Here is a 144,179-nt window from a genome sequence, read left to right as displayed (position 1 = left end):
GGGACATGACGTGATGAATTTAGCTGCAGTGTTCTCACATTTGGGTATTTCCCCAAGTAAATATGGGAGTTTCTCCATGTCTGTCATGTTTTCAAATTCAGGGTGTATTTGTATTATTTTGGGAAAGTGTTCATTTCTCAGAGCCTGGTATTTGGGGCATGAGGTGAGGAAGTGTAGCTCTGACTCGACCTCTTGTCTGTCACAGTGGGAGCAGAGTCTCTCCTCCTCTGGCAGCCAGCTCTGTCTGTGCCGACCCTTCTCTATAGCTAGGCTGTGTTCACTGAGTCTGTACATAGTCAAAGCTTTTCTTAATTTAGGATCTTTTACTGTGCTCAGATCATTTGCTAATGTGAAGTTTCTTTTTAGGGTCAGATAACATTTTAATTTACTCTGTATTTTAGTTGTTTCCTTCCAGTATGCGATATAGATTTCTTTTTGTTGGTTGATAGTTTGGTTTGGTCTGATTGGCTTGGTGTTGTGGTCCCGGGGCTGTCCGGGGCATGTTAGGTTGTCTGGACAGAGCCTCGGGACCAGCTGGCTGAGGGGGCTCTTCTCTGGCTTCAGCTCTTGGCAGGTTAGGGCTTTGTGATGGTACGTCTGGGGGTCACTAGTTTTTAGGTGATTGTAAAATTGAATTGCTCTTTTTTGTATTTTCAATATGAGGGGGAATTGGCCAAGTTCTGCTCTACAAGTGTTGTTTGGTGTCTTTCTCTGGACGTGCATGATGTTCTTACAGAACTCTGTGTGGAAAGATTCTATTATTGTTTTGTCCCATTTTTCAAATTCATGATTTAATTTTGGTCCCCAAATTTCACTGCCATAGAGAATTATCGGTTCTAATACAAATTGGAAAATCTTTAGCCAGATTTGAATTGGAATGTCCAGTTTAATATTTCTTGTAATTGCATAGAAAGCTCTCCTTGCTTTGTCTCTCAGATCTTTCACAGCCAAGTTGAAGCTTCCTGTGGAGCTTATGTTGAGGCCAAGGGATGTGTAGTTTTTTGTATGTTGTAATTTAGTGGTATCCAAATAGAAATTGTGTGTGTTTTCCTGACCTCTGGACTGCTTCTGGAAGATCATAATTTTGGTTTTCTTTGGGTTAACTGTCAGGGCCCAGGTCTGACAGAATGTATGCAGGAGGTTGAGGTGCTGCTGTAGACCTTCTTTTGTTGGTGACAGCAATACCAAGTCATCTGCATACAGGAGACCCTTCATTTCTGTGCCGTTCAGGTTGAGGCCAGGTGCCGTGGATTGATCTAATTGACATGCAAATTCATTAATGTATAAATTGAAGAGGATTGGACTAAGATTGCATCCCTGCCTCACCCCACGACCTTGGGAGAAGAAGGCTGTTTGTTTGTCTCCTATTTTAACTGCACATTTACTGTTTGTGTACATAGATTTAATGACATCATATGTTTTTCCTCCAATGCCACTGTTGAGTAGTCTGTAGAAAAGGCCCTCATGCCAGATGGAATCAAAGGCCTTTGTGAAATCAACAAAACATGCGTAGGCCTTTCCTTTCTTCTTGTCTGATTCTTGCTCAATCAGGGTGTGGAGGGTATAGATGTGGTCTGTTGTGCGAAAATTTGGTAAGAATCCAATGTGGCATTTATTCAAAACATTTTGGTCATTGATAAAACTGATGAGTCTTTTATTCATAATGTTGCCAAAGGTTTTTCCCAGGTTACTATTTACACAGATCCCACGGTAATTATTAGGGTCATATTTATCTCCATTTTTATAAAGGGGTGTTATTAAACCTTTATTCCATGTGTCAGGAAAAGTGCCAACTGCTAGAATTATATTAAAAAGTTTGAGTATAGCCAATTTTAATTTACGGTCAGAATATTTGATCATTTCATTTAAGATGCTGTCGACTCCACAGGCCTTTTTAGCTTTCAGGGATTGGATGCTTTCCGTCAGTTCCTGCTCTGTTATTGAAGCATTTGGAGGGTTTTGGTTGTCTTTGATTACTAATTCTAAAGTTTTCCACTTGGCGTGTGTTTTGTTTTGGTCGCTGTTCTTTGTAATATTGCTGTATAATTCAGTAAAATAATTCATCCAAATGCTGCCATTTTGTATTGCCAATTGATCTTGTTGTGTTTTGTTTAGAGTGTTGCACTTCTGCCAGAACTGGTTTGACTCTAAAGATTCTTCTGTTTCAGAGAGCTGGGTTCTGGTGTGTTGGTCTGTCTTTGCTCTCAGTGTGCGTTTGTATTGTTTCAAGGTGCCGTAGTAATGAAGGCGTATGTTTTGGTTATTTGGGTCTCTGTTTTTCGTTTGATAACTTTCTTAAAGTTTTCCTTATATTTTTGCAATCATTGTCAAACCATTTGTTATTGTGTATTTGTTTTGGTTTTTGATTAGAGGCTTTCAAGTTTGATAACTTTGCCAATTTATCAAAAATTGCGTTAATTTTGCCCACAGCAGTGTTTACACCATCATTATTGTGGGGGAATATTTCAGAAAGAAAGAAATCGATTGAATATTGGATTTTGGCATTTTCAAATGCCTTTTGGTAGCTCTCCATGCTGTCTGATTTCCATCTGTATGAATGTGTGGTGTTGTACAGTTCACTGGGTTTAGAGGCCTCAGAGTTACTGTGTGCCCTCTTCAGACAGACCGTGATCTTGCTGTGGTCCGAGAGGGGTGTGAGTGGGTTGACTGTGAAAGCTCTGAGAGACACTGGGTGCAGATCTGTTATGGCATAGTCTACTGTACTACTGCCAAGAGCTGAACTAAATGTGTAACGGCCCAGAGAATCTCCTCGTAACCTACCATTGACTACATACAGACCCAGCGTGCGGCAGAGCTGTAAAAGCTGGGTACCATTTGTGTTTGTAATTTTATCAAAATTGTGTCTCGGGGGGAGTTCGGGGAGAGGAAAGCAGGTTTCTCCAGGTAGGCCTAAGTGCTGATCTCCCTGGATGTTTCCAGTGTCAGCTTTCTCTCCAGTTCTAGCGTTCAGGTCTCCGCAGACCAGCACGTTTCCTAAAGTTTTAAATTGGTTTATTTCCCCCTCTAGAGTGGAAAAAACATCTTCATTGTAGTAGGGGGATTCTGAGGGGGGTATGTAAATAGCGCATAGGTAGACATGTTGGTCTGCACTTATTACTTCTTTGTTAATTTTCAGCCAAATATAGAATTCTGCTTTTTTGATAATTTGAGTTGAATGGGTTAGTTCTGATCTATACCAAATGATCATGCCTCCTGAGTCCCTACCCTGGGTTACTGTTTGGAGTTTAATTGATAAGATAATAATCTCAATGTAACCGCAAGGACAACCAGTGGAACTGTCTTCTCTGTACCACGTCTCTTGTAAGACGGTGATATCAGAGTCTTTTACTTCTCTAATAAAATCTGGATTTCGGCTTTTTAATCCAAAAGCAGATGATCTAAGGCCTTGAATGTTCCAACATGTTATTTGAAAAGATTTCATCTTTAAATGTGTTCTGTTTTAAAAATAAGACAAACACTGAAAAAATAATAACGATAATAAAAACAAGAAATAAACAACTAAGTTAAATTAAACTAAATTAGGGATTTTGGGGGATAGTTTAGAATGTATGACGTATGTATGTATATATGATTTTATCTTAAACATTTTACGATAAGATTCGTATTCTTTAAGATTCTGTCTCTGCTCTTCTATTATGTAGCTATGAGGTTAGAGCAGAGCAGGTGTAACATGTATTGGATCTCCCTGAGGTCACCAGTGGGGGGTGGGGGTGCCGCTCCTCTCACAACCTCAGCATAGTTCCCTCCAGTAGGGTGGGGTGCCTGTAGAGCTGGCTGTACTGCTGGATGTAGGGGGGGGCAGGGGGTCTAGGCTGGGGGGTGCCCTGGCTGGTTTGTGGGGGCCTGTGTTGACTTGGTTGTGGGGTGTGTTGGTGATGCTGGTGATCCTGCGGGGGCTGGGGTGTCCTGGGTATCCTTGCTGGTAGTCTGGGCTGGTGGTGTCGAGGGGCTATGGGAGGTCTGGGAGGTCTGGGTGGGGTCTGTGCTGGCCGACTGCTCCTCTGGGTGGTGGTGAGGTTCCTGCTGAAGGCAACGTCCTTCAGGTTCTTGGCCAGGATGGGGACTGCTTCTCTGTACAGGTGTACATGGTCATACAGGTAGTCCGGACCTAGTATCAGGTGGAGGTGCAGGATAATTTCAGCCCTTCTGCCTCTGTGTGTCTGAGCAGTCTCAGTGGAGTGTGGAGAATCCACTGGTGCTGGGGTGGGCGCATGACTGTGGCTGGAGGCTGGAGCTGGTTGAGTGAGGTGGGGTGAGCTCCCAGGGGTAGGGCTGTGTGGAGGCTGAGCAGGTGCAGGGCTGGTTTGGGTGGGGATGGTCTGGCTCTGAGGGGTGACTGTAGGTAGAGAGCATTGTGTTTTCAGGCTCTCCTGTAGACTGAGCAGAGTTCTGGCCCTCTCCAGCAGCTCCTCTCTCAGTGCTGCTATCTCTGCCTTACAGCTGTCTCTGTCACTTCTCAGCTGCTTCACCTCCTCACTGAGGTAGTCCAGCTGTCTGCTATGACTGGTTCTGTCCTGCTGAAACTCTCTCAACCGAGCGTTGAGTATGTCCTCCAGCTCTCTCCTGAAGATGGTCAGGGTATCCTGGAAGGAGGGAGAGTTCGGCTGCTGTTGGTCCAGCTGCTCCCTGAGCTGTACCAGCTCTATCTCCATCTGGGAGAACTGTTCCCTCATGATGTTCAGAGCCTCTGAGTGCTCCAGTAGGGGAGGGTCAGTGTCAGCGTCTGCAGGCTCTCTGTCAGACGTGGGGAGAGAACAGGTGGAGGTTTTGCTTCCATGGGTTGGTGGGGTATTTGTAAGACCCTCCTTCTCCTTTTGAGTTTCATGGCGGGGAAGTCACGCTCAAACTTTGCCAGGTGTCCTTGAACCATGGCAGTTCCATTTTTAAACAGGTTGACTGTCATGATGGTGTTGTCTGGGTCATTTTCCTCCAATACACTTATCTTCCATCCATTGCAGATACCTGTTCTCTTTACTGAGGAGTAGTGGGAGCTGATGACATCCAGCCAGGCATAAGCTTCATCAGAGTAGAAGATTAAATTACATGCCCTCCCATCTTTATACAGGTCGAGAAAGAGTGTTTCTGGTCTGTGAGTTTTGATTTATAACAGGAAAGTTCTGGTGCTACTGCTGCTACTGATGCCACTGATGCCCTTGCTAGGGCAACCGTCCAACTGTTATTTAGCTAGTGTAAGCTAGTTAGCTGTTAGCTTTAATATTTCAGTTGGGATTTTATTTGTAATTTAAAGTGTTAAAACTTACTGTCAGTGTCCAGTAGTTTTCACTTAGTCTTCTTGTTTGTTTAGTTCAGTCCTCCTCTGTCTTCTTCTTTTCTTTTCTTCTAGTTGTTTTGACTGCTTAGGTTAGCAACATTGTTAGCAACATTGTTAGCAACATTGTATCCAACCTGCTAAATGTCTTGATCTTTGTCTCCAGGGTCCTGTTCCAGCTGTTTTTCCTCTCTTTCTCTTCTCTGGCTTGTTGTGTTGACTTCTGTATTCAAGTTATTTACTATTTTTCAGTGTTTATCTTATTTCTGAACAAAAAACAATAATATTGTTCAGGAGCTATTCTTAAGCATGTCTGCTCAGTTCGTTACCGTAGTAATCTCCGTAGTAATGCATTATCTAACTAGATTTACCACCTCGCAGTTGTACGCCTCCACAGTTTATATTCATGTCTGTGAAAACATGGATGCTTCATACACATCTTTCCCTCAAGCTATTCAGTGTCTGACCAAATGTCTCCCCTTCTGTTCCTCAGTTATAAAGTTGACTGACGACCAGAAAAGTGTTTTTGCAGAACATTATGATGTTACAGTGAAGTTGACCTTTGACCCTTTGTATATGAATTGTCATTGCTCCATCGTTTTATCCTATTCGACATTTGTGTGAAATATTGTCACAATTAGCACATAAACTCTTGAGTTAGGGCCAAAGACATGTTTTGTGAAGTCACAGTGACCTTGAACCTTCAACCACCAAATCCTAATCAGTTCCTTCTTGAGTCCAAGTGGACGTTTGTGCCAAATTTGAAGAAATCCCTCACCGTGTTCTTGAGATATTGCGTTCATGAGAATGAGACGAATGCAAGGACACAGTGACCTTGACCTTGACCTTTGACCACCAAATTCTGATCAGTTCACTGATGTGTACAAGTGGATGTTGGGTCCCAATTTGAAGAAATTCCTACAAGGTCTTTTTTTTTAAATATCACGTTTGCAAAAATGAGACCGATGAGTTCACAGTGTCCACGTTCACAAGAATGCAACCTACAAGGTCACACTGACGTTAACCTTTTCCCTTTGACCAGTTCATCCTTGACTGAAAGTGGACGTTTGCGCAAAATTTGAAGGCATTCCCTTGAGGTATTCTTGAGATATCGCGTTCATGAGAATGAGATGGATGCACAGTCACAGTAACCTTGACCTTTGGCCTCCAAATTCTGATCAATATATTGATAAATACAAGTGGATGTTTGTGCTAAATTTAAAGAAATTCCCTCAAGGTACTCTTGATATTGCGTTCATGACAATGAGATGAAAGGTCACATTAATCTTGACCTTTGACCTCCAAAATCTAATCAATTCATCCTTGACTCAACGTGGACGCTGCTGTTCACAGATATTCAAGTGAACAAAAAACTTCAATTCAAGTGAGAGGAAAAACTTTGTGAACTCGTACGGGCACACCCCCATTTATATGACAGTTCTCGTGCCCCCTTATAAAATACCAGTACTAGCTAGCTACAGCAGTGCTAGCTAGCTGGAATGTACCAGTGACTCTGCTACCCCCTATTGCGCGTGTGATGTATTGCATTTCCGCGTTGCTTACGTTCAATGTGTTGACTATGAAAGGAAGTGTGTTGTTAGTGTTGCATGCGTCCACTATGAAACGGCCCTTACACTGTTGTTAACTGTAACATTTGCAATGCTTTGTCCTGATGATACTGTCCACCTATCCATCCATTTTCATCCACTTATCCAGGGCCGGGTCACAGAGGCAGCAGGCTGAGCAAAGCACCCCACACGTCCCTCTCCCCAGCAACTCTTTCCAGCTCCTCCTGGAGGACCCCAAGGTGTTCCCAGGCCAGATGAGATATGTAATCTCTCCAGTGTGTTCTGGGTCTGTCCTGGGGCCTCCTACCAGTGGAACGTGCCCGAAACACCTCAAGCAGGAGGCGTACCTGAACAGATGCCTGAACCACCTCAACTGACCCCTTTCGACATGAAGGAGCAGCGGTTCTACTCCGAGCTTCCTTTGAATGTCTGAGCTCCTCACCCTATCTCTAAGGCTGAGCCCAGACACCCTACGGAGGAAACTCAATTTCGGCCGCTTGTATCCACGATCTCATTCTTTCAGTCACTACCCAGAGCTCATGACTGTAGATGAGGGTTGGGACATAGATGGACCAGTAAATCGAAAGTTTTGGAGAGTTGCTGCCTCAAGTAGGGGAGTCTAGTTCACAAGTGAGCGATGGTTCTGTGCTTTCACTAAAAAGTAATGGCCATAACCTTGCGTCTTCAAAAAAGTAAAAAAAGAAACGTATAACAGTTTGTCACCTGATGAGTTGAACAACTTCCAGAAACTACAGTAGCAAAATGACCCACTCCAGCGTCACACAGTCAGTTCTGCCAAGGCCCTCCATGGCTGCCATGTTCCATCATATGAAACCCTGTACCGTATCCACCACACACCTCCTCTCTTCACCCTCCCAGCTCGACCACATGCACACACAGGTAAATAAAAACCTCAGGAGAGACACTATCAGTGGTTCTGCTCTGAAGTTGTAGTGGAGTCTCACAGGATTCACACAAACAAGCCTCTGTGCAACAGGCCGTCTCCGTCCCCACTCAGACTCACAGCGGCAGGTAGATATCAACCTAATCCAGTGTGTCTGTGTCTGCTTTATTCTTCATTCTCCAAATTGTGCATGCTTTATAAAGTAACACACAACATGGCTTTACTCCTGCAGAGTAAATGTAACACACAGCAACAGTGTTTGCACCGTAACAAAAAGTCACCTCAGTGGAGCTGCTGCTTTCATTGTCCAAATTTTACAACCTTGGCACCAAACATCACCAGGAGAACAGGATAATATATTCCTCTGCTGGAGTAATATTTGACTCAGTATCATGCCTCAGCTGCAGACTTTGCGTTAGATAAACTGTCAGGATCATGTTGGCATGTGTCCAGGGCTGCAGGAGTGAGGTCCGCCTCTCACTCCCACAGTAAGGCTGAAGGGTGGAGGATGCTTTCAGGGTCCAGTGTCATACAAAACAGTTTTTAAAAGTCTCTTGTCTTTGGTCCAGGATGCGTTTGGTGTGTGCTCTGGGTGTCTTTCTGGCCCTGCTGCAGCTGTCAAGTTGTAGTTACAGTTTATATTCATGTCTGTGAAAACATGGATGCTTCATACACACCTTTCCCTCAAGCTATTCAGTGTCTGACCAAATGTCTCCCTTCTGTTCCTCAGTTATAAAGTTGACTGACAGCCAGAAGTGTTTTTGCAGAACATTATGATGTAACAGTGAAGTTGACCTTTGACCCTTTGTATATGAATTGTCATTGCTCCATCGTTTTATCCTATTCAACATTTCTGTGAAATATTGTCACAATTAGCACATAAACTCTTGAGTTAGGGCCAAAGACATGTTTTGTGAAGTCACAGTGACCTTGAACCTTCAACCACCAAATCCTAATCAGTTCCTTCTTGAGTCCAAGTGGACGTTTGTGCCCAATTTGAAGAAATTCCCTCACCGTGTTCTTGAGATATTGCGTTCATGAGAATGAGACAAATGCAAGGACACAGTGACCTTGACCTTGACCTTTGACCACCAAATTCCGATCAGTTCACTGATGTGTACAAGTGGATGTTGGGTCCCAATTTGAAGAAATTCCCTCAAAGCGTTTTTTTTTAAATATCACGTTTACAAAAATGAGACCGATGAGTTCACAGTGTCCACGTTCACAAGAATGCAACCTACAAGGTCACACTTAGCCAACGTTTTCCCTTTGACCAGTTCATCCTTGACTTAAAGTGGATGTTCGTGCAAAATTTGAAGGCATTCCCTTGAGGTATTCTTGAAATATCACGTTCATGAGAATGAGATGGATGCACAGTCACAGTAACCTTGACCTTTGACCTCCAAATTCTGATCAATATATTGATGAGTACAAGTGGATGTTTGTGATAAATTTAGAGAAATTCCTGCAAGGTATTCTTGATATTGGGTTCATGAGAATGAGATGAAAGGTCACATTAATCTTGACCTTTGACCTCCAAAATCTAACCAATTCATCCTTGACTCAACGTGGACGATGCTGTTCACAGATATTCAAGTGAACAAAAAACTTCAATTCAAGTGAGAGGAAAAACTTTGTGAACTCGTACGGGCACACCCCCATTTATATGACAGTTCTCGTGCCTGCATTCTTATAAAATAGCAGCACTAGCTAGCTACAGCAGTGCTAGCTAGCTGGAATGTACCAGTGACTCTGCTCCCTATTGCGCGTGTGATGTATTGCATTTCAAGTGTCGCCCGCGTTGCTTACGTTCAATGTGTTGACTATGAAAGGAAGTGTGTTGTTAGTGTTGCATGCGTCCACTATGAAACGGCCCTTACACTGTTGTTAACTGTAACATTTGCAATGCTTTGTCCTGATGATACTGTCCACCTATCCATCCATTTTCATCCACTTATCCAGGGCCGGGTCACAGGGCCAGCAGGCTGAGCAAAGCACCCCACACGTCCCTCTCCCCAGCAACTCTTTCCAGCTCCTCCTGGAGGACCCCAAGGTGTTCCCAGGCCAGATGAGATATGTAATCTCTCTAGTGTGTTCTGGGTCTGCCCCGGGGCCTCCTACCAGTGGGACGTGCCCAAAACACCTCAAGCAGGAGGCGTACCTGAACAGAAGACTGAACCACCTCAACTGACCCCTTTTGACATGAAGGAGCAGCGGCTCTACTCCGAGCTTCCTCTGAATGTCCGAGCTCCTCACCCTATCTCTAAGGCTGAGCCCAGACACCCCATGGAGGAAACTCAATTTCGGCCACTTGTATCCACGATCTCATTCTTTCAGTCACTATCCAGAGCTCATGACTGTAGATGAGGGTTGGGACGTAGATGGACCAGTAAATCGAAAGTTTTGGAGAGTTACTGCCTCAAGTAGGGGAGTCTAGTTCACAGGTGAGCGATGGTTCTGTGCTCTCACTAAAAAGTAATGGCCATAACCTTGCGTCTTCAAAAAAGTAAAAAAAAAAAAGTATAACAGTTTGTCACCTGATGAGTTGAACAACTTCCAGAAACTACAGCAGCAAAATGACCCACTCCAGCGTCACACAGTCAGTTCTGCCAAGGCCCTCCATGGCTGCCATGTTCCATCATATGAAACCCTGTACCGTATCCACCACACACCTCCTCTCTTCACCCCTCCCCAGCTCGACCCGCTCACATGCACACACAGGTAAATAAAAACCTCAGGAGAGACACTATCAGTGGTTCTGCTCTGAAGTTGTAGTGGAGTCTCACAGGATTCACACAAACAAGCCTCTGTGCAACAGGCCGTCTCCGTCCCCACTCAGACTCACAGCGGCAGGTAGATATCAACCTAATCCAGTGTGTCTGTGTCTGCTTTATTCTTCATTCTCCAAATTGTGCATGCTTTATAAAGTAACACACAACATGGCTTTACTCCTGCAGAGTAAATGTAACACACAGCAACAGTGTTTGCACCGTAACAAAAAGTCACCTCAGTGGAGCTGCTGCTTTCATTGTCCAAATTTTACAACCTTGGCACCAAACATCACCAGGAGAACAGGATAATATATTCCTCTGCTGGAGTAATATTTGACTCAGTATCATGCCTCAGCTGCAGACTTTGCGTTAGATAAACTGTCAGGATCATGTTGGCATGTGTCCAGGGCTGCAGGAGTGAGGTCCGCCTCTCACTCCCACAGTAAGGCTGAAGGGTGGAGGATGCTTTCAGGGTCCAGTGTCATACAAAACAGTTTTTAAAAGTCTCTTGTCTTTGGTCCAGGATGCGTTTGGTGTGTGCTCTGGGTGTCTTTCTGGCCCTGCTGCAGCTGTCAAGTTGTAGTTACAGTTTATATTCATGTCTGTGAAAACATGGATGCTTCATACACACCTTTCCCTCAAGCTATTCAGTGTCTGACCAAATGTCTCCCCTTCTGTTCCTCAGTTATAAAGTTGACTGACAGCCAGAAGTGTTTTTGCAGAACATTATGATGTAACAGTGAAGTTGACCTTTGACCCTTTGTATATGAATTGTCATTGCTCCATCGTTTTATCCTATTCAACATTTCTGTGAAATATTGTCACAATTAGCACATAAACTCTTGAGTTAGGGCCAAAGACATGTTTTGTGAAGTCACAGTGACCTTGAACCTTCAACCACCAAATCCTAATCAGTTCCTTCTTGAGTCCAAGTGGACGTTTGTGCCCAATTTGAAGAAATTCCCTCACCGTGTTCTTGAGATATTGCGTTCATGAGAATGAGACAAATGCAAGGACACAGTGACCTTGACCTTGACCTTTGACCACCAAATTCCGATCAGTTCATTGATGTGGACGTGGGGTCCCAATTTGAAGAAATTCCCTCAAAGCGTTTTTTTTTAAATATCACGTTTACAAAAATGAGACCGATGAGTTCACAGTGTCCACGTTCACAAGAATGCAACCTACAAGGTCACACTTAGCCAACGTTTTCCCTTTGACCAGTTCATCCTTGACTTAAAGTGGATGTTCGTGCAAAATTTGAAGGCATTCCCTTGAGGTATTCTTGAAATATCACGTTCATGAGAATGAGATGGATGCACAGTCACAGTAACCTTGACCTTTGACCTCCAAATTCTGATCAATATATTGATGAGTACAAGTGGATGTTTGTGATAAATTTAGAGAAATTCCTGCAAGGTATTCTTGATATTGGGTTCATGAGAATGAGATGAAAGGTCACATTAATCTTGACCTTTGACCTCCAAAATCTAACCAATTCATCCTTGACTCAACGTGGACGATGCTGTTCACAGATATTCAAGTGAACAAAAAACTTCAATTCAAGTGAGAGGAAAAACTTTGTGAACTCGTACGGGCACACCCCCATTTATATGACAGTTCTCGTGCCCTGCACTCTTATAAAATAGCAGCACTAGCTAGCTACAGCAGTGCTAGCTAGCTGGAATGTACCAGTGACTCTGCTACCCCTATTGCGCGTGTGATGTATTGCATTTCAAGTGTCGCCCGCGTTGCTTACGTTCAATGTGTTGACTATGAAAGGAAGTGTGTTGTTAGTGTTGCATGCGTCCACTATGAAACGGCCCTTACACTGTTGTTAACTGTAACATTTGCAATGCTTTGTCCTGATGATACTGTCCACCTATCCATCCATTTTCATCCACTTATCCAGGGCCGGGTCACAGGGCCAGCAGGCTGAGCAAAGCACCCCACACGTCCCCTCTCCCAGCAACTCTTTCCAGCTCCTCCTGGAGGACCCCAAGGTGTTCCCAGGCCAGATGAGATATGTAATCTCTCTAGTGTGTTCTGGGTCTGCCCCGGGGCCTCCTACCAGTGGGACGTGCCCAAAACACCTCAAGCAGGAGGCGTACCTGAACAGAAGACTGAACCACCTCAACTGACCCCTTTTGACATGAAGGAGCAGCGGCTCTACTCCGAGCTTCCTCTGAATGTCCGAGCTCCTCACCCTATCTCTAAGGCTGAGCCCAGACACCCTACGGAGGAAACTCAATTTCGGCCACTTGTATCCACGATCTCATTCTTTCAGTCACTACCCAGAGCTCATGACTGTAGATGAGGGTTGGGACGTAGATGGACCAGTAAATCGAAAGTTTTGGAGAGTTACTGCCTCAAGTAGGGGAGTCTAGTTCACAGGTGAGCGATGGTAGTGTGCTCTCACTAAAAAGTAATGGCCATAACCTTGCGTCTTCAAAAAAGTAAAAAAAAAAAAGTATAACAGTTTGTCACCTGATGAGTTGAACAACTTCCAGAAACTACAGTAGCAAAATGACCCACTCCAGCGTCACACAGTCAGTTCTGCCAAGGCCCTCCATGGCTGCCATGTTACATCATATGAAACCCTGTACCCTATCCACCACACACCCCCTCTCTTCACCCCTCCCCAGCTTGACCCGGTCACATGCACACACAGGTAAATAAAAACCTCAGGAGAGACACTATCAGTGGTTCTGCTCTGAAGTTGTAGTGGAGTCTCACGGGATTCACACAAACAAGCCTCTGTGCAACAGGCCGTCTCCGTCCCCACTCAGACTCACAGCGGCAGGTAGATATCAACCTAATCCAGTGTGTCTGTGTCTGCTTTATTCTTCATTCTCTAAATGTGCATGCTTTATACAGTAACACACAACATGGCTTTACTCCTGCAGAGTAAATGTAACACACAGCAACAGTGTTTGCACCGTAACAAAAAGTCACCTCAGTGGAGCTGCTGCTTTCATTGTCCAAATTTTACAACCTTGGCACCAAACATCGCCAGGAGAACAGGATAATATATTCCTCTGCTGGAGTAATATTTGACTCAGTATCATGCCTCAGCTGCAGACGTTGCGTTAGATAAACTGTCAGGGTCATGTTGGCATGCAGGAGTGAGGTCCGCCTCTCACTCCCACAGTAAGCTTTAAAGGTCCAGTGTCATACAAAACATTTTTTAAAAGTCTCTTGTCTTTGGCCTAGGATGCGTTTGGTGTGTGCTCTGGGTGTCTTTCTGGCCCTGCTGCAGCTGTCCTCCTCTCTGCTGCTGGGAGCCTTCAACATCCAGTCGTTTGGAGATAAGAAAGCCTCCAATGCCGACCTGATGGACATCATCAGCACGGTATGAAACTCTGTTTTACATTCCTTTATTCTTCCACAAACACCCACATTTGAAAGACAATATAGACCTGAGCTTTTGTATGGTATGCAATTTTTAATTTCTCTTAACTACCTAGGACAGAGGGACCCAAGAAGTATAAAAAGCCAAGCATTGTTTTTAAACAGGGAGTAGTTTCTGAAAGAAAAGATGTTCTCGTGCAAGGGTTTAATTAAGTATAAAACAGCTTACTTCAATGCCTGAACAATGTTGTGATAAAAATGGAACTACAAACAAAGAAACATGTGTTCAATTTTTTGTAACTCTTTAGGTCAAAGGTCACTGTTCAAGTTTAAACCTGTTCAGAAATGTTCATTTTAACACCTGAACATGGTTGTGCAAAAGCAAAATTGCAAATAATGCAAGATATCTAAAAGCTGTGAGATTTGTTCGTTTTGTAACTCTGAATTCTCCTTGCTCCATCTTCCAGATGTCCTTTTTGTGTCTGTAGGAACAGACAGTCACACCGAATTGGCCTGTGTGAAACGCTGTCATAATAAAATAACGTCCCCGTCCATATCCTCGAACGAGCACTTCCCTATAAAGTTTCTTAACTTGTTATTATTACTAAAATTTATTTACCATATTAAGCAAAAATCAGCCATAAAATTTGATCAGGTTTTGTACTTTTTCTATTTTGTGCATTGATTTACTTTAATTTCACAGATAAGAAACAATAAATTGTGACGACAACAAAGCCTCCACAAAAATACCATTTTAAGTCTTGTGTGTGATTTATCCTGGCTTCATATGAGCAGAGGAAAAGTCTGCTAGCTGCTAGGCTAATTTATACAATGTAAAATGCCATAGGCTTGTGCTAATAACGTTAGCATGTTGTATTTGTGGGGAAAATGTGTCCAGATAAAGACAAGTGTTTGTCTGTGAATGCTGCGAGTTATAGTGAAGCTGATTTGTGTACTTGTGTTTGAAACTGTCTCTGTTAAGTCATGTTTAATGTGTGTTTAATGTGTGTTTTGAATCAACTAAACTTTACAGCACTTCACAGAAACTCCACCACTGACTAGTGTTTTGGAGGTGTAACTGCAGAGTGACACAGACACACACACACACCACCGAACAAGTATAAATGCTCACAATGGTGTAGCCTCTGCATAAAGCTGACGTACAAGTGCCCTTTAGAACAATGATAAACACAGATTATATAATAATAATAATTTGCTTTAGGAGAAACATATTTTAACGAACTACATCAGACTCCAAATAAAAAGGTCACCATATGCCACAAGAACATAACTCAGATTATGTGTTTTGTGTTTTCAGATTGTCCACCGCTATGACATCATTCTGATCCAGGAGGTCAGAGACAGCGACTTGTCAGCAATCGTGAGACTGATGGAGCGTGTCAACAGGTTAGACGAACCACACACCACCTCACATACAGCATATTATCACAGACATGATGCGGTGGCATTTTGGAGAAGTTTGTTGATGCTCTTCATCTATATCTGTGTGTGTGTGTGTGTGTGTGTGTGTGTTTGTTTCCTCAGAGGTTCCCCTCAGTCCAGGTACAGTCACATCTTCAGTGAGCCTCTGGGTCGCAGCACCTATAAGGAGAGATACCTCTTCCTCTACAGGTGAACACAGACACCATTTAAACAGTAACACCATGTTTTGTAGAGATCCCTGGCTGATGCTCCACATCAGTCAGCAGAGACAGAATCATTTGTGTTTTAAAGATTATTTTCCTTCAGCTCTGCACAATAATGATTCTCACTGTCAGTGATGACTGCCAGAAACTAGAGGATCCTGTACTGATGTAAAAGACTACAGAAGTATCATCAGCAGACAGTGAATCTGTTCTACACTGTTAGAAGGAGATAGTTCACAATACCACAGTAAAACAGAGGTGATTAAGTAAAATCTTTCCTCTCCAGGGAGCAGACGGTGTCCGTGGATAAAAGCTACACCTACGATGACAGGACAGACATCTTCAGCAGAGAGCCCTTCGTCGTCATGTTCTCCTCCGAACAAACCGGCAAGCACAGAGTGTGATACTGCCCTCTCACTGTCACATACTAATGATGTAGATTATATCATTCAGTGGGTGTTCAAAGGGACAGTTCAGCCCGAAATGAAAAACACATTTCTACTGAACTACACCTGTCCCTTTAACTAAAGAACAAAGCACCAGACTTGCTCTCTAGGACGAACTCTGAGGTCTTGACGTCTTTTAATCAATGCCCTTTTAAAATACTGTCTGACTTGTTTCAGTTTAACTCTAGTCACTACCACACAGGAAGTGTGTCAACTAGGGTTGTTAACTCTGCCCTGACAGATTTTAAAAAGCTGTAAGCTCACTATTTGTTTGATTTCTTTGTGCTTCATCCAGAACTCTCAACTTCTCTCCTCTCATTAAAGCATTCCTCTCTTCTTTCCTCGCTCCTGTTTTCTAGTTGTGAAGAACTTCGTCCTGATCCCTCAGCACACCTCTCCAGAGGAAGCTGTGAAGCAAGTGGACGCTCTCTACGATGTTGTGACTGATGTCAGGACCCGCTGGAACACGAACGTGAATACTCGTCCCAGCAAACACACCTACACGCACTAAAATCAACTATGTAAGGCAATAGTGTGTGAGATTTAGGGGGATGAAGTGGCATCTAGCGGTGAGGATTGCAGGATTGAGGATTCTCCCGCTTAGAATTGCTCATTATTCAGGAAGTTTTTTAACCAGGGGACAGCTAACTACGGTGGCGGAAACCAAAACATGTCAATGGCGCTATCTAGGTGTTTTGGGCTACTTTAGAAACATGGTAGTGCAACATAGCAATCACTGTGGATGAGGACCAGGGGTCATGTTTATAAAGCAGTGCATAGGATCAATACTTAAAAGTGTACGTACGGACGCCATCTGCGTCACCAACTTTCCGTCTCCAAAATGTTCGTAAGCATGGGTCAAAGTTTCTCCCATCAAGTCTGTTTTTATAGATCACAACTGTTCCTTCGGAAGTAGCATACACCTCTTTCAGGCCTCGTTTTGTGCGTATAATGTTTAGAAATGAGACGCTAGACCTTATGGAAAGCCACTCAGCCTTGCAGTCAATTTTTCCCAGTGCCCACTTGTGGTATTGCAGCATAAAAATCCCCAGCGGTCCAAAAACCATTTTCCCCAGAGGCCACCGTTATAAAAAAGACGTCTGTAAAACTGTTAACAGGACACCTCCAACTGCAAACAAGGTCAACTATGACTCTTTGAACTATGGATTTTTGATCCATGGAGGTTTTATATTTGTATAATTTTCCCGGAGCTGAGAAAAGTGATTCTTGGGTAACGCTTTAGATTACAGCCCACAATTTACACCTTAACTATTGGGTAGTTACGCTGTAATCTGTTGTACTAACAGTGTACCAGTGTAGTACGTACCAATACATAAATGTAGGTACAGGGGAACAAGATGTTAAGTTATGGAATAAGGGGCTAACAATTCATGAATTTACAGAGAATTTATATTATAGGGTTTTTTTTAACTACTGGGTACCTATTCTGTTATAACAGGGTATGTGCGACCTGCTGATCAATAATATGGATGTTTGGGGGGAATTTACAGAGAACTTATACAGTAGGTATTTTTAACTACTGGGTATCTATTCTAGGTCGCACATACTCTGTTATAATAGAATAGGTGAATGAAGCCAAAATGATTGAACTGCTGTGTATAAAATTACCCAGATAATCTGGGGTTTATCAGCACTCCTGCACTGTGCGACCCATAGAGCATGCATACTAGAGACAAGAGCAACTGAGCAGCTAACGTCTGCTGACTGAAGGGATACCTTCCAGTCCAGCACTCCGCTAACCTGAATGGCGCTAAAATGATTTAATATTGCAGCTTTTCTAGACTTTCAAAACGTTATCGGACAAAATGGATCAAATCCTGATGTTGTGATGCTCAAATAAATGTATCCCCTGATTTACAGAAACCTCTTTTCCAAAGTAAGTCACAGAAAAAAGACTTTTTGGGCCGAGCCCAGCGGACACTCACAGGCGGAGCCAGTGGGAGAAACACTACTGTGCAAATTTAGTGGGCTGCAAAAGCCAGAAACTTTTTTAGCGTATGCGAGCAACTCCATTAGAATGAATAGGTGCTATCTCAGGGACCTGCTCCCTATGTAGATATAAACGTCTCATTCTAAGGTAACAAAAACACAGTGATTCTTATTTACAGGTGATTATACACTCAAGTACACAGACTTATTATATTATATTCCATTACTGCCAATATATCCCCCTGAGTCCTACACACTGGAGCTTTAAAGGTGGAATGCAAAGGATAATTAGTTTGGTAACATATGAGTGGATGATGTCACTCTCCCTGCAGGACATTGTGCTGCTGGGCGACTTCAACGCAGGCTGCAATTACGTGTCGGGCTCTGACTGGCAGCAGATCCGCCTCTTCATGGACAAGAGCTTCCACTGGCTGATCACCAACGAGGCCGACACTACAGTGACGCAAACCACTCACTGCCCTTACGACAGGTACACATACACACACAGTCACCTGCATGCACACACATGCACTCTTAATTGCAGCGTTCTTCCTGTATCTGCAGGATCGTGGTCACCACTGACATGATGAAGGGCGTGGTGCTCGGCAGCGCTCGGGTCTACAACTTCATGATGGACCTGGGTCTCAACAACGATCAGGTAACGACAACTTTAGCTTTAATTCTCCTCAATAATGTCATTCGCTTCAGCTGCAAAAAGCTGAGACTATAACAAGCAACTTGGCTGGCTGAAGATCTCGTTTCTGGTTGACCTCCAGTAGTTTCTACAGCAGGAAATGGCACTTCAAAATAAAATATCTGTGCCAGAAGTTCACTTTACTTCAGAATGGACCCGCGACCCACCAGTTGGGAAACACTGCTTTAGAGTACACAGTGAAACATGTTATACAAGGAAGACAATATCTGTTTTCTGTTTAACTGTGCAAATCTTCTGTACACCAACCACATGAAAACTGTCTACATTTTCTCTGTCTCTCTCAGGCGCTGGCTGTCAGTGACCATTTCCCTGTGGAGGTGGAGCTGATTCCTGCTGCCTAACTCATGACTCCCACAGCGGTGCAGAACACCTCCAGGCTGAATCTGAATTATGATCATGCAGTGGGGGAACTGACTGCTTCCATACAGCATCGAATTACAAGACAAAAATAAATAAATCTGCCAAATCATTTCATTGAGAAGTTGCTTCTTGGAACTGGCATGTGAACAGGAAGAGTCAAATCTCTTATTGAAGAGCATAAAAGAGGAGGTGGATGGAAAAAACCCTCTTAGAAACATTTACAAAAGATCTTTAGAAAAATAAAACTGCTCCACATTCCCCCTTTAGACACACTTTTGTTTCAGAGGGGGTCTGTTTAGGGATCTTTAGAGGGAGACAGCAGGTGAACAGTTGATGCCACACAGACGTGGTTCACATCATCTGAAACGCTCGATTATGTCACATCATTTGTTGCAGCAGTTGGTGCTAAATTTAAGCATTTTTTTTTACAACTCCAGGATTGATGAAAAGGTCAAAAGTTCCTTCAAAATGCCACATAAAATCACCAAGACCCTGAGGAACACTACAGACAAATTCATGCTGTGATTTGATGTCAAAAACTTTTGACATTTGGAGATTTCTTTAAGAAATCTATGATTGGATGGTGAGCACTTCTGTTGTGGAAACTGCTGAGAAACCCCCTTAATGTCAATATGCCTGTGAAAGCCAACCATCCTCTGAATGCTTGAGGTTTCTAGTTTGTGGTTGTTAAGTTTCATGCGGCTGTGATTATCTTAGAGGTCACTGTAAGTCATTTTATACAGTGAGGTCAATGTTCAAAATGGTCTTGCCTCATGAAAAGGCTACTACAGGGGTTAACATCATCACACATGACAAACTGGGCTCAATGAATCCACAAGAGTCTCAGCTTTGGAGTTGTACCCAACTGATGTAATTCTAGGACTGTTTAAGGAGCCTAGTGTGAAGAAATATTCATATACAATAGGCGAAAATAACACATTTGTACTGCATGAGGAAAGCTGCATGGGTTTTGTCCCAGATTGTATGACACTAGGAAAAAGTGGGCATGTCTCTGAAGGGGAGCGTAGCAACTACTGTCAATGAAAAAAGCCGTTAAGAGGCTGAGTGGGCTCTTAACTATGACGTGTTCAATAACGTCCATGCTGAAGTCTAAAGATGGGTTTTCATGGCGATTTATTCAACTAACAACTGAGAAAACTAAAGCAAAATGAGATGAAATATTACGTGATTGTGGTTATGCTCAAATGGAAAATACTGGGGCCAAAACTCCCTCTCTTTGTCTAAAAGCTGCCACGCCAGTGAATGAACAGGTATGATCATGTGAAAGCACACACACACCTGTGCCAGTTACTACTGGAAGTGACAATGATCAAAAGAAATGTGCAGCCTAAGGTTAAATTCACATTCTGGCTCCTACAGGGAGACTCGGGGGTAGCTATCAAACCTATTTTCATTCAGATATCTTGAGGTTGGAGGTCAAAGGTCCCCTGTGAAAATGGTAGTGCCAGTTTTCCCCTCACCAAATTTGCTGTGTCATTTAACCCCCTTTCCAACAAGCTGAAAGACAGTAACATCAGTCAAGGATGGTGGCGTCTCAGAGGAATAGAAAAGACTAAAATTTGACTGTCTACATAAGAAGGACAATACTTATTCAAACAAACTAGGTAAATGAATCTCAGAGGACGTTTTTCTGTTGACATTTTTTCAATGTCTGAAGCAGAACAATGAAAAGTGCGCTCACCTTTACTGTATCAAATCTTTGCACATAAAACTGAAGCTGTCTGCATATTATAAGACCAGCGGTAGTATTGCGTCTGTCTCTGTTGCCTTCACAGGTCAGATTTTATTTCTCAGTGTGATCAGGAGGATGTAAAGTCCTGCCAAAAAGAAAAGTGACATTGTGATTTTGATCTTTCTTCATTCATTCTTTAATTATCACACCTATAAATCCACTGACCACATAAATACACACATTTATAAAGATATTTCAAGCTAAGAAGAAGTCAGAAAAATTGACTGCGGATAAATCTGTGAGAGGCTTCGCCCACTGTGGGCTGTCAGAAGCACCCAAGGTTACTTTCATGTGTTGTAATGGTTCTTGAAGGTACAGTGAAGCTTGGCACTTGGTTGAGATCAGTCTGTGGCAATAACTGATTGTTAACTAAACCCTCATCACAGCTTAGCAACCGTAACCAGGCACAGTAGGTCCGTCAAGCTTTGAATGAGTGTAAGTGTGACAGTGTTGTGGCTGCGTTCCATTAGTCGTTTATCGTTCACTTCCCTTCTGTACTTACTCTCAGACAACCGCCGCCACTGTCACAGGAGTGGTTTCACGTGTCTGAAAAATGTCAGTGAACTTGGCACGTCATAAACAGATGCAGCTAATCACCAAGTGCCTGCTCGTGTATTAAAATTACCCGCAAAAGACACTTTGGCCTCACTGAAATCAGCCTAACAAGCTGACTAAATATTTCACAAAATAAGTTTAATGTTTTGAAACTAAGTTGTGATTTGTGGAAGTTACTTTCACTATCGTCGGTAGAAATACGAACAGAAAATTTGTCACGGGATCATTGGTGTCACTCCCGGGTGTTTCCCTTGAAGTCGCTGGTTTAACACTGCGATGAAGATGAGCTGCATTGAAGGATCTCAGGACAGCTGACACCAATGAACACATGACACTGGGTTTTCAACTGGTATTAATGTGTGTGTCCCTACTGCGTGTATGTGTGTGTCATCTTATAGGTTTCCCATAGTCCTCTATCCTCGTCTCTTCTTCAGCATCTCCATATACATGCCAAGCGACTTCTGAATGGAGTCTTTGGAGATGAAGTTGACAAAGTGCTGGATGTCAGTCTCTCTGTTGGACGTCAGCTTGTCGATGGTCGACTTCCTCATCATGGACTTGGTGAGCTGTCTGGCGTGGTCTGTAAAGTGAACACATCAATAGTTCAGCTCACAGATTATTTGTGTTTCTGCCCCTACATTAATGCTGGTACTGGTGATTTGATCAGTAGCATAAACTTGAGTCTGACATGTGTGTGTGTGAATCAATATCAGTTTAATATACCTGGAACAGCCAACCACTTGGTCATCGTCTGTGTGGCTGTGGTGAGGACCTGGTCTTCAGGTACCAGCTGGTCCACCAGTCCTATCTTCAGGGCCTCTGAGGGGTTGTAGAGGAGCCCCAACTCCAGAGCCATCTCTGTCTGTCGGTGGCCCACCGTGTTGGACATGGTGTCTTTAAACCTGCAGACAGCAGCAGTGATCGTCAGTCAGGTGAAACAGCGCAGGGGGTTACCAACACTATCGGTTGTTGTCATACTCAATTCCATACCAAGGAGGTGCTACGATGCCCAACAGCGTCTCATTGAGGCCGATAGTGTAACGAGGGTTGTCGGCCATTATCCTGTAGTCACATGTCATTGACATCAAACAGCCACCTGCAGGACTGGAACCCTGTGGGAGGAGTGACGAGGTCAGCTAAGACACAATCTGGAAAACCTGAGTTGTTCTTCAACCACAGTGACTACCAGTGGATGGTGATGGTGGTGGTGATGGTGAGGGGTTTATACGTACATTGATTGCAGCGATAGTGACCATGTTGGAGCCGTAGAGTTTCAGCCACATCTCCTGAACGGCTCTCCAGAACTCTCTATAGTGCTCTGGACTCTTCCCGTACATTTCCATGATGTCCAGCCCGGCTGAGAACACCTTGGGCTGACTCTGGATCAAAACAACAACACACACACACACACACACACACACACACACACACACACACACACACACACAAGGTAAACTGTCAATTTGTAGTGCATTATCTAACTAGATTTACCACCTCACAGTTGTACGCCTCCACAAACCTGTCAAGTTGTAGTTACAGTTTATATTCATGTCTGTGAAAACACGGATGCTTCATACACATCTCACCCCCAAACAATTCAGGATCTGACCAAATGTCTCCCCTTCTGTTCCTCAGTTATAAAGTTGACTGACGGCCAGAAAAATGTTTTTGCAGAACATTATGATGTAACAGTGAAGTTAACCTTTGACCCTTTGTATATGAAATGTCATTGCTCCATCGTTTTATCCTATTCGACATTTGTGTGAAATATTGTCACAATTAGCACATAAACTCTTGAGTTAGGGCCAAAGACATGTTTTGTGAAGTCACAGTGACCTTGAACCTTCAACCACCAAATCCTAATCAGTTCCTTCTTTAGTCCAAGTGGACGTTTGTGCCAAATTTGAAGAAATCCCTCACCGTGTTCTTGAGATATTGCGTTCATGAGAATGAGACGAATGCAAGGACACAATGACCTTGACCTTTGACCACCAAATTCTGATCAGTTCATTGATGTGTACGTTGGATCCCAATTTGAAGAAATTCCCTCAAGATATTTTTTTAAATATCATGTTTACAAAAATGAGACCGATGAGTTCACAGTGTCCACGTTCACAAGAATGCAACCTACAAGGTCACACTTAGCCAACTTTTTCCCTTTGACCAGCAAAGTTTAATCAGTTCATCCTTGACTGAAAGTGGACGTTTGCGCAAAATTTGAAGGCATTCCCTTGAGGTATTCTTGAGATATTGCGTTCATGAGAATGAAATGGATGCACAGTCACAGTAACCTTGACCTTTGACCTCCAAATTCTGATCAATATATTGATGAGTACAAGTGGATGTTTGTGCTAAATTTAAAGAAATTCCCTCAAGGTATTCTTGATATTGGGTTCATGAGAATGAGATGGACGAAAGGTCACACTAATCTTGACCTTTGACCTCCAAAATCTAATCAATTCATCCTTTACTCAACGTGGACGCTTGTGCCAAATTTGGAAAAATAAATAAATAAATAAATATTCAAGGCATTCTTGAGATATCATATTAACCAGAATGAGACGGACGAGTTTACAATAACCTTGACCTTTGACCTACAACCACTAAAATCTTATCAGTTCATCACTAAATCAAGGCGGACATTTGTGTCAAATTAGTAGAAATTCCCTCAAGGCATTTCTTGAGATATCACGTTTATGAGAATGTGACTGCCAAGGTCACACTGACGTTAACCTTTTCCCTTTGACCAACAAAGTTCAATCAGTTCAGCCTTGACTCCTTAATGTTTGTGCCAAATTTAAAGGCATTTCCCTGAAGTACTCTTGAGATATTGCATTCACGAGAATGGTGATGAAAAACACAAAAAAATAGTAATTGCTGGCACAGAGACAGAAGTATTGTGCAGTGAAAATGCCACATCGATGAAATAACATTTGAATACAGACAGTGTTCCCTATAAAGCAAGTACAAGCCATTTTATAATGCACTTTAACTACTTGTAATACGAACACAAAGTCAAAAGACACATCCTGAATCTCCTGCTTTAAACAATTGTGTTTTACCATACCGAAGTGATGATGACGCCTCTGCAGCTCTTATCCATCTCCAGCTTCTCCACACTGATGCAGAACTCCGTGAGGAAATCTAAACTCAGGCTGTTGACCGGCGGACTCTGGAAGCGCATCACCGCCACACCTACAGAGACACAGAGAGGCTCATCGTTAAATACAGATTCATTCCAAAATAAAAACAAATGAAGTGAAAGGATAGGAATGATGACACAGAATATGAAGTCTCAGCTCTAATTGTGTTTTACAGTCAGTTAAAGGACGTGTAGCAGTATCTAAAGCATTTTCCCAATAGACTACTGTTATAAAAGAGACATCTGTAAAACTGCAAATGTACAGAGGTCTCTTTGCCATGGTAAGTCATTGGAAAGAAGACTGTTTGGGTCACGAGGCATCATGTGACAGACCCAGAAATTGCAGTACCACTGTTTGGCCATTACGAAAATTATCTTCAAAGCCCGGTGCACTTTCTGGGGGCCTGGGAGGAGCTCTTGGTTGGGCCCAGCGGGTGAAACACTACTACACATATTCAGTGGACTGTGTATCATCAAGTAAACCCAGAGCTAGAAACTTTTTTTGGTGTATGTATGCCCAAGGAGAACAACTCCACTGGAACGAACAGACGCCGTCTTGGTGTGCGATATCTAGGCAAAAGTGGCATTTATGTGTGTCTAAAAAGTCTGAAGAAGAGGAGGAGGAGGACTGTGGACGCAGGAAAAGATAGAGCTCAAAGTGTATTTATTAGCGTCTACTAGCATTTAGCATTGTCGCACTGATCAGTGGATGGAATCAATTGGATGATTAACAGATGTAGGTGGTAACAGCAGTCACACAGTGAGAGGGTCATCCCAAATTTCTAACACTGTCAGAATTTGATCCCAGGCTGTCTTTGATCGCAAGACTGTGACAACGTTGCTCCTTCAGCTTCTCTCACTGTGTGACATAGGACCACCATTTGAGAGCCATGACCAAAGATATCGCCACGTTTCTTTAGCACTGCTCATCTCTCATCTGGGACAGCCGAAAATCACACGGTGTGTACGGGGTTTACACAGGTCTGTCTCCTGTAATGATGCCGACTGATGCACACTGAATTACAACCAGCATTTTAACATATTTTGATCAAACACACGATGCACTGATGGTGTATTATTCACCTGTGCTTTGGTCAAAATCCACTTTAATCTTCTGCGAGGTGGAGTTGTTCCTCCGCTGAGCAATGAGGACGGGAGACACACACAGTCTGCCATGACTGCTGCAGGACGACCACTGGGAAAGAAGTCCTACACACACACATAGACACTGTTAGCAGATCTGTTACAAGTAGTACATATCAATGCATATAGGAAAACCAAAACTAAAATAAAACACATTGAGTTACACCTATCACAGCATTAACGTTTCGTACTCACACCAAAGGGTTTTAGTTCACTGTCATGGGAGAGTGTGTAAAGCTGTCAGTATCTTAACGTAAGAAGCTGCAATAAGAGTATTTTGGGTACTTTTACATGAAAAATGACTCAAACTGATTAGTCGACTACTAAAGTAGTCACTGATTATTTTAATAGTCGATTAGTCATCGATCAAGTAATTGTTGCAGCCCTACTGCATTTATTTGAAATCTTTTCTGTCTTCGGTCGCAGTTAACATGTTGAATTAACATCAATCCAATACAGAGAAAAGTGGCTGAAAGAGAAACAATAAGAAAAGTAAACTGGAGCAAAATAAAAATGTATGCCTCAAAGTAGATGAGAAACACCAGAGAAAGCAGATGATACAGAGAATTTAGTAGCACAGTGACAACTGCAAAATGTGTGGAAAATGACTGCAAACAAAATGCACACAAGCTTTACTGTTGTTGTGTGCACCGCTATAAATGCAAGGAAAAAAAGCGGTTTAATGAGCCATCAAATGATCAAATCAAACAATGTTAAAAAATAATTAATTTGATCATTTTTATATATTAATATTTAGATTGCTTGCTCTTGCCAAACCAACAGTCCAAAACAACATATTCAACATATAATAATGTAAGACAGACAAAAGAGCAAATCAGCACAACTGAGAAGCTGGAACAAGAGAATTTCTGACTGGTAAATGATTGATCAACTATCAAAATAGCTGCTAATTAATTTTCTGTCGACCAACTAATCAACTGACTAATTATTACAGCCATACAGTGTATATTACTTCAGATGTATGTTCACCTTAAATATTTTCTCTTGACCAAGACCACTAGTAATAGTAAGTCCTGGTCTTAAAGCTGCATCATGGTAAGGACAGTAAAGAGTGTTGTAAATTAGCACCAGCCACCACCTAAATGCTGGTAAAATGCAAGTGGCTGCTAGAGGTAATCTGTTAAATGGCTGGTAGATTTTGGAATCCAGCGCCCGCAGTGGCAGGTGGACAAAAAGATAATTCCCTGCTCTGAATGGGATTCAAATCAGTGTGGGGACTCATTAGTCACTGACGTTAGCTGACTATCCTGTGAAAGCAAAAAACACTCATCCCTTAAATATCAATATGCTTGGCAAGATACTTCCAGTCAGTTAACATGACTTCACTACTGTAACATCTGTTTACTCACCTCTGTTTTAATGTTTGTTTTTTTCTTGTTTGCCTTTCCATTTGATGGTTTGCCATATTTGCTGCCAAGCCTGTCTATTTTATTTATATGTAATATCTTCTATGATTGAAAACTCTAATAAAACATAAATGATGATTGTATTATCAACTTCTGCTGCAACATTTCAGTGATGAACACTAATAATGTTTAATACATTATCTATAAATGGGCCATCGTGTATAATGAGTATATTTGATGTGTAACAGAGTGATTATAAACTTGAGCTACTTTTACTTTCTTCCACCTCTGCCTGACATGCTGTGATACTGAAAGCTGAGGTGCAAATGCACAAGCTGGCCTAATTTAAAAGCTTAAGTCAGATATATTCATTGATTGATAAAGTTAAGACCCCTGCCATGTCCTGTGACCTTTGTCCCAGTTTCTGCAGAGCACAGCTAACAGAGCTAACAGTTAGCACAACTGACAGAACTAACAGAGCAAGTAACACAGCCAAGAGAGCTAACAGAGCTAACAAAACTGACAGAACTAATAACTTACAGCTAACAAAACTAATGAAGCTAACAGAGCGAGCAAAGCTAACAGAGCTACTAAAGCTAACAGAGCTAACACAGTTCATAGAGCAAACACAGCTAACAGAGCTAACACAACTTATATAGCTAACAGCCGGAAGTGAGTCGGCATTTATTACAATATTTAATAAATTCCTTTCTTTAAAATCAGGTACATATTCATACAGACATACCTGACAACGTGGACTTGCTCCTCAGTGCAGCTCTCAATGCCATTTTGTCCTGCTAACAAACAGGTTCACACTCTCTGTGCTATAGATACTGGACCCGCCCCCCTCTACCTCTGATTGGCTCAGGCACAGTTCTGCCTGCCACTAAGGACTCTGGACCCGCCCTCCTCTACCTCTGATTGGCTCAGGCACAGTTCTGCCTGCCACTAAGGACTCTGGACCCGCCCTTCTCTACCTCTGATTGGCTCAGGCATACTGCTGCCTGAACACAGGAAATGCTCAGGTGTAAATAATATATATTTTTAATTCTCTCTTTATCTTTATAAACAAAGGGCTTCATACAAACACGGGTGTTATAAATTAAATACAAATACACCCATGAATAAATATATTTAACATCTTACAAGCAGTCACAGTTTTGATAGCTTTTTGTTTTTGAGCATGTTGAATAGAAAGACTATTGCTTGAACTCATTGTTAAAAGCAATAAAGCATGGTTTTCTACGGAAGCGTATTGCATTCACTTGACAAATAAAAAAAAAGCCTTGTTTTTCGGAGTAATTTATTTATTTTTCTGTTTTTGTGGTGTAATTTTTCCTGTTTATCGGAGTAATTTTTTCCTGTTTTTCGTGGTAATTTTTTTTCCTGAACGAGGAGACAAGATACTTCAAAATCTCGCGAGAAGCTCCCACCTGGCACCTGCAAGTGACCCCTGCATCCATGGTGACTCCTGCTCATGGATGTATTTTGCCTTACCCTTGTTGATCCCGCAGTTGAAATTGTGCAGGAGCAGGAGCACGGATGCAAAATACATCCATGAGCAGGAGTCAGGTGAGAGCTTCTCGTGAGATGTTGCGGTATCTCGTCTCCTCGTTCAGGAAAAAAAACTACCACAAAAAAATAAAAAATAAAAAAATAAATACCCCGAAAAACAGAGAAATATTACCACTCAGAAAAACAGGGCTTTTTTATTTGTCAAGTGAATGCAATACACTTCCGTACTCTGAGGCTTTTTCTTATGTGTGTAACTTTCCAAGAGACCAGAAACAACACATTCCTCCAAAGCAAGACAAAACCTTAAAATAAAATCACACATGTTAAGCCAGTCAATAATGAAATCTGTAACAGTGTCAGGATTTGCTGACTCATATAAAAGTAAAGCACCAGGAACGCTGGTAGGTTTGTTAACTAGTTTACATTCAACTCAGTATCACTCTGTGGAGTTCAGTCTCAAAGATGCTATTTTCATTTTGGAGGTGATGTTAATTCAATAATTTTTTTTTTGACAAACCTCTTGATCCTGTTAGGTTAATTTCATATACACAAATCTAAATTTGCAAAATCATCTCCCTCTTAAAAGATTTTTTTGATCGAGAAAAGTTTTTTTGATAAAAAAAACTATAGTGACCTGATATTAGTCATTTGTTTTTAAATGCTGCCTCTTGTATTTTTTTAAATTGGGGAATTTCAGTCCCTTGGGGGTTTTTTTGTTTGTTTGTTTTTACAATTTCTGCTCTCTGAGATGTCTGACTTTGTATTTGTCACTGTTTTTTTTTAAATAAAGCTGAATTGCAAACATAAAAAAACAAAAAGAAATCCTAGTTAAAGTTAATATCTGCAATGTCTTCCCAAATGTGAGCGACAGATGATCTTTTTGTAACTTTGAGAGGGAAATGATTGAACATGTGTTTGTAGATTTTTTTTTTTGATCAACAAAGGAACCTCTCAAAAGATCACACACCAACAGAGGCTCATTTTTAACAATCCCAATGTCTCATCTGATTAAAAGCACATAATTAACTTATTATTTTGGCAAAATATTATATACATTCCATTATTGGTTTAAAGGACTGCCCTCCTTTTATATTTTTGAAGATACTAAACCTTTATTTAAGACTCAGGTAATCAGTTGAGGGAGACCTTTATTTTAAGTGATACTGAGTATGAGCAAAGACATTAATGATCCCGTCCTGCTGGCTGTCCTGTTTATACAGACATTGTTTCAGAGCTGTTACTAACTTTAATGCCGACTTAAAGGTGAGACAACTCTGGTCGCCCATACCACAAATTATACTTTTTATACAGAACGACAAGGCGACATAATGGCGTGAAATTCCCACCTTGAAGAGGCCGTGCAAAAGGGACTATAGACTGTAGTGAAGCCTCACAGACAGCCTGTCACTCAAATATGTGTAACCTTAAGCCTTAATAAGTCATAAACCAGGGGGTTTCCTAATGACAGTTGTCATGAATGTTGAAGTTAGCTATAGAGACCAAAACTGCTTTCTACCAGGCTGTAAACATGTTTATTTCCGCTGTATAACTGAGCATTATAACATGGGGGTCTATGGGGATAAACTCACTTTTGGAGCCAGCTTCAAGCAGCCATTCAAGCAACTTCAGTGTTGGCTTAATTTTTTAGCTGCGGAAGTTGCTGCATGGTTACGTCACAGTGGCAACATCCATTATTTATACAGTCTATGGCTGCAATCTGCAACCTCGTCACTAGATGTCACTTAATCCTACACACTGCTCCTTTAAATCAAGGATCTGAATACTTCCTCCACTGCCTGCTGTTAAGCTGTGTGCCAAACAACAAATGAAATGGTATTTTAAGAGTTTAAGAGATATTCTTGTCTTGAAACTACTACAACGTGGAAATTATTTGCACCGTGAAAAAGTCATTTCATAGGAACTTGCTATAAATATATTTGTTAGTGAACATTTATTCCTATGAAGTGAAATAATGTAAAACCGCTTTTGTGTACATGGCAGTGCAGGCGGTTCAGAGAGAGACAAGGGGAGAGTGAGAGAGGGGAGAGACAGATGTGTGTGTGTAAGTCACCAAGGCACAAGTGTGTGATCGCAGCAGAGAGATACACCAGCATCTGAAGCTCCTCCAAATCAGTGAGTATTTTATTTTACCTTAAATCCACGTTTGTGTGTGTACATGTAGTTTTGTTCAGCTGTAACCACGAATGTACAGTTCCAGGTTCAGATTGTTTAGCAGGTGGAGGCAAAAATGATAAAAATGACTTTTTAATGAGGTCATTCTCAGTGACATTGATGCTTTCAGTGATAAAAAATAACAAGAACAAAAGGAATTAGGAATTAAAAAGCATCTTTTAGGGACTTGGAACCATTAACTAACATAAAAACAACATAAACAGTGCATGTAGTGTTTATTTAACCGTTTCAAAGTGCACATCCTCTATGCACGTGTGTCCATTCATATATGTAAACAGTATTTCATGCATTTATTTGTGTGATTTCCTGGAAGTGTGTTTTGTTTCCTCCAGACTTTTCCATCCTGACCATTTCCTCCAGTGTTCACTGCCATTGGAAATCCATCGGTGTGCGTCACCTCTGCACCCTGTAACCTGGGACACACACACCTCTCCCCCGCCGCTTTCTCAGTTTTCACGTCCTCTGTACGGCCCCACCCTGCGCCGTCATGGATCTTATAGAGTTGGGAGACATGGGCAGTGGCTGTGAAGATGAAAACTGTGGCCTCACGTCTGGTTTCCAAGAGGACTGCTCCAACCAAGAGTGCCACTGGAAGGAACCTCTGTTTGGACTCAATGAGTTAGGTGGGTAAAGACAATAGGAAACAAACACTACTGCATGATGTTTAATGGAAATTTAAAGCTGCAGCGGGCAAGACTTCAGGGGGGAGAAATCACACATATATAAAGTCTTTGTTCCTTTTGACTTTGGGTTAATTTAAGTGGAGGAAATTGTTGACAGTACAATCCAAAACTCCTTGACTGGATGTTTCCCTTCAGCCCAGTCACCAGAGGATGTTGGCGTTGTAGTCTACATTGCTGGAAACTATGTTACATTTGTACTTTTCATACGTATCATATCAATGTTTCTAAAGTGATGTAGTATGTGAGCTGACTTTGTCATCAAGAGGTGGATGTTGTCACACCTTGGTGAGACACTTACTAAGCTGTAGACCTCTGTTTGGGACCAACAGTCAGCTAAAATCAGCTGTGTTTTATTGAATCATCGCTGCATTTCCAGCAACTTTTTAGCCACCAAACATGGGTGGTTTTTAGCGATCCCTTGCTGTTCTTCCACCTGGTATAGTGCACGAAAAGTGTATTTTTTTAAGAGAGATATTGTGGCAATTCCTGCTGGGGTAGTGCCATGAAAAGCATTTTTATCTGAGACAGTACTGTGTTTCCAGCAGCTTTTTAGCCACCAAACGTGGATGCTTTTTAGTGACCTGTTGCTGTGTTACCACCAGGGATAGTGCCACAAAAAGTGGTTGTGTTATACCGAGACACTGCTGGGTTTTCTGCTGGCATAATGCTACGAAGGGCAGTTGTGACATCAACAGTGGGTATTTCCAGCTTAAACATGATCTTTTCCTAACAGCTGCTGAAACGTAAATAAACGTAAAGTTTCAACGTATCTGCTACATAAAAACATACAAATGTAACGTATCGGTGATTTGCAGAAACATAGCATGCCAACATTTATTCTGGTAACTGGGTTGTTTCCTTCGTTTATTTAATATTGAAGAAATATTTCAGTAATTTGGGAGATATGCTTATTCGCTTTGTTTCTGATGGTTAGATGATGCTCAGCACCACTCTCCTGTCTGTATGGTAAATATGAAGCTACTACCAAAAGTCTGTTAGCTTAGCTGAATATCACAAGCCCTGAAACCTGTTTTTTTTTTCCACTCAGCTTTATATCCCAAAGGCCTTTGCACACTGAGTCCGCACAGAAACCTTGCTCACTGATTCTGATGTGTTTGATTGTTCTATCTAGTGCTGAAATTCTCAATATGTGAAGAAATGAAACTAGATGCATTTCCTCCTTTGCTTCTCTCCACTGGCAGTACCTATCTGACTGTCACCACTCCCTCCCTGTCTTTCGTTTGGCACCGCAGCTGCATGAAGGGGCGGAGCTGTCCTGCACATCCTGTGTGCGGTCCACATCATCCTCTTCTTCATCTTCATCCACCTGAATATCACTGTCTGACCTGTTGAAAGTAGCTGTCTGAATTATGAAATGATTCTGGGTGCACTGCTCCTCTGTCGTGTCGCGGCTGTTTCCCGACACCACATCTTCACTGATTCTCGATCAAACGTCTCTAAAACTGATGAACATACAATTTTGGTAAATGGTAAATGGACTGCACTTGTATTGCACCTTCCTAGTCTTTGGACCATTCACACACACACTCACACACTGGTGGCCGAGGCTACCATTAAAGCTGCCACTCACGATTTTTGTTGATACTTCATTTCTTTAATCACAAGAGCATGGTGCAGAAAAATTCTTGATTTTTCATTTTATTTTTCAAACTATTTTGGCTGACAATGTGTCCAGTTCTGGAATAAATACAAAGTGGTTCTGATGAAACATATCAATATTTCTTATTCTAGTGTGTGTGACTGTCATTTACGTCCCACTGATGCTCTTCGGCCTCCTGGGAAACATTCTGACGATCCTGGTGGTTTGGCGCCGACCTCACATGAGAAGCTCAACTTACCTCTACCTGAGCAGCATGGCTGTTAGCGACCTGCTGATACTCCTACTGCTGCCTCTGGATCTGTATAAGGTACACACACACCTGAGTGTGACAGCTGTGTTGTCATGAAGTGGAATAAAGGTTGAAATGAAAATGTTGTTGTGTCTTCCAGCTGTGGAGGCCCAGACCCTGGCCCTTAGGAGACCTCGCCTGTAAGCTGACGATGTTCCTCTCAGAGTGCTGCACCTTCTGCACCATCCTCCACATCACCTTCCTCTCCCTGGAGAGGTACCTGGCCGTCTGCTGGCCAATCACAGCCAAGACGCTGGTGACACGGCACAGAACAAAGGCTCTGATTGGCTGCCTCTGGCTGGGAGCAGCCGTCAGCGCGGCACCGGTGTTAGTCATGGTTGGAGTGGAAGAGGTTGGGGGAGATGAGCTGGGGCTCGTAGGATGGGGGGAGGACGGAGGGTGGACAGGAAGGGAAGGAGAGCATGCAGGATTTATGATAGGAGGAGGGGACAGAGGAGGTGGACACATGGCCTCAATGGACGGAGGATTAGAGGGAATAAAGTGGGGAGAGAAAGAGAAAAAGGGATGGAGTGAAAGAGATGGTGAGTTGAAATGGTTTGGAGAAGAAGGAGAGAGAAATGTGGGAATAGAGGAAAGAGATGAGAGGAAAGAAGGAGATGGAGGACAAATGAAACTTGCGGATGAAGAAGAAGAAGGAGAGCTGGAAGCTGGCGGAGAGCGGCAAAATAAAATGAAAGAAGACGAGGGAGGAGGAAGGGAGGAAGGAGGAGAGACTGACAGGAGTGAGTGCCGCTGCACACACTACGCCGTCACCTCCGGCCTGCTGGCGGCCATGATGATTCTCTCCAACTTGTACTTCCTGGTGCCCCTCTGCATCCTGGGGCTGGTCTACAGCCTGATTGGACGGACGCTGTGGCTCCGTCCAAAAAGCAGCCGCAGAGACCAGAGTCACCGGCACACTGTCAAAATGCTGGGTGAGAAACACACAGTCACACACACACACACACACCCTCAGGTTTATTATAACAAGAAAAAGAACATAAAGAAACAAACGACATAATCACAAAAGCAAACATCCAACAGCTCAGAATTACAGCTGTGTTTGTTGGTGTAGGACACATCTTTCACCTCCTTCAGGTATCAATGATTCTAACATCCTCCTCCTTTTCTCCTCCCCACCCTGCCCCTCTGTGTCTCCACCCCCTGCAGGAGTGATCGTCCTGGCGTTCGTCCTGTGCTGGCTGCCCTTCCACGTGGGTCGCACCATTTTCTCTTTCACTCTGGACACCGGCTCTGACAGACAGGAGACACACATGGATACAAACTCACACTCGGACATTAACACGCTCTCTGACGTCAGCACGGACAAAAATATAAACACACACACTGTTACTGAACCCACAAGCCCCTCAGACACGGACACACACTTCAAGACTGGGATGACGACTGCCCACACTCACACAGAGAAAGATGACATATCCTGCGACACCAGTGCAAAGGGCGAAATCAACACAAACACTGATTCAGACACACACACTGCGACACCCACTGACCTGTACGATAACACATACAATGACACAAGCTCCAACGACACACACACACACTCTGACGCACACTTGTATTTTTCATATTATCTGTCTCAGTATTTCAACCTGGTGTCCTCTGTCCTCTTCTACCTCAGTGCCGCCGTCAATCCCTTACTGTACAACCTGATGTCTGCCAGGTATAGACACGCTGTACGCAGCCTCATACACGCACCCTCTCACACACACTCTCACACACAATCTAACACACCGTCTCTCCGCCTGCGCACATTCACGACGGGTCACTCCACGACCACTTTGTAAGGGCAAGTACCTGACGCACACACAGAATGCAAAAAAGGAAATCAAGTGAACACACTACGTGTTTGAACCTGACCTGCACAGGTGTAAATAATAACATCACTAATGGCTAAAGTCCATTTTGTGTATATAAACAAAAACCTAGCAAATCATACACATGTTGTGTCATAGCAGAGATTTTGTCAGTTAGAGTTGTGTTAGAGTTTTGTCATCAGTACGATGTATGATTAATAATGACAAAAGTGCCATGATGCGCGATAATTTAACCAGTTAGTGACACTTACAAGTAGTAGTTGGTTTTAGTGTGCGCTGTCTCATTTTAATTAATTTCCCAACATAATTAGGATCAGCACAGTCGCCAGAAGAAAATGTTGGCGTTGTACGTCCCTGTACACATTTCTAAGGGACATAGTGTATGAGCTGACTTTGTCATCAGGAAGGGAACTGCCCATTGGTTCGACATCCCATTGTTCCGAAGTCCATTCTGAAATCATCATGATGCCCTGTGGTTAAGGTCTGGTTAGGTTTAGGCACAAAAACCACTTGGTTAGGGTCAGGAAAAGATCATGGTGTGGGTTAAAATGAAAAAGAAAGTGACAAACACATAAGCCGTGAGCCTGCTCCGCCTCAAGCCTTTCCCAGCTGACCCTGAGCCGGTCGTGGCGCACCATCAAGGTAGAAATACCCCCACCGGGAGCCGTTCAGCACCGCGGACCGTCGGACTAATGGGATGTCGGACCAATGGGCTGTCGGACCAATGACATGGACCCATCAGGAAACCCAGTCTCACTCCAAAGTCATCCAAATCTGGCACTTGGGCATTGACTTGTGGCGTCAGACTTAACGTCGGCATGATACGTGGCTGGTCAACATTGTAATTTAATAGCGCTTGGAGGTGTTGGGGGAAAAGCAGCGGGACAAGAATGAAAGTTAAGGTGGCAGTGTTTGCATCCTGTAAGATTCTAAAGCCAAAACCTGTCCTTTTTTCCAGAACCTAACTGAGTACCCTGGAAATCCAGAGTTCTCGCTAGAGCACAATTTGAATTTGCTCAGCGAGTCACTCTGGCAATCAGTAATGATGCTCATTACCCACGCCGATGGAGCTGAACTGCACCAATCACATTGGTGTATCTGATATAGGCGGGCCAGAGGCGAGCTAAACAGATGACGACAGCGCTGTGACGACGAAGTCTGGAATCAGTCAGTAAACATTGCAAGATGGCTACGGATGAACACCAGTTGTTTGAAACGGCTTTGGCCGCTACAATGAACGAGTTAGACTTGGCTTTTTCTCTAAAAGAGGAACAGAAGACGGCGCTCGAGTCTTTCCTTTGCAAGAAGGACATTTTTGCTGTTTTGCCGACCGGATACGGCAAGAGTCTAATCTACCAGTTAGCTCTGCTGGTAGCTAAGCTCTGGATACGTCACCCTGTGTATTGTTCTGATTGGTTGTAGTGTTATCCAATTACATGCAGTGATATTTTCAAATGCATGCAAATGCGAGTTGGGCCATTTGCATCACTCATAGCCAGACCCTGAATCTTTCTAGATTTGGGTCTGGATTTCCAGGCTACTAACTGAGTGCTTTTATTGTTGAAGGAAAAATCGTCATTTTGCAGTGCTGTACCGACATAGTGCTTTTATTTTGAAAGAGACTGTATGTAAACTGTACATTTCCTGTGAAAACAGAAGCGTATTTTGAAAACTGACAATGCATGTAAAAGGTAGAACTTGTCGCAAGGCCCAGAACGTCAACAACCAACACAACCAGGGTACCTTGCACGTCGTATCTCGACATGGAAAGTCCATGACCAAATGTCGGTGTGTGATGAGGTTGGAGTGAGAATGTGTTGCATCATGAGGGGAGATGTCTGCCAAGCTGCAGACCACTGCAGGTTGTCAAATACTGCCGCTGTGTCGGTGAGTGTGAGTGTAGCTGTGCTGCAAGTTAACAGACTGACAGAGATGAAAGTTTAGTTTGAATCACCAACTCTGTGAGAGGACACCAGTTTAAACCTCCAGACTAACATGTTGCACATGAAGAAACAAGTTATGTTTCTGCTTCTTAACAGTCACATGGATAAGTCAGAGTTTACAATGAACCTGGGGACAAATCCTAGTTGGCTCACATTAGTTATTTGTTGAGAGCATAAATAGAGACATGTTGAGCTTTTCAAATGACGATCAGTGAGTGTGTGCTCGTAAATCAGCCCTTAAACCTGTCACACACTGCTGGAGACATGACACACACATTATTTTACACAACCTGTCACCTTGAGTCTAATTTCTAACACACATGAATCAGCCTCACAGACATAATGACTTAAAGTTAAAATGTCATGAATTTTCATAGACTCAAACTATGAAGGATAAAAATGACTACAATTTGTCTAAAACTAATAAACATGTTTGTCTCAAGATTCAGACTAAATCTAAAATAGCTGTAAAAAATGAACACTGGTTTTGTCCCCAAATGGAAGGCGAGTCTCCACAATGTTACCGTGTAAACAGATTTATGTCCTCACAATGTACGCAATACATGTACACACACACACACACGGATTAGGGCTATCATTCTGATTCATGTAGTTTCATTCTTCCTGATGTGTTTTGATGTACCGTGTATCACATTACGTGTCCTGCTGTGTCAGATACTGATATAAATGCCTTTATCTAATTCCCACTGGAGGCTTTGTCACCTCTGCGTTACGCTACATTATGTCTCCACCCATGTTAGTCTCCCTGTGTGTCAGCAGGAAACACCTCAGGATGGATTTCCTGAAGTGTAGTGGACACATTGGCCTGGCGGCTGAGGGGCAATTGATTTGATTGGGTCTTGGAACATTTCTGCCGTGAGATCAGGTCCTATATGTTCGTGTATATGTGAAGCACAGACTTGATGACAGTATCAGTGTGAGAAATGTATTAAAAAATATTAATTTTACACAGATGCAGTGTGTAATATCATGAAGTGGTAATAAACAAGTATTTGCTTTAACTTATGATTTTAAAGTTGCACGGTGTGGTGGCTTCAGAATAATGACACCATCAGTGTACAAGCCTCACAGTTCTTTCTGCCACCAGATATGATCTCCCAGGAACATAAAGGCTCCATTTACGGAACAAAGGAAGTGCGTGAACCATTGTGCAACCACAACAGGAAGAGGACAGCACTTTTGTTTTTCACGGTAACTATAGCCAGCTATCCCCAGTTAAGAATATCTGTGTAAGTTCTAGTTTCTGGCCCCAGTAGTGTAAATGGTGGACGGTAGAGTATATGTAGTAAGTGTGGAAAGCAAAACGCAGTGTGTCCTGTGTTGTTCATTGTTGCTGGGCTGTGAGGAAAATGGAGCGATCCGGTGCAACAGCAGCACCAACAGTAATATTGGAAACACTGAGAGGAGGTTAGAGTTAGGGTTACTGTGTGACCGTTGTTACTGTACACTTTGTAAAATGCAAGGATCTGCCATATTTGTTTAGTGTATTGCTTGGATTTGACAGATGAGGCATCTCCTGGGAAATTAATACATGTTGGCATTGTACGTTTCTGCAAATTACAATTCCATTTGTACATTTCACATTGTGTTATATCAAATCAATGTTTTTGAAGGGCTGAGTGTATGAGGTGAGTTTGTCATCAAGAGGTGGAGGGGTCGGTGGATAGCATTACAGCGAGGAGAAGTTGCAGAGTACCATTTACCAAACGACAAAACTGGTTGTTTTTCCTCGTGACATCCACTTGCACTGCTTTTTGTTTTGTTGTTATTCTGTTCAGATATGTTGCAGCTCACTTTGTATCCTGAAAGCTCAAAATAAAGCTCCTTCATAACAATACTTTACACTTGAGATAGGAGAAATTAATGATTCTGTGATGCCGTTTACTGAGCAGAGATTTAGGGTGCGTTCCAAATCGCATACTTTTTCTTTTCACCTCTTATATGTACTGCAGCTGCCCCTTAAAAAGTGCATACTGTTGCATGCAGTATGCACACAATCGGGACATACCACTGTCTCATAACACATCCGTTACCTTGGAGTTGAAACAAACGCCACTTACCAAGTTTGCCAGAGACAGAGATCAACCCCGAGAGCTCTGCTGTTGTTACTTTGTAATGTATGAAGTTTAACTTTAAAGTTATAACTGCACAGATTGTAGATTCAAACATATTATAGTTGCAATAATAAAATTACATATGCAGTTTTATAGTTTTATATATTTTATAGTTATGTCCTGTAGTTGTTTGTGATATTTCTAATTATTTTGTTCACTTAAACAGTCAATTTTCCTATGATTATTTCTCGACTGGTCATCAGTTACTTTAATGTGCTGTCATCCATCATTGCGGATTCTGACAATCAGCTGTCAGTCAGCTGGATTGTGGGAGGATTGTGGGTCAAATATCCAGAAAAACATGCTGGCTTGCAACCTGCAAAGTTGGACCGGATGTAATAGAACATCCTGGTATTTTTGGCATACTGCCTATGACATACATCTATTGGGACATACTAAATCTTTTTCTGGCATACTATATAGCATAGTAGTACACACAGTTTCTACCTACTGGCTAAGAGAACAGTTGGAAACACCCACAGAGTCTCTTCTGGAAAACATTCATTTCCCCAAATTGACCACCAGAGGTCAGCAGGGTATCGTCTACAGGAGCAGTGAGGAAACAGCCACAAGACACTTAGTATAAATGAAGATAATAATAATTGAACACACAAGGTGTTTTCAAAGGTGAAGAGATTACAAAAGTGACACTAATAAAATATTTACACAAACATACACCAACATATACACCTGTATGCATGCCTACATAAACACATGGCCGCATACACTCCTATACACACAATAAGTCAGGCACTGTCAGGAAAGGCCATTCTCTAAAAGTGAATTTTCAGACGAGATTTATAGACGTGAACAGAGTCAGCTGATCTGATGCTCAGTGGGAGGCTGTTCCAAAGCCGAGGACCAACAATTGAAAAGGTTCCATCACCCTTTGTTTTTAACCTGGACTCTGGAACATTTGGAAGACCCAGATGAGCAGACCTGAGGGCCTGTTTGGACGTTACAGTGTGAGAAGCTCAGTTACATATTGTGATGCGGGATCATCGAGAGCCTTGTGTGTGATTAAAAGAGACTAGGGAGCCAATGCAGGGAAGCCAAAATAGGTGTGATGTGTGAGGATCATTTTGTTTTGGTCAAAAGTTTTGCTTGGAATTGCATTAAATGGAGCGATGTCAGAGCGAGAGAGCTGCCCCCTGGATTGGCACCCCGAGCAGTTGGCGATCGGATGCCTTGCTCAAAAGCACCTCTGCAGTGCCCAGGAGGTGATCTGGTACCTCTCCAGCTACCAGTCCATGCTCCATGCTTGGTTCGGATGGGGACTTGAGCCCGCAACCCCCTGGTTTCCAACCCAAGTATCCATGGACTGAGCTAGTGCCACCCCCAAATTAAAGTAAAAGTTTATTGTAATTCCAATCACAGCAGCCCCTCTCTCAAACAGCAGACATTTTAATGAGCAAAGAGTGTTCTTCTGAGTCAGGTAGAGTATGTTCTTTTCATGAATTTGGCTGCAAAAGCCAAACATGACACTAGGTGGCAGGCACTCCATTCTTTTACGGTCAACTCTCCCCTCACTGTACATTCAGTATTTCACTGACTGTGTATTCTATATGGTCTAAAGAAAGAAAAGGTAATCAAAACGTTTTTGTTTCTTTATAGGAATTCTTTCCATAATGTTGTCAGGCACAATCTGAGCAGGGGCCCACATATAGACAGTGCAAGAATGGTGGTTGCATTGAGAGAGTGGACCCTCCAACTATATGTTGGACAGAAATCAGACCCTTGTGAGTAATTCAGATGCTATTTATGCCTATGTTCAAAGAATAACTCCATTTGCTATATGTGCCTTTGAAAAGGCAAACCCATTTCCATTATGTTTTGTCTTTTTTTTGTAAAACAGCCAGTAGCAATCTATAACAAAATATATTATGTACATATTCTCCATCACCTAGAAATAAACTATAAAACACTATACAATTAAATGAATAATCCCTTTTTTCTATTTGTATTTTTGTAATATGATTTTTGTGATAATTTGCATGTTGGTATTATCCAATGTCAAGTCTCTATTTGATCATGTGACCATAAGATTATACAGTAGCTACTATAACAAGTAGGCCTAACTAGCATGCCTTAGGGCCCATCGTTATAGTGTGCACAGGGGCCTGGTGTAACTACCTTACACCACTGAATCGGAGCCTGTCAGTGGGTGGACGAACATTGATGGTGCGCTTTCGCCCCAAAGCTTACATTACAGCCTGTTTCGCAGCTACGGGCTGCAGTGGTTTCACTCAATACTGGACCAAGTTAAAAAAAATTGCTGACCACATTAGTCAAAGTTTCCTTTTAATTAGAAATATTCCTCATTTGCAACGTTTTCATAAAGTCTATAACCTGTATCTGTGCTCAGAACTATGTGACCGGTCATTTTCAGGCACCATAGCTGCATTCCACTCCATTGCTCAACACACACTGTGACATATTGCGCACACAGGTACACATCTACCTCACCGACAAGCAGCCTTAAGATGCTACCTGCTGTTCTCTTACTGTCCACAGGGTGGAGAGAGTGTAATCTGTGTTCAGTGTGTCCTGATCTGCTCTCAGTGCAGGTCGGTCAGCATAGCAGAGGAAGGTCTAATCTCCACACTGGCTTTATCTGTAAGTGTCACCTGACGGCTGCAGGAGAGTTTTACCCTACTTAGATTACAATCATCTGATATCAGCACCTCATCAACAGTTTGACTGTGACAATGCATCAGTCAGGTGCACTGGAGAGATTCTTAATTCACCCATGGGTGAACAGGTGACACCAAATCACTCATAAATATGAAAGGTTGGTCTGTCTATCTGTGCTCTGTTGAAGATTTCTCTTATCGACTGCATCAGCATCTTGGATCTTAGAGGGTGGAGCTGTGGAGGAGCGAGGGGCAGATATGATTTATAACCTTAATAAAATGTAAATGGGTGAGTTATATAAAAATTCATCTCCTACAGTTGTCATGAACGGAGAAATCAGCTATAGAGACCAAAACCGTTTTTTGTACCAGGTTGTAAGCATGTTTATTTCTGCTGTAAAGTTAGGCATTTTAACATGGGGGTCTGTGAGGAGTGACTCAACTCTGGAGCAACCCGAAGTACATGAAACAGATAATTGGGTGAAAAAAGAATCATGTCCCTCCTTCCCTCTTACTGCCTCTAATGGCATTTGGGAGACCTTGGCACAGCAGCAACAACCAGTCAGAGCCGAGGAGTCTCTAACGCAGCTGTGAAGCAGTCACTTTGTAAACTGTGGTCAAACTGTCAAACAAGGCAGCACTGATTCAAACCTAATATGAATCAGTGGGTTCATTCCGAATCACATACTTTTTCTTTGTACTTTAAGAAGGTGCCGTAGCTGCCCTTAAAAAGTACGTACTGTTGCATGCAGTATGCACACAATTAACCTTTCGCTAAGCCCCGCCTCTCTCTGATGGTCCAACAAGCTGTCACAGTAAACATGGAGCCCTCACTGTAGCTAACTGCACTTCCTGAAGAAATATGATCATATTTTTGGAAGAATGAAAGAGTGATGTCAGAGAGAAGCAGACAGAGGGGTCTACAGTCTGTGTTTGAAGGATATATCCAGGATGTCAAACTGACTCAGCAGCAACAACAGGTTAAAAAGACAAAGACAGTTAGAAGCTAAAGCCGAACTATAGGCTACAGATCACAGTGTAAAAGTGAACCACCACATCACTGCTGATCGCCACACAAGACAATGAATATAAAGGGAAACTTTGCTCATATTGAACCAGCTGGGTATACATTCAGTAGGCTATATCTTCAGTAGCTAGCTAGCTAACCCTACACTTTTCAGGGTTTGATTTTGGTTGTGGAACAGGGAAGAAACGTATATCTTTCTCCAACCTCTCCAGGTAACGAGTCTCATTAATACACGGCGTGCCCCAGACACAACATTTAGCTCCACATCCACAACACCAGCCTGAAAATGACGGAAATCTGACACACTGGAGAACAGCTGTGTTGTTGTCGGACCCTGGTCTGAGCCGGCCTGATGCTACGTTGTGAGACTTAGCGAAGGGTCAGTTGTGACGTACTATTTCATTACAACATTACACCCTCAACTTTGGTCCTCTTTCTCAGATATTCATTACCTTGGAGTTAAAACAAAATGCCAATCACGCCATTCACAGTTTTTTTTTTTTGACATGCTGATATCTAATGATTTTAGCAAGCTACAGCTATTTTGTTGATGTTTCAGCCTGTACTGATATTGTGGCGCTATAAGTGGCGTGGTTTTCAGAGTATGACACGTTGCACTCTGTCTCTATAGAGGTAACTATATCTACTTGTGCAAGTGGGCACTGAAACTGAACTACTAAATCATGTGTGCCTTAAAATTTTCAATAAACAAAATGTGGGCAAAAACCCATAAAAGGCTGGAATACTATCTGCCACTTTTTGACACTGAAATCTGACAGGTTTGTACCACATGTTGTTTTCCAATTCTACTCTTTGTGAACAAAACTGACAGATTATTTTTCAGCGTAACGTTACCCACGTTTGGCCCAAAATCAGTCCCTTTGTGAAGCTTTAAAAGGAGCAGATTGATTCTTGCTTTTTATATGATGCCACACCTCTCCCAGAGGTTACGGTCATTCAGTTTGTAACCTTTGCACAATAAACTCCCTCAGCACAGTAAACACATACGGGATTATAGATGTCCCATTAACATCATCACTGTCCTCAGGCAGAATGACTACATTTCATTTTGTTTGCAGTTAAACAGCAGGCAGTAATTCAGCCGGCGAGTCACAAAAGATGCTGTTCTTCCAGCAGTTTTGCGTCAGAGGACCTGAGTGGTTAATACGGTTTGTTGGCCAGTGAAGGGTTTCATTCCTGTCTCCATGGAGAACACCTGAACAGCCCAGTGGTTGAGTCATAAGCAGGAGTGGTGGAGTTCTTGAGAGTGGCTGGTATGCACTTGATATGACATTGATGCGGCCCTGACAACCCCCAAATATGTGAGACAGCCTTCTGGTAATACCTCAGTGTGTTTCCATTTCAAGTATTTTTATGTTAGATAAAGTCTGGTGATGAAGGGAATGACATCTGAGTCATGTTTTACCACTTTTCTTTCATCTGGAGAGTTTCTGCTGCATGTTTCAGCTTGTGTAGCAGCAAACTAAAGAGGACAGGGATTACTGTGAAGGCTAAGGCTGCCAATGTTTCTTTTATTTGTCCATTTTCTGGCACTATATGTAGTAGGATATGCCAGTTAAGTGGATCGCTGGGGCCAGTTAGTAATATGAGTGTCTGGATAGTGACCTGTGACCTGCATGAATTGATGTTTGTTGGGCATTTGGGGGCGGCACAACAAGCTGCAAGCACAACACTGTGTTGACAAGTTAGCTAAAGGCTCGGACACACCAAACAGACATCAAAGCGCTAGTAGAGACGAAGGCCGACTGTTGCGTCACCTCATGTCACCTGTGTCTTGGCCAAAAAATGTCCAGGTTATAGTGCTGAACTGTGTTGCTATGAGCTGAACTGTTGGTCAAAATGCACACAGGGAGGGCGCGCTGTCTGTGGCGCAGGGTCCTTACTGCTCTGTGCCCGGTGTTTTACTGAACATCCAACATGCAGCTGCTAGTTAAAGAGTTAATACTAAAAATACCTCTCTATATTCATTCATTCCTCATTTGGTTTGTTGGAATCTGGTCACCAAATTGCAAAGTTTGGGGCTTTAAAACCAAAATAATGAGCTGAATGATGTAAGAACACCCGACAGAGCTCAGGGTAACTGCAGTCAATTGATCATTTTCCATTGGTTTGTTACTACAAGCAACATCTTTCACATTACACCCATCCATCCATTTTCAACCGCTTATCTAAAGCTGGGTCGCAACCTCAACCTCAATCCAGCCAGCGCAAACCCCAGCTCCATGGGACCAGACAGCCCCAACTCCATGCTGGATCAGCAAACTTTCTGTTGCTGCTGTTACACAGGTTTGACCCAGTGCTGCCACTGGCTACCAGACCACTGTGACACCTCGCACTGGAAGGTTTAAGCAGAACATTCCAGATGTCCTTCTCCCCCATGCAGGTGTTCCCAGACGAGATATGTAACCCCTCCAGCATGTTCTGGGTCTGCCCCGGGGCCTCTGAGGTAGTACGGAGCATGAAATATATCAGTGGTTTAGCACAGCGTCTGCAGTGCTGTTGGTGCAGTGCCAGACCGTCATGGTGAAGAGGGAACTGAGCTGGAAGGAAAAGCTGTTGATTTACTGGTCCATCAACATCCCAACCCTCACCTATGGTCATGAGCTCTGGGTAGTGACTGAAAGAATGAGGTCGTGGATGCATGCGGCCAAAATGAGTTTCCTCAGAAAGCTGTCTGGGCTCAGCCTTAGAGATAGGGTGAGGAGCTAGGGGTACCTCCCACTGGATGGACACACTATTTTTCTCCATAATTACACTGGTCAGTTTAACTTTTCATTTGGCCAAATCCAAAAGTGCTGAAGTGGTGAACATACAGTTGAAGAAGTTTTATGTGCAGCTCTGCCCTGAAGGCAAACTCCTGTCATGAGGCTCATGAATGCTAAGAGTGTCAAAAGGTATTTGTGTCTTGTGCTGTGTTGATAAAGAACTGTCTGTCTGCATTCCTTACCACTACTGTAACCGCTGTGCGTCAGCCTTTTTCTGAAGTCTTCTAATTCCTATATCCAGAGAACAAATTCTTTGGATTGTCTGAGATCTTTAGTTTGTATGGCAACAGGTGGGGGCTCTTTGGTCAAGGCTTGACAACATTTATTGGTCAGTTACCAATCTGCCATCTGGAGTCCTTCAGCCATTATTGTTGATCATAATGGGAGTGCCAGAGTAATAAATGCTCTTCTTTGGCCCAGAAGTGGAGCTTGTAATGACATTAAAGTATTCAGTCAGTGGACTGCTGCGTAAGAGTCTTACATAATTTGAAGAACTCTCAATGGATGGCACACAGAGATGTGTGTGTTCAGCTGACTGTGTGTGTAGCCTGTTTTGACCAGTTTGGTGCAGACTGAAATATCTTAACAACTATTGGTTGATATTTTCACATTCATGGTCTCTAGACGATGGATGCACAGGATTTACACCTGCTGAACATCAGCAGGGACATTCTGGGAACTCTCTCAGAGAGCTCCTAACTCAGCCAAATATTTTTAGCAAGGAGTCCTAGCTCAGGAGGGATTTAGGAAAATTCTCAGGGCAACTTTGAGCAAGGAAGGGACAGAAACTTTTACCTTAGTGAGGAGGTGTGGTTGACCCCATTGCTAGGCATGATGCATTCTTTTAGTAGTTGTGATTGATCGCCTCTTTATGACCCAGCAAGGCGTGGACATTCAGTGGAAATGAAAAGAACTGAGTCACACTGTGACTGTGTAAAGCTGAAAACACCCCTGGCACACACTGGGAGCATCAGGTTGCAGCTCGTCAACAGACGACCACGCAAAGTTATTGTTACTTATACTGAAAGATCTGTACTCAGTGTTAGCTCAAAATCATGTCTGGAGAGGTCCAAATTAAACTATGTTTCTCACCTGAAGAGCTCATCTCCAGAGCTATGACTCACCAGTAAATATCTTTTTGGCCATTGTCTTTATGATTGGATTGTGGGTTATTTAGCTCGGGACCTCAACAACGAATCTCTCCTCATCCAGTCTTCATCACACATCAGACACAGCAACAACAACAGAGTTCTCTTTGTGCATCAGTGTTGAGGAAAGGAGTCGAGCTGCCATAGGAGCAGAGAAGAAGAGCTGCTACGGGAGCTGGTATGTACAAGCTGAGAGTGAGTGGGTGAAAAATACATTCTAGGGGTGGCAAGGCTGGAAATAGGACAGTGGCATAAAGTGCAACAGGGCATCGCGACCAGGAGCACCCATGTGTTGTACATTAGAAATTATAGAGGCGTATAGGAGGTGTGGTACTTGCCTCTGGTGTGTTTTGGCCTTAAGCGCTGTCACAGTTTGTTTGATCACTCTGCTGATGGAACGTTGCAAAAAAATCACTGCAGCACTGTTGCGTTTTTAAGATGCAACCTCAATCCAGCCAACACAAACCACAGCTCCATGGGACCAGACAGCCCTGACTCCATATTGGATCAGCAAACTTTCTGTTGCTGCCGTTGCACTGGCTAGACCTGGCGTTCTGCTGGCCACCAGCCCATTGTGACACCCCACGCTGGAGGGTTTGTGCCAGCCAAATTCTAGCCACTACAACCTCCATCCAAGGGTGACTCTCCAGACTGCTGCCTGGTCTTCTCCTGGGGAAGCAGTCCACAGTGGGGGGTAGCGAGGCGAAGGGATTGTGGGGTGGCTAGCAACTATATTCTTGTCTCTTTGTGGTCTTATAATCAGAGAGAGAGGGGCAAAGAAAGTCTGAGTGAATGAGCTGTGTGCAACTCTACAATTCAATAAAATTAAACAATTCAGTGTATAGCAAACACTGAGTTACTGTTTGATGCCCTGCATATGCCGGTGATCACCTGGCTAATCCAGCTTTAAAAGTCTTCCGCCCCTATTTCTAACAGTTTTTCACTTTCTGCGCTTTCTTCAGAGCTTGAATGTTTAGTAAATAACTTTAATCCTTCCCAGGATCGAGTCTGAACTGTGAGCGGAAAGAGTTTCCTTAGAATTAAGTCAACAGGAAGCTTTGTGAATACGGCCCCAGCACACTGGCATTGTGAGCATGTTAGCATTCCAACATTAGCCTTTAGCTCAAAGCACCACTGTGCTGAAGTACAGCCTCACAGAGCTGTGGACTCTTAGCCCTGTTCACATGATGCCTAACTCAACTGAAAATGTACAGCCGTGCAGGAAAGAATGGATAGACGCTGTGGCTGAGATTAAATACCAAAGCTTTGTGAATCAAAATAAGCAGTGTCTCCTCAAACCTTCACAAATGCCCTTTAATTGTTATATTAAAAGAGATGACACGTTCAACGCAGGTGTAGGTGTTGGCCTGCATTCTACGGTGTCAGATTTATGGACTAATATCATCATCAACAATGAACGGCACCCGGGGGAGGAACCACACCTACAGGCGTCAGAGGATTCATCTTTACTGTTCTGACAAGGAAAATGGAAACTAAATCTGTGTCAAGATTTTAGATGACGGAGAAACATAAATGTCACTTGTGTCAGCTGTTTCAGCGCTACTGGGAATACAAAAGGTTCGAATATGACCCGTGTGGTGTGTGATGTGAGTATTTGATAAGGTCAAAACATCTGACGTTAGTTTGTCAAACAGCTTTGTGACTGTAAAGAACATCCTTGTGTTCGATAAGATAAAGAGCATTTGATGTTTTTGTTGTCGTTACATTTGGGTGGGAAGAGGATGTTGTAGGATCATGAAATGCCACCCAGGAAAGAGCAGCCATCTTTCAGGGAAAAGTTAAGTGTGTTTTCACTTTCTTGGAAGGGCCAGCATCATGTGCGTCAGATTGAAAAGTTGTCACCTGAAACAAACTCTCTCACACACACACGCTCACTCATGGGTAACCTGGGTCAGGATCAAATTAAATTATGATTTTCATGGTTAGAGGGCAAAAATTAGATAAAATTATGAGCAAGAACAAGGTGATGAAAGTGTGAAAGTGATCATGAATGATGGTCAAAGCTTTTCAGATGATGATCAGTGAGTGTGTGCTCGTAAATCAGCCTTTACACCTGCCAAACACTGCTGGAGACATGACAGTTTGTAAGTGTGTAGAAATTATTTACATTCAAATTTTTATACAACCTGTCACTTTGATTTTAATTTCTCATACACGAATTAGCTGCACTGGATTATCCATCCATTCATTTTCCTCCGCTTATCCGGGGCCAGGTCGCGGGGGCAGCAGGCCAAGCAAAACACCGCAGACGAAAGCAACTCTTTCCAGCTCCTCCTGGGGTACCCCAAGGTGTTCCCAGGCCAGATGAGATATGTAATCCCTGCAGTGTGTTCTGGGTCTGCCCCGGGGCCTCCTACCAGTGGGACGTGCCTGGAACACCTCTAACAGGAGGCGCCCAGGAGGATCCTGATCAGATGCCTGAACCACCCCATCTGACCCCTTTCAACGCGAAGGAGCAGCGGCTCTACTCCGAGCTCGCTCCAGATGTCCGAGCTCCTCCCCCTATCTCTAAGGCTGAGCCCAGACACCCCACCGAAGAAACTCGTTTCGGCCACTTGTATCCACGACCTCATTCTTTCAGTCACTACCCAGAGCTCATGACCATAGGTGAGGGCTGGGACGTAGATGGACCAGGAAATTGAAAGCTTCGCCTTCTGGCTCAGCTCCCTCTTCACCACGACGGTCCGGATGTTCCATTTTATCCTCACTCGTGAACAAGACCCCAAAATGCTTGAACTCTGTGGTTTGAGGCAGTAACTCTCCCCAAATCCAGCAGGGTTTATCCACCTGTTTCCGGCAGAGAAATATGCCTCAAATTTGGAGGTGCTGACTCTCGTAACTGGATTAGTTTAACCCTCGAAACCTGGAGCGACATCGCTTCAGATGCCTATTGCAAGTATTTAAACCTTTGAAACCCTGAAATTGGGGAGATTTTTTCAGAAAGATGGGAAAAAGGCAATGGACAACTTGCCAAAAAAATGCCCACAAATTGCAAAAAATTAATAGATTAAAAAAAAAAAAAAAAAATAGGGCAAAAAAGCTGGGTAAAAATATGTTTATAATAATAAATATTATTATTACTTTTTAAAAATTATTGTACAAAATTATTATAATTTTTTAAAAACTTTTCTCAGGTCATTTCCTTGTTCTTTTTGTTTTTAAATTCTCTCTTTTTACTAATTTCTTGGAATTTTTGGGGGGTCTTTCCTTCTTTTGTTGCTTGTTGCCTTCTTCCCATGTTTTTAAAAGAAATCAAGCCAGTTTGCTCAGGTTTCAAAGGGTTAAGAATAACAACAAGAAATATATGGAAAAAATCTGACTAAAAAGTCATGAATTACAAATAAAACTATGACGGCTAAAAATTCACTGAGCTGTGACCAAACCTAACGAGGCATTAAGATAACAAGACTAAATGTAAAACAGCTGTCATAATGAAGACTGCAGAGACATGACAGTCATATCAGTGTTCCATCTAACTCTTTGCAAGACACACAAAAACCTAATTTCCCACACTTTTCCTTTAAAACCAAAAACAAACACACATGCACCCCCCTCCTCCTCCTCCTCCTCCTCACACAGATACAGACACACCTCCTCTCACTCCTCCTACACTCAGCTCCTGCAGCACAGTCACCTCCCACTATAAAACCCACAGAGTTTCAGTCACACTGTCCACAGTCAGATACAAACCGGTTCACCATCAGCCTGCCTGTGTGTGTCTGTGCGTGTGTGTGTGTGTGTGTGTGTGTGTGTGCACGGGGAGAGAACAAGTCGGAACACTTCAGATCTCGTCAGATGGGAGCAGCTCAACATTTGTCTATGCTGGTGTGAAATGTGACCAACAGTTTGCGCTCAAAGTCTTTGTCATATTAATACAGGCGCGTTCATGTAGCTCCAAACAGCAGGATTACAAAGCGTTTTTATTCTAAGAAGATGAAGCCATAAATTCAGTGTGTCGCGAGGTGGAAGCTGATTTTTACTCCAACGATTCCCGTCGAGATGGAAAGTGCCAACACTCCCTGAAGACGAGATGGGAAAATGGGAGTTAACTATGGTGAGTGTGATTATTGATGTGATGTAAGGATAAACTGAAGTCAGATAAAGAGTGGGTTTTATGTCCATGGAGCCATTCAGGGCTAGTCAGCACTTACTCTGTGATCTGATAAATACAAATAATGTCCTGATTAATATGTGAGGAGATTCCTGCTCTTCAATCTTTATATGTGAATACAGCTTTTTATAATCTCTGTAAATCTGCAGGCTGTTTGTGCTGAAGCTGCAAAAAGTCAAGCCTCAGTTTGTGCCTCTCCTATATTAACATTTAAAAGCTGTAAGCATCATTGTTTATTAAAAAATAATACCTGGCAATGCATGAAACACCCAGAAGTTATTTTAGGAACATTTCATTCTGTTGTGAGGAATCCAATCTATCTGGATGAACATCTCTGTCTCACAGGAACGACAAAAATTCTTAACCTGGTTCTTAAGTTGCTTATCATTTCCAAATCTAGGTTGCGAGAAATGACTATATCCTTTTTTAAAAAAAAATATTATTATTATTATTATTATTTTAACTCAGGCAAATTATTGATGTTTCAATTTGTATTATAATGTAAAATATCTGAAAGAAACATCAATATAAGTGATATTAATATGTGGTAAGGGACTGTTCTTTATTTATTAGAGGAGAGGGGTGGCTCAGGTGTGACTTCTTTTTTTAAAATAAAAAAATAAATAAAAATATTGATGTTTTAATTTGTATTGCACTATAAAATATTGAAGAACAAAAAGAAACCCTAATATAAGTAATATTAAGATGTGGTTTGGGGACTGTTCTTTATTTATCAGAGGAGGGTTTGCTGGGGTGTGACTTCCTTTAAAAATATATATATTATTATCATTATTTTAACTCAGGCAAATATTCATGGTTCAATTTGTATTGCAATATCAAACACTAAAGAAGAAAAAATGTAAAAAAAAAAAAATAAAAATATGGTAAGGGACTGTTCTTTATTTAAAATAACAGTTTTTTAATTTTTTTTAATCTATTTATTTATTTTAATTTTGAGCCCCACCAAAGCTACTAATATTTTTCCTTGACCCTCCCTGAGTGCATGGCAGAAAATGCACAACTGTCCCTCCACCACAAATTAGTCCTAGATTTTTAAAAATTACCTTTTGATGTTTGAATATTAAAAGTTAAAAGCTGAAGATGAAATCCTGGCATCTCTTTGTCTTTGCATGCTTGTTAATCTGTGCAAATAGTTTATTTTTTGGCAACATTTTAAATGTAGAATTAAGTGATTTTGATGAAATATCACCATTTTCAGCTCAGATTTTTTTGACAGAAGTGTTCGTTGCACATTATGTGACCAAGGACTGTCGGAAATTTGGAAATACAACGATATTTTTTGTTTTTTATAGTTTCTGGCTGTGATAAATGGTGTAATTGTGGTATATATATGCCGCTTCCCAAGACAAATTAAGAAAAAAAGTCCCTTCCCAGTGTTTAAAAAATAAAAAACTTATTTGATATGCCTCCCCCTTGATGCACCACCCCTTCCCCCTCATAAATAAAGAACAGTCCCTAACAGATGTTAAAATAAGGTAAGGGTTTTAGATGACCTTTCAGTCTCTCTTCACTGTGTGTTTATTTTTCTGCTCTGTAACTCACATTAATGTTCACACACCAGAGGCACAAACTGATCTGCAAAAGGTCAAGACTGTGTTTACCTCCCTGTCTCTCACTCATGACAGCTGAATCCTCCTGCTGCTCCAGGATCTGCTTTTCCCCTCATATTAGCTGCTGTAGAGGCCGACATACTCAGATCTCCACAGATAAAGTTTTTTCTGATTCAGATTTGGCTGTCCGCAGTGCTTCGTACCACCATCACTGAAACTGAGTAGCAGTGAGACACAATGCGCAGCCAGTTTCCCATCTGTGTTGCTAACAAACGAGTTTCTATGAGGGACAATGGGGATTGTGTGATACCGGTTAGCACCAGCAGACACTGGAGCTAAACTTTTGTCTTTGCATAAAGACATTTAAATGATCATTTACATATGAGCTTGTGATCCCTCCCAGCTGGATGTTAAATAATTGTTGTGAGCGCTGCTGTTTGTGTCATCTCCTCTGCAGTCAGTGATGCTCGCTGTGTGTGCAAACATGTGACCTTGACACAAAACTGTAGCTCAGAATTAGAAGAAGATGTAATTATATAAATAATTTAGATCCGACAGCTCAGGACACAAATGATTTTCTGCTCTGAACAGAGCACAGGAGCAACTACAGAACATATTTCACTGCAGGGTGTCTGTATAGATTTGTGAGACACATTAACCACACGGATTAGACACGGGTCATGCAAGACATGTTACTGGCGCCTGGCATTCTAATGCACATTGCACAAGGCATTTAAAGGAGCACTCCACCAGTTTTACTCTTGATGTTTTGATGATGTGCTATAACGTTATCACGCAGATATTTGCAACCTCAAGAGCCACAGGTCCTTGAAGGCCCACAGCTTTTTTTTTTTTTTTTAACCATTTTAGATCCTTTTATTTTTACCAGAAACAGTCCTGAAGTTGTCATCGCCAAACCCACCAGACTCCATTCAAATAAACAGTAATTTAAGTGTGTATAGAGGCTGCATACTTTCACATCTCACTGGGTGAATTTAAGGTTTATTTCAACCAAAGCAGAGTTGGTGATTGTTGGAACAGCGGAAAGACAAACAAAGACTTCTTTTGGGAGGTTTATTTTGTTTGTGTCTACGTTGATGAAGTACGTTTGGCAATGCTAAAATTGCTGTTTATTTAGATGGAGTCTGGTGGATTTGGTGATTGTGATTTCGGCGCTGTTTTTGGTGAAATAAAAAGGATCTCACTCTTTAACAAAAAGGTCTGTCTAGAGCTGAATCATTTAAATGATCTCGTCAGACACTGTGAGCCAACGTGAGCCTGTCAGTAGCAGAAACAAACACTTTTATGGGACGTAAATTGGCGATGTGAACCTGCCCTGAATGGTTACACTGCAGCCTGACCTTTGCGGCTGCAGCACATTCGCTCAGTACTGGACCAGTTTAAAAAATGTTGTTCCTATTGGTCATTTCGGTACAAAAAAATAGAAAAAAACAGGGTGCTGGTTTAAAAATATCTTTTAACTCTGGATTTTAAAGTTTATTTGAAGTGCAAAAAAGCCAGACAGTGACTCAACAGCATGGTAGCAAATGCTTTGTTCCCCCTCTGTGTAAAAGAATGAGACGTTTTGTGGGTGTTCCCATAAATGCAGACTGTATCTATGCTATTATGTTGCATTATCGGTAATGCATTATGGGTAGTGCGTTATGGGGAATGTAGGTTCCAGCATTTTTGGAGCTTCTTTCATACTAGAAACAAAAAGTCAGGCAGTTGCTTTAAAGGAGGATAAAGAGGGAAGCTACAGGCGTCTTAAGGCGTGCATGCATATCTTGTGTTCTGCAGGTGATGTACGGTATGTTCTCTTTGACATGGGTGGATTATGAGACAATGGGCCCCTGGGCACAGATACGCAAAGGGCCCCACTATCTGTCCTACATAGGAGCCAGACACACAGGCTTTGTGGTGGTTTTGTGTCTATTTGTAGTCATTTTGTGGCTTTGTGTCTCCTTGCGGGTGTTTTGAGTCTCTGCCTGGTCGGTACATTTTAATTTGATGTTTGACATTTTGCAAGTAGGAGGCCTGCTGACACTGTAGGTCCAACAATCCATCCCTGCCTCTTGGACTTGATTTTGAGTAAGAAAAGGTGAACAGAAAGATAGAAATGGAAACTGATACCTTCATTATTTGCCCTCATGATGCATTTGGTGTTCAGTCTTCATGGTAGTAATTTATACACATATTGTTCAGCGGCTCCTTTAGAACTTTTTAAATTATCCGTTACAGCTGTTGTGTCGTTATACTTAATATTCTGAGAGCAGGAACAAGGCGCTCAGTATTCACGTTTGATTAACCCTGCTCCCCTGTGTGTGTTGCCTCAAGTGTTGTTGAGCATTCTGGAGGAGCGACTGCTCGAACACTGATTGATAGCCTCGCTGAGATCAAACAAGGTCTGACCTCTTGTCTGAATATGTAATGAAAGCAGCAACACGTCTGATCAACATCATGACACATGGTGCTGCATCAACAGCCTGCGGGACTCCTTTTTATTGGTCGCTGGAGGATACATAACGCTGACGGAAACTTGCTGACATTTAGGCAATATTTTGCTTTGGTGTACTATTTGATGTGCTAACCTTTTGATAATCCCGTATTTGTCCATAAACATTCATGTTAACCTGCAAAATTCTGGGAAGGTTCAGGTTGCTATGTAGCAGGGAAATTGTTAAAAACCAAGAACTGGCTAACAGCAGGTGGAGTGGATGAGTTAATTATTATCATTACACACGTAACTGTTTGTGGGGTCATTGCAGGTTTGAAGTGATGGTTATGAGTATAAGCAAATATTGCGTAGTCATGGTGGCTCACATGGGATCAGTGTGAGTGGCAGTGGGCTGGTGTGTCACCTGTTTGTGTTTGCTGTTTGGCCATGGAGGCTTTCTGCTATTTTTACCCCCTCAGGGCCAAACCTCTGACCCTGATGTTGTGAGCAGTAACAGTACTAGATATATATCTGTGTATTTGACCCGCACCTGTGTATTTTTGCGAAGCAAGCAGGGCATTGAAAACCTTGAAAACAGTGCAAAACCCTTAGTCATTGTTTCTCCTTCTGCCGTCCCCAGAACCCAGTGCAGGAATGGGGTGAGGAGGTCGAGGATGGCGCAGTTTATGGAGTCACGCTGCGTCGGGAGCCCGTCCCCTTCTCCCCCGACCTCAGCGAGAAGAGTCCATGCTGCGCTTTTGTGCAGTACCGAACCTGCAAGGTGCGGCGTCTGAAGGCCGCGACCCTGGACCTTCTTGTGAATCACCTCCTGGACCCTGGCTGCCAGGAGCAGGACTACAGCAGGATCTTCCTCTCCACGTACAGGACCTTCACCGGCACCTCAGAGCTCATAGAGCTGCTCTTCCAGAGGTACAGTCACGTTTTTGTACCGCTGGATGTCTGGTTTTGTCAGGTTTGTTGTAATGGAATAGTGTGACATTTTGGGAAATATACTTTTTGGCTATCTTGTCATGACTTAGATGAGAAGATTGATACCACTTACAGCAAATATGATCTGGCTGGCAGCTGGTTAGCTTAGCTTAGCAAGGAGCCTGAAAATGGGGGGAAACGGCTACCCTGGCTAGGGAGCTAAGAAAGCTAAAACAAACTTGAAACATCTAATTGGTGAGCATTTTTGTAGGCTTTTATTTACCCCTGTTTCCAGTGTTTATGCTAAGCTAACTGGCTGCTGGCTGCAGCGTCATATTTGGCATACAGATATGGAAGTGGCAGCCTGTCAGTTTTCTAATTTCACTTTCTACAAGGAAGCGAATAAATGTAATTTTGAACACTTGAATTATTCCTTAAACGGTCAATGAAAGCCCCTTTTAGTTATTTAGAAACAATAACAATGGCATTAACATGGCAATAACAGTCATTTACCGTCTGTCCTCTGCTCTGAGGGTAAGGAGCTCTGGGACCTCATTGTCTCCCCAGTTTGCAGACATTTTTGGCTGCTGTTCTACGTCTTTGAGTTAGCTGCTAACTGCTGCTAGCTGCTCTTTAAATCTCCCGGCAGCGGTTCACACACATCACATGTCGTCAAAATGTAACCCCCCTTCCCATCCAGCTAGCACACACACACCAAACCAACATTAAAGAATAGCGGTGACAAAGGCCGACTGTTGCGTCATCTCACATTGCCTGTGTCTCAGCAAAAAAGTTGCACCTGAAAACACCTCAAAGATGACAGCCAGCGGCCAACCAGCATGTACGTTCTGGGACTGCATGAGAGAAATAACTCTCCACAGCAGCAGGCAGTAGTAGTCTGTATACGTCATTCGAAAAGGGAAACCGGAAGACTGACAGGACGGATTCAAGACACTAGTTAGCCAGTTAGCACATTAGCACAATCTTATATTACAAGGATAAATGATATTTACCGTGCACCAGTGAACTATAACTTGAACACTTCATATAACACATTTGTTTTGCTCTCACGCCCTTTTGACTGTAACCATTTGTTTACTTTCCTCACTTCTGTTTCTCTTCGTGTGCGCTGAGTTGAACTGCCATTCAGAGTGATTTCATTCAGAATCGGGCCCCGCCATCATGCTGAATTGACCAGAAAAAGCCAACTAGTGCGGGTCACGCCGCACAAAACTAGGGCAACGGGTGCTCACTGACAGCCAGACATTCACCAGCAGCCGACCTTCAGCTTTGTGTGTCAGGACCGTTACACAGATGTCAATTCGTGGCTGTTACTACCTCTGCTGCTGGCTTAAAGGCGAGACAACTCTGTCCCTTCATTCTGCGGTTATACCCTTTTTGATTTCAATTATAAAGAACAGCAAGGCGGGATAACGGAGTGATATTGCCACCTTGAAGAGGCTGTTATAAAGGGTCTTAAATAAGACATTTCCCCTCATTCACACACACTCTATCCTTCAGTAGTCTTTGTCTGGTTATTTTCCCCCGATCAAAAAGTTCAGTCTCCATTTTCAACATGATGCAGAGCCACAGGTAAAGAGTCCTCTCCTTTGTGCACGACTCTGGGAAAACATCTCGGGTTGTTGCACATGCAGAGTCACCAAGTTGCGTCAGGATCTTTTTATACATTGTTTCCTTGACAAAGCAACCGTCTCCCATCTGCTTTGATGTCGTAATAAGTACCCAGCAGGTGCTCATTATCTTGAGGCTTTCGACAACAACCATTATGCACAGAGCGGTTCTAGACTGTGGTTAGCATGTTTCGAGGTCAGGTTTAGGATAGTTGCAGGGTAGGAACAAATAATAATTAAAATAAAATGCAGAAAACAGCCTGAAGAGTGAGGCCAAGTCTGTTTTTACCCCCAACAGAGACAATGCTGCGTCAGATCTGGACAACAGCGAATGCTACAGGAGGTAGGTGGATGACTTTCGGACCTTTAATTTTTAATATGTAACTCATGGCTTAAAGTGTGGTTTAAGTAGTTGAAGTATAACGATCTTTCCGCTGCCTCCTCAGCCCTCTGCTGGCCTTTGTCCAGACATGGTTGGATGATTACAGCGAGGACTTCAGGGATCCTCCCCTGCACCCGGCGCTCAGGCAGCTGTTGGATCACCTGAGGATCAGCTCCGCAGTTCACGACAACATGCGCAGCCAGCCGAACTTTAGCTCGCTGGCTTCACAAGCTGAGGCACTGCTCATGAGGTTACAGAAAGAAGGTGATCCTCAACGACATAACATGACCAGAAATAAAAAGGCCTTTGCCCATGTGCTGCACCATCACACCAAATCCTCTGCAAAAAGTCAAGCTCACTATTTCTGATTCCCTCTCTGTGTCTTATTCAGGAGCTGAGACAATTGTCAGTCCTGCCAGGGCAGATCTGGAGCATGACGAGGAGGCTTCTGGTGACGAGGATTCAGGATGTGAAAACTCTCTGGATGTAGGCAGCATCATGGATTTCTCCGTCTCAGCCATTGCAGAACAGCTCACCCGAATGGACTCTGTACGTGAGAGGATGTTTTTTACACGTCTCTGCTTCACGTTGGTAATTAAAGGCTGATGATTGGTTTTCGTGTCGTCTTTAGGCTCTGTTTGTCAAAGTGGTGCCGTACCAGTGCCTGGGCTGTATGTGGTCGCAAAGAGACAAGAAGGAAAACATGTCTCCCACCATCCGGGCCACCATCGCACAATTCAATGCCATCACCAACCAGGTCATCATGTCCCTTCTCTGCCAGCCGACAGACGCCACCTCTAGTCCCACTTCCTCTCGCCGGCCTCTCACTACGCCAGCTCAGAGGGCTCGCATCATAGAGAAGTGGATCAGAGTAGCTCAGGTCAGTCAGGAAGTCAAGTTCTGACTCTTGGTTTCAGATGGTTTTTAACCCTCGGCTCTGACTTATAAAGACATTGTTCACCATTGCATTGGGTAGCTGTGAATCTCACACATCAGACACAATTTAAAGCTGCTACGCTAGGCTTTAGAGGGTTAAAGGGATAGTTCAGATTTTTGGAAGTGGGGTCATACGGGCTACGAATCTATAGTCAGTGTATGACATACGGTAGATGTCAGGTGGGAGGCCGTCAGTTTGGGAAAGCAGAGTGGAGTCTGACAAAGAAGCTAAGCAATGTACTGCTTTGCAGAGGTCAGCAACAACACTTATTTTAGCCACCTAAAAAAGTCCTGCCTAAAAAAATCAATATCAGTTTGGGTGTTCGCTATATTAAGAGTATTTTAATTGCTTAACCTTTCCGTCAGAATGCCATTACCAACAGGGAAGCCAGTAACGACTTCAGTTCTCCAACTATGCTCTTGTCAAAGCCACCAGACTCCATTGAGAAAAACACCAATTTTAGCCCTCTGATCACAGCAGCTGCTCGTCTACAGCTGCTTCAATCAGCTAGTTTGTTTGTGTTATTGTGTGACTGTGGTGAGTCTGAACTGACTGTTTTAAACACCAGAGTCACACAATAACACAGATTTAACTAACTGATCAAGGCTGTGGTCGACCAGCAGCTCCCGTGTTCAGTGATGTTAAATCGCTGTTTTTCTCAATGGAGTCTGGCTTTGAAGAGAGCGATGCAACAGCTTCATTTTCCCATTGAATATAACTGCCTGACATAAAGGCAAAGCACTGGAAATACTCTTAATATAGCGTACACTTTCACTGATATTGATATTTTTAGGTGGAACTTTTTTAAGGTGGCTAAAATGTGTTTTGCTGCTGATCCCATCCACAGCAGTACATTGCTTAGCTTCCATGTTGGACTCCTGTCTGCTTCTCCAAACTGGTGGCGTGCCGATTGACATCAACTGTATGTAATATACTGTTTATGCATACGTATCTGAACTATCCCTTTACTGTATGCTGGTGTTACGTGAATCCACTGAATGCAAGTTGTTTCTTCTGCAGGATTGTCGTCGGTTAAAGAACTTCTCGTCTCTGAAGGCGATCCTGTCGGCCCTTCAGTCCAACGCAGTCTACAGGCTGAGAAAGACCTGGGCTGCTGTCAGCAGGTAGGGCAGGGTTATAGGCACAGTGTCTGTCTGTCTCTGCGGCTACATTTATAATGTGCTCTACATAATCGTCCTTTAATGAGGTCGTTGAACCCTCATCAGGTGCAATTCAGTGTCTCTGACAGAGCAAGTCAGCAAATGTCTCGCCTTTTAGTGACACATATTCTGCAGTGTGTCGTGTCGTGTAAGCTGTTGTAGTGTCAAGGACAACTGGAGCATAACTTCATGTCGTTCTCTTTGTGGTGTAAACATCTGGACCGAGGACTGATTATGGACTGAATAGCTGCATATTTACTACATCCTGTCTCTGTTCTTGTTGCAGGGACAGCATGGCCACGTTTGATAACCTCTGGGAAACCTTCCCCGATGAGAACTGTGTCCTGACCAACAGAGAGCTGCTGGTGGAGGTGAGAGGGAAACTGTATCAGTGTTCACAGTGGTGACCTGTAGATGCACTGAAACCTACAGTCTTCCATAAGTGGGTCAATAAGACATACACTGACCGACAACACCTTAAATATTTAGTTACGATGTTCATCATGAAAGTATACATATATGCTCTGAACATTTTAGAGTCTGCTTCTCTCAAACCCAGTTCAGACCAAAGATTCGTAATGAGATGAAACTGACCGCAGACGGCGTGTTCGTTTAGTTAGTTTAGTTCAGTGTTAGTTTATACGTGCTGAAAACTCAACACAAAGCTAGACTAGTCCCTTGGGACATATGAATGACCCTATGATGGCAGATACTCTTTCATATCATTGTAGAGTCTTTTAAGTTACGCTAAATTGTATAGTGCCTTTCTAGTCTTCCAACCCCTCAAGGCGCTTTTACACTACATGTCACATACACACACACATTCACACTGCAACTCAGTAACACACAGGAGCAGTTTGGGGTTCAGTATCTTGCCCAAGGATACTTTGACATGCAGAGTGGAGGAGCTGGGGATCAAACCACTGATCTGATTAGTGGACGGCCCACTCTACCTCAGAATTGTCATGGCAGCTTTGGTTATGTCTCCTCACACATCAGCTTATGTTAGAAACACCTAATGATTTGGGGTGTAACAGCGCTGAAGCCGAGACCAAAATGGTGACACAAACATCCAGTCTCATGTCGTCGTTCTGTCTCTGGTGTAAAGGTCACAACAACAGCAGCTTTAGCAAGCGAACTGATGTAATGTGATGGTCTCTTTGCGGCTGAGTCACAGCCGCTACGGCCGAAAAAATATCAAAGTAGCAGAGGACTTTTATTTTGATTAGATTTAAGACAGTTGCACCATAAATTGATGCCAAAAAGGCTCAAATTGGTGAATTTTCATGCACCAGAATGCAGGTAATTATGTTTTTGACACTCAAAGCCACGATTTTCACCCTGATTTTGCATCGCGGAGACTATTGTAATCTTTTGAGTGTTCATACCTGGCGATGTGTGTTTCTGTCAACGGGACGCCAACTGCGTTACAACCTGTGTGTACACACCACAAGATTTCTCCACCGAGCCCTCGCCGACAGAGCCCCAGATAATGCGGTGACGTCACCAAACTTGGAGACGACACATGGTAAAGGCATGGATATTCTTCCCAGTGTTGAATCAGATCTGCCTCCAGGGCCTGGGTCCAAACACAACACGCTCCCCGTGATCCTGTGGACGCCGCCATTGTTGTTGCCGGCTTGTCAGTGTTGCCAGATCTTGGGAGAGAAACAAGCAACCAGGGCTATGGAAACAAGCCCAAAAGATGCAACGGATATATATAGAGGAAGGCAACGTTTAGAAACAAGCCCAAATAAGCAACTCCACTTTAGAAACAAGCCCAAATAAGCAACTCCACTTTAGAAGCAAGCCCAAAGTCGTGGCTAATAAGCCGACCTGGCAACCCTGCGCTTTGTCCTCCTCACATTTCTTCTGTCCTCCTGCATGCTGACTTGGGACGTATCCCGCCTCTCATTGGCTGATGCTCTTTGTCAGTCGTGGCGACTTGCTCGTAGGCTTGTTCACACCTGAGGACTTGTCGTGGCAGACTATCTGCTGACTCACCTCTGACCCAAGGTGGCTCTCAAGATCCTCTGCGACGTCAATATCGTGGTGAAAATCGTGTAATGTGAACTAGGCTTTAGTTATTACGGCCACAGTTCATCCACTTCTATAGAAATGTTTGTTAGCAATAGCCAGTGATAGACAGCTGAGAAGTAAATTAATTAGATTATAATAGCAGATACGTTTTCGCATAACTGTAATCACTGTGTCAGTCTGTCTTTTCAGTGGTATCACTTTTTTCTGGGGTGAAGAGTACAGACGATACGAAACTGTACTGTAGCTTCTAAAATAAAGTAGGTGAGCGATGATGCCAGTGATAGATAAGACGTGTTGCACATACTGTATATACCTGACAGCAGTAACTGATAAGAGAAACATTCCTATAGATTTCCATAGGGAATGCAAACAGTTCATTTTGACCTTCCAGTGCAAATAAGAGTTAATGTTTACCAATGCAGACAGCTCCGTGCAGCTGTTACATACTTTCAGTCCCAGCAGTCAGTTTCAAGTGCAGGAAAAAAGTGATCTGAACTGAAACACTGCAGTTTTCAGCAGAAGACGCAACACTGAAGACACAGATTGAGTTTTTAAGAGAGAGAATTTTGTGAGCATGAAAACAGGAACTGTACAAAGGACACAGTGCAAAGAATCTCTGGAAATGATTACCCTCCTGAGCTCATAGATTTCACTTTTTAATCATTAAAAAGATTCATTTTCCAGTTACAGAAATGTTCAGCCGAGTGTTAATGGAAAACCAGAGGCCTCGAGCACATTGTGTTCCCGTCTTTCTCTTATGAAGTCTCCTTCAGGCGACTGTGTCAGAGGCTGCTTGTGTTTAGTTACAGTGAGAGGACTCTTAAGTCAGCCGATCGTAGCTGGACCTGTATTCTCTGCACACAACAACAAAGCAACTTTTCCTAATATTTGCTGCTGCACAATAACGAAACTCCTCGCTGGGAATAATTTCATGTCTCACTATTGTTCTCCTTTATTTCCACTTTTCATTGTGGCTGCGTTTGGGCGTTGTCTTTTAATAAAGAGGCTTTTATCTGTGTAAACACACTCATACATTAAAGCCTAATAGCTCTTTGTGATAGATATTGTACACAAAGACTTGAGAGAGAACGCTTTGAAGCGGCCTGCCTCCCTTTCACAAGATAATTATTAAACAGGATATCCAACTTAATGTGTAATAAAGCCTTCATCTTGTATTGAAGAACTTAGTTTGCTCACGTTCTTCATTAAAAGCCTGTCTTGTACGTGCTTGTGTGCATGTATGTAATTGTTTATTCACATTAACACGCATGCAAAAAATAAAAAAGCTTGATTTATTTTGATTTTAATCCCTTCAAATATAACCTTCAACTGATTATAGCTCTGTCTGACCTACTTTGACAGGACGGAGGACAAGCTGCGACTGTGGATAACGTTTCTCCAAAGATATCCAAGCGGTGTCCGATCTCCAGACAGATGGTAAGTCATACCTCAGGATGAGAAGAGTGAGGTGTTTTGAAGCCCAGTGCCGTGTGTCAGAGGCAGCCGTGTTGTTTCGCAGCAGCAATGTTGCAACATGTGATAATTTTTCATGTGATGAAGTCTTGGACTCATTTTACCTGAGGCAGGGTTTACTTTCAGTGTTCAGAAAGACACATGCACAAACATTTCCATATTATACAACACTGGAAGCCACAAGAGAGCTGATTTCGCTGTGTGTGGGTGGAGTATCTCTGGCATGGCAGATACCCAAAACTATCTTTAGCTGTGCTCGGTGCTGAGCAAGTTTCAAATGGCCCTGGATCACCAGGATTATAGGACAGTAATAATAGACTACACCGGGGTCCTTTATGAGTCATATGCACATTCTCCTGGGCTGTAACATGAACCCACAGTGCTGCTAACTGGGACTTGCCTTGCGTGAATGTCGTTCGATCTCAGCCGAGATAATGAGTGGATTCAAAAGACACAAATAAGCAGATACAGTGACACATGAAACTACTGCTGTGGCACTAATGTGCTTACATGTCTCTCTGCAGAGCACCTCCAGTGGAGTGGTTCCCTACCTTGGCACCTACCTGACCGTCCTCACCATGCTGGACACCGCTCTGCCAGACACTGTGGAGGTACATGATGTGTCCTTAAAGGGATAGTTTGGTTCTTTTGAAGTGGGGTACTCATCCATAGTGTATGTAAGGGTGCTTTTTAGAGGTAGGAATCACTAGAGGACCCATCCATTCATCCATTCATCCATTTTCATCTGCTTATCCGGGGCTGGGTCGCGGGGGCAGCAGGCCAAGCAAAGCACCCCAGACGTCCCTCTCCCCAGCAACACTTTCCAGCTCCTCCTGGAGGACCCCAAGGTGTTCCCAGACTAGATGAGATATATAATCCCTCCAGTGTGTTCTGGGTCTGCCCCGGGGCCTCCTACCAGTGGGACGTGCCTGGAACACCTCTAACAGGAGGCGCCCAGGAGGATCCTGATCAGATGTTCTCAACATGAAGGAGCAGCGGCTCTACTCCGAGCTCCCTCCGGATGTCCGAGCTCCTCCCCCTATCTCTAAGGCTGAGCCCAGACACCCCACGGGGGAAACTCTTTCGGCCACTTGTATCCACAATCTCATTCTTTCAGTCACTACCCAGAGCGCATGAACATAGGTGAGGGTTGGGACGTAGATGGACCACTAAATCGAAAGCTTTGCCTTTTGGCTCAGCTCCCTCTTCACCACGCCCGCATCACTGCAGAGGCTGCACCAAACTGCTGATTCATCTCACGCTCCATTCTACCCTCACTTGTGAACAAGACTTCGAGATATTTGTACTCCCTCGCTTGAGGCAGTAACTTTCTCCCAACCCGGCTGGTGCCTCCCTGTGATAGTGTGGTGACCTGGCCTTTTGACTAATGACAGCTGCGATAGGCTGCAGCCAACCCGCAACCCTTAAAGGGATAGTGCACCCAAAAATGTAAACTCAGCCATTATCTACTCACCCATATGCCGAGGGAGGCTCAGGTGAAGTTTTAGAGTCCTCACATCACTTGCAGAGATCCAAGGGGAGAGGAGGTAGCAACACAACTCCACCTAATGGAGGCTGACGGCGCCCCAGATTCAAACGTCCAAAAACACATAACTGAAACCACAAAATATCTCCATACTGCTCGTCCGTAGTGATCCAAGTGTCCTGAAGCCCCGCAGTCAGAGCTACAGGCTACAATGAGGCTAAAAACAGAGTTCAAATGAGGTTTTTCCAAACAGCTTTTTGTGTCGGGTGTGAGTAGATAATGGCTGAATTTTCATTTTTGGGTGCACTATCCCTTTAACAGGATAGACAGTTATGGAAAATGAAAGAATGAATGGATGTTGCATTATCGTTATAAAATCAATATATTGCCCAGTCCAAGAATAAACACTTAAAAATGTTCTTATTTCTGCTCACAGCTACATCACAATGTGTTACAGACCAGTGGTTCCCAACTGGTCCAGGTTTCTCCACTGTTAGTTCAAGTCCACACAGTTTGAAATATTCAGTGTCATACTTGTGTTTGGCCATGTTGTCGAGCTAGTTTTCTGTCTCTGTTGTCAGCTGCCCATTAGTGACTCATTCCACAGCAGGCAATAGCACTACAAGATAAAAGCTCTTTGCTGGAATTTCACTGTACTTAAAAATTACGTGTGTTTTTTTACAAACTTGACACGTTTGCAAGTCACTTGCGGTCCATTCAGAGTGGACCAGCGACCCACTTTTGGACCTCGACACACCAGTTGGGAACCACTGTTATAAACCATTTAAGAATCAATGATATACTGCTTGAGAATGAAGTGTTACTGCAGTGTTTCTGTTCATTTTTAGATCCATTTAATAGTTGATATGTGCAATAAATAAGTCCTGTAATCTAACAATGTGCTCCTCTGACAGGGTGGGCTCATAAACTTTGAGAAGAGGAGGAGGGTAAGTGCTTCCTCTTTTATCATTTCCATTTTATTTATTTGTTTTTTCATAGTAGTTGAAAACCAAGCGTCCACATAACATTCTGTCGGCACGACATGATAAGGTGTGAGGCTGTGTGCAGTGTATTTGCATTATCAGAGTAAACAGGACATTTTTGGCCTCGTTTTTAAACATTTATGTCATTTTACTGCAGCTTGGTTACTGTTTGAAATATTGTGTTGAACCTTGTTACTCCACGTTATGTAACCACACAGATGTGCGAACATCTTTGTTAATCCTGTGACTTCTCTTTCTCCCTGCAGGAGTTTGAGGTTTTGTCACAGATCCGTGTGCTGCAGGCATCCTGCTCCCAGTACAACCTGCCTCATCACCCCAGAATCTCCACCTGGCTGCAGGGACACAAGCTGCTCACCGACCAGGAGAGGTGAGTGTGTTATTCACCCCTTCATGTAACGTTTGTGTGGCTGGATCACAAGCAGAGGAAAGCCCAGTAAAAGTTTAGTTACATAATCTGAAGTGTGTGTTGTAAAAATTTCTCCACGTGGTCAAATAAAGGAGCGTAGCTCTCATAATTTTCCACTGAAAGATTCCTCGTTAGCTGCAGTGTGAATTAATCAAAATGTCCCGTCACACTGAGCAGCGGCGTCTGCTCAGGTCTTGTTATCAGCTGAGACATAGATATAACCCTGTCACTGTCACTGCCTCGTCATAAAGACGCCACTAGTTTGACATTTATGATGTAGTAATTAGTTACAAACTCGTAAAACGTCCTAACTGGGCTGGTGATGCAGCTCATGGTATGCACAGTTTATTAACTCTGTACATGTGTGAAAAGGCTGAACAGAAAACACAAATTCTGGAGTTGTTGTGGAGTGAAGAAGAGTCACAGTCTCCTCCCACTGAAATAATGCAGCCAACCAACGGAGGCTGGTAGCAGTGTTAGGCGACAAAATCCAAAATCCATGTCTTCACCATGTCTACATGACTAAATGTACTGAGTTGCTGCCACGTGATTGGCTAATAATAAGCTAGTTGCATTAACAAGCAGTTGAACCGGTGTACCTAATAATAAAGTGGCCAGTCAAAGCAAGACAAGTTTCCCTCAGCACATGGAAAGGTATCGTTGAGGATCACAGTTCTCATTTCTGTTTTTGTTCCAGCTACGATCTGTCGAGACAGCTGGAGCCTCCGGTGGACTTGTGTTCGCCGACTCCGTGGAGCCACCGCACGCTCACAAAGAAACTCTCCTCGTGAGTATGGTGCTTTGACTAGATTTGACTACTCAAACACACACAGAAGACATTTGACTATACACACACACACACTCACACTCACACTCACACATATCTGCACACAACAATACTTGCTGACCTCAGTATTTTTCTGCCACAACATGAGTTGATAGAAGAAATTCTATAATATATGATAATTTATAAAACCATATTATTATTATTATTATTATTAAATGAGTTTGATGTGTCTTCAGTCTCCTAACAGTGGGTGAGGGATCTAAAAAAGTTCCCGCTGACCAGATCAGCGTCTCCTCCTCTGGATCCAGTGGATCTGAGCTGGAGGATCTGTCCTCCCCGAACTCAGCCTGCTCCATCAGACTGCAGGTAAACGTGTGTGTGTGTGTGTGTGTGTGTGTGTGTGTGTCCCTCATTGTTTTCTGTCTCTACCTTGTCCTCAGTGGTGTCTCTGTTTGTCATGCTCTGCCTTCGTCTACTTGGCCTCTGTGTTCAGCACAACAGACACTATTTACACTTCACAAACAACTTTCTGAAGCAGTCAAACAAACCCTGAAGCGTTTATAAGATAAATAAGAGCTGAAATACACTCGATGCTTTTGAAAGTTGCATAATCGCCCTGCTCAAAGAACTTTCTTCAAAGGGCCATCGAAACTAGCGTGAGCTCTCAGCAAATGGAGCTTGAATTGAGCAGGTCCTCAGCTGATCTGGAGTAGGCTTTGTCTGACGCTGTACAGTTCTCTGCAGAGCAGTCAGTCATAAAGCACTACAGACACTCTGAGCATATTTCAAGTGGCACTCATTGATATATTCTCCTTCTTGTTTTTGTCTCCCCTCCTCCGCAGTCTTTTCACAGCTCTTGCAACAACGTTTCCGAGGCCTTCTCTTCCTGCTCGTCCTCCTCGTCCTCATCCTCCCCCTGCTCCACCGCGTCTTCCTCTCCAGACTCGCCGACTCCTTCCAGCTCCTCCGACTGCCGGACGGATCTCTGCTCCTCAGCTGCATCCTGTGGCGGCGCTCGGCCGAAGCCCACTCTGGCCTCCATACACAAGCGCTCCGTGTCCATGACCTCGCTGCCGCAGTACAACCGTCAGGTGGCCGACTCCTGTATAGTGAGGGTGAGCGTGGACCTGGGACACAACAACGGCAACATGTACAAAAGCATCCTGGTGAGTTCATCCTCAAGTGTTGTGATGTTTTTCATATCCAACGTACCAATCAGTCAGTCAAGCTTTAATGTAGAGCGCCTTTTATACAGGTCAGTGCATTCAAGGTGCTTCACAGGTGACGGAAAAGCTGATAATAAGAGATAACGTGACAAAAACAATTTAATGATTTACAATAAGTGACAGTCTTTTTATAAACATTCTTTAACCTTCTTCAGTGTGTTTTTTTCTGTTTAATCCATAGAGATGCACAGTACTCTTTAAATTTAATATAATTATTATTATGTTTCTATTTAAAAAAAAAAAAACTGTGATTCTCATTGTTGACTTGACACTGTTTTGTCATGTCATGTGCTATAACCTTTAATAAAAAATATTAATTAAAAAAAAACAACTATGTAATAATTTCAGCACACAAGACAGTAAAAATGATAAAAATGTAATCAAATCAAAGCCATAAAAACAGTAATGGTATTAAGAATAAAATAAATAAAAATAAAAATAAAAATAAATAAATAAAAAACTAGTAAAAATAAAAACCAGATTAAAGACATAGATGAAAAAGATTTAATAAAGACAAAGCCAGAATAAAAATAATCAGCTATGATATGAAATAATAATAATGCTAATAATAATGCTAATAATAATAATAATAATAATAATAATACTTGTTATTTTCTATTTAAAAAAAAACAGTGATTTTCAATGTTTAATCAACACTGTTTTGTCATGCCATGTGCTATAACCTTTAATAAAAATATTAATTAAAAACCGATCTAATGAATTTAATAATTTCAGCACACAAGACGGTAAAAATGATGAAAATGTACTTAAATAGATTTAAAAGCTATAAACACAGTAATGTATCAAAAAATAAAAATAAAAAAAATGTAAATATAAAAACTAGATTAAAGAACTAGATAAAAAAATTAACAACAGAAAAAACAGAAAAATAATTCTGAAAAAAAAATACAGTGAAATAGGCTTAAAAGCTATAATATTAAGTAGTAGTAGTAGTAATAGTAATAGTAATAATAATAATAATAATAACAGATAAAATACAATAAAATAAGTGAACAAAATAATGTTAATAATGTCTATAAATCGTTATTAATTAACAGCTCAGCAGCTTCCCCACTGGAACAAGTTTTCTGACTTAAAGTTAAAGCTGTGAAAATACTCTCAGTATAGCGTATATATACTTGATATTAATTTTTTATGTGACTAAAATAGGTTTTGTTGCTGAACCCAATCCACAGTTCATTGCTTAGCTTCTCCAGTACTCCATACAACCCCACTTCAAAAAATCTGAACTATTCCTTTAATATAAGGCTCTGAGTACTTCTTCCACCACTCAACACTCTGAACACAAATTGACTTTCTCACGTCTTCGTTAAGGTTTATTTAACAACACTTTTGCTTCTTCATCTTCCATAGTTGACCAGCCAGGACAAAACTGCCCAGGTGATCCAAAGGGCGCTGGAGAAGCATCACCTCGAGCACATGAACTGGCAGGACTTCTCTCTGACACAGGTCATCTCTCAGGACAGAGGTCAGGACAGAGACACTTCACTGTCAACAGAGTTGTTTGAAACCGTGCTGAAGAGGCATTCTCGCTGACCATTTGTCTTGTTCTTCCTGTTTTCAGAGTTGCACATACCGGACAAAGCCAACGTCTTCTACGCCATGTCCACAACGGCAAACTTTGACTTTGTTTTGCGGCACTTTGCCAAAGGCCAGAAGAAGCCGCTGAAGGCCACGATGAGTCTGGGACGATACACAAAGTAGAGCCAAGTCCTGCACCTGGAAGATGAACTAGACTGTTTAATAATTGATTTATAAGACAAGTATGTTCTCCACGATGGTCCATCCTTTTTCTGGATACCAAAGAGGTTTTTATGGAACTGTAGGACCCCAGGAAGACTAAGGGCACTTTCATGTGTTTCTAATGGGGATCCTTGAATAAACAAGATGATGCAAAAGCACTTTATGAAGAAGAAAGCTCACCTCAACAGAACCTGACGGAGCTCAAAGAAACATTTGGATCAGACAGGCTTTCATTTCCTGCTGGAATAAACTTGGGACAAATCCTAAAGACAGGAAAAAAGGAACTCATTCCTCAACTTTCTCTCTGAGATGTGTTCGTCACATGGTTTTATCCAACCCAGTCTCCAGAATAAAATGTCAGCATTGTGCGTTTCTGCAAACCTCGGAAATGTTAGGTTTTTACGTTTCATATATGTCAGCGTTTCGAAAATGACGTAGTATGTTAGCTGTCATCGAGAGGTGGAGGGGAGGGTGAAGATGCCTGCCTGGCTGCCAGTCGCTGCAGACGACTCTTGAGACGACCAAACTACAAAACCAGTTGTTTTTTAGCGAGTCATTACTGCATTTTCAGCAGCTCTTTAGCACCAAACATGGGTGTTTTTTCATTTTTGTCGCTGCCGTCACTTAATTAAATGCTGTGAAACGTGGTTGTTTTTTACCAAGGCATTTGTGTGTTTCCTGACGGGATAGTGCCACAAGAAGCGGTTAGTTTTTACCAAGACGTTCCTGCCAGGATAGTGCCATGAGAAGTGGTTGTTTTTTACGAAGATGTCACTGCGTACCCTGCCAGGATAGTGCCAAGAACAGCACTTGTTTTTTACAAAGACGTCGCTGCATTATCTGCTGGGATAGTGCCATGAAAAGCAGTTGTTTTTCACTAAAACATCGTAGCGTTTCCTGTTGGATAGTGCCATGAAAAGCGGGTCTTTTTTACCAAGATGTCACTACATTTCCTGCCAGGATAATGCCACGAAAAGTGGTTGATTTTTACCAAGACATCATTGCATTTCCTGCCGGGATTGCTGCTTAAAAAGCGGCTGTTTTATATCAAGATATAGCTGCAAGTCCTGCCAAGATAGTGCCATGAGAAGCGGTTGATTTTTACGAAGATGTCACGACGCTTCGTGCCAATATAGTGCCACGAAGAGTGGTTGTTTTTTACCATGACATCATTGCTTTTTCTTCAGTCATAGTGGCATGAAAAGCATGTTTTACACCCAAGACATCGCTGTGTTTCCAGCCAGGATACAGCCACCGTTCTCTGCTAGAAATTTTAAGCCATAACATGTTTTTTCCAAACCATAACCAAGTGGCTTTACTGCCTAAACCTAACCATGTTGTGAAACATGAAGTTTTAAGGTATGCTCAGTAAAGTTACTGACGGATCCATGGTTTGCAGAAATATACAATGGCAACATTTCTTCTGGGCGACTGGGTTGAATAAGTTCATGGATGCAAATGCTGGTTGATTTTCGCTCTGAGCTGTTCGATGTCAACACGCCACATCAGTGAACTATTTATACATGAACATTTAGAAAAGCCCGACCATCTCCCTGCACAGCTGGGCGCCATTAATAACCCGTCTGTTAAAAGGGAATGGGGGTCAGATGCTGTGTGAAGGGCGCACAGTTGATAATGAACTCCCGGGGCTCCTCAGCAGGTTGTCAGCCACTTGAGATGAGATCACCGGTGTGGCATGCCGATGCCATCTGAGGAGAGGGAGGGGACGTTCTCAGCAGGGATCACTGTGTACCCGGGGGAGTTTCAGCCCGGCTCCTGCGGCGTTGCTGTGATACTCATCGTGTGAGGCGAGCAGCCCCGACTGGAAGGATGGCATTCCTGAGCCGTGGTTACCATGGCAGCAGCAGCAGAGACTTTGATGGACGGGACTGGGACGCACACATGCAAGTGTCTGCTGTATCTAGATGAGACAACAATAGGGGTGATCTGTTGTGTGTGTGCTTTCAGTGTTTCAGTGCAATGACGAAGCAAGTTTGACTTTTAGAGTTTAGATTTTTTTTTCTAATGTTTTGTATTTATTTTCACTGTGGTTCACTTTGTGGTTCACTTTAATCGCACCTTCATTTGATTGACATGTTGTGATGGCACATTGGTGGCTTCAAGTTTAAAAAAAAAAAAAAATCAACACAAACTTTACTTTAAAACATCTCCGATTAGTGACGTTAAAAGTTTAAAGATGTTGTATTTTCTGATGAATATTGAGAATATTTAAAATTTTAATGAGAATATTTTAATTTTTAAGAATAAAAGTGTTTTATTTTTTACTTAAATTGTAACATGTGGTTCAGATGAGTGAAGCTTGGATGTTACTGGTGCTTTAATGGCTTGATTTAAAGCCTTACGAGGACATCAGATGTAATCATTTCAATGACGTCAGATGACGCACAGACTCTCCTGGGGTAGCTGATAATCATCATTTTTCTAACAGTTAATGCTTCAAGGAGGAATTACATTCTCAACGGACACACTAAAATCACATGTTTAATAACTCTGCAGGCCCCGTGTATGAACTCAGGGGCTGTGGAGGTAAGAAACGCAGAACTCAGTGACCTATTCTGTCTGCACACATCTTTGTAATAAACACCTTTGTCTTACCAAAACTGCTTTTTGTTCACATTTGTGATAATGAAGAGAACACCACAGCTGTAAAACAAAGAAATAAATAGGTTTAAAAAAAACTGTTTCCACACTGTATTGACAACTTCCTAATAAACACTTTCAGTCCTGTTTATCTGACTGATTTCTGCTGTGTAGTCTGATGTAGCAGGTCGAGTGTTTCCTCTATGAATTATTATCACCTTTGAATGTTGACACATATGATAATGTGTGTTTCATAAAAGAGCTCCAGACAACATGAATGTAAACAGCTCTGTAAATACCCTTTCAAAAAATAATGAATATCCAATGATAAAGTAGTGATATAGATTTATTTTCCACAGACGGCACTGTGGTGCAGTGGTTAGCATTGTCACCTCAAAGCAATAAGGTTCCTGGTCTGAACCCAGGGTGTGGGAGCCCCTCTGTGCAGAGTTTGTATGCTCTCCCTGTGTCAGCGTGGGTTTCCTCCAGGTGCTCCAGCTTCCTCCCACAGTCCAAAGACATGCAGGTTAATTGGTGACTCTAAATTGTCCGTAGGTGTGAATGTGAGTGTGATGGTTGTCTGTCTCTATGTGTCAGCCCTGTGATAGTCTGGTGACCTGTCCAGGGTGAACCCTGCCTCTCACCTGGTGCAGCTGGGACAGGCTCCAGCCCCCCCGCGACCCTCAACAGGATAAGCAGTTACAGAGAATGAATGAAAAAAATGAATGACTAAATTTCCTCAGGGTAATTCCAAGGAATTTTCAATAACTTTTCTCTCTCTCTCTCTTTTTTTGTTACTTAAAAACAGAGAGGAACATCTCCCACAGGGCATGTTTCAATAACACTCCTAGAACAACAAACATCCTTTTATTAATAAACATTGTTTAACCAGCACATGTTGTAATTATTACAAAATTCTTCAGGGCATGCCATAGGATATGGACAAAGAGTTAGAAACTAAAGGGGAAAAAAAGCTTAGATAATTTCATGACAGAAAAAAACATACATTTGAACCCACACAAGAAGTTTTCTTTATTGGGTATAATATTAACGAGCTTGCATACATAAATAGTTTTGGTTTATCTTTTTAAAGGCTTTCAAATGTGATAGTGTTTGAAGATATATGTGTATATCTTTTAACTGAAATGTATATGAGAGGAAGGTACAGGTCAATTTGGCTACAATAATTAGCAAATTAGTAATATTGTTCACTGCTGGAGAAATTTGGATTTCTGAATATTAATAACAAATAACGTCGTTAAAGTAAAATATTATGATCAAATTATGTTTTAAGATCCAACTGAAAATCATCCCAAAACATGGTCAAATGTTTGAACAAACAACTGTTAAAGCATTTCCACCACATAATTACAGAAACAGCATTGTCTTCTATATTAAGATTAGGGCTATTTTTATGTTATGGTATGTTATACGTTTTATTATCCTTGATAGTAAATAAGTAGAAGCAACACACACAAGACGTCTGAATTGCTTCTTCTTTTCATTTAATTTTCATTTCAAACATTACAACATTGGCCAGGGCTTCATTAAATTTACATAGGTTGCACAATGCACGGGTGTTTCCCGCCATCACCTGCACCAAATGAAAAGGACTCACAGTGCTGTGCACAGGACGTGCTTTTGAATTAGTTTTATTATCCTTCCTTTTGAGTGAGAAAATAAATGGTACAAAGTCAGACATCTTAGGGTTAGGTCAGGGGTTAGACTTCACATATTATCAAAAAAAACAACTGTCAGACTAAAAATAAACATGAAGGAAATTAAGAAAAAAACAGCATTTTAAAATTATGTAGTCGATATAACAAAAAAAAGGAGAGAGAAAAGGTTATGATTTAAGGTAGACTTTCTTATTATCTAAGCCATATATTTCAGAGACTGAATTAAAATTAGAAATATATTTAAAAATAAACTACTGAACAGGGGGATAACTTGGAAAATGTATTTTTGTACATATGAGAGTTACCAGTTATTATAGTAGTAGTAGTAGTAATAGTTATTATAATGGAATTCTTATTTCAGTTACATACATTTGGAGAAACAAAGATTATTTAACGAAATTTTTCTGACAGTCAGTAACCAAAGAAAGGAAATAAATTAATTTATAATTAAAATATAATACATTTAAAATTATAATGCTTTATTATAACTATTATTATTATTTTGCTTTTGTTTTATTTTATTTATTTATGTAGTTATTGAAAAGTTTTATTTTTCCGGGTTTGTCTTCCTGTTTCGCATGACGTCACTGACCCCTACAGTCTCTCGCGCGTGCTACATCACAGTCTCCTGCTTTTTCTTTTCTTTTTTTGACGGTTTTAAACACATAAAAGCAGCGTCAATATTTAACTAAAATAAGTTTTACCACATAAAAAAAAAGTTTCTCCACCATGTTGTCCTCTCCAGTGAAGACCTGAAGATGTCCTCCAGTCACACACGGAGACACAGACCGCTGTCCAAAGGTAAGACAACATGCTAACGGCTGCTAACGAACGTTAAGCTAAGCTAGCTAACCTCACAGAGAGTGGTCAAAATAGCTGACCTCATGTTTTAATAAACCCTGGACAAAGATAGTGAATGAACTGTAGACACTAGATGGTGTCAGAGAGGTGTGTGTGTGTGTGTGTGTGTGTGTGTGTGTCACCAGTCACCAGTCACCTGTACTGACATTAAGTCAGCACACGGGGGCAGTAGCATGTTAGCAGTGAAGCTAACTGCTGAGTCTGAGCACATTGATGTATCTGGCTGTAAAGTGCTGCTGTGGCTTTAAACAATACAAATGTGTTTTATATTTTAGATGTTTTATTAATACAACAACATCAGGTCCATTTCGTTATTTCTTCACACCTGACTGGCTCTGAAATGAGAGGATTTTATAACCTCAGAAAACATAATAACATCTCCATGGGACAAGTGCAGCAGCTGCTCAGTGTCTCACCTCATCAGACCTGTATCACTGCAGACATGTAGGAAAAGCACAGGTGTATTCAGTGACACTTAATAGAAGAGAGCCACCACAAATGTTATTGCTGTCAATGCTGTTAAAAAGGTCCATAAAAGACAGACTTAAAGAGGATCTGTCCTCTGTTGGGGAGATTCTCAAAGTGGGGTCCGTGTTTTGAAATTCATTTAATTATCATGACATGTTTTTCCCCACAGAAGGCTCCGTAGTTAAGTGAAGTGAATATTTTTATTTTTAGATTTAAAGTAGCTCAAAGATTCCATTCTGATCTAACATGTTGTATATTTTAAATAATCAGAATCTGAATATTTAGTATATTTAGCCTTTGTACTGGTGTTGTCACCATACTGGAAATTCTTAGTTTGATACAATACCTTGAAAAATATCGATATTCGATAACTTTCTAAAACCCCGGCCAAAAAATCGACACTGAGGGCATACAAGAAGATTTTTTTTTATGAAAAGATAAGAATAACAAGACTATAGTGTGACAAGGATGACTTTCCTGTTATTGGTTAGTAGCAGATAACAGAAGAAGAACTGAAGTAAACTTTAATAAGACCAGAGGGCTTGAAAGCACAGCTGGTACCGATTTATCGATACTGTGGAAAATTCGTAATGAAACAACATATTTTTTAAACAGCTATGTCTGCACTGAGAGTTAAACCTCAAGCAGTTTTCTCTTAATTTACTTTGATATTTTAAGATCCGGTGTTACTTGCAGCTAATTGAGGGCCAGTGACATGACATGCAGTTTCGATATTTAAAACCCTTTATGAAGTATTGTTAAGGAAAGTGATAATAAAAAAAAACATTTATTGAATCTATTAATCTCTTTTTATCAAGTAATATGAAAATGTATTGAGGGTATGAAGACGTTTAAAAATTATTAGACATTATAGACACAAAATGTACCAGATAACTGTCCGCACTTAATGCTGAAATGCAAAAAAGCCACAAAAAAGCTTTAAAATTAAAAAGAAAAAGTGTTGCCAGCAAAATATTAAAAAATATCAACTGTGACATCCAGCTGATTGCTGTGAATCAGAGCATTTTGTCCTTAAACTTGCACTTGGCCAACGCCACCTGGGACAACAATCAATCTGGAGGCTTTTTTTTTTTCTCATGTATGTTGTCAGACAGGAAGTTACACAATCAGACCCTCAAAGACCCCCAAACAATGGTGAAAAGTCAAAGTGTGTTTATTTAACCCTTTCGCTCACTGGTACACTGGGGGATAAAATCCTGTGTCATGTAATGTTGATTTTATTCAAATTTATTTAATATGAATCAATATACTTGAAAGTTGAAGTTCAGGGTTGCAGATTTCTTTAGGTCATCAAAACAACTGCCTGATTGAGTTATGTCATAGTTTTTTGGGCATGAATTTAGTCTCTTACTCCATGATGTCATCTATGATCCTGGATGACACATGTTTAAATATTTTTCTTTTCATACATTTTTTTTTATTAAATAAAAAAGTATTGCTTTGCTTTTAAGAGGCCATTTTGGGGATTTATTTTAAAGAGGCAACAGATAGGATTCATTTTATTTTTAGCTTGGCGCCACCTAGCGTCAGCAGTGTTGCTCACACTGTCGCAATGACCAAATTGAGCGTGGGGATCAGAGATAATCAATAAAATGCAGGCTGTAAAGCCACCAGTATACCTCTATGTATATGTAGAATGAGAAGGTGTGTGGACACTCTACTAAATAAATGAGTAAAGAGACCGAGCAACAATTATCAGATTTATCTGAATTAAAAACAAATAGTAATGCTAATAATTATAGCAGAATGTACAGTACCAGTACAAACAGCTCACAGTAAGTTATACCAATATGTACAGTATCAGTACAAACAACAGTAGACACAGTGGAATTATACCAATATGCACATGTAAACAGTCCCCATTCTAGAATAAACGCTACTGTATGGAAACCATGCGGCCGGTTGGAGCTCAAATTGAATGGGAAACAAAGTCCAGTGTTCACTAAAACAAAACCTGGGAAACATAGAACCTTTTTTGCATGGTTAAGCGGGGAACATAGAACCCGGGAAACATAGGTACCCTCCCTCACTGTCCGAGGGCTGCCGTAGAATGGCAACCAGGATGTCAGACGACCAACACTCGCTACCCGCTCCCTGGTTGCGGCGATTTGCGATGCTGGCCAGCTAGGAATGAACTAGCAGCCAGTACAGTCCAGTCCTCTCTGGTCTAGCTAACATTTAGCCGTGTTACTTACTGATCCATTAGAAAGAAAGCTAGCTGGACATGGGTTTTGAAGCCTCTTTGGTCACGGAGCTCCCTCCATCTCTTGAACGCCTGACTGAGGTTTACTCTTGTTTTTCCTCTTCTTTTATCACTCTCCTTTTTGCTCTTCTTTGCCTCCTCACACAGAGGAGCTCCTTTTCTTTTGCTAGGCTGTTTTTCACTTGTCTCCAAACTTTGTCCGTCTGCCATTGTGCTCGTGATTCAACTATCTCATACCCAGCTCATAAGGACCAGCTCTGATTGGCTGACCGACCAGTTTCGCAATACATGACGCGTTTCCTGCTGTAAAGCAGATTGTTTCCACAAAATTTCGGCACCGGTGGCAGAAGCTTATTGCACAGCCACTAAGTAACCTATGTAAACGCTGATAGTCTGATTTTACTGTGGCCACTGCCCTGTGCAACCCACATTATTTTCATAATGATATATTTAGGAAAAGATGCTGTCTGTTGCCTCTTTAAAACTATATTGGTCACTGGGTCCTGAGTTGATGTCAGTTGCACTGTTCTATGGGTGTTGATAAGTGGAGCAAAAATATACAACATGTTCAGTACTTTTCCCTTGTGTCATTATTTTACGTAACTAGGACTATAGGAGTGTGAAAATTAGCTCATTAAATTATTCCAAGGGACCACACGAGGGTGTCCCCAGTATAAGCGCGATCTTATGAGAGGCTCTTGGCTGAAAAACAATTGAGGAGCTCTGCTTTATTGAGTGCGGCTGGCTCATCTACCCACTCAGTGCACTTGGCTGCAGCAGACGCTCACTCAGCAGAGGGATACGGGTTTGAATTCATTATGTTAGGACTTGCCTCATGATGTGTGTGTGTGTGTGTGTGTGTGTGTGTGAGAGAGGGGGAGAGAGAGAGGGATGCTCAGGTCAGCAGTTCTGGAGGAGAAACAGGACACTGCCCCTCATCTCTTACTCTCTCATGTATTATGTATGCGTGTGATGTCCGGCCGTGTGTGTGTGAGCTGCGTGCAGCCAGCGGAAGTGCACGATGTATCAATGCTGCCCTTCGCCCTCAGAGATCCAAAACGCTATTTATCTGCCTTTGGAGCGGCGCCCTGCAGGCCACACGAGACATACAAGGTCTTATCTGGATTTGTCCAGGAAATCAGTGCAGCAGGAGTCTAATGAGGATTGATGAGACATGGAGTTTGGTTTTCAATAAAATCGATGAACTTCACCTCTGTTGACCCGAGAGTGGGACTTTTGAGTTCAAGGCTGCTTGCATTCTTAACGTGAGATAACTTGTAGTGAAGTCAGAGGTCATTTCCAGTCTGAGGCCTGTTGAGCTGTTTGTTTCCTCATGAATGTAATATTAAGATCCTCATAGGGCCATAGAATATTATTGTTATCACTTTGCCTTGTCTAAATCTAACAACTCAATCACCAGAAAAAATGTTGGCGTTGTATGTTTCTGCAAAGCAGGGACATGCTACATTTGTATATTCTTTAAACCTTAATGTTTCCTTACATCTAGAAAACACTTTGGGTAATGTGTGGTTAGGTTTAGACACAAAAAACATGTGGTTATGGTTAGGAAAAAAACATGTTTGGGCCTCAAAACCTTTCTTCGTTTCTGGTAGCCCAATTACGGCCAGAGAAGCTGTCGATGTCTCTGTAAAAAGACAATCGCTTTTCATGGCAATATCCTGGCTGGAATGCAGTGATGCTTCGGTAAAAGACATTTGCTTTTCATGTCACTATCCTGGTCGTTAACACAGCGATATCTCGATTAAAAACAACTATTTTTCGTGGCACTATCCCTGCAGGAAATGCTGGTTTGTCCCAGTGAAAAACAACTGCTTTTTGTGACACTATCCTGGCAGGAAATGCAGAGATATCTTAGTAAAAAAGAGCTGCTTTTTGTGACACTATCCTGGCAGGAAATGCAGAGATATCTTAGTAAAAAAGAGCTGCTTTTTGTGACACTATCCTGGCAGGAAATGCAGAGATATCTTAGTAAAAAAGAGCTGCTTTTTGTGACACTATCCTAGTTGTAAGCACAGCGAAATCTCTGTAAAAATCAATCATTTTTCATAGCACTCTCCTGGCAGGAAACACAGTAATGTCTCAGTGACAAACAACTGCTTTTCGTAACACTATCCCAGCTCTAAATGCAGCAAAGTGTTGGTGAAAATCAGCCCTTTTTCACGGCACTATTCCCGTTATAACACAGCAATGTCTCTGTAGAAAACAACTGCTTTTCATGGCACTATCCCAGCAGGAAGTGCTGGTTTATCTCAGTGAAAAACAACCAGTTTTTGTGGCACTACCTGGCAAGAAACACAGTGTTATCTTAGTAAAAAAACAGCTGCTTTTTCGTGCCGCTATCCCAGTTGTAAGCACAGCAAAGTCTCAGTGACAAACAACTGCTATCCGTAACACTATTCCAGCTTGAAATGCAGCGATGTCTTGGTAAATAGCAACCACTTTTCATGGTGATATCACTGGAAGGAATCACAGCAATATCTTAGTAAATAACGGCAGCTTTTTGTGACACTAAGCCAGCTTAAAATGAAGCGATGTCTCGGTTAAAAAAAACTATTTTTTGTGGCACTATTTGCATTATAACACAGCAATGTCTCTGTAGAGAACAACCTTTTTCCGTGGCACTGTCCTGGCAGGAAATTCAGTGAGCACTTGATAAAAACAAAGGCTTTTGTTGTTTTGTGGTTTGTCTGCAGCTTGGTGGCTCCAAGGTCTCACACCATCCGCCATTCCAGTCACCTCCCAGTGACGAACGTCAGCTCATATACTGCGTCACTTTAAAAATGTTGATAAGATACGTATAAATCTAAAATGTGTGTGGTATTCATGGTTTGCAGAAACAATGCCAACATTTTCCTCTGGCGACTGAGCTGATATCTAAAGGTTAACTGTTTTCTCTTCAGCGTTTTCACTCAGCTGTAACATCCAAGGCTTCTGCATTGTTTGCACAAGGTGTGATGACATCAGATCCTGTGTACTGAGTAAGAAGGAAGTGTGTGAGGATGCTTTACTTGCATAATTGTTTATCATCCTCAGTTTTTAGTAACACTGGGATAGAGTTCAGCTCATGAGAGCAGGAGACATGTCCTCACCTCTTGGACACATTCTGTTGTTTGTTTGTTTCATAACCGCACAGACTGCAGGCATGTGTGAAAATGTTAGGCAACAGCTTTGTCTGATCAGTGCTGAAGATGATGACAGACAGCTGACCCCTGCCTCACCTGGGTGCCCCCCCGGCAGTGAAGAGAAAGGCATTCAGCTCTTCAGTCAGAGTCAGAGGAGGCATGAGCCTGTTATATTCCACGTGCGCTGAAGTCAGTGAGTTGCTGCCATTTCAGCATCTATATAGATGCTACACATGTGGCTGTAAAAGTGGTACAGAAGCCAGCTCGCAGCCCTGTTTGGATGTGCCGCTCTGCACACATTGTTCCTCATTCTCAGAAAAGGAAGTGTACTTTCCCCACATACACACACGCACACACACACACACACACACACACACACACAGAACAAAATTCTCACCATGTATACAAACATTGACTCACCATGAGTGACAGTCGTGCCTGTTTGCACTCAAGCACCCCGAGATATTCCTGGCAGGGTGCAGATTGGTTGTACCATATGCGCACACGCTCATGCATGAAGGGCTAAATCTGACTCCCCTCCTCAATGCAGACATTTATGCGTTCGCATGCCCGTTTAAACTCACATACAGATGTTTCTCTGCCCACGTGAGTTATTTATGTCTTCCCACTCTCACCTCTGAGAAGAACTGATCAGGATTGTTAACCTTTTCTGCATCACAACTAGTGTTGCCACGACGCTTGTCACACGCTGGAGGCTCAGGCTGGTGCTGCTCTATTTTGAGAAGATTTTAATCACACGAGTTATAAATTCATATCACTCTGATGAGATGCTGCTGCTGCTGCTGCTGCTTCTCCATGTTTTTTATGACTGCTCTGAATGCCAAGCTTCACCCGTCCATATAAACTAATAATTTCACTACTTGTTTCGACTCATCTGGAGTCGACTCACTTTTGGTACCAGCTGCTTGTTTTTCACTGCGGATAACACACCTCAGTGCGGATCAAAACTGCTGTGGCATTATCTTAAGTGCAACATTTGCTGAATTCTTTCATTGGTAGCCAAATGGAGAAACTTCTGCACTAGGGATGCATGATATTGGATTTTTTGCTAATATCAAATATGCCGATATGTACCAAATTATTTGACCGATAACCAATACCGATGCCACTTTTATCCACACTTAATTTTTAGTGGTCAAGTCTCTTCTGTAGTGTAATTAACATCATCATGCAGGCATAATCTTATTGTGACGGCCCACCAGCAGATGGAGACATGAAATACAATACTTTTTGATGTATGTAATATTTATTCATTGTGTAGATTAAGAAAAGGTGTGTTGGCCAATTCCCATATTTCATTTTAAAGCCAATATCGGCCGATACTGATGACGTGACGTCCGTTATTATCCTGCATCCCTATTCTGCACTTTAGCAACTACACGATGTAGCTATACATGATGCCATTTTTTAAAAAATCTGGGTTGAGTGAATAAAAACTATTGATGGTAGATTGGCTAATTAAAAATGGCAGGTTGGTGCAGGATGCCGTGTGTTGCGCTAGTGACGATTCTAGTGACAGTTCTCTCTGACCAATCAGTGGTCTGCAATGTTTTTACTCCACCTTCCAGTATTGACTCAGCTTTCAACCTTCACCGAGGTGGTACCAAAAAAAGTACCAGGTACTATCCACAACTTTTGCTAATAGAAAACCAAAGAGACAAAAGTCATCAGTTTCAAATATTTTAGTTCTGTGATCATTTTATTTCTGGTGTTAAAGTGTTATTTTGTTGGATGTATATGAATATCCCTGCACAGTCTAATCTGTAGCATTTCATTTACTCACCGTCATCCAGCGTTTGGAGAATATTTCTCCGACTTCTTTGTGTTTCCACCATTTTCTCCTCTGATTCAGAAACTCTTAAACCTCTTAAAGTTCTCCTCCCTTCACCTTAGGAGCTCTCTTAAGGTCGAAGATGCTTTGTGAGTAACTTTTATCTTTACAAGGACCTGGTCTTAACTTTAAGGGGAAATTCTAAGAAAACGTCACAATTCTAAGAATTGTCTTAGAATTTAGTCACCAGGAGCAACTCTCAGTACCAGGAAGCTTTGTGAATACGGCCTCAGGGCCTGATGATGTGTAATTTTTTAAAGTCACGAAAGTTCTGTCTGACAACATACTGTTGTGTTATTAAGCACACTTTAAGGCAGTGGTTCCCAACTGTTCCAGCCACGAGGCCCAGATTTCTCCTTAGTCATTAGCTCGAGGTCCACACAGTTCATATCAGCATCATACTAGCGTTTGGCCTTCAGTTTGCTTTCTCTGTCAAACTTTAGTAACTCAATCTACAGTACCTCAACATAAAGCACTGTGTTTGAAATCCACTGTGCTTAAAAATAACATTTGTTTTTTTACAAATTTAACACATTTGGCAATCACATTCAGAATGGTCCTGCGACCCACTTTTGAACTTCGACCCACTGCTTTAAGGATTGTAGTAACGGCCGCACATTCACTTCATGCCACAAGGGTTTATTCGAGACAACATTTCGATCCTACTTGTATCTTCGTCAGGTCAAATGAATTTAACTAGGCATACTTACCATCCCAAACATTGTGTGACCTTTAACACGACCTGAGCTCAGAGGTCTATTTGTGCTCGGTTAGAGACTGGAGAAACTGTGACATTTCCATGCAGTCCCAGAGAACGGAAGGTGTCACCTGTGTGACATGGATGAGAAATGATGTGCATTTTATATTTTACTGTCCTTCTTATCTCGATCTTTGAGTTGAGTTTTTCTTATGTCAGCTGCGCATCCCAGTCTGAAGGACTTAAATTATAGTAAGTTTGTTCACATGCAAGACATTTAAGATAGCACAGTTTTTGTTTAATGCTTACTGTCATCATATGAGAGCTTTGTATGTTTCATTTGTTAAATTTATGTTGTATTAGTACAATGTATTGGCCCTTCTTTTGTTTACTCTGTAGGTAATATAAGTAGTCACTGTAACCCCGTGTGGTGCTGGTCACCTTTTAGGTGTATGACACTTAAATAAAAATGACATTCACTCATACATCTCACTGTATATTGCTGCTCTTAGTTGAAACCCATGTTGGTCACTTTAGAGGCAGTGTTATAACATAAGGCAGGTCTGTTCAACTACCATATTGTTAAGGAGGGCACATTTTCACATAGCTAAGGGTCTGGGGAGCGGACATTTCCCTGAACCATTGTTCTCATCATGAATCTACACTTTTCAAAACTTTTACTTCACTACATTGCAAAAGTTTCCTAAACATAAACATAAACAAAAACAGTAACATAAACCCAGGCAGAGTCTGGGTGCTCTTTGCTCCTCTCACACTGTCCTCACTGTGGCCTCGTTTTTTATTGCCGTATATAAATTCTGTGCTTTTATGGAAACATTAGGGAGAACTCAAGAGTGTCTTTTGTGCAGTGTAACACACTTACAATGCCACAAATCATAAAAATGAAAAAACACAAGCTGAATTTCTTAGATAATCTATTTTACAGTATTAAAGAAAGGAATCTATCTATACATTATTTTTCAAGTGCCCACAAGTGTTACCAATATGGGGGTTGCACGTGCTACACATATGGAACGGTTTCCAGTTTTACAACCTTATCTGACAGCCTCTCTTGTCCTCTCCGGTCTGCTCTGTGTGAACAGCCTGCAGTTCAGTCCAAGTTTCACTGAGTTTTTTTGTCATGTGACTGCTGGTCTCAGTTTTGTCTTTCATAGCCTCCCAGTTGTGTTGAGGAGAATTTAATGTTCATTACGGGATATTGTTAGTATGAGCAGTTAATTTTTGGCTGCATTTTAAACGAGACATGTAGAATAAAGTGATCTTGATTAAATGTGGCTATTTTTAGGTTTAGATTTAGTTAATTTCCTCACCAAAGCGTTCGCCACGCATAACTGATTTAAGCAATCAGACGTGAAAATCAGAAGATGTTTTTACAGTTTCTGGTTTTGATAGTTGATGTAATTTGGGTGATTTTTAAAAAGAAAATATGCCTTTTAAACCCTTTGACCAGTTGTGTGTTCAAATTAAGCAATTAGGTGAAATGCACAGGAGCGCTTTGCAGGTTTGAAGGATTTATTGTGCCAAAAAGTCCATCAAATCATTTCATTCCTTCTTCAGGTTTTAGATTTTATTTATTTGCAAACAGGCTTGATTGGGGGGCTATAGTTGGCATGTGGACCAGCTGTTGAATAGGTCTGACATATGGGCAAAGGAACGAGACTAAGATAAGATTAAGATAGAACTTTATTTATCCTGAGGGTCATTGCTGTGCAGCAGTTGCAGTACAAAGTTAGAGGTGTGCAGATACAAAGCGTGCAATGTCCAAGGACTAAGATAACATAGCAGAAAAAGCACATATATAGTGAATATACACTTAAAGTAGACTCAATAACTGTAAGGTGTAACATATAACAAAACTAGAATTACTGCTTTACTGCTATTTACCTCCATGCATCAGTCAAGTTGCACTTAGGGTTTCCATCCATGTCCGTGAAAACATGCTTTACACCCATCTTTCCTCCTGGCAGCGCAGAATATACATTCAGCACAGTTTCAAAATTAGTGTGACCAATTAAGTATCTGACCAATTGTTTTCCCCTCTGTTCCTGAGATATGATGTTTAGTAATGGACAGAAAAACAACTGTCCATTATGATGTCACAGTGAAGTTGACCCTTGACATTTTGGATATAAAATGTCATCACTTCATCATTTTATCCTGTTGGACATATGTGTGAAATTTTGTCGTAATTAGAGTATGAATTCCTGAATTATGGCCAAAAACATGTTCTGTCACTTTGACCACCAAATTCTAATCAATTAAATCTTAAATTTGAGGAAACTTGAGGAGATATCTCAAAATTCACGCAATGAGAAGGAGACTGATGCAAGGTCACAGTCACCTTTGACCTTTGACCACCAAAGTCTAACGGGTTCATCGTTGAGTCCAAGTAGACGTTGTGCCACATTTGAAGAAATTCCCTCCAGGTATTCTTGAGATATTGTATTCACAAGAATGCAACGGACAAGATCACAGTGCAGTGGCCTTGAACTTTGACCTTTGATCACCATATTCAAATTCATTCATTGATTCAAAGTGCATGTATGTGCCATATTTGAAGAAATTCTCACAGTGCTCCTGAGATATCATGTTCACAAGAATGAAATGGATGCAAGGTCAAAGTGACCTTGACTTTTGACCTTTGATTACCAAAATCTAATCAGTCAATCCTTGAGTTTGAGGGAATTAATCCTTAAAGGCGTTCTTGAGATATCACGTTAACAAGAATGAGACAGATGAGGTTACAACAACCTTGACCTTTGACATATGACCCTCAAACTCTAAACATGTCTTCCTCGAGTCCAAGTGGTCATTGGTCCTCAAATTGAAGAAATGTCCTCATGGTATTCTTGAGATATGGCGTTCACGAGAATGGGATGGACAGACGGACAACCCAAAAACATAATGCCTCTGGCTTCAGTGACACAAACAGGTTGCCAGTATTGATGATAAATATTGTATGTTTGCTTATGATTATGTTTCCACAGCGTCAGATCTGAGGTGGTTTGCGTAAGAGTTCAAGAGTGCATGGTTTATACAGAATGTTCATGATTATGTCTGTGTCATTTCCTTAATGTCATATTATTACACATTATGTCCAGTGAGTCAGAGAACATGTGGCTCAGTGAAATATGTTTATCAGTAATTATTAAATAGTTTGGCAGTGACATGTGTTTACGCAGTTGGAGGAGCTGCTGTCCTGAAGTGCCAGTTTTGTGGTGACCTGTTTGGCTTCTTTTATTCTGACCAATCAGGAGCGACTTCAGCACACAGTCATTATGCCCTTATTTACATCGAGGAGAGGTTAATGTCTTTCTCTTGTGTTCTTAACTCCTCTGTAAGTGTGTGTGTGTTTGTGACATTGATTGTTTTTGCAAGTGTGTGTCATGTGCATTGTATGCTTGTCTATTTTTAGACGTTTGTCGTCCATGCACACACATCAACCTTTATGGATGGGTCTGTGTGTATGTGAATGGAGATGTGTGGAGCTGTAGCCTCCTCCACTGTGAGTCATGCAGTGACGTGAGCACTTTCAGTCACTCACACGCCTGGCCCAAGCACATGGCTCTCAGACAACACACTCCCTGCCTTCACGTGCTGTCCTTCCCCTTCCTCTCCCTCTCTCTTTTCCTCCAGCCGTGCTTTTTTCCCCGCTTTTACCAAGAACCCACCCATTTCCTCATCCCTGCCTGTTGCTTCGCAAACAACGGCAGCCATTATTATGCTCTGGTTTAAGTACCTGTCGATAACCTAGTTTCTCCTGAGAAACAACAAGCAAGAGATGAGCTGTTTTTACAGTTTCTGCATCCCTTCCTTTTGTTCTGCTGCTCTCTGACATGCAGTTTTTCCTGTTGCCAGAGGATTTTCATCGCCTCTGTTGCAAAAGCTGAATGTAAACATGTCCCAACTGCTCATGCTGCAGCTGCTTAATAAGGAGCTGTCTGCGCAGGACTTCTACCAAGAATTTCCCGAGGGTTTTTGGAAGCGGAAGGGCTTCTTGGAAAACTAGGTGACTGAGGACTGTGCTGGGAGTCCAAATCGAATTAGGGAAACTTCTTGCTCTGCTCATGTACAGTCAGTTTTCAATTTAGTTTAGTAAGGTCCAATATCACAAATCACAATTTGCCTCAGAGGGCTTGACAACACATGATATCCTTCCGCCTTCCATCCCTCACAGCGGATAAGGGAAAACTCCTGGAAGAAACTCCTCAGTGGAAAACAATTCACAGAAGTCTCAGGAAGAGCAGCTGAGGATAGATCCCTCTTTCAGGACAGACAGATGTGCAACGGATGTGTGAATTACAGAAATCCACATGAATGCATACATGTACATCAGTAGCTACTGTTCAAGTGTAAACAATGTATTCTGTAAACTCACAACAGCCACTACGTTCCCAGACTTTAACAAAGGCCAGCATTCTGGCATTTATTTGCTCACGGCTGAGGCTGAAGGTCACTCAGCAGTGAGGTGTTTGAGCAACACATCTGCACTGTTAATTGTCATCGCCAGCATTGTGAGGGGGTCTGAAGAACCTGGTGTTGCAGGTTCAGTGACCCACATCGTGAAATCCCAGCTTAACCCGTCTTCTGGAAATGTGTGTTCATCTCTGGTCTCTATTGTGTGCGTCCGTCTAACTCTACATGTCAATCATAGCAAGACGACTACACGAAACCCTGACAAAAGTTTTTCACTTCTGCAAATATGTCTCAGTCCTTGCAGGGCTCGCTAATTCGTTTCTCTTTGTCTTGTGTTCACACTTTGGGATTCGTCACCTCCTCTGCAGCCGTCTCACTTCCACTCAACCTGTTGGATGTAAACGACTCACACATTATGTTGCCTTGGCAGACAGCGTGGTGTGTGAACAATGATGGAGCTTATGGTGGCACACTTTAGCACAGCATGAAAGCAGTGAAACAGCAGCTACAAACAACAGCTGATACTGTAAATCCCCTCAGATACCCACCTGCTAACCCAACCACCCCGTCCCAAGCCCTTGGCCTGGTGTGTTTGTGTGTGCATATATATATGTGTGTGTGTGTGTGTGTGTGTGTGTGTGTGTGAGTGAGTCTAAGTAGGGCTGCTTTATGTAACCGCCCGCCTTGGCCCCAGTAAAGGTGTTACTGTAACACGTTGTATGCCGACTGCATGTGAGCATCCACTCACATGGGGCCTGCTGTTCGCTCTTCTCCCTCCCCCCTCCAGGTGTTTGGATTAGAGGAGGAAGTATTGAGTGGCGGGGAGGAGCAGGGAGGCCCTTACTGTAAACTGACTCCTCTGCTGTCACTGTGTACACTTATAGCTCACTGCTGCCTCTCTCCTTCCTTCTTCCTCTCAGCCAATCCGTCTCAAGGCTCTTTGATTTTTGTGTGTGGTTATTGCTAGACTGCGGTGACTTAATTTCTCCTGCCTCTATTATCTTACCTGCTGTTATTTTTGTTTTGTTACACTCTCAGTGAGCCCTCGAGCATGCTCCAGCTTTCCCTGACAACCAGCTAGACCCGGCGGCGCTAAACGCAACATTGCATAAACATCTCCACAGGCAGCCAACAGTGCTCCTGCAGTTTATTTCAAACACGTCGTAACATCTGCTCATGTGAAAGCCGAACACCTCTTTAATCTTTGATGCAAGTTATGTAATTACTGGGGTGGGATTCTGCTATCAAGACATGTAGGAAATGATTAACCAGCAGACTCAAAGTGAAACTCTAGACTTTGTCAGACAATGTGATCATATATTGCACCTCCTATAAAGGTGTCACAGAATCAAACGGCTTGATTAATGGTCAATAAATAATTTAAATTTAAATTTTATCAGTTAGAAGAAATGATCAAGATCACAATTTGTGTCAGCAGCTTGTGTATAATCCCTTTGGCCAGTCATTATCTCCTGTATTTGGTGATAATGCAGGCATACATGCTGATAATCTATTAATAAAATTGGGCTACATTAATTTCACAGTTGATTAATGCACCAATTATTTTAGGCATTTTGCTATCATAGGAGACTAAGAACATTTGGTGGAGCTTGCCGTTTGTGCTTGCAAAATTATGTGAACGATTAATTGATAATTAAAAATGGTTGCAGATGAATTTTCTGGTGATTAACGAATCAATAAAACTACTTATAACTGGACATAACTTGCACGTAGTTGTTGCAAGTAACTCGATTTTGGTTAACCCCTTTCCCATAAGGTTTATGTTCAGGGTCTGATTATGCAAAGGGGTTTTTCACAACCTGACTACTCAGAAGTTGTTCTTATTAATGGCTTAGAGCTGATGCATTTAGATTAAGTAAGTTATTTATTCACCATTAATAAAGCCACTGGAACGTGGTACCATCAAAACAAATTACAAATTAACAATTAAAAAGTGTAAATGAGCTGTGTGCGACATTCAGAGCATAGCTATGATTCAGAGTCTCACCTGGGATTGACTGCACACGGCTCTCAACATGGCGGTGGCTAAGTTAAAGTATTGGTGCAATCTGATCTCAGTTTTTGTAAGTTATAAAATTAATAATACACCCAATTAAACTAATAAACTTCCTCATTGTAACTTTTATGACTTTACCGGCTCAACCTGAGAAGTTGCCACTGGACACTTCCTGTTTATGTGATCGGCAGTCAGCGCTCTCTTCAAGTGTTGTTCATGCTCTTTTGTTGTTGTCTCTCAGTTCAGTTCGTCCTTTGACATTCTATACAAGAAACAGGAAGTGCTCCTTTTGTTTGCTGGCCGTTCAAACTAATTCAGCATGGAGTGCTACAGGTGTAACCTTACTGGCCTGACTCTGTGTGCTGTGTATTCTCATGTGTGCAGGTTAGGGTTTTGCGTGCATTGCTTACAGGTATGTGTGCGGTTTTGTGTCTTTACGGGGGCACACAGGAGGGCAGGAACACGAATCCCTGCTGCTCTCCTTACAGTCACTTGAACCAGGACGGCTGGAGACAGATGGATGTGCCTGTTGACACTAATCCACTGTATGAGGTAATGGAGTTAGTCTGTGTTTGTGCACTCCTTCCCTGCCACTCCTGACTTACTGACTGACCTACTTAACCAACAACTCACGTGGCACCAAAGCAAGCACACACTGTTTCTTTCCCAGAAGCTTAGGCAACCGAAAGAGATAGTGTGTGTGTGTGTGTGTGTGTGTCCTTGTGTGTGTGCTGGTCACATGCCACTCCTGCTGTTAGTAAACATGTTTATTGGTTTGATGAGATAAGACCGTGGATTGATCATTAATGAATTCTAGGGTGTGATTTCTCTTTGGAATTGTGTGTAGGTGTGTGTGTAAGTGTGTGTGGGTGGGTGGAGGGGTGAGTTCATGCAGTGATTCATTTGTTCATAATTACTGAATCTAGAGCGGGAGTAAAATCTTCTCAATAAAAACTATTGGATATTGTTCATATGTCACATGTTGATACGAGGGTAATGCAATGGTAATTATTCTGTCACCACTTTGTCCATATTGCCCACACTGGATTTGTAATAAGAAGAGGATGTTGAGTTCATTAAAAACTGTTTAATTTAAAATAGAGTGGGTGATGGCAGCCATTGTGGTTTTAGGTACCTGGTTACCACCACTCAAACAATATAAAGTGGAAGTGAAAGGAAAATAGCCAGGAAATGGAGCAAGGCCATTGGAACAAGTGGCAGTAAGTGCATGGCTTCACATAATAAGCATGTGTGCGTGCGTGCGTGCGTGTGTGTGTGTTCTCGTCAGCAGTTGGCTGCACACCTGTTGACTCTATGAACTCTATAAGGAATGCTTTGACCTGGCTAGACAGGTTGTCTTTGAGCCAAGCCAAACGGATATATTAGTAGATTATTATCAACTGGCTCATTTTAGCAATTATCTCACATTATTTATGAAGTTGTTAAATGTGCTGCCAGTGCCTCTGGGTGCCAGACAGGAGTACTTGCATGTATTTCATTTGATGCTTATTTGATGGGGACAATTATAGTATACACATCAATAATCCAATGGAATTTTTTGCAGTATTTAAAGCTACTACTAATTTCCAGTGCGGTCACTGTAAGGGCCTTTTAAATACTTTAACATGGTTAAACTATATTGTACATTTTGCTGATGTTATAGGAACAACAGGAACACCTGCTGGCATACGCACATATACTAGGGATGCATGATGTTGGATTTTTTGCCAATATTTGGCTGATAAGTGATACCGATATTGATATATCCACTTTTTTCCCATCCTGATTTTAGTGATCATGAAGTCTCTTCTGTAGTGGAATCTTTTATTGTGCAAAATAAGAAAAAGCATGTTGGCTGACTCTTACAGTTCATTTTAAGGCCATTGTTGGCCGATGCCAATGATGTGCTGATATCATCATGCATACCTAATATATACATAGTATATATACATACAGATGTGTATATATATATATATATATATATATATTTATCAGTCCCTCCAGAAAATTGTGATCTTGCGATCACAATAATTAACGCAAATTCAACGAAAGTCCTCAGTATTTGCGGGGGCTTGCAAATTTTCAAAAGTCCCGCGATTTTTCCGCATTTTCCAGCTGACCGGAAGTTGTTGCACATGCGACGTCATTTGAAAAGTCATCAGATGCATCATCAAATGCGCTAATGTTATTGCAGTATGGAGAAACGTTCTGTATTGACATAAGAATTTGCATTGTTTAAATGCATACAATAAGATAAGATACACCTTTATTGATCCCACAATTGAGAGATTGCAATATGTGTTTACCTTATTACCTATGTTTTTGGGGGTAGTCAAAAAAAAATCAAAAATTTTTTTTTCTCCTTTTGTCATTTGCCGCAATTTTCCGCAAAAAAAAAATCACATAAAAATGCCACAGTTTTTGTTGTATTTTTTTTTGACAAAATTGGCTGCAAATTCAAATTTTTTTTTTTTGCTGCGAGATCCTGGAGGGACTGATATATATACATATACACTGAATACAAAAACATCTAGCGCCCCCCCCCATCCCCCTGTACACATGACTGCATGAGTGCTTAGTTTTTAAAAATTGTTTCAGTTGAACACTTGAATAAGCAATAACAACAACTTCACGACGGCTGGTATTTTTTTTCCACCTTGGGATTCTGTGTGTGTGTCATCATGACAAATTTGGTCCTGGAGATGCCTATCGTAGTGGGAGCTACCTTTACTACCTACCACTAAAGCATCACAGCCATGAAAGATGCAGTCACAAAATATACAGGGGTGTAGCTGAGATCACATTAGACCGTTTTACACTGCCAGATTTTTGGCGAATGTTGGGCCGTTCTGCCGGCAAGCTGCGAGCGTTGAGACACACAGTACCGGATTGGCGAGTTGATCCGAGGTGCCCAATTTTCCGCCTTGTAGGGTAGATATATTGGTGGAACCTTTTAGTTTAAACAGACCGAGGCGGCCTTCTGCAACAGGAGGAGCTGTTGATGACTTGTGGGAGGAGCTGTTGATGACGCCACACGTGTGAGCCACTGGCGGTGGATAAACAGGAAACAGCTGATAGCAGGAATTAGCGAGCAGCTAGTAGCAAGAGGGAAACACAAACCTGACAGACACTGTAAAGATGAGCAGCTGGGGAGACAAGGAATTGCGTGCCCTCCTTGTCCTTGCAAACGAAGAGGCCATTAACCGTCAGATGACGGGGACGGTGAAGAACGGGCCGACTTACGAGAGAATCGCCGAAGGACTGACCAGCCGCGGCTTCCCTCCCACGTCACTGTTTACGTCACACGCTGAGCTACACGTTTTGTTACTTGCTCACGCCCCCCATTGCCCCGAAAAAGGCGCATTCTGTATAAACAAAAGTAGGTAGGCGGCATTTTGCTGCACTCCCCGATTTTGTTTTTATACTGCCAATGCTGAAAAAAGACTGATTGGGCTTTCCTGCAAATTTGCACAATTCCTATCTAAAAAGGGCTACTGAGGCCAAATTCGAAGATGGGGTGTGGTCTGAGTAAGGGCAGTGGAAGGAGGGGGTAGGAAGTAGGAATGGGGCAGTTGGCCCATCCACTTTACCCCCCTGGCCCACATATGTTTTAAGTTGTGGGTTGCTGTTTTGTGGCTGGACTAATCCCCTCATTAGATGACCTGTAATTTTAAAATGTTCACGAGCTCACTCTATAAAAAAGGACCTCTGGCCAAAGAAATTATTCTGGTATGCAGTGTGACCTTATTCCTGCTCGTCATATCATGATGCTTGGGTTGTAAAGATCAGAGGAGATTGTGGTATGTGCACTTGATTGTATGTGTGTGTATGTTTTCTGCATGATATAAATCAGAATATGTAAGTCAGATGAGATAAAAGAAATTCCAGTAAGACAAGAGTCTGTACATGAGCTTGCATTTCTCTGGGGCTGTACTTAGGCACAACAATGCTTTGAGCTAAATGCTAATGTCAGCGTGCTAGCATGCTCACAGTGACAGTTTTACCTGCAGATGTTTTCCAGGTGTAATGTTTATCATCTTCACCATTTTTTCAGTTAAGCGTATTAGTGTGCTATCAATTGTGTAGGAACACAAAGTACAGCTGAGGCTGATGGGAAAGTGATGAGTTTTGCAGGTATTTGGTCATAAACCAAAGTATTGGGCAATGTTGACCACTGATGTTCAGATTACACTCAGTTCAGTGTGTGTTTACTCCTTCAGTTAACCTGTGTCTTTCTTTATTCAGATAGTATATCCAGATACAGATTGCATGCTACTGTCAGGAATAAATGAGGCTGTAGAGATAAAATGCCACCAGTGTTTTATGTAATACGAAGGCATAACAACTTCATCCTGCCATAATGTTATTTTTCCTGAGATTAACAAAAAGTTCTTGTGCTCTTATATTTACTTTATTATTTCTTATCCTTAAGGTCTTGCGTCTGTGCACCAAGGTCCTGTGTGTTGTTTCAAAGATCATACATATAACAAGTGTTCATTGTTGTCGTTCACACAGATATCTGCAAGACCTTGGTGCGAAGATTTCAGTCGTCATTCAGACGGAGGAGGAACAAGGAACCAGCACAGGTGGGCTCTCTTCTTCTCTCTCTGTTTATGTGTTATCATTAGAGAAGAGGACAGTTATCTGATGTCTTAATAACTGGACTAAGAACAGAGGATTTCAGTGTTTGAGGAAATGGACTGAATCCAATTTTTGGTGATATGTAACGTAATACTGCAGTGACTCTAGCTAATAAAATCTTCGTGGTTATCTAATATTGTTTATATCACACATGTCATATAATACTTTATGATAATCATCCATCAAAACGGATTCAAACTTACGCCTCGTGACATTTCACCTATTTGCTGTATTTAAGTTATGAAGGCCTTTTGTGTAACAGACCCACGGACAGCCACATTACCAAACCAGATATTTTGCTTATTTCACAAGAAGCTCTCGCACCCTCATTAGTGTCCTCTTGTTTTTCTCTTACAACACAGTGACTCGTGTCTGTGCTCCGAGATCTTGCAGATGTCTGAGTAAACAATGACTAGTTGTTACAGCATGTATCTTTTTGGACTCGGACAAGTGAGGGGAAGTTTATCAGAGGCAGCAAGAGACTGACAGAGAAGGGTAGAAGAAGAACAAGAGCATGTGATAGAGAATGATGGTGAACTACAGAGACATGGACTGAGATACAAGGCCGGGCATTGTCTGAGAGCGGGTGTCTGGCTGGCACAATAAACCAGATCCACATGGAGGCCTATGAGGAATCCAGGCTCATGGCCCAGTCCTTTGTCTGTGGCAGGAAGCCATTGCCACTGTGGAGAGGGATAACATATCCTGAGATATGTCAGTCAACAGGACACTCTCACACACCTGCTTCCATTATGTGTTTATATGAATCCCACATCTCTAACTCTAATATAAACATAATCATATCTGACATTACACCTAAACATAACCATCTAAAGACTAATATATGAACATATTTATGAGGATGATCTTTTAATTTTTATGTGTATCAATCAGTTTTTGTGTGAGTTTTCTTTTACGACTCCAGACGACAATGTTGACCTAGTGTGTTGGTGCTTTGGTTCTTCGGTGTAGGCTGAAAAATCAGCCTGGTGGTGATGCCCCAAAGATGTGTCATAATTATTTTGGTGATTCCCTGACTTTTCCTTTGGGACCACCAGAGAGTTACTGAGATGTCTGAACAATTATTGGATGGATTTGCATGGAATTTGGTGCACACATTAATGTTGGGATAAACTGTAAAAACGATAGTGATCCTCTAACACCTATTGCCACCATAGTTTATTTCTGGTTTATGACTACTTGCAAAACCAATTATGTTCCCATCAGCCCTAAGTCTATTTATTACAATACTTAAATGCCAAATGTACATTAAGAGGATTATTTATGGCTGAAAAATGTCTCTGGTCCATAATGGACGTGAAGAGATTCTGATGTGCCAAGACTGTAAAGGTCAGTTCAGACCGATAATTCGTGATGAGACGAAGCTGTTTTAGAACGTAGCAGAGAAAAGTTGTAGAGAAAGAAATGGCTGCTTTGAGCTCGACTCAAGCCGGCTGATGGTGTCACCTGCAACTCAGTTGGTCAAATCACTGGCGCTGGTTTTAAAGCACGTCACCTGTTTCTACAGCCAATCAGCTTGTAGTGAAGGCTGCGGGTCAAGTCAAAATGACCACAGACGGTGTGTTGGCTTGCTGCGGCTTGCTCCCCAATTTTGTTTTTATACTGTCAATGCTGAAAAAAGACTGATTGGGCTTTCCTGCAAATTTGCACAACTCCTGTTTAAAAAAGGGCTGTTGACTAGAGATGATACACTGTCTCATCTAGCTGCATTGGTGTGAACTGGCAGGGTTTTACAACGTTGCAGAATGGTGCATTGCAACACTGCTTTCCAATCTTATCCTGCGACCAAGCCTTCTAATATGGCTGACTAATTGCAGCGTATCCACTCATAACCTTTACATAATTTAAACCAGAGGGTGCAGGCCTGGACAACCATGACCTCCAGACAGAAGTTACTTTATTGCAACAGAAACAACAAGGAGTATCCACCCTGTCTGTCCGTCATAACACATTCTTCCCACACTGAAAGAAATGCATGTATGGATTGTGTTAAATTGTGCATGTTAGTGTTTTTGCTCTTCTGGGCAGGAATTTTGCTGATGTGCCTCCCAGTGCGTCTCCAGTGGTGTTTGTCCAGCATCTCCTTGACCCCTGACCCTGTTAGGAAATGGCCGTGTCTTTTTTTTCTTCTCCTTCTGACACCTGATCCCAGAAATAATCTCTCACAGGGCTCACAATCCTCTCAGGTCTCCTTCACCTGAGGCCTGTTTTTGGCTGCTTTGTGACAAACTGGATGGAACTGGATCAGAAACTAGGTTCAGTGGCTTTGTGTGTGGGAAGAAGCATCAGTTACACTTGACACACTCTGCAGCTGTGGGCGTATGTGTGTGTGAGTGACAACAACGTGAGTGAAGGCAACAGGCAACGTGAGCAAAAGATGCATGTCACCGGGGCTGCAATGTGTGTCACTGGATGGAGGTCACAGTGTTATCTAGCATGTGAGTTAAATAAGATGCTGCACAAATGTGATGCTTCAGCAGTCTGCCTGTTTGCTGAGGAGCATAACCACTGTACAATCTGTACAGTAAACAACTCCCTTTGCATTCTTGCATTTGTTTTGACCATCATCTCTGTTTTCTATGCAAAGCCCTCTGTGGATTAGATAGCGCTATTATGTGCTCTGAGTCTCACACAAAAGGTTCTTATTGTACTGAGTTGCGTAACAGGGCCACTGAATGCAGTTTAGCTTCTCTGCTTTCAGATCATATTTTGGCGATCGCACTGGGAGACCCTTGTCGGAGGGTTGTCTTCTCTCCTCTCCCACCGCATCTCATTTTCAGTGTGAACCGTGGCGATGCTGACACCCTGCTGCTGCTGCGTGCCACACTTCTGTCACTGCTCCCAGTCTGCTGCTCACCTCAGGTTTCATGTTAAAATGGGAAGAGTTGTGTTTTAAATCTTGTCAGGACAGTGCAATGGCCTTTTATTAACTTGTTTTCCAAATCATCAGATGAGACGGGAAACGGTGAGGTAAAACAGTAGGCGACTTTGTAAACATGGTGTCTGCCTGTCAGTATCTTGAAGATGGGGAAAGCAGAAATTTGAAAAGGAACAAAAAAGAAAAGCAGAATTTAAGAATTTGAAAACCCCCAGTGCTGCGTGTCACAGTGGGCTGGTGGCCAGCAGCAGTGCCAGGTCTCACTTGTGTAACAGCACCAAGAGAGAGTTTACCAAATTGGTGGAGAGTCTGGGCTGTCTGGTCCCTTGGAGCTAGTGTTTGCACTGGCTGGATTTGGGTTGCTTTGGCTGCTGCCTGGGGGTCTGTCTCCAGAGCTGCTGCCTGCCCTTCTCTAGGGGAGGTGGTCAGTAGCGGCGGGGAGTGAGGTGGAGGACACACTGTGATTCAAAGCTCTGGCATTCATTAGCTGCGTAAACATAAACTAGAAGTTGCAGCTGTGAGCTTTTCACTCCAGTTAGCAGAAGGCTAAACCATAAGCAACATCTTCTCTCCATCTTTGAAACACTTTGCCAATATTCATACTCATTTATGTCAGGCTCTGTTTCAGACTTGATAGATCCATCTTCCTTTTTTGGGTTGCTTTGCATTGTAGGCAGTTGTTGCCAATGCTTGAGTAGCAACTTTCTCTGCAGGATTCTCCGCCATTGAATCAAACTTTCGCAATCTGAAGGGACATGCGTCTGCAATTGTAGAACAGCCAATAGGAACTAGGGTTGTCATGAGAACCGTTACTTCGCTACCAAGTCGATACTCAAAAATACGTTGGTACCTGTGTTTTTACGGTATCTTAAGTACTGGATACAACTTTGCCCTCAGCGGGCCGTGTCGATTCCTGTCGGAACTGACGGGGGCAGTATGTGGGCATCAGTCGGTGCCGAGGACGAGTGTCGTCTTTGCTAGGAACAATGGCTTTTACAAGTGCTGCTGGAGCCACAACACCTCGGCTTGTCGAAAAGTCAGGTAGTAGGAGTCGTGTGTGGAGAGGGTCCCATTTAAACCGCAAGTGATGCGTTCGTGTAGTGCACGCGAACGGTCGCTGTTTACTTGCGTTTTCATTTAGGCGAGCATGTTAACAGGTTAGAGCAATCACACCGCGTCCGTTCTATGGGCTGCTCGAGTCGCTCTGCTTTCGCAGGCAAGCTTGAAAATAGAAGAGACGCCGATTTTTTTGGGTGAGTCGCGAGCGAATGGTTGTGGTATTCAACAAAAAATGAGAGTTTGCGTGTGTTGTGACCTCTCTCGGCCACCGTAGACATCTCCCCCTTGACCAAGCGAGACCTGACAGGCACATGTTTCATGTACTTACCCATTTGTAGTGCTAAATATTAATTCTCCAAGCGTTGGAATAATCACTGGCGTGCAAACCTGTCCACCCTGGGCTTTAGGTCCAAACTTTGTTCTTCTTCTTTGGGGTTTATTGGTGATTTGCAAAAACGGTGCACTACTGTCACCAACTGTTTGGGTGTGGTTTGTATTTTGACGGGACACTAGCGGCCGCAGCGTGACGCATCTGTTCGGTTTTGGTGTGAACATAAGTGTGCTGCCGCAACGCTTGTGGATCGCTTGCGGTGTAAATGAGGCCTTGGAGTTAAAGTTAGAGTTTGAAACAGTTTTAATAAAGTAGTGAATTTAGAAATACATGAGTTCTGTTTTTTGATTTTTATCGTGGTATTGAATGAGTATCGAGAATTATGGAAATTCACTGGTATTGGTATCGGCTACTGAAATTCTGGTATCGTGACAAGCCTAATAGGAACGCCATCTCTCTGACATGACCTGTGATTGGTCAGTTTCCCATCACAGCCTAGATTTTCTAAAAACTGAAAAGAGGAGCTGCAGAAGTCTAGTCTTCCCTCAGACCACTTGAATTTCAACATGCCTAAAATGTATTCAGGGATCTTTGCCCTATCTGAGCTTTAAAGGCACCGACTTTGCTTACATGCACAGATTATTTCGTTTTCTGTCCTTATTCCAAAAAAGACGATATTCCTACTGAGCTGTTTACGTGGCTAATGAAAAATAAATACTCCCCTAATATTCCTGTTTACATGCAGCCACGCCTTTTACATAACTTAATTGCCCTTCAAAATGTTTTCCAAATGTTTCTGACTAGAGATGTGAGTTTTTCTCTACCCCAGCCTTCAAACTGTTGGCAAGCTGACTGTAAATTGGCAATAGGCCGTGTGTCGTAAACTGCGGTAAAAACTACAGTTGAGATGCATATTCTGAATGTGCTGTATACATGTCCAAAGGATGCTCCTAAAACCTGAATAATATCCACACATACCACATGTCTTTATTGTAAAATGCTACATATGGAATAAGGCGTAATTTGGAATATTCAGGTGGGATATGCTGTTTAGATGTCCCATATGAATTCTGAATAATAGTGGAATATCAGTGTGCATGTAAATGAAGTCAATGACTCATCAGTGACTTACTCCTCCTCCTTAATATTTTTCATACTGCTCAGTCGATGAAGCATAACCTGAATGATTTAACTCGGTAGCTGCAGGACCGTCTGCCAGTGGTGTGATGGAGAGTGTGGAAAGTGTGCTTCCCCCAGAATGTGACACACTGCCCTGAACAGCAGACTCATAATGGAAGACTGTAGTCACCCACCCACACTGGTGCAGTCAGCTGCTGCTGGGGGGCCCCGAACACACTCACATTCCAGGCTGTGGAGAAAATAAAAATCACACCATCATCCTCTCCTTCTTTTTCCTTTTTCCTGACTTGATCCCACTCCTCTACTTTTGGTTTTGTCTCCTTAAAAGGTAGCCTTGTTTCAGCTCTATAGACAAACAGTCAAGGCGCTGCATTAACACCAGGGGAAACTAACTGAACATGCTGGTAGATAACGGTCGCTCTTAAGAGGGGTCACAGCAGAGACGTGACAGTCCTGCAGTCGGCCGTTGAGGCAGAATCAAAGCCTGCCGAGACACGTGACGGCAGTTTAGTCTGTTGGTTTGTGATCCCACCGGCTGCTGTATATGGTCAGGATTCTTGGAGCAGAGAGGAGATTTCCTCAGAAGTCAGGGAGGAAAAAAGGGAGGAGGGCTGGAGGGGGGTCGCCAAGAGACAGAGCCATGTTAGGAGGGCCAAATCTGAATTTTAAGCATGCCCTCATTTGCTGGAGCGCCTCTCTGCACCCGATCAACCGCTCCCCCCGCTGCACCTCTTTACCCCTCTGTTACCCCACAGCCTCAGGCCTCAGCTGCTTCACTGTGGGTTCACTCGAGGCCTCGCTGCTTGTAAAGTTATTTGGTGGAAGGGCAAGAGCAAGGCGGGGCCGCGCTGAAGAAAGGGGGAGGGGCTGACCTACATTTTCCCTGCTGCCTCCAGTGGCAGGGTTTAGCGCTGTGTGGATCCCCACAAAGGGCTGATTGACTAATACCTATTTTTGGTTCAAATTATGGCAGCCAGACTCCAAAGATGTAAGATCACACCAGATGGTAGCTTGAGAAAGCACTTTGGCATGTAGCGGCTTAAGTTCATGTGATTTAACAGAGACAGATGTGACTGAAGTAAAAGGCACAATGTCTGTAACAAAAAAGTTCCTTTAGTTTATGACCAAATACCTGACAAACAAATGACACTAGTGTAAATGTTAGCATGCTAACCGCTAAACTAAGATGGTGAACATTGTAAGTCAGTCCAGTAAAGTGACATAGTTCAAAATACATACATATATGAGCTGAGTTTCTCCTGAGGTGGAGGAGGAGGGGATGGTTGGTGGCGCACAGTTGCCTAGCAACGGACTGCTGTTTAGGATCAACTATATTTGTCACAAGAAAGCCAGGTATTTTTTAGCAAGACGTCGGGACATTTCCAAACATTTCTGGTAACAAAACCGGGCATTTTAAGCTAAAACATGATGTTTTCCAAACCCATTACCAATCGTTTTTTGTGCTTAAACCTAACCACATGTTCTCCACATTGTTGTCGCAACATGAAATTAGAAATTGAAGCGTAAAGTACATATATGCTACATATATAATGTACAAATTTAACCTATCTGTGGTTGCAGAAATATACAATACCAACATTTATTCTGGTGGTTGAGTTGCATAAACATTACACCTGCTAAATATTAGCATGTTAGCGTCATTTCAGCTGCAGGTCTTGATTTAATTTTTACTTCTGCAGAGAAAATTGTGATTACGGACTGATTATGTGATCTCTCGTGCATGTTTCACCCTCGTGGGGAAGCTCCATGCTTACAGGTGAAAAGTGCACTTAGACCCACTTTCCTCTTGTGGGCAAAGTTTTATCGTTGTTCCTTTCAAGGGTAAGGCAATATGTTGAAATTTTCCAAGTGATCACCATCAGCCCAACAACTGGTGGTTGCCGATATGCATTCAAGCTTGACAGTTTCTACTGTTCCAACAATCACCAACTCTGGTTTTGTGGAAATAAACCTTTAAAGTTTAACTGTGTAAACTTTAGGGTGATGTAGTGGTGCCTTGTGGTGAGGACTGCAGATTGTAACCAGCTGAAACTTCTCCTGGTTAGAGTTCCCTCAGTGTACATTGTTCAGGAGGTTTTTAACAGGAGCTGAATTATCCACAGAGGTCTCTTCATCTCCAAAACAAACAGACCAGGGATCTCATTTATGAGGCAATGCATAGGATCCATACTAAATATGTATGTACGGATAAAAGCAAAAATAGCGTGCGCCAAAATATATCCAACAGTGTCTACAGTCAGGCTTCCACCTCACCATCTGTGTCGCCAATTTCCCATCTCCAAAATGTTCATAAGCATGAGTCAAAGTTCCTCCCATCATGTCTGATTGTATAGATCACAGCTTTTCTGTGGGAAGTGGCATACGCCTCTTTCAGGCCTCATTTTGTGTGTATGTTACAAATCAGTGGTTTTCCGACATTGCTCAGTGCAGTTGGGCTTCTACCTATGGAGGCCAACACAAAAACTTGAATGGCCCTATCTAGAGCCAGTGTTTGGGACATCTGTTCTGGGCTACTGTAGAAACATGGCAGTGCAATGTGGCAATCTCCATTAACAAGGACCCACTCCCTATGTAGATATAAACTGCTCATTCTATGTGAATGGAAACACAATAATTCTTATTTTCAGGTGATTATACACAACAGAAAACATACTTATTATATTATATTTCTGCCAATATATCCCCCTAAATCCTACACCCCAGACCTTTAATTTATCAAGTTAGCTGTAAAAATATGCTGAATCTATCAAATATATCTAATTTATGCTGTTTTTCTAAGCAGACCATTAAATTAGCAAAATATATTCGCAGAAATTGCCAAAAAGCTCACCCAAAACAAAAGCAAACAGTGATGTACTCAGCCAGTCACCAGTAACTTATGTATTCGTCCAGCCGTCCAGTCCTAATCCCCACTTCCTGCCTGGCTGACCCTGGTGCCTCCTTACAGGGAATGACAGGGTCGAGACGCTGAATATCAATGCTGTACATATTGTTCATCCACACATAATAATCCATTCCACATGAGATGGCAGACACAAAGAAATGTGAGGAAACTGTAAAAATGTGTCTTTTTGTCGGTATTTAATTTTATGTATCACGCACTGGATTTGGCTATTATGGTGCAAAAGCTTCTGATTCACCTGTGTCACTGCTTTTATCTCTGACCCTACTTTTTACTTTCAACGTCATCCATTCAGCTGCCGCAGAAAATAATCCTTGAGTGAACCACGCTGGACTATTTTACAAGGTGTTGAGAATATATAAATGTACGCTGTGTATGCAGTGCTGTTGGCTTTTGTACGTGCAGTTCCTTTCACGAGAGATGTCTGTTTACACTCATCTTAAGTATGCATCAGTAATGTCAGGACAGCATGTATTACTGTGACACATAAACACTCTTTGTTTCCTCATTCCTGACACTCCCATTGTCTGCAGACTCACACCAGTTGTTAGACTACAGTCACAGACACACGCCAGCAACACCTGTGATTGTGACTTTCCACAAGGTCACTCCGGCTGGAGTCTTTCCAAAGTCAACAGTAAGCATTACACATGGCCAGCCGCCATTTCCGTGTGGCTCGGTGAAACGTAGGAAAAAAAATGTATTTTGGGTGACGAAGACGTGGCCTCAAAAAGTCGACAGAGAGCTGATGAAGCTTTAAAGCTTTTGAGTTTAAAGCTTAGTTACAGACTGTCACAGAAAATATCTGTTAAAAAGGTTAAGATGTCTCGTGTTCTTTGTTTTTCTTTTTTTTTCCGTCTCTCGTTGCTCCTCTGGCAGAAACACATCACATGTGACTGCTGACCTAATTTTTAGCCATGGGTGGGGAATTGAAAACAAAAACAGAGGCAAAGCAAGTGAGGGTAATTTGCCGTGTGTTAATCCTCCCCTCACTGACACACACACACACACACATAGACATCCACCCACCTCCATGCACGCACACACACACACACACACACACACACACACACACACACGCACGCACACACAGTATCGTCCTCAGGCCCCCTGCCCGAGCGCTCTAAAATCAAAACAAACATTCCACACTCACCCTGCGAGGACCCCACAGTAACACAGGCTGCCCTTTGCTACTCAAGTGTAACTACAGGCAGCAGGTTGCATGATGTTGTGTAATACCTTCCCCTGTGTTTTCCAACCTTCACCACAACACTGTCGGCCTGAGATATGCCCTGATATCACTGTTTGCAGTGAAGAAGTGTTGTTATAGTAAACAAAACATCTAAAAATACCACAGCACAAGTTATGAGATTTCAACAAAAGCCACATGTTACATCACAAGTGTCAAACATGTCCTGCAGGCCAGAACTGACCCACCAAAGGGTCCAAACCGGCCCACTGGATCTCTTTGCATACCTTATATTGGTGCTTTTGTAAAAGCTGAGAGGTTTCAGGTATCAGGAGCAGGTTAAACAGTGAGGGGCCGACATCATGTAAAATGCTTCATCATTAGCGCCGCTGCTATATAGAAATCTCCTTGTACGTAATTAACTCATCATTTCTACTTTAAGCAGCCAGGGTCAGAGATGAGCAAAGATTATAAATAGAGCACCCTGAGATAAGCAGTGGTGGGTTGACTACTGGAAATCTATACTCAAGTAAAGTCCAATTATCATCATAAAAAATGACTCAGAGTACACGTTACTTTCTGTGTAGACAGGTGTAAAATAATGATATTAAGCAGCTTATTTTTTGTGTGTGTGTTAGAGTGTGTCACGGGCCACATATCTCTGTCTGAACCCGAACCGAGCCCGACATTATTTAATTACTAAAGCACTGAGTTTGTGTCACACAGTTGTTATGGTTACAGGCTATTTAACAGGCCGGGCGTGCACCGTGGGTGCTCTGCGGAGAGGGAGACCTCCATGTTTGAGACGGGAGCGGGAGGCGGGAGGTCCGACGCTTCCAGCGAGGGGAGAGGTAGAAACAAACAGCCAATGTGTGTGTGTGTGTGTGTGTGTTATGTTCAGGTGTTGTCATGTAAATAACAGTGCCCAAGCATTAAACAGGACAGACAATAGGATTTTATTTATTTTTACACTGCATTTTCACTGAAAGCTGACCGAATCCAACCCGAGCCCAAATACAATTTATACATTTTTGACCAAACCCGACCTGACCCGTCAGGACCCGTTGGGCTCGGATCTGGTAGCCACACTCTAGCGTGTGTATGTGTCCCCTATTGCGGCCTATCTGAATTTCTGTCTTTGAGAGATATTATTTTGTGATATAACTGAATTTTCTATCCATACATATAAACTTTAAATATATTAAAATTATAAGGCATCTTTGAGTAAACTGCGAGTATCATTTAAGTAGGCTATCTCGTGGCCAAGTGTCCTCTTTTTTGGAAATCAAAATATGGTCACCCTACCCTACCCCTAGCCCTTGCCCATTACCCCTGGGCCCTTTCCGTAGGAATTGGGACACCACTCACTACGTCACTGCGTCAGTTCCATTCACGCATACGTCACCATTTTTGAGTTTAGTTTGATGAACGACAGACGACAAGGGACTTCTGCTAGCTAGCTAACCAGCTAACATTAGGAGGCAGCATTGTTATACTAGACTACGTGTTAACGTAATGTGAAAAGTCCGACAATTTTGCAGAACACAACAGATGACAGACGCCAGATAGAGTGAGCTAGCTAGCTAGCTAACAAGCACCCTGATGACGTTAACGTTAGCTATGTATGAACTTTTTTCCCCGCTTCTTGCTCGGTGGTAGCCATGGCAACGTCTACCCCTCGCTGGCAAGTCAGCATCTGAAATCCCTCGCCCTGAACGGCTAGTTTCATACCCACTACCCCTCGTTAGGCCCCCCTACCCCTACATGCAAAAAGGAACTGGGACACCACTACCCCTCACGGGAACGCGCAAATGTAGGGGTAGGGCCAAGAGGTAGGGCCAAGGGGGGGGGGTTACTGGGATGGGCCCTAAGATAGCCCATACCAGTGGTTCCCAACTGGCCCAGCCATGGGGTCCAGATTTTTCCCTAGTCATTACCTCAGGGTCCACACTGTTTAATTTATTCAGTGCCATACTTGCGTTTGGCAGTGTTTTGGAGCTAGTTTGCTGTCTTTGTTAAGAAGCTGTCTGTTATTCACTCACTCTACAGCAGGAAACGGCACTTATGTCCATTCAGAAAGGACTTGCAACCTACTTTTGGAAAGCGACCCACCATTTGGGACCCACTTGCCTATACAGTTGAGATATGAATAATATTTTCCTCCATCTTTTCCTCTCTGCCCCTCTTCCTTTTTGTAACATCAAAGGTTAACTTTGCATGTGAAAAATCAACATAGCTAACATTAGCTAGCTCCTTCTTTGCTCTAATACTTGCATTATATTATCATTATATCAGTGAAAGAAAGGGAACAGTTTTGAGGTGTTACTGGTCCGACCTTCATCTTGTTAAATTGGGCTGTACGTGGCCCATGAGTGTGACACCTCTGTCATACAGGACAGGCTTTGGCACTTTTTATCGTGATAACATTTTATTGTGTGCACGTAGCTCCATGTGCTCCATCGTCATTAAAGTGATAGTGCACCCAAAAATGAAAATTCAGCCATTATCTACTCACCCATATGCTGAGGGAGGCCCTGGTGAAGTTTTAGAGTCCTCACATCCCTTGCGGAGATCGGCAAGCGGAGCGGATAGCATACCTAATGGCAGACGGCGCCCCAGACTAATGTCCAAGAACACAAAATTGAATCCACATAGTATCTCCATACTGCTCATCCGTAGTGATCCAAGTGTGCTGCAGATAATGGCTGAATTTTCATTTTTGGGTGCACTATCCCTTTAACCATTATCAGTAAAAGGTTCATTATAGTGTGTGTCACAAAAGCTTTCATAGCCATCAAGTCAATATTTAGATGAGATTAGCCCAGTTTCATTTATGACTCTTGTTTTATATGTGCGCTCCCTTTAGCAGCAGCACACTTGACTCAGGCCTACTGTTAACAACGCTATTGTTTTATATCACTGAGTTTCATACTGATTGTACTGAGGCTTATCGTCACACTACATAAACACATTCCTTTTCATTTACTTAATCTCTCCGTATTCCTTATGGTAAACCGTTAAACTATGACATTGTAAAGATAATAAAGGCTGCAAACATCCTCTGAGAATTAGCTGGCATTGCACAATCAATTACTCAACACTGTGTAATAACAGAAAAACTTTTTTTTCACTAGATACCAGACTAGTTGATATTGGCAGCATCAGTGCTCACTGTTATTGCAGTTGTGTAATCCTGGTTGAACAACATTGCCCCGTCAGTGGTCACATGTTGTTCGTGCATTGATTTATTGTTTTGGCCTTTGGAGTCACTGATGGTTTAGGGGCATAATCAGATTGTAAGTGTTTTATATTTGTTAAAGGGACAGTTCACCCCAAAATCAAAAATATGTATTTTTCCTCTTGCCTGTCGTATGCAGGTTGTTTTGGTTTGAGCTGCCAATGGTTGGAGATATTGGCTGGGGAGAGGAAAGGTCAGGAAGAAAGGTGATTGAAGTGACTTTGAACGTGGCATGGTTGTTGGTGCCAGACGGGCTGGTCTGAGTATTTACTGGGATTTTCAGCACAACCATCTCTAGGGTTTACAGAGGATGGTCCCAACAAGAGAAAATATCCAGTGAGCCAAAATGCCTTGTTGATGCCAGAGGTCAGAGGAGAATGGCCAGACTGGTTCAAGATGATAGAAAGGCAACAGGAAGTCAAATAAGCACTGGTTCCAACCAAGGTGTGCAGAAGAGCATCTCTGAAGCAACAACACCTTGTCCAACCTTGAAGCAGATGGGCTACAGCAGCAGGAGACCACACCAGGTGCCACTCCTGTCAGCTAACAACAGGAAACTGAGGCTACAATTCACACGGGTTTTCTCACCAAAACTGGACAATAGAAGATTGGAAAAACCACATTCAGATGGAAGCATGGATCCATCCTGCCTTGTATCAGCGCTTCAGGCTGCTGCTGCTGGTGGTGTAATGGTGTGGGGGAGATTTTCTTAGTACCAACTGAGCATGGTTTAAACACCACAGCCTACCTGAGTGTTGTTGCTGAGCGTGTCCATCCCTTTATGACCACAGTGTACCCATCTTCTGATGGCTACTTCCAGCAGGATAACGCACCATGTCACAAAGCTCACATCATCTCAAACATGACAATGAGTTCACTGTACTCCAATGGCCTCCACAGTCACCAGATCTCAGTCCAATAGAGCACCTTTGGGATGTGCTGGAACGGGAGATTCTCATCATGGATCAACTGTGTGATGTCATCATGTCAATATGGACCAAAATCTCTGAGGAATGTTTCCAGCACCTTGTTGAGTCTGTGACACCAATAATTAAAAAGGAGGTCAAAGCCGGTACTAGCAAGGTGTACCTAATAAAGTGGCCGGTGAAACGGAGCTGCAGCCGATAAAAGCATCTGTGACTACTGCAGAGTCATTTGGCCTAGATGTGAATGCCAATTGTAACCTTTCCCATTACATCATAAGCCAGATGTTAGCAGGTGTTAGCGGGTATTTTGAGCAGTGGGAAAGGGGCTATAGTGACAGATAGTATATAGGTGTGTTGACTGATTCATGACGTCAGCTCATGCACTGAGTCGAACACAACCTCTGAATATGAGGTGTAAATTGTTGCGTCCTGGTCCGCTGACCTGTGACAATAGCTAGCTAGCAGTATATGCACATGTCCTTCTGCACCATGATACCATGGTCGAAAGATAAAATTCCTACATCAAACTCCCCACAACAAAGTCTGTAAATTATATTGAGTAACTGGGTCATGATTTCTGGACAGACACACTGCTGTCGAGTTTTCCAAATGCATTTTTGGGTGCTTTGAGCACCACAAGCCGAGTGCCATCTAGTTTGATTATATTAGAGAGAAGGCAGACATCTCTACAGCCGATATCTCCAACACTCTCACTCAGATCAAATCAATCTAGACTGATAAAAAGCACTACAGGTAAGAGGTAAATAAGTATTTTTCAACAGCAGACTCCTTTCAAAACATCTGATAAATCACTTGATCAGCCGAGTAGTTCCAGATTGTGTCGCTCCTTCTTGCTGGTTTGCCTGCTGTACGAGTGCAGGCATTTCCACCTGAAAAGGTGACTCGCAGGCCTGGGCGGTGGCATCCGGTGTTGTGTGTGAGTGAGTGTGTGTGGGTGGCTCTGGAGGGCTCGGGTGGAGCTGTAGAGGGGGTGTGCCAGAGCCTGTGATGAATGCACAAACAACAGAATTTGTGGTATTTGTGTCACCCCCACCTCTTGCATCACTTCTGTGAGTTAACCCACTGTTCGGCAGGTGGGGCTGCTGTTTGTGTGTTTGGGCGGGGCCGCAGTGAGACGACTTTTCTGTTGGTTTTTTTTTGGTTAATGGCCTTGTGGCCTAACAGGAAGGAAGCCCATGGGGCAAACAACACAGCCACCTTTTTGTTTTTACTCCCTCCAATGTTTTCCCACTCCCTCTCTGCACCCTCTGGACCTCCATCAGTCATTATCTGTCCTCGCCGTCTCCCCCTTGGACTGTTCCACTCTGGTTATTGCAGATTTATACTCACACACCTGTCTTTTCTTTCTCTCTCTCCCTTCTCTCTCTCTCTGGACTATTTTCTCCTGCACTCTAATCTGAGCTGGCAGAACCTGGCGCTGCAGTTATAGCTCTCGCCCAGGTCGGCTGCTCTGTGCCAGTCAGCAGCAGGTCTGCTGCCTCATTTGCATTCTGCTTTGCTAAGGGGGATGATGATGACTGGGGATCCCTCTGCACTGCAGGTGGTGAGGTGAGAGGTTACTGAAGCACCATTTGTAGTTTTTTTCCCCTACTTGATATCCTGGGGATGCTGTTAAAGATGGGTTAGATTTGCTTTTGATAGCCTGACACCCATTAACTGGTAACTAACTGGTCAATTTTCAAGAAAGAAATATAAAAGGCTTTTAGTCTGGTGCTCCACTGACTCAGAGAGCTTTAGCATTGTATTTCAAAGTGCAATCCATTTAGATGAGATGAAATTTTAATGGTTTGTGATGTGAATGTCTTCCCTTTTTAGCTGCATTAACATGTGGAAACACAGTGCCCAATGCCAGCCCTTCAGTCTCCACTGGTTAGCTAACGTTAACCTTGGCCACTCTGCACTCTGCGTTGGGTCATTCTGGATTACCGCTGGTAACGTTGTCCCCGTGGCGGAATGACGTTGCTGTCGAAACATTGTGTCCACCCTGCGTCTCCCTGGTAGGGATTTCACGATTACTTTATTTCACTATTAACCGCAATTTTAAACGCCACGGTTAATTATTCGTAAAGATTCCTCAACACCGTCACTCTCCAAAGATTATGCCGCGACATGGAACCATATACAGTAGGTCAGCGCAACTCGCACGGAACGACAACAAAGTTACGCAAGCAGCGTCTCCGAGTGATGAAGTATGGATGAAGAAGACTTATTCCCCCCCAAAAAACGGATCAAGTCAGCAGTGTGGGATCATTTTGGCTATCACAAAATGACCAAGGGGTCATTGTTGACGACGGCTTTCCAGTTTGTAAAACATGCTGCAAAAAAGTTGTGGCCAAAGGATCAAACAAGAGCAACATGATACAACACCTGCGGGACAACCACCCGTCTTTACATGCACAAGTAAAGGTAAATGCACAATAACTGGGTTAAAATACGTCAATCTCAATTTATCTGATGTAACACTGAATTAAAAAATTATATGTTAGTGTGTCTTTTGCAATTAATGGCGTAGTGGTATGATACGAGTTGGGCTTACAGTGCAACGTGACAAGCTAAGGCTCGTCTCAATGGATAGTTTTGCAGTTTGTGTGCACACAGCGTGAGGTTGTAATGGTTTTGGGTCCGTGTAGCTCTTTGGAGTGAGACGACAGGCAGAAACTCACGTCCACACGAGTGCGGGATTTCACAAATGTTCACCGTTTATTTTTACATCAACTTAAAAACACTTTACCAAGCCCGGTTGTATTTATATATACATATGTGTGTACATATACATATCACATTTTTCACGTCACTATATCACCATTTAGACTAATCTGATGTTTGTAAAGTCTGTAAACACAATGACTGAACAAACATTACTATTACTGTGTGCACGTTTTGTAATTAATAACATGGTTATCGTAGATTAGCTGGGCTAACCATTAGCTGTTAGCCCCGTTAGCGGTGTCTGTAATGACTCATTAACTCAATGAATGATCCGTGAAAATTTTTTTTTTTCCAGCGGATGTCTTAGTTACAACATGATTGAGCAAGGAAAGCAGTTTTGTGTTGCTATGTGATATTTATTCAGTCTCGCCTTTAAGCCACCATTGAGGTACAAAACCCAAAACCAGTGAAGTTGGCACGTTGTGTAAATCGTAAATAAAAACAGAATACAATGATTTGCAAATCCTTTTCAACCTATATTCAATTGAATACACTGCAAAGACAAGTTACTTAATGTTCGAACAGGTAAACTTTGTAATTTTTTGCAAATATTAGCTCATTTGGAATTTGATGCCTGCAACATGTTTCAAAAAAGCTGGCACAAGTGGCAAAAAAGACTGAGAAAGTTGAGGAATGCTCATCAAACACTTATTTGGAACATCCCACAGGTGAACGGGCTAATTGGGAACAGGTGGGTGCCATGATTGGGTATAAAAGCAGCTTCCCTGAAATGCTCAGTCATTCACAAACAAGGATGGGGCGAGGGTCACCACTTAGTGAACAAATGCGTGAGCTGATTGTCGAACAGTTTAAGAACAACATTCCTCAACAAGCTATTGCAAGAAATTTAGGGATTTCATCATCTACGGTCCGTAATATCGTCAAAAGGTTCAGAGAATCTGGAGAAATCACTGCACGTAAGCGACAAGGCCGAAAACCAACATTGAATGCCTGTGACCTTCGATCCCTCAGGCGGTACTGCATCAAAAACCGACATCAGTGTGTAAAGGACATCACCACATGGGCTCAGGAACACTTCAGAAAACCACTGTCAGTAACTACAGTTCGTCGCTACATCTGCAAGTGCAAGTTAAAACTCTACAATGCAAAGCGAAAGCCATTTATCAACAGCACCCAGAAACGCCCGGCCGGCTGGGCCTGAGCTCATCTAAGATGGACTGATGCAAAGTGGAAAAGTGTTCTGTGGTCTGACGAGTCCACATTTCAAATTGTTTTTGGAAACTGTGGACGGTGGTCCTCCGGACCAAAGAGGAAAAGAACCATCCGGACTGTTATAGGCGCAAAGTTCAAAAGCCAGCATCTGTGATGGTATGGGGTGTATTAGTGCCCAAGGCATGGGCAACTTACACATATGTGAAGGCACCATTAATGCTGAAAGGTACATACAGGTTTTGGAGCAACATATGTTGCCATCCAAGCAACGTCTTTTCATGGACGCCCTGCTTATTTCAGCAAGACAATGCCAAGCCACATTCTGCACGTGTTACAACAGCATGGCTCCAGAGTGCGGGTACTAGACTGGCCTGCCTGTAGTCCAGACCTGTCTCCCATTGAAAATGTGTGGCGGAAAATACGACAACGGAGACCCCGGACTGTTGAACAACTTAAGCTGTACATCAAGCAAGAATGGGAAAGAGTTCCACCTGAAAAGCTTCAAAAATTGGTCTCCTCAGTTCCCAAACGTTTACTGAGTGTCGTTAAAAGGAAAGGCGATGTAACACAGTGGTAAAAAGGCCCCTGTGCCAACTTTTTTGCAATGTGTTGCTGCCTTTAAATTCTAAGTTAATGATTATTTGCAAAAAAAAAAAAAAAGTTTCTCAGTTTGAACATTAAACATCTTGTCTTTGCAGTGTATTCAATTGAATATGAGTTGAAAAGGCTTTGCAAATCATTGTATTCTGTTTTTATCTACGATTTACATAACGTGCCAACTTCACTGGTTTTGGGTTTTGTAGTTACAGCGCTGAAATGTCAACACAAAAGGGACAGCCAGCAGGATGGGATCATGGGGGGCACTGGTGTGATGTTTTAACGACCTGTTATGCCTTCAACCCATCGGCAGGAGATTTTAAAAGTAGCTTGTAGCAGCTAGCAGCTAACTCAAAGTACAAGAACAGTGGCCAAAAATGTCTGCAAATTGGGGAAACAATGAGGTCAGGTGGCTCTTTACCCTCCGACCAGAACACGAGATCAGCCGCCATATAACCGGGACAGTAAATGATTGTTATTGCCGTGTTAATGTTATTGTTATTGTATATAAAGCGCTGTAGATGCGTACGTTATATGTTCCACTAGAGGTCAGTGCTGTTGTGTTACATGTCACACCTCATTTGCTTCGGCGATGCTGACATGCTTTCTAAAGTCACACACTGAAGTGGCATGATGCTGTCGTTGTTTGGTTCAGTGTTAAAATACTAAGGCCACATAAAGAAGGGACTTTTTAGCCATAGTTAACGATGCTAAAAGGGTTTTGCGGCTAAAACTTTGGCTACTTCTTCATTGGGGTGACGTGGGGGCAAAATGTTTCCACAGCAACAACATTAGGTTAGGATGGCGTTACCAGCAATAACTGTCGGCCCAGGCCCCAAGGCTAGCTAACCAGTGGAGACCAGAGGGTGAGCAGTGGGCACCTTGTTTTCACATGTTAGCACGGCTGTCTATCTCACACCAGCTCGAGGTGGTGTGCAGCGCAATAAATTAACAGGTAGCAACGTTAACCTATAGACCAACATCAAAATTATTCTCTGCATTTAACCGATTAATGGTTAACCGTTGACGTCCCAAGGTCACACTAATATGGTGATAAGTAGATCAGAGGTTGAGGATTAACTTGAGATGAGTCAGGTTTTGTTCTTTTCTTAGGCTGCTCCCATTTCTTTTTTTCATGGTGTTGCACACACACACACACACACACACACACACACACACACACACCTTTGGAGCTTGTGTTTTCTTAAGCCTCTAACTTGTTCGTCAAGAATAAATGCACCAAAACGCTCTGTAACATCCCTGCACCTCTTACATCATTTTTTAAGTGAACTTGTACTTTGGAAGGGAGACGCAGTTGAAGCTGCGGGTCAGCAAGGTCTTTTGAAAGTGTGTGTGTGTGTGTGTGTGTGTGTGTGTGTGTGCGTTCATGACCTACAGAGTATATGGTAAAGACAGGGAAGGGACTGGGGGCTACGGTGGGCCCAAAGCTAAATCGGGACAGGCCACTCCCTGTCCCAGCTCTGTTCACTGCGCCAGCCGCTTCAGACCAGTTTGAATGTGGGTGAACAACTGTGCGGAGCATTTAATGTGTCATCCACCTCATCTCCTGCTGTTACCCTTTTGCTTCAACTAAAGATGCTGTCACTTTCTCTGTAATCTCAGACTGAAACTACTCACTTGATTTTTGCCTTGCCTTGTTTTCAACACATAATTCATCCTTCTCCCCCTCTTCACTTCATCATACCGTGTTTATCCACCTCTACTTTGCTTCTCATCGCTCTTCCCTCTCATTTCTACCTCTTTATTGTTGCTGCCTCTGATCAGACAACACTCCCTCTGCACCAAACCTCTTTATAATACTGGATAATGTACTGAGCCTCAAGCTACAAGCTTGTTATGTAAGCAGAGAATCTTTTTCATCTTCTCGTTGTATTTTAACTGGCTGTGAAAACTGGAATACTTCACCAAGAATGAACTTTTTTTCTTAAACCATTATATATTGTCTTGTTTACATAATGATAGTGTTTAATTCACGATATTTAATACATTTCGGTGATCTTGTGTCAGATAGTGAGCTGTTGGGAATTGTGCCTTCAGGTCAGCAAACGATACACAAGTAGGTCATCTCCACAGCCATGTGCTGAAACTGCCTTCATTATCACTCCACATGCTGCACATATATACTCTGTATGTTTGTACGTGCACATGCAGTGCACATTTGTATGCACAGGTGTGTTTGCTCAGAAGCTATAGAGCAGTGTTTACAGGTGCAGGTAAGAAAGAGGTCAGTGACGGAAGCAAGTTATATGCCAGGTCTGCTGCCTGACTTTGCTCCTCATTAACAGATAGTGCAGGTCATTGTGCACCCGCTACATTATGTTATGGCACACACACAAAGAAAATCAAATTTTGTGGTGATGGCTGTACTTTCCAGTGCGTAGGCAGGGGGAATTCTTCAACCGTTTTACCTGTGTCTGACCTGGCTTTGCAGGCATCCTGGAACCTGCCCCAGAAATGTGTGAGAAGCTTCTAGTGTGTCATCCTGGAAACAAACCAGATCTCTGCAGTCCTGGGGTCCCCCCCTCCCCTTGTTCCCTACTTTTCTGCTCTCTCATCCTCCTCTCCCTCTCCATCACCCCTCCCCTCCATCCTTTCCTGCTCCACTAACCCTTTTCCCCGGGCTGTGAAGGGGAACCAGGTAACACGAGAGCCCTGTTTCTGCTCTGTTTGCCAAGAGCATCTCTGCTGCCAGAGACAAACAAGAGTGACACGGATGGAGCCATAACCTTCATCGATCCATCCCTCAGCGCTTTCTCTCTCTCTCCTCACTTCTCATCTTCCTCTCTCTCCCCCCTTCCCTTCCCGCGCACACTGACCTACTTTCCTGCTGACCTGTTTATGCAAGCTCCGGTGCAGCAGCCGTTCAAGTCAAATCAGGAAAACGGGACGCAGCAAAAATGCTGCCGGGGCTTTGCTTCTTCTTGCAGGGAGTGTCACCTTGGTAAAATTCCACGTAGGGTGGTTATTCTACGGAAATTCACGTTAAAGCCAAAATCCAATGGGTACGGCAGCCCGTGTGCTTTTTTTTGTATTTGCACGTGTGTGTGAGGAAATGTGCATCGGTATGTGTGTGTGCATGCACTTATTTGCCTGTGTGTGTGACTGAGAGCATTGTGAAGGGCATTGATGCGTCAGCCTCAAAGAAGTGCTTTGTTTGCAGGCTTAGATCAAGTTAGTGCACTGGGTTAACTTCCCTCCGTCCTCCCTCCCTCCACCACTCGCTGCTCCTCCCATTGCCCTTTATGTTGTTATGAACATGACCCCGTTTTGCTTTAGAAGAGGGTGGGACACAGAAAAAATGGGATTACTTAAGATAAACAGTATGTAAATGCTTACTTAATAATCAACGCTTTTTTAGGGACCAGTTGTGTAATAAAACTGATCTAATTTCACATGGTATTAGATCACATTTCAAGAGATAATGTCAACTCTATTTAAGAAGGCAAGACATGCGAGTTGATTATTAAATATTGCCTTCAAACTTCTACTCTAATCCAAGCTATATATTATTATATATACTATAAAGCCTGTGAGTGTGGACTTTGATAACACAGCAGCCTTTTCTGTGTCGATACAAAGAATGCAGTGGGACTTGACTCGGAGGTTGGCAGGACAGTTGGGCTGGCGGCAGCAGTCAGAGGCTCAGACTGGCTCTGCCCTGGCTTTGTCCTGCGCATCGCACAGAGCTGACTCTCTCAGTTCACATGTGGGGTGTTTAGTTTGAAACGTGGCCCAGTTTGTGTCGCTCCTTTGCTATAAATATTCTGGATTTCTGGGAGGGGGGGAAGGGGGGCACACCTGTTCAAGATGTTACAACAAAAGCGATCCTTTGGCTTTGTAGGTCAGTGTTTGAGCAGAGCTGTATTTTAGAACTCAGAGTGATTTGATTCATTTTCAGTCTTTTAAAGAGACAGCTCACCCCAAAATCAAAAATATGTATTTTCCTCTCACCTGTTGTGCTGTTTATCAGTCTAGATTATTTTGGTGTGACTTTTTAGAGTGTTGGAGATATCAGCCGCAGAGATGTCTGCCTTCTCTTCAGCAGAATGGAACTAGATCGCACTGGGCTTGCAGTGCTCAAAGCGCCAAGGTAAACAAAAAGACAATTGAAAAACTCTGCAAGCAGTTTCATGTAGGAACTATTTTGTAGTTCCTACATGAAACTACTCTCAACAAGATCAACACTGGTTGTGTTGTTGCAAGTCATTGCTGTGTTTCCAGCAGCCTTTAAGTTTCAAAGCGACCTGAAAGTGCGGCCAGTTTTTCCAAAGACATTGCTGCATTTTCTGCCTAGATTGTGATGCCAAAACTGGGTATTTTAAATCAAAATATGATCTTTTCATAACCAAAAACAAGTTCGTTTTGTGCCTAAATCCAACCACATTCTAACCACAGTATTGTTGAAATGTAAATCTGCTACATAAAAATATACAAATGTAAATTATCTGTGGTTTCCAGAAGCGTTCAATGCCAACATTTATTCTTGCGATTGGGTTGGGAGGACACCATTGAGGTCTACATTGCCCGCTGTCACAAGCACGACCCTCTCGTCCATGAGTAGATGCACTCTTCCATCTGTGTGGTGACATGATGGTCGGGTGTAGTTCAGCAGAAAGAGAATACTTCCTCAAACTGCAAACAACAAGGTCTGTGATTTATCTTGAGTAACAGGGTCGTGATATCTGGAAAGAGACATTGCTGTTGAGTTTCTCAAATGTATTTTTTGGCAAACTAAGTGCTACCCAGTCTGATTATATTGGAAGAAGGGAAGACATCTCTACGGCCGATATCTCCAACAATCTGCAACTCACACCAAAATTATCTAAACTGATTAACAGCATTACAGGTAAGAGGAAAAATATATATGTTTCATTTTGGGGTGAACTATCCATTTAATGTTTGCTTGAGGTGTAGTATGTCAAAGTAATGAGATATCTTGCTCTGTCACTTTATATTGTGTTTTTTTTCCTTTTAATGTTTTTTTAATGTCATTTTGCGTATCTGTACGGTGTCCTTGAGTGCCAAGAAAGGCGCCTTTAAATAAAATGTATTATTATTATTATTATTATTATTATTATATCAAAGGCTATAACCAGCAGAGTGTGTACCTGTGATAGGGTTTTGTCCAGCGTGAGTGAGAGCACCATTTGATGGTATTTTAATGCATTAAGCTCTCGTCTATTAGTAGAAGTAGGCCAGTGTTACATCAGACAAGCTTGCCAGGGACTTTACTGGCCTCGCTGAGCAAAGTGTGTCACTGCGAAGTTCCTCTTGTTGCAGATTAGCCTCCGATGCCAAAAAAGAGTGAGTTGCCCAATGGGAATGGTAAAGCTATCTCTGGACAGTGGGAACAGGTTGTACCACTGATGTTTTACCTCCTACTGAATCTTATGTTTCATTTTCTTTCTTGCAACTTACACGCAACTTGAAGCTTTCTGCATAATTTATGTGATAATAATTCAACTACACGCTGCTCTTCTTATGTAATTCTCACTTATTCTATTCTTGGATTCATATTAAGGACACTTGTAGTACCATGCATACATTCATGCACATATCCTATTTTTATACTTTAATATTCATATGTATATATTATATTATATCATGTAGCATCATGTACATTTTCTTGCATCCTTATTTTTTATTTCTTATCATTTCTCTTTGCCTATATACAGTACAAGAGCAGCTGTAACATGTCCTGATTTCCCTCTGGGGATCAATAAAGTGTGTCTGACTTCTGTGAAAAGTAAAAGTGTCTCAAGCAGAAAAAATAGCCAGACTTACAGGAAACAGGTGCATGCCTTTGTATTTACACCATTCAGCCAAAATGTTAAATCCACTGACAGGTAACAATGATCGTTTCATTTCAACAGATTCTCCTGGGAAACCTTGGGATCTGGCATTCATGTGGATGCCACTTGACAAGCTTCGCTCACCCAAATACTGTTGGCAACGACACCCCCCCCCCCATCCCAGCAGGACAGTGCACCATGGCACAGCTCAAAAATGGAACGTGACAAAGACATGAAGCTTCAACCTGACCTCCGAATTCCTCAGATCCCAACCCAATCAAACATCTGTGAAACGTGCCAGTATGCCACCATGGACTCAAAGGATCCGCTGCCAATCCCCCAGTTCCATACACCACAGGACACCCTCAAAGGACTTGTGTCCATGACTCAACGGGTCAGTGACCCTGCCGCTGATCGGACTTGGTTCTGACCTGTCGACACACACACACAGGATCTCTGGGGTGCCAACATTTCCCACAGATGCTCGATCACATTGGGATCTGGGGTGAATTCGGAGGTCAGGTCGACTTTTTGAGCTGGACCACTGATAAGGGAATGCCATTACCATGAGGCGGTGTACTTTGTTTGTAACGGCGTGGGTGGGTGGTGTGATCAGCCAAAATGTTAGGGCCCAGGGTTTCCCAGATGATCATTCCCAGCTGGCACTGGACTTCGATATGGTGTCAGGAAGATGTCGGACAGATATTAAATTTTGGTTGGAATGAATGTCCAATGAATGCGATTTTGATATTTTATAGACATTGGGTTTTGTTCTTTATATCTTTGAACATTGTGAACTGAACATCAGTTATTCTATGACAAGATGACATCGGCATTTTGGTTATTTAACTACACAACTCATCTATCGTCATTATTCTGTCTAATGACGTTAGTGGCCAGCTGGGTTGCACTGCAAAGAGACTACTAACTAACAGTCCTAAAGGAATATAAAAGAAAGATTATGCTGCATTGCCTTAATTTATTCTGTTTAGTAACTGATGATGATTCATTCTCTTATGTCAATCAGTGAGTAATGTATTACCTAACTGGTGGTTCTGGAATAAGGTTTATGGAACATCACAACAGTTGATAAGATGATGAGCCAGGCTGCCAGTTTGTACGTGCTGCCTACAGACTGTGATTGCTGTGTTGACAGTCGCTGCTCTTAGACGGATCAAAATGGCAGCTCAATTCAATGATAGTCTTTTCTTTGCAGGCTGTAAAAGTCAGTTGATGATGCAGTAATAAGTGTGTGTTGATGTGTGTGTAACCACTCAAACACTGGTGAAAGAACGGAGGAAAACAGGCCATTTTCATGATATGTTGATACGGTCAACATTCTTTTTCTTTTATTTTTCGATCTTGAAATGCTCCCATCTTCCACAATGAACATTAGTGTCTTTACATACATATTCATGTCAAAAGAAAACGATGGTAATGACCAACCAGACCAACCACCACCCATCTCTAAACACCGCACTATCTTTGCCTGTTTCTTTTTTTTTTTTTTTTTTTTTTTTTTGTCCTCTTGTCTTTTTCATAAAACCATCAGCAAAACCACAAACATTACTGATTAATACACACTGAAAAAGGGGGGGGGGGAATGAGGCAAATACATGTCATCACAGTCAATAGGAGAAAAGACACAGTATAGAGAAAAACAGAACAACACCTTGACGAAAAAAAGAGGATATAAAACTGATGAAATAAACATTACAGTGTTGTTCGAGGGTGGGGGAACTTTACATTTATACACAAGCACCAAAAAGCCAAACGTGGTACATAGACTTTTGTTAAAATAGGATCCAGTGCAGGCAATTCATCACTGCCCAGTAGCAGAACTACTATGAGAAAGGGATGAATAACCCCTGAAATGAATAATGGAGGCACATGGGAGGCGAGGGAGCTCCTTTTTCTTCATTAATTCAAGCTCGGATTGTTGCTGGGGAATTGTAACGCAGGCACCGAATGGAGAATTTTAGCTTTTATTTCAAAATAACTAAATTAGGAGCCTCAGGGGCTTGGTCACACTACAAACCTCATGTCAGTGAATGTACAGTAACTCTGCTTAGGTCTTTACGCAAGAGGAACTTGAACAGAACTCAGTGCACTGTAGTGTGTTTACATGAATGTGACTTAGCTCCTCCTGCTCCCGAGCGTCCCGTACCTCCATTACAGTTCAAAGTCAAGGCTGCAGTATTGTATCTAAAAAGGTCTGTACACATTCTCTGTCTATGTTCCTGTGGGCTTTTCTACAGTGATGGGCGTGTGGAGAAGAGGGAAATAAATACATTGGGCCAGTGAATGGTAACAACAACAAGATATGGTTGATAAAGCTCAAATAAACTAAAGGCTCATAGCCTGCAGCTGGTGAAACTCCACCGAATATTTAAAGGCTGGTTAAAGGTTAAGAAATCCAAACATTTTAATGAGGCCCTCGCCTCAGGAAACAACATGTTCTCCATTCAGTGCTGTTGGCGCTCCAAACTGGACGGCCATTTCTGTGTAAACAGGGCATTAACAAATGATTAATGCTAAAGCTTAACAATCAAGAGAGAGGCGTTTTGATTCAAATGGGTCCTGAAGCAACCAGGGATGTCAGCTTGGGTTCATTTTGCTTTTGATGGCCCAACACCCATTAACCAGTAACTAATTGGTTAATTTTTAGGGGAAAAGTGCAAAATGACTTGAAATACAATAGGTGCTTTTCTTTTAGTACTGCGCTCCAATGACTTAGTGAGCTTTAGCGCTCCATCTCAAGGCGCTATTCATTAAAAGGTGGTAAAATTTTGATGTTTTTGTGCTGTAAACGTCTTGCCTTTTCTTTTATTTTGTGATGGCTTTGCTGACAGACAGACAGCCAGCTAGCTGCGTTAGCATGCAGGAAAATAATCCTCCAGTCTCCACTGGTTAGCTAGCCTTGGCCACTCTGCACTTCAGACCATGTATGTTGGGTGGAAGCCAATTTGTGGTGCCACTCATTAAGGAATTATCGCTGTTAACACCCTCCTGAACCTTGGTGGTAGGACGGCATTGCTGCATACTGTAGCCACGATGAGTAAGCTGCTTAATTTTAAGCTGCAAGCCCCCTTTAGCATTGTTTATTATGTTAGCACCACTACCTGTGCTGACACTGCTAATGAGGCTAACAGAGCTAACAAAATTAACAAAATTAAGCAGCTTAATCGACAGCAATGCCATCTAGTTGGCATTACTCGTGGTAATCGCCAAATGAGTGGTGCCACAAGCTAGCTCCCACCAAAACCAGCTTGTGCACAGTGCTGTGAACTGAAGAGTAGCAAAATGAACCCAGAGATCAACATGAAACCATGAAATATTCTCGCAGTTAACCACTGACATCCCTCGTAGCAACAGTGGACAACGTGGCTGTACAGTAATTGTGATTCATAATAGGATGGTCACTTTCAAAAACCCTCTTTTACCATTGCAGGTTTGTCGCATTTTTGTTGAATTTGTATTCAAATTTCTTTGTAAAATATATATTTATAATAGATACATATATTCATATATCACAGTAATATACAAACCAAGTGCTTAAAAAATAAAGGTGATGGCAATCTTGTGAAAGAATGGAGGTGGTTGGGGAGAGTATGGGCTGGTAGAGGTAGGGTCTGGGAAGAGGTATGGAACTCGATATTTGTAGTGTTGGTGCTTCTTTGGTCGAGGGAATGTCCCCAGTGTACGTTTGCATTAGATTTGAATTAAGGCAAATAGCCATACATGTGTATGTTTGTCTACAGTCAGATATGTACCAGATTCATAGTACTGATAAAGCTCAAAACTTTTCCTTTTCCTACATTCTTGTTTGAAAGTGATCTAAATGTTGATGTGCTCTGTTGAATATTGTTGGATGACATAAGTAGAAAAGCAGGTAGTTCCATTCCTCCTCTCATCACATAAACAAAAGTGCTTCTGTAAGTATGGAGAGGATGTAAGAAATGACAAATCTGTACAATATATACAAATATGATACAGCCCTACAAGATGTCCAGCCTTTTGGGTAACCTTGGGTATAGGGGAGTAGAAAAGCCCAGCTTCCTGTCCCAAGGGCTCGAGGAGGGGGTGTGATTATAGGGCATAGGCATGATGGCAGGGTAGTTCTTAGAGGAGAGATTATGTCTTTTGTCACCTAATCTCGCCTCTTGTTCCGTCGTCCACCTGTCTCCTTTTTACCGCTCTCCTTGCTGGAGCCCTCCTCTGCGGATGCCTGTTTGCAGCCTCCGCCCGGGCTCTCTCGGACAATGTTCTGCTGTGGCATGAGCGATAGGTAGGGATGCTGGGGCAGAGGAGGCGGCGTAGCAGAGGGTGGGGTTGTTGGGGATTCCTGGCCGGAGCTGTTACCCCCACTGCTGCTGGTGCTCATGGCCCGGTGTTTGAGTCTGAGTTTGTGGGGCAACGCTGTGCCCTTCACCTCCCCCTGGGGGTCCCGGCCCTGAGCCTGAGAGCCGCCATGGGAGGAGGGCAGAGGCGAGGCAGGATGGTGGAGGCTGGTAAGATGTTGGTTGTGGTAGCTGCCCACATCTGAGCAGGATGAGGAGGGGGACTCATCATCATCCGTGGAGGCGTCTTTGTCAGAACTGCGGGGATCTCCATCACTGGATGATGTGTCCTTGTTAGAGGAGCTCGACTGGCTTCCGTAAGCCTCGCTCCTGTGCCCGCCCTCGTAGGTCAGCACAGGTGGCTCCTCGTCTTGGGCACTGAGGTATGAATGATGAGGCTGCTGGAGGTGGTGGTACAGGGGAGAGTGGTTGACCCCCTCCATTTGTTTGTGGAGGAGCTCTGCAGACGAATCTCTCTCCTGCTGGTGCTGCTGCTCCTGCTGCAGGTGCTGCTGGGGAAGTTGGCACACTCTGTACACCTGTCTCTCTCCAGCCTCATTACGGCTGTCTGAGAGCTCATATGGAGGGGAGTCTAATGTCTTCCTCTCCAGCTGCTTTGTCACCTCAGCCAGTGTCTCTGTGGAGCTCTCTGTAATGGGCTGGGGCAGCCGGCTGACACACGTCTGGCTGCTGCCGCCGCTCGGCTTCTGGGCTGCCTGCACATCGATGTCCTGGGGCCTCGACAGGGTGTCCACAGGATAGGAGGCACTGCTGGAGCCATACAGAATGACACTCCTCTGGGCAGCAGGTGGGTGAGGGGCAGGCTGGCTGACAGTGTTGATAGCAGTAACAGGCTCCTGATGGGGTTGTTGTTGTTGGTGGTGGTGTTGCTGCTGTTGGCTGTGATACGCAGCCTCCAGCTCCTGAGAATGCTGCTGGATTTGGTGGTGAGTGGGCACAGAGGCCAGACCACGGTGGATGTTGAACATGATCTGGGTGGTGGTGCCATTGGCAATGTCCATCTCCAGCCTGTCACCTTCCTGTTTGATCTCAAAGGGCATTGGTTCTGGGCTGTCCCTGGAGGAGCCGTCGGACATGTCAGAGAGGGAGCCGCGCGGGGAGTATTTCACCAGCTGCTCTGTTTCTGAGGAGTCAGAGTTCATCATCACCTGAGAACCGCTAGAGTAACCGCTGGAGTAGTACTGGGCAGAAGAAGAGGAGGAGGATGAGGAGCCTCCATTTCCTGTGCTGTTGCTTCCACTGATCTGCTGGCTCTTTTCAATGTAGGAGGCAGTGCTTATGAGGCCAAAGCGCAGCTTCAGCTGGAGCAGCTCTGTCTTGAGCCTCACATTCTCATCATTCAGTGCAATGACACGGTTCTCCAAAACCATATCATTGAGACGTCTCTTCTCCCGGGAGCGCTTGGCGGCCTCGTTGTTTTTGCGCCTTTTCTCCCAGTAGCAGGCGTCCTTCTTCTCATCTGAAATGAACTCGCGTTTTCGCCTGCAGCTCATATTGGGTTTGGGCTTGATGAGGCGACCTAAGCGAGCTGGACTCCCTTCCATAGAAGTAATAGACTCTTCATAACTGCTGAAGGCTTCAAGGCAGTTGAGGTTATTCCCTGAGTTTTTGTTTAATGTTTTGAGAGCTGAAGTCAGATCTTCCATTTTTCAGCCAGTTTGAAATATTTTGTAGGGAAAGAACCAGTTAAGAGGTCAAGGGGAGGAGGGGGGTGGTGACAAAAACAACTTGTTCTCACAGAGTTCTTATTGCAGGTTCAGTGTACTTGTGACAGGAGGGGACTCAAGTGCCCAAATTAGCCAGAAAGATAAAGAACAGCTGGAGCTCAGCATTAGCAACCCTCATTTATCCACTTGAAGGGGTTTTTGGTTCAGTGTCCAGACTCTTCAGAGCATCACAGACCCAAAGTGGATCTGATCAGTCTTACAAAAGCACAAATTTCTTCTTTGCCTCTTGCTTTTCTGCTTTTGCTTGTTAAAGGTTTAGTGTACGAACAGCACACTGAGCTGAGCTGGCAGAGAAGTGTCCTAGATCTCCATGCAAACAGCAGGATGTAGGTCGGCCGTCTACCTCAGCGTGTCAGTCTCTTGGGGAGCTTCGCTCTCGCTCCGTCTGTCTGTCTCTCTCCGGTTGACTGCAAGATGAAAGGCTGCAGAGATGAAAACAGAGAAAAGAGATATGTTAATCCATGTGGACTGCTGGTGCTCCATTATGCATTCTCATCTCAGTCTTAAAATTATTTCTTTTAAGGCTTTTTTTTTGGTAACTTCTCCTGATGTTGTTATTCTTTAACATCACGATCAAAGACACATCTCTACAGCTGCACAGCTTTCCTTTGCTGTTTTGGCATGTCTGGCTTTAAATGATGGTGTCACCCCTGGCAACTAATGAATGGTCACTAGACCTCACCGTCTGACCTTTTGGCCCCACTATTGATCTGGCTCTGTCTGCAGCGTATGACCTCTGACCCCTATCCTGGCATGTTGATGTTTGCTTCTGTGATGTAACGAGGGCATTGAGTTCATTTCAGGCTGACAATCCTGTTCCATCTTGTCGCTCAGTGCTTATATGGGCTTCCATATAATGTTGTAAACATGCAGAAGTATCTGAGCTTGCATTTTTTTAACGCAGCCGAAAGCAAAATAAAAGACTGGTAATTGCAAATGGCATATAAGGCAGCTGAGGCAAGTGTGCACATGAAATTGATAATGTAACACCACAGAAATTGCATTAGTCTGACACATGCTGAGAGCACAAAACTCGACTGTTTAAGGATTAGCTCTTTTTGTTTGCCTGCCTGATGAGTATTTGGCCCAGACAGACCAGAGGGTGAGTCAGATGCAGGCCTGCTGGGCTTCCCTGGATCTGTTTTACAACATTTCACACAAAAAAACCCTCCACAAGACAGCCCACCTCTTTTGCACTGAGAAACCCCATCCACAAACACTGCTGAAACACCGCTACCCACCCCCCTGATGCTTTTATCCGCAGAGGAATGTGGCAGCATTCTTCGCCAAAACAACTCAATGCCAAATCAATGATGCAGAGTGAGCAGATAAGGCAGACAAAGACAGCAGCCAGTGCAGGTCAAGGATAAAGAGGCTGAGAGACCGGGGTGGGAGATTTGGAGGTGTGGGGGCAGCTGGGAGGTGGGGCTTTGATAAATATAGGTCAAGGGCTCCTGGAAAGAAAGGGGACGGGAGGCGAGACACGGGCAGGAATAACAGGGACTGTTAACATTTGGGAAAAACATGAGGGTGGTCGGAAGTCTCAAAACTGTGCAGGATGGGAATCTCAGAGCGCAAACACAGCAAGGAGTCCTCTGAAATGAGCTAAACAGGTGTGCCTCCAGATTTTAGGGCATAACAACAATGAATTTAACAGAAAGGTAATCTCTTTAAATGCTGTCATTAGACATGGTAGGACCGAGCTGACAGTTGGTCAATGTTGGGCCGTCGGTTAGAGTGTGTCATACCTAGTTTTTAAGGTATCATGCACTGTTGCCGCTAGTTGTTCCTTTCCTGTCTGCTGTTTTTCAGACCATTCGGCTTGTTGAATCAATGTCAGCGCTCATGGCGCCCAATCAGAGTTAATGAAATCACTCTGATTGGCAGTTCAGCTTAGTGCACGAGAGGAGAAACTTAAGTGAGGATAGCAAACAAGACTTAAGTCAAGAGGGTGTGGGATCGAAACAAACTTGAGCTCTGTCCGCAGCCAGAATCTGGCCAGTTTATTCGGCCCGATTCTGGGGCCTCATTCATGCCAGGTCTCGGTCGAGTCGGGCAACCAGATGCGGCCCGACTTATTTCTTCCAGCTTGCACAGTTTAGGCCGATGCTGCAGGTCATTTGATAGACTTTGGGATGTATTCAAGTTCAACTTTTTGCCAAGACCCAGGCGACGTGAGGCGACACAACAGTCTGCGCTCAATGCCAGAAGTTCTTTGACATCAGTTTGGTGTGTTTGGGTCTTTAGCAGCATGACTCTTGGGATGGCAGTGTCGGTCACTGGTCAGTTTACCGCTCCAGACTGAAATATCTCAACTACATTAAAAAAAAACAAAAACAAACTACAGATATTCATGGTGCCTGGAACGACTTTGGTGGTCCCTGATTTTTCCTCTAGTGCCACCAGCAGGTCAAATGTGTCAGACATTACAGGAAATACTGCATTGACCTTCTTCTCGCTACCATCACAGAAAAAATAATTAGGTCACACACATGTATTTATTGTGCTCGTGTGAAGGTGTAACAACAACAAACAAATGACTCACTCTGCAGTTAAATTACCATGAACCTACATGTCGCACGGGCAACACAAGAGTCCCTTCGCATATATTTAAAGTATTCATAATAACAGAGTAACAGCGGAGCTCATCCATTTTGACCAGCGGCAGCAAATGTGTGTTACTCAACATCTGCGCTCCTGGGTTAAACTGCATAAGCACTATTACACTGTCTGAATCTGTAATCTCATAATCTGGCAAGGTGTTTGCACTGGTTATACTCTGCTCTTCCCAGGACCTGACACCATTACGTAACTACAGGCGTATCCTCGCAATGAAAATGGATTTGAGCCCGGATTCTGGTGAAAGGAGTCACCTATTTTTTATATCTTTCCAAAGGCTTAAATCGACATTGTATTTGCACCATATTTGTTTCAAAGTGCCTGAGTTTTTTTCCTCTGCTTGGCTGAACGGTTTAAGGTTATCCTCGTGAGCCTTTGACATGTGGCTGTCGGGCACGAGAGAGAAAGACTTTTTTCCTCAGCGTGTCCCACTGACCCAGAAACTGGGGACCGACTGCGCTCTGTAAACACGAGTCTAGCTGGAATATAGGTCAGCCGAGCTGCGGAGAGGTGAAGCGGCGAGAGATGAGGGAGAGATCAGAAAGGAGACAAAAAAAGAGATGGGAAGACGGAAAAGAACAAAGAGGCGCAGAGAATTAGAGCGTTGTCTAAATATAGATGGAGGTGAGGGGAAGTGGAGCGGAGACAAAGAAAGGGAATCAATGAGGGAGAGTTAAAACAAAGAGAGGGATGGAGATGAGATGATACTGTAGCAGGGTCGGGGGGGAACCAGAGGCAATTGCGACAATGTTGGTATTGCATCAATAGGAGGATTGTGTCACCCCTAGCAACAAAAAGGGGGGAAAAGAGAAAGGGCAGCCAATCATATCGGACTGCCTTCCTCCGAAGCAGTGGTTTGACATGGCCAAAAGCACATGGTGAGAAAACAACATTCTGTAACAAAAGAAGGGAGACTGACGTCACAGAGTGCGTATGTTATATATCTCTCCTGCAGTCAGGACGAGCCGGGCACATGAATGAACTCTGCTGTTTGATTAACTCTCAGTGGTGGCTCTCGCCTTTTTCTGTGTGTTTGCCAGCTCTCCCTCTGTTGCCCCCCCCCCTCAGTACGCCACCATGTGAATGAGCGTGAATCATACCGACATACAAGGTGTGTCTCTGCTTCACAGCTCAGCCTGTAATCCCTTTCATTCAGCCTCTTTGTCACCAGAATTACAAAAGCTTCACAGAGAAGACACAACAATAACACGGCGAATAAATCACAGCTGCCAAGTTAAAAAGCAGCTCAGATAAATGTGATATTCCAGCTCGGATATACAAAGACATCCCACTGAAGCAGGCAGAGCTAGAGTGCACCGCAGCCCCACACTTCCGTGACCTAGATTACTCTTTCCAATTTATCATATATTCTTCACGTGTCATCACTCGGCCTCTGTGGCACTTGTGGAATGATAGCACAGTAAAAGAATCCAAGTTGCACTCGCTCACACAACCACCGGGCCCGCACCACAAGAGTCTAAATGTGGCAATGAGCTCTGGAAACAGTGGACTGAGTTCAAACCCCTGCACGTGTTTCTGTGGAGCGTTTCAGGAAATGGGAGCAGGGCTAAAATAAAAAGGGAGAAGGGGGGGGGGGCGACATGCTTCACAGAAAAGGGGAATGATGAAACTGTTGCCCCCCCTCACTGGGAAGAATGCAATGCATGGCACGTGGTGCGGGGTTGGGGGTCATGGGTGGGGTCTGCTAGAATTCCAAGTCTGGGGGGCTGACTTTATCTTCCCAAGAAAAAGAAGGAGGGAGAGGGGGGTTAGGAAATCAGGCAGCATGCCAGCAAGGCGGAGTCCTATCCAACCTAGATCCTTGTTCCACGAACACACACACGGCCATATCATCCTCTCGAAAAGGGAGAAAAAAAGGAGAGCGGAGTGACTCAGTCCATGTGTTGCACCAGTCACATGTGCTCCCTTGGCCTACTAAATGCTGTAATTCGCCTCTGTGCTGGCTCCAAACCACAGCACAATAACAAAGCACGGCCCTCATATTTTATCATCTTACATGTGCCAGGAAACCCCGGGAAAGTCAAGAGGCCACAAAGTAGGACAGGATGGAAACCACTCAGTGCCTCTGACCATGAACTCTCCTCTCACGTTTTTATTTAGCAGAGCAGGACAGGGTGTCATCAGACCTAAATAACCACAGAGCAGCTGTCCAAACAGGTCACATCAGTGATTCAAAAATCTTTAAAATGATTGAAAAGGGATTTTTTTTTAAATAAAATAGTTGAAGTTGTGATAAGTGAGGTGGTATTTATTTGGGTCGTGCAGAGTCTTTATCTTGTATTTCTGCATGCATGCCTCGTTTCTTTGTTATGGCGGGGCGAGGATTTATTTTGGTGGGGTTTTGATTCTCCCTTTCTAGTCAGCGGCGGTTGTGCGCTTCACCCACCCCCCCACCCCCCTCCCACAGGACTAATGTGACCTACATTCATAGCTGGCATAGAGACCCAGAGTGTGCGCCAACCAATTGGCAGAGGCCGCTCCGCAGCAAAGCGCACAGGGGCTGCATAGCCACAGACTATGGTTTTCCGCCGATTGCATAATCTGCCCCGTACTTTGATCCATTTTAATTATTTAATCCATTTATTATGCAACCTGCGTAACCTCTCCAATGTTTTCCTACACGGTTTACAGCCACAGATGCACATGCGTAAAGTCACTACACTGAGGAGGGTCCCGCACACTTTGGCAACAACATCTAAAATCTTGTTTTAAATCTGGAAATCTGGCTTGTTCACACTGCTATTGTGTGATAATTATGGGAATATAAACAGTGTTACACTGAGATAGCTGCAAAAAATGGAGGGGGTGCCCACGTGCAGAGTATAAACCACAAAGCCGGTGTGGAAAAACGAGGCCAAGATTCTCTTTCAAAACTAAATCCAATAAAACACACGATTTGTTCTTGTCTTTGTTGTGTATATGTGTCCATAAGTTATGACAACACTGCACCAGCGCTGCTGCAGGCAAACTGACTTTTTAATCTGCGCTCATGTTCAATTAAATGCCATAATGTATGGTTTGATTCCGCCTCCGGGTAGGCTGTGCGCAGAGCAAGACAACAGCACTTATCATCCACGCAGCAACACATTGTGAGAAATATGTTACCCCGCGTGCCTCCTTTGTTGCTCTGACTGACAAATCCTCTTCATGCATATTGAATCGGATCCTCAGTCATCCGAGGCGACTGCGTTCATCCATCTGTGCTACGAAATTCACCCAAAATAGACGCAAACAATCTACACATTTCCATCTGCCATCAGAATAAACACCTCTCTGTGACAGCAGCTGTCAGCTCAGCAAACACAGCAACACACTTGACCCACATTTGATCCAGATGTTCTGATCCACACCTCACCTGGCAGCGGCTGCGCTCAGCAGAGCCCGTGAACTTCATTCTTCATCTCTGTGCTATTCCTGGCTCTGCATCGTCAGTCCGAGCCGAGCTTTGTAAAGAAAGACACCGAAATGTCCACATGTATCCAGGACGGAGGTTTGTGCGTGTCGGTGTGCTCTGGATTGTGTTGTGCTCCTTCTAGACTGCGAGAGCCTACTGAAGGGTTAACCCGGAGGGCTGCACAGCCGCGTTAACCTTTACAAAGAGCTGCTACACGTGACGGAGAGAAGTGTGTCCTCGGTGCCTGCATGGGATTTTTCCAGTTGTCTGCATCAACTAGCCCACTAACCTAAAAGAAGGCGAGTATTAATAAGTCGCTGCTCATGCAACATGTAAATATAAAACCCTGAGCGCATGGGTTATTAATAATTACTGTTAAATAATGATCATCCCAAAGCAGGTGTATTACAGAATGAATCTGGGATTCACAGTGTAATCTGCCCCCTGAACGCACCACTATAACGCGTGACTATATGATTATGGTTTGCACCATAACACAACAGCGCGGATGTGTTGACCCTGCCTCATTACAACTGTGGCACCGCTCCAAAAATATCCACCTTCGCTTCCGTGCGTTTCCCCCCAAACGCACCGCACCTTTTTCTAAAGGAATCCCAAAACCTCTGGCACCCCCCTCCCTCCCTCACACACACACAGACCCTCACACACACTCCTCAGAGGGGGGCAGCCTCGCCTTGACATTGAGAAAATGCATCCGAGCACCAAAACAAACACTCATGGTGTAACAGCGGCGATCAGCTCCTCACAATAAAATGCCAAAACAGGACATTCAAAGCAGCCTGTGCATCATATCCAACATCATATAAAAACATAACAATGCATTTATTATTATTATTAATAATAATAATAATAATAATGATAATAATGCGAACTTACCCTTTTTGTGTGTAAAAGTCAGAATCCACAGAAGATACACTCCAGCAATCCGCTTTGCGCATCGGCTGCTGTCCTCACACACTCACACACACACCGTCCGTCACTTTGAAAACACCAGCTCTCCGATTAGTGCAGGTATATGCGAGAGCGTGAACACAGTGCTGCTTGTTTTCAGTGCGCTCCTCATGTCATGTTTGCTCCAATTCCTCCCTCTCTCTATTTCCTTCTTTCTCCCTCCCTCTCTTTCTCCCTCCGCTTCTCCCTCAGAGTCTCTAAATGTATGTTAGTAGGTCAGTTGTTGCATAACAGGACGCTTTGGGTGCCTAGTCACGTTTTTTGTTTCTCTCTCGGCTCTGCCCCCTCCCTCTCTCCGCGCCTTCGAATCCTGTTGCAGGAGAGGAGATGCTGGGGGGCGGAGGGGGAGGAGAAAGGCCCGAAGGGGGAGGGACTAGGCTCAAAGCCAGATACACAGTCAGATGAAGGCCTATGATACCCATAATAAGGTTACGAGACATTAAAATAAGCAGCAGGCAGAGGAAACAACAGAGAAACAAGCGCTGAGCTCAGAACTGTAGAAAAGAACCTGTTTTATCCTCAGCTGGTGTTTTGGGAGAAGCTGATTCTCATCTTATGTCTCTGACAGACCCACGAGACTTTCTGAGTAACTGAATGCTGTTTTCATAGAACAGAATAGAACAGAATGCCTTTATTGTCACATAGTGCCACAAAATTAAAGTGCCATATGTGATCAGTGCAAATGTACATGCCTATACCCACACACCCTGAAGAGGCAACATATAAAATCACAGATCTACTAAAAACTGCTTCATAAATATTCAGAGTTATAACTAACTATAGTTACTATAGGATATGTGTTGCCCGAGGACACTGTGGTAGAATATTGCACCTGTTAGCTTATGTGAGGCGCACTCTCAATGGTGGAGCGGTAGAAGGTCACCAGCAGGTTGTCTTTTAGTCTGCTTTTACTGAGCAGTCTTATAAAGTGCAGTCTCTGCTGGGCCTTCTTGACCACTCCTGTGGTGTTCGCAGCCCAGGTGAGGTCCAGGGAGATGGTGACCCCCAGGAACTTATAAGTGGAGACCTTCTCCAATTCGTCTCCGTATGTGACGAGAGGTGCTGGATCTGCTCCGTGCCTCCGACAGTCCAACACCATCTTTTGTTTTTGCGGTGTTGAGCGCCAGGTTGTTCTTTCTGCACCACTCGGAGAGTCTCTGGACTTGATCCTTGTACGTTGACTCATCACCCTCCGTTATGCGCCCCACGACAGTTGGGTCTTTGGCGCTTGGACACCAGAGGGAGATTGTGTGATCGAGGGACATCAGAGCAGCAGCAGGATAAATCCCCCCATGGAGTCCAGACACTGGTGGTGGTGGTGGCTAAAGAGGCGTATGAGGCTGATGAATCTGTAAAGACTAGGTGGTGATGGGGAGGTGGAGGGCCTGCATGGCAGCAGCAGGAAAGAACGTACGCTAGCGAAAGAACCATATTTAAAATGAGGAGCAGTAAGATGATAGGCTGACAGAGGAGGTGTGAGGCTGTGCTATTGGTTGATTGTGAATCAGCTGATGACTCAATTGACCTACCCTGACTGATCTCTCGCTAGAGCTTCATAAGGCTACTGACAGCACACGGAGTTTTAGCATAAAGACTGGAAACAGAAGAAATCATAGCAGCGCACAAAACCACATCATTTTTTACATTTTGGTTTTTGAAAATATTAAACAAACAAGATTGTATTTACAGCGATATTGTATCGATATATGGACGCCAAGTATCAATCTTTAATTATACACTTAAAGAATTTTCGCAAAAACACATTTTAATACAACTTTTGGTATCAGAATAATAATCACTTGCATTTTTGGTCCACCAGATGGTGCTGATGTTTCTTTTCCTGGTGAGGTCAGCAGAGGTCTCAGTCAGCAGCATTTGGCAGGAAGTTCATCAAAACAAAGATGGAGGCACCAGAGAAAGAAATAAGAAACATGCCGTCAGATTTTGTAGTTATTTAACACAGAAGGAAAGGAGGATTCAGACATGACACGTGATTTGCAAGCAGTGTCATATGAGAATAAAATACTCTGGGAATACTACGAACATGAGGGCTCACCTCACACTCCACCACCCAGAGACAGCGTTAGCCGCTGATGGTCAAGCTAATGCTAAACCTGCTCCACTGAAACCCAACCAACACACTGAGCTCGACAAAACTACCATCCAACTCCGAGAGAGCTGAGAAAATAACACGTCTATCACCTTCATGTGCAAAGATCTGTGTCCAGCCTGCCCACAGTTCAGTCTGTCTGCTCAGCATCACATTCTGCTGCAATAAAAATGATTAAAGGTAGAGTCTGGAGGATTTTCCAGTTGCTGTTTGTAAACACACATTCAAATTTGGCCCCTCCTATCAGGCTCAACTCTCCCGGGTGTACGGAGCCCGGAGGTACGTAAGAAGGCTTCACAGAGGAGGTTCAGGCAAGGCTGGCGCTGGTGCACGCTCGGGCACGGCACCTGCGCTCTCTCATTGGCTGGGGAAATCTCCGCCCAGAAGCGGTCCGAGCTCACAAAAACATCAAAATACAGTTGAAAGGCAGGAGCTCTGCAAACAGAGTCACCACCACACATGAGTAGAAGCCCATGGGTGATGATGAAGCAGGATTTCATTTCTATATGTCTATATTTTGTTTTGTTTGAAAATCCTCCAGATCCTACCTTTAAAGTCAGAAGAACAGACTGAAAACTTTATCTTAGGAGGTAACACTGATGTTGACACAGTTTTCCTTTGGAGAAATAATTTGCAGTTGAAAAAAAAGGAATTTATGACAATATATTTTATCCCAATATCCAGCATATCACAATAATATTGTATCCTGACCTTGGTATTGTGACAATATCGTATCATGATAAGTATTTATATTTTTTAACTGCAGTCTGTATTTATATTGTTTTCTTCTTTGCTGTTTTAAAGTGTTAGTTTGGATTCACCTAAGTCGCATAATAACACAAACTAACTGATCGAGGCGGTGGTAGACCAGCAGCTCCTGTGTTCAGCGAAGTAGAATTACTGTTTTTGTAGAAGGAGTCTGGCTTTGAAGAGAGCGTAGATTTAAGTTTAACTTTCAGTTTAGTTCCCAGTTGGAAAGAGCTGTCTGTCTGGGATGTAAAGAGCATACCATTGGATAAATGAGACTTGATTTATACTGCACAAGCTCTGTGAGAGTTTGTAAAAGGATGTTGTGATGTAGTTTTGCTGTTGACTTCAGTACATCAAGAATTTTCTCAGTTTTTGGAGTCATGATTAACCATGGAGGCATGCGAGAAAAATGAAGTTTTTTTTTACAAATTCAACCTAACACAGGGTGAGTAATGGATATACAAATGGTGATTCAGGAGTGAAGTATTCCTTTAAGGCATCAGTTACAGTCAGACCCAGATGGTTTTCAGCAGCAATGTAGAATGTGGAATATCTGTAGACATGTTATCAGAATTCAGACTCAGTGTGGGCCAGGTCATCTTATTCAAACAACGATAACACACCTGTAGATGATCGGTTTACTTTTACATTTGATGCCTTAATTACACATGTGGCTAATGATACTTAAACAAAAATCAAATGCAGCATGTTTTTAATTAAAATCAATTTAAAGACACTCTATAAAAAGTGTATTTTGAAGAAGAATAATCCAGGCTGCAGCAGGTTTTGTTTTCTCACTTTTTATGAGAAAACAAAACCTTAAAGGGACAGTTCACCCTCAGATCAAAAAATCACATTTATCCTCTTACCTGTAGTGCTGTTTATCAGTTTAGATTGTTTTGATGTGAGCTGCAGAGTGTTGGAGATATCAGCCGTAGAGATGTCTGCCTTCTCCGAGGACCAAACTACGCTCACACACCGCATTTCTGTGCAGAAGGAAGCATGCATCTACTCATGGACGAGAGGCTCGTGCTTGTGCCAGCATGAGATATGAACATCAGTGGTATTCTCAGTGGATCACACTATTCTCCTGTCACGTCTCGAGCACTGTGTGGGCATTAAAGGCTCCGCTCTGGAGTGGTTCAAATCTTACCTTGCTGATAGATCCTTCTGTGTGCAGTTGGGGCAGTTTTCCTCCTCTGTGGCCCCTCTGACCTGCGGGGTCCCCCAGGGGTCAGTTCTAGGCCCTCTACTGTTCTCCCTATATATGCTACCCCTGGGGTCGATATTTAGGAAGCATGGTATTCCTTTTCAATGTTTTGCTGATGATGTGCAGGTGTACTTGCCATTAAAGATCCCCTCCAAGGAATCCCTCCATGCTGTGTTTAATTGCATGAGGGACATTAAAACATGGATGGACCTAAATTTCTTAAAACTAAATGAAAACAAAACGGAGATTGTCCTGTTTGGTCGTCCTGACCTTGTCCAGATTCTTGCCAGCTCCATTGGCCCACTAGCACCCTATATAGGTTCCCAGGCCAGAAACCTAGGTGTGATTAAGGCGTTTAAATTGGACAAGCAGGTCAGCTTTGTGGTTAAGGCTAGCTTTTTTCAGCTTCGGCTCCTAGCCAAAGTCAAACCTTATCTAAGAAGGGCTGATCTAGAAAAGGTTATCCATGCGTTCATTTCATCGCGTTTAGATTATTGTAATTCCCTGTACGTCGGCATCGGCCAATCAGAGCTTAACCGTCTACAGCTTGTGCAGAATGCAGCAGCTCGTCTCCTTACCGGGACAAAGAAATACGAGCACGTAACACCAGTGCTCTCTTCACTTCACTGGCTTCCGGTTAGATACAGGATTGATTTTAAGATTCTTTTATTTGTGTATAAATCTCTGTATGGACTGGCCCCTGAATATTTATCCGACCTTATCAAGGTGCATCGACCCTCCAGAGCCCTGAGGTCAGCTGACCAGTTAGTTCTGGACGTTCCTCGATCCCTCTTAAAATCTAGAGGAGATCGAGCCTTTGCAGTGGCGGCTCCCACGCTGTGGAACGCTTTGCCTCTGTCTGTGCGGTCTGCGACTAGCCTCTCTATTTTTAAAACACGTCTTAAAACCCACCTGTTTACCCTGGCTTTTGGCTGAGTTGAGTCACCTGTTGTGTCTTGTTTTGTTTTGTTTTCTTCTACCTCTCTGCTTTGTACTGTTTCTGCTTGTATCGTTTATTGGTGCTGATGATTTGTAAAGCACTTTGGTTGGCCTTAGGCTTTTAAATGTGCTATATAAATAAACTTGACATTGAACTGAGCTGCGGCGTTAACTAGCTCACAGGCCAGTGGTGTATTGTAGTTATGATGGGCCCCAGTGTGCCCTAGTTACTGGTTATGAAGCACACACACACACACACACAGAGATTTAGGCGTATATGTATATATTTTACTACTAAAAAACTACTAAACTAGCTGCTGTAAATCGCATCGTTACATCTCGTTATATGCCACCATATTACCCAGCAGTCATTGTTACATATCTGTGTATGACAAAAACTACAAAAGAAAACAGGAAATTACTTAGTTAATAAGTTATAGATTGATACTACATTACAAAAACAGAAAATCATGATGGAGATGGGTTTGCCTTTTGAGGGCATTTATAGAAAATCGCACCATTTATGATTTAAGATGAGCTCCTCTTTGAACATGGGCGTATTTCCAGGTGGCAAGCGGGCCCCTCCACCCCATGGGCCCCAGTGCAACTGACCTTCCTGCACTGTCTGTGTTTACGCCCCTGTCACAGGCGCTAGGTGCGCTAGCAGCAGATGCATGCTCCCTTCTGCTACGCTTGGCAGGTGTAGTTTGGTAGAAAAAAAGGTTCCTTCATGAAAAGAGACACTGCTGTTGAGTTTTATTTGGCGCTTTGAGCACCTCAAGCCGAGTGTCATCTAGCTCCATTATATTGGAGAGACGGCCGATATCGCCACTCACACCCAAACAATCCAGACTGATTCATAGCACTACAGGTAAGAGGGAAAGGTACGGACTCAATCACAAACTCAGATGACTCAGTAAGATATAAGATATTTTTCACTGAGCAATGCTTCCAGTTTTAGAAGCTGATCATATGTTTTATTGGAAAAATAACCAGAGATGTGCAAACTAACTGATCTCTAGCTGTCAGATATTGCCCACTGATGGACCAACTTGGTGTTTCTGTATTACCCCCCCCCCCCCCCAGGAAACGACTTATTGTGCAACCACATTGTGTTTTCACCTCAGACAAACTATTGTGACACTGCCACTGACACTATTGTTATTGTCAGTGCATGAACACAAGTGGAACATTTTGGTTTAATGGTTACGGAGGCTCGTCTGGCACTCACACGATCTGCCATTGTATTGTTACAATGAGCTGAATTTACATTCCACCACACAGCACTGAATGGTTGAACCAGCTCCTCTGGCCAGAGTGTAATCATATTATGTAACTGAAGTGCGTGTTTTGATTCATCTCCATCACAAACAGGAGAGCGTGTCGTGTTGGCAGGCACAGAGCATGGAAGAGGCTCACACACATTAAACTGTTTTGTTATGTCACTCCTGTGATTTAAACACCATTCTTTGGGTAAGTGAGGAGCAGGCTTTTGAATAACAGTTGAATGAATCTCTCACACTTACAGAAATCGTTTCAAATCTTGCAGGCAGCTCCCATTTAGTTGCAGGGAGAAAAGCAGCGTGTAAATTGCTGCTTTGCAAAGACAAAAACAACTGTGCAGTTTGGATTGTGAGATAGCAATCTTCCTCCAGACACAGGGTCAAAGTCTGCTCAGTGTCTCAGTAAATTTGTGGTACAGTGCGTTATCTACAGGGAGATTTAAAAGTGCCTGAATGGATGCCTCGAAGGCTGACGTCTGCTGCGGATGTATTTATTATCTCCTTTATATCAAAGGCTGTACTCTCTTCTGCATGGCCCTGAGAGCTGTGTGTGTGTGTGTGTGTGTGTGTGTGTGTGTGTGTGTGTGTGTGTGTGTGAATGTTCAGGAAACTTCTTTCACAATCATCTTCTCCCACAAAGATGCAGGCAGCATGTTTTGCATCATGCTATTATTTATTTATTTATTTATTTAAATTAGAAGGGTCAGTGTACATTAATGAACATTATGTAATGCCGGATTATAGCCCCATTGGATTTTCATCCGTGTCCTTGAAGGATGTTGAGGACTTTTCACCTTTGATGCTGCACTAATTATTTGTTCTCCTGTTTATCCATGCTCCAGTTTGTTGAGCACACTCAATAACTCTCGGTCTCAATTATGAAAAGATCATGCTTTGGCTTAAAATGCACACTTTTTGTGACACTATCCTGGCAGGAAACATAGCAATGTCTTTGTTAAAACAACTGCTTTTTGAGGCATTTTCCCTGGTAAAACGCAGCAATGTCAGAATAAATGTTTCTGCAAACTAAGCATAGGTTACATTTGTATGTTATTATTTATTTATTTATTTATTTAAATTAGAAGGGTCAGTGTACATTAATGAACATTTGCATGTAATGCCGGATTATAGCCCCAGGCTAATTTTCATCCGTAGTCCCTTGGCAGGTTGATCTTACAGAGAGTAAGAGTAAAAACGCATCAGTAACAGATACACTGAAACTTTACTTCATTTTCTAACAGTGCTGTGATAAATGCCATTAAGTTTGGCAGGAAAAAACACTTGGATATAATATGAAAAGATCATGCTCTTGGCTGGAAATGCACAATGCATTGGTAGAACACTATCCTGGCAGGAAACACCATCCTTTGTTAAAACAACTGATTTTGATGGCCCATTTTCACCTGGAAACACACAATGTCTCAGGCAAAACAACCCCTTCTTGTGACACTATCCCGGCAGGAAAGGCAACGATGTCTCTGTAAAATTAACCGCTTTTTTAATGGCACTATCTCAGCTGAAAACAAAGCAACGTCATGGTAAAAAAACAACTGCTTTTCGTGCCTCTGTCCCGGGCTGGAAGTGTAGCGATGTCATGGTAAAATCAACCGCTTTTGATGCCCCTATCCCAGCAGGAAACGCAGCCATGTCACAGTAAAAAGCTACCATTTTTGGCGGCATTATCCCAGCTGGAAATGCAGCAATGTCATGGTAAAAAACAACTGCTTTTCATGCCATTATCCTGGCAGGAAATGCAGTGATGTCACAGTAAAAAATAATAGCTTTGGTGACTCTGTCTTGGCTGGAAATGCAGCAATGCATTGGTAGAACAAAACACCTTTTGGGACACCATCCTGGCATAAAACACAGCAATATCTTGGTGAAAAAAATTTTGATGGCCCATTTTCATCTGGAAACACAGCAATGTCTCAGGCAAAACAACCCCTTCTCGTGACACTATCCCGGCTGGAAATTCAGTGATGTCATGGTAAAATCAACCGCTTTTGAAGCCCTGTCCTGGCAGGAAACGCAGCCATGTCACAGTAAAAGGCAACCACTTTTGGTGGCACTATCCCAGCTGCAAATGCAGTGATGTCTTGGTAAAAACAACTGCTTTTTAAGGCACTTTCTTAGCTGGAAAATCAGCAATATCACGGTAAATATACAACTGTTTTTCATACCCCAATCCTGGCAGAAAATGTAGCGCTTTTTTGGTTAAAACAACCACTTTTTGTGGCACTATTCCTACCGTAAAAGCAGTGACGTCTTGGTTCTATCCCCAGAGGAAACCCAGCAATGTCATGGTAAAAAATAACTGTTTTTGTCGTCCCTATCCCAGCAGGAAATGCAACAATGTCTTGGAAAAAAAGACAAAAAACAACAACAGTTTTTGGTGGCACTATCCCAGCTGGAAACACAGCAACGGGTGGCTAAAAAACACTCACATTTGGTGACGAAAAAGCTGCTGGAATTGTAGCAATGACTCACTGGAAAACAACCAAATTTGATGTTTATTGGTCTCAAACAGAGGTCTGCAGCTTGGCAGGAGTCTCATCTTGGTGTCTCCACCATCCAATATCCCCTCCCACCTCCTGATGACAGTCAGCTCGTATACTACGTCACCCCAGAAACACTGATATGATACGTATGAAACGTACAAATGTAACTTGTCCATGGTTTGCAGAAATGTACATTTTACATTTGTACAATTTTTAGTTTTATCCTCTTATGTTATTTTGTGTTTTCCGCCCTTCATTCTTCACACCTACACCCTGCACCATCAGAGGGTAACCCCCGGACGCGGAGCCTTTATATTTGAGCTAAATATGGATCGCCATTCCTTTGCACCTCTTTGTTTCCATCTTTAGCTGGAGGAGACAAACAGCACTGAAGGAGCAGAGGCATTGGCCGTGAACTTGGATCCCCCTCCCCCCATAAACACACACACACACACACACTGTCTCCGCATCACTCCCTCTCTTTTTGCACCCCATCCTTATCCCCACCCTACCCAACGTTTTCCCCCTTCCAGCTATGTCTGCAAGCGTTCCCATGGCAACTGTCGCACTGCCTGCCTAGCAACAGGCTTTATCCTTTCACTGGAAAAAAAGGGGGGGAACAGAATGGGGGTTGTGGGGGTTGTGTGCGTGTTTTTTTTTATTTTTTGTGGGTGAGGACGGTAGCGTAACAGCAGCATGTTGCAGTAGATTCATTAAATCTCTTCTTCTCTCCTCTCCACACCTGCAGCGTCTGCCTGGCCTCTTACTACCTTTCCATTTCACCACAGGCTTCTGTAATTTACTCAGAGTCTCTGTGTGCTTGGAAAATCTGATTTTGGGGGGAAACTGTTGCCAAAATTAGTCATTATAATCTTAAATTCAAGGGGGCTTACACGCAGGTAATGTAATTACAGTGAACATCTATTTTTGTCTCACAGCAGATTTGAAAAGCAAGAATAAATGTGTTTTATACACAAGCAGATGAGATCACGTCTGTAATAATGAAATGATGAAACATTATTATTTCTCAGTACAAAGGAGCAGTGACCTGAAATTAAGGACATCTGTATTGTGTCAGATGCTTAGTTTCTCCACATTCAGCTGCCATTTTTACACTTCAGCTTCTATGTGCATACAGTCATGTAGATAATACACGTGCACGTGCTGAATTTAACTTCACTCATCACCATGCCAACTAACCTGCAGGAACAATAAAAACTGCAGTGATCCATAGCATGATTAATATGATGTGGTAGATGGTGAAACACAGACGCTGGGGCGCCACAGTGATGCCGAAGGTGTTGTCTTTGCTGCCCCCTGCTGACGCCAAAGCAGCATTAATTTTGAAAAATAAATTCCCAAATAAAGCAAGGGAAACCTGTGGTATCAGAATACAAGTTAATCCAAAATGTATTGAAACTTGCACCATGATGATGTATGTGCACTGACAACACACTGCAACAGGCCCCATCAGATTCATCTATACATTCCTCTCTGACATGAATTTCCCTCCAGCTGTTATGATTAAAGCTCAGTAATAGGACTGTTGAGTAACAGCAGACACACCCACTGCCTCTGTCTCTGTCTGTGTCTGTGTCTGGCTGTCAGGCTGTGACGACTGTGGGAGAGGAACCTGACAAGTTTTCATTTCAGTTGTCAGCACTTGTCAGCCAAACTTCACCCTCCTGTTGTTCTCTCATTATCTGTTATTTGGGGAATTATATGCCGGCTCACATGAGCAATTATTTGTGCTGGCTTTAGATGTTTTATTGCAGTATACTATTATGTATGTTGCATAACAGTGAGGCATTGTTTCGTCGGTGTTTAAAGGGGCATCACAGTGATTCAGTGCTGCACATCTATTCACAAGGGGCCAATTTTTTTAAAATAAGAGTTATTGAAATCAAAGCAGCAGACGCTAAAATATCCGGACTCTCATTCCCCAGTGTGAGTCAAACGCTTAAACACTACACTTCCCATAATACAGCTCAGTGGCTCATTAAACCCTCACTGCCTTCTAAATGCCACCTTCTGAATAAATCCTCACATTTGACAGTGCTGCTGTAACAGTTTAACTTTCCGCTAACTGCTAACTGCTAACAGCTAACAGCTAACTGGAAGCTTTGAGTTCACAGCAAAACGTTTCCAGCACTTCCTGCCTCAGACCAGTGCTTCAGAATAAAAGCAAAAATATTTTATGTAACTTTATTATAACAGTACTTTATATAGCTAACTTTTTTTACAGCAGTACTTTAAGTATATCGTAACTGTATTTTATTTGATTTTACTATAACAGAACTATATTATATAATACTTTAACTTTATTAGACCTATACTTTTAAATTACTGTTAAAATAAAGTTCATTTAACTTTATAAGAACAGTAATTTATTTAACTTTTTTATAACAGTATTTTATTTTATTATTACAGTACTTTTTAACTTTAACTTGTTTCTGACAGTACTTAATTTATTTTTTATTATAACTGTTTTAAACAGACTTATTTCCCCTTTTTACTTTTTAATTTCACTTTATTATGTCTTTCTTATAACATTATTTTTTATTGTAATTGCGGTTTATTTAGTAGTTAAGTATTTCAAATAAGGAAATAAGTCCAAATAAGTTAAGAGGAGATTTCAGAATATTGAGATATGTATTGTGTTTTGAAATATTGCTTTAAGATTTTGCGGTAGTATTTCTCCACCAGATTGCTCAGCCCTGTTTTCTACTTGTGTCAAATAAACCATACTTCACATGTAAAATGAGAGGCTTTAGGTTTCCTCCAGTAATAACCAGCTCACCACCACGATGTTGAATCTGTCAAATTGATTTATTTTTAATATGAAAATGTACAGAAAGACAGCAGACGTTAAATTCTCATCATCACCACCTCAGTACAGATAACACGGCAGCAATAACACGTACTGAATGCATGAACAGAGACTGAAGTGAAACACCCAAAACAGAACATGTTACAGTGTCTTTGCTAAAAAAATAAAAAGCTGCTTCTTGACATAATCGTGCGACACATAACAAGAGATGAGAAACAAGCGTATTATATACGTGTTGTGTGCGATTCAGAACAAACCAGGACTGGTGGAGGTTTGACAGCGAATAGTTTTATTCCTGTGTGTTTACTGTCTGTCTGCTTGTGTTTACAGCCTCCAGCACACCTGCTTCAGCAGCTGGAAACATGCACAGTAAGTCAAACCACTCACAAACTGCAAACACCTCCTGCGTCGTGATGTGTTCGCAAACTGCTGGCTGACTTCCAGTTGAATTTAACGTGGCTGCAGAACCACCAAAACCTGTTTCTGTTAATGATGTGAGGAGATTAAGTGAAGCTTGAGTTGTAATGATGTGATGTAAACAGTTTGTGTGTGTGTAGTCGTCACAGTGCATGGAAACTATTAATACTACTACAGATAAGACTCCCTGTCTGAGCAACATTAACTGGAGGTGAGATTAAGTAGTTGTTGAACAGCAGGTGATGAGATGAATGTTTATAGACATTTAATAT

General features: G+C 42.8%; 6 protein-coding genes and 1 long non-coding RNA gene across 8 annotated transcripts in view; 4 read left to right on the top strand and 3 right to left on the bottom strand.

Moving 5' to 3' along the window:
• Nucleotides 1-13,702: 13,702 nt before the first annotated feature.
• LOC125879161 (deoxyribonuclease-1-like) lies at nt 13,703-19,110 on the top strand. The gene is made up of 8 exons (XM_049560822.1): nt 13,703-13,885; nt 15,203-15,291; nt 15,430-15,516; nt 15,817-15,917; nt 16,336-16,448; nt 18,259-18,416; nt 18,491-18,584; nt 18,926-19,110. Exons 1-8 carry the CDS (start codon nt 13,748-13,750, stop codon nt 18,980-18,982), a joined length of 837 nt encoding a protein of 278 aa, XP_049416779.1. The 5' UTR covers nt 13,703-13,747; the 3' UTR covers nt 18,983-19,110.
• A 1,756-nt stretch (nt 19,111-20,866) lies between these two features.
• On the bottom strand, nt 20,867-27,808 carry eci1 (enoyl-CoA delta isomerase 1). Its single transcript, XM_049560779.1, has 7 exons — nt 27,707-27,808; nt 25,535-25,660; nt 24,377-24,504; nt 22,542-22,688; nt 22,300-22,421; nt 22,033-22,211; nt 20,867-21,889 (listed from the first exon to the last, which is right to left on the bottom strand). The coding sequence occupies exons 1-7, from the start codon at nt 27,747-27,749 to the stop codon at nt 21,723-21,725; spliced, it is 912 nt and encodes a 303-aa protein (XP_049416736.1). The 5' UTR covers nt 27,750-27,808; the 3' UTR covers nt 20,867-21,722.
• Nucleotides 27,809-31,156: 3,348 nt separating this feature from the next.
• Nucleotides 31,157-41,809, top strand: LOC125880187 (growth hormone secretagogue receptor type 1-like). The gene is made up of 6 exons (XM_049562499.1): nt 31,157-31,292; nt 33,105-33,280; nt 33,363-34,197; nt 34,433-34,522; nt 34,847-34,959; nt 41,741-41,809. The coding sequence occupies exons 1-6, from the start codon at nt 31,157-31,159 to the stop codon at nt 41,807-41,809; spliced, it is 1,419 nt and encodes a 472-aa protein (XP_049418456.1).
• Nucleotides 41,810-50,476: 8,667 nt separating this feature from the next.
• On the top strand, nt 50,477-72,888 carry LOC125879072 (ral guanine nucleotide dissociation stimulator-like 1). Its single transcript, XM_049560684.1, has 17 exons — nt 50,477-50,847; nt 55,553-55,842; nt 57,772-57,816; nt 57,920-58,119; nt 58,247-58,404; nt 58,487-58,735; nt 59,813-59,916; nt 60,239-60,323; nt 63,355-63,429; nt 63,990-64,076; nt 65,866-65,898; nt 66,201-66,322; nt 67,059-67,148; nt 67,385-67,514; nt 67,991-68,314; nt 69,749-69,863; nt 69,960-72,888. Exons 1-17 carry the CDS (start codon nt 50,824-50,826, stop codon nt 70,097-70,099), a joined length of 2,271 nt encoding a protein of 756 aa, XP_049416641.1. The 5' UTR covers nt 50,477-50,823; the 3' UTR covers nt 70,100-72,888.
• Nucleotides 72,889-75,001: 2,113 nt separating this feature from the next.
• Nucleotides 75,002-120,378, top strand: LOC125879164 (uncharacterized). Its single transcript, XR_007447836.1, has 3 exons — nt 75,002-75,219; nt 94,633-94,703; nt 118,858-120,378. It is a non-coding gene; the product is annotated as an uncharacterized LOC125879164 (long non-coding RNA).
• LOC125879087 (nuclear factor interleukin-3-regulated protein-like) lies at nt 120,368-132,103 on the bottom strand. Of its 2 annotated transcripts, none has more exons than XM_049560725.1 (2): nt 131,796-132,103; nt 120,368-125,286 (listed from the first exon to the last, which is right to left on the bottom strand). In XM_049560725.1, the coding sequence occupies exon 2, from the start codon at nt 124,781-124,783 to the stop codon at nt 122,927-122,929; it is 1,857 nt and encodes a 618-aa protein (XP_049416682.1). In that variant the 5' UTR covers nt 124,784-125,286; nt 131,796-132,103; the 3' UTR covers nt 120,368-122,926. The 2 variants fall into 2 exon arrangements, with proteins under 2 accessions (XP_049416682.1, XP_049416683.1); XM_049560726.1 differs by lacking the exon at nt 131,796-132,103 and adding an exon at nt 130,860-131,315.
• Nucleotides 132,104-143,470: 11,367 nt separating this feature from the next.
• The window catches only part of nfil3-6 (nuclear factor, interleukin 3 regulated, member 6), a 3,458-nt gene continuing 2,749 nt past the window's right edge, over nt 143,471-144,179 (bottom strand). The window contains exon 2 of the mRNA XM_049560761.1: nt 143,471-144,179. This exon is cut by the window's right edge and continues 1,481 nt beyond it. The gene's annotated coding sequence lies outside the window, so the exon portion shown is untranslated.

Source organism: Epinephelus fuscoguttatus, linkage group LG19 (genome assembly GCF_011397635.1).
Source record: "Epinephelus fuscoguttatus linkage group LG19, E.fuscoguttatus.final_Chr_v1".
NCBI lineage: Eukaryota > Metazoa > Chordata > Actinopteri > Perciformes > Serranidae > Epinephelus > Epinephelus fuscoguttatus.
Note: the sequence above shows the minus strand (reverse complement) of the source record. Positions and strands in the feature narration are given on the sequence as shown.

Bases quoted from the DNA above. Each gene is read 5' to 3' on its own strand.
- LOC125879161 (XM_049560822.1), top strand. From the start codon at position 13,748: ATGCGTTTGGTGTGTGCTCTGGGTGTCTTTCTGGCCCTGCTGCAGCTG. The intron at 13,886-15,202 runs GTATGAAACTCT...TTGTGTTTTCAG, and splicing joins TGATGGACATCATCAGCACG to ATTGTCCACCGCTATGACAT. The intron at 16,449-18,258 runs GTGAATACTCGT...CTCTCCCTGCAG, and splicing joins GGACCCGCTGGAACACGAAC to GACATTGTGCTGCTGGGCGA.
- eci1 (XM_049560779.1), bottom strand. From the start codon at position 27,749: ATGGCATTGAGAGCTGCACTGAGGAGCAAGTCCACGTTGTCAG. The intron at 22,689-24,376 runs GTATGGTAAAAC...GTTTTGATCCAG, and splicing joins GAGGCGTCATCATCACTTCG to AGTCAGCCCAAGGTGTTCTC. The intron at 21,890-22,032 runs GTATATTAAACT...TTCACTTTACAG, and splicing joins CAAGTGGTTGGCTGTTCCAG to ACCACGCCAGACAGCTCACC.
- LOC125880187 (XM_049562499.1), top strand. From the start codon at position 31,157: ATGGATCTTATAGAGTTGGGAGACATGGGCAGTGGCTGTGAAGATGAA. The intron at 31,293-33,104 runs GTGGGTAAAGAC...TTCTTATTCTAG, and splicing joins GTTTGGACTCAATGAGTTAG to TGTGTGTGACTGTCATTTAC. The intron at 34,523-34,846 runs GACAGGAGACAC...CACACTTGTATT, and splicing joins TCTGGACACCGGCTCTGACA to TTTCATATTATCTGTCTCAG.
- LOC125879072 (XM_049560684.1), top strand. From the start codon at position 50,824: ATGGGAAAATGGGAGTTAACTATG. The intron at 58,736-59,812 runs GTCAGTCAGGAA...TTTCTTCTGCAG, and splicing joins AGTGGATCAGAGTAGCTCAG to GATTGTCGTCGGTTAAAGAA. The intron at 66,323-67,058 runs GTGAGTGTGTTA...TTTTTGTTCCAG, and splicing joins CTGCTCACCGACCAGGAGAG to CTACGATCTGTCGAGACAGC.
- LOC125879087 (XM_049560725.1), bottom strand. From the start codon at position 124,783: ATGGAAGATCTGACTTCAGCTCTCAAAACATTAAACAAAAACTCAGGG.